Source organism: Siniperca chuatsi, linkage group LG3, assembly GCF_020085105.1.
Source record: "Siniperca chuatsi isolate FFG_IHB_CAS linkage group LG3, ASM2008510v1, whole genome shotgun sequence".
NCBI classification, from domain to species: Eukaryota; Metazoa; Chordata; class Actinopteri; order Centrarchiformes; family Sinipercidae; genus Siniperca; species Siniperca chuatsi.
Window position 1 is genome coordinate 7,346,777 of NC_058044.1, and position 144,179 is coordinate 7,490,955.

The following is a 144,179-nucleotide window of genomic DNA, read 5'->3' on the forward strand; positions in this document are numbered from 1 at the left end:
CACCCAGTGGTGGGTAAGTACATGTACTCCGGTGCTGAACTCTACTGATTTTACACATCAAGATGAGTTTATTGGTCATGAGGATAACTACTCAGCCTGTGAAAACAGCTGTATAACATTTATACATGTATAACAACTGTGGCTCTGGAAGAGCTTTGTCAAGTCTGACAAAATCACTGAAGTGACATCACCTGGGTATCTTGCTTGGGCTTGGGGACTACACACTGTGAACACAAAGCCTGAGCTACAAACTGGGGGAGTGGAGTTTGAAAAATGTGGGCTGGTATGGTCTAATGATAAAACACAACCAAGTTGCATTTAGAGAAAAGTAGGATCCCCCCACTGTGGTAGCAGCAGCCAAGTATAAACATCAGAATAGTGGCTAACCGTAGCCTCAGTTTGTGCACACATAGTTGCACGTAGCATTAAGCACCGGGGGGCAAAACATCATACATGAACAAGATTAATTCCTCTTCAGTGGTGGTAAACACAACACATGGCCCCACCGATAACTGTGCTATATTTAGAGCTTAACAAGATATTCAGGGCTGTCGAACAGCAATATCAAACACAAGAAACAGCTGGGCTACAGCTATGTACTGACACTCCCCCACAGACACAAAGTCCGGAGAGCCTCACAGAGCTGCTAGTCGAACTACAAAACAGATACCCACACAGTGATACTCAAAGGGACATAAATGTGACTTTCAAAGCTCCACTAGACTCCCTGTCTTTCCAGCAAAGAAACGAAGAGTCTGACAGTAGCTTCTCATGGGTGGGTAGCTCTGACTAACCAGCTCTACATCGCTGTCCATGCAACACTGAGCGGTGGTCAGTCAGTCTACCCCCGTGTCCCCTGACGCTCCGCATCACACACTACATAACCATGAGGTCACGTCGCCTACATTTTTTTAATACGCAGGGAGGGTTCTTGCAGTTTGAGGGTGTGGTTACCCTTTAAGGTCTAACAAATGTGTTGAGTGCATTTCCTCTCTCATAAAACATTTGCAACATTTAAAAATTTTAAATCATCATCTTTGTTGGTACATTGCTACGTTTGTTGGTGTATTACCAGCCTGTAAAAGGAGGTGGCCAGGAACAGTGACTGCAGGACTGTGTATCACAGCATATGCCTCCTCATGTGCATGCACAATACAAACAAATTGGTTCTCAAACAGAGGAGCATGTAACTCTTCAACTGATCTAAAAGCAAAACAAAACTTCATCTCTAATTTTGATTTTGTAATATGATTTCGGTGCAGAGATTTTGTACACCCACTCTCATTCTTATCTCATAGCACAGTCAAGTGCACATGTAGGCAATGACACAGACCTACAGTACAATAAGTCTGGACCAAGGGCTTATCCTTCCAGGTGAAATAATCCTTTAGATTCATAACGGTGGTGTAATTCATGTGCAGGAGCACAATCCTATTCCATCCAGAACTGACTGACTGCAAATCACAACTTCAGTACAACACCGGTGAGTTTCATTACTCCTTATCTTTAAACTGCTGGGGTATAAGTGGCTTAGGGGTCTGATGGTGGGTGGCCTCTATCAAGACGGTGCGAAGAGAACATGTCCTAACAGGGTCTTGTCATTATCCTTCCATCTCCTATCTGTCCTGTGTGATTTTAACCAAGGGCAGGTGAGTTTGGTATGTCTCCATGGTTACATCATCTATCTCCCCAACCTCATTTCCCTCCCTTTGTGGCACCTCAAATATCTCGCTCACTCTCGCACTCACATAGACAGACACTCTAGTACTCTGTGAAGCACTAACGCTGTGGTGCGAAGTTAAACACTAACAGGCGCTGGGAGAGTGTGAGTCACACTCTTTATACTGAGACATTACAATAGTTAAATTTAAAACTTTTCGAGATCTGATTCTGTAGTTGAACTTTAAAAATTACACATGATATTTACAGAAATGCACATAACGCAGTCATGATGCGGGGCGGCTTATTAAAGAGCACTTCCAGCCAGGAGAATGAAAGATTTCAGTCCTGTACCCGGTGGGGCAGTTGAAAAGGGCAGCCAAACAACTCCTGGTATTACTGCTGCTCACAGTGGAAGAGAACCTACATTAAGTCGAGTTTTGAAGCACTGTGGTTGAGAGCTGCCCTTTCTAGATGTGTTCTTATCAAAGCAGTCTGAAGCAGAGCGGAGAAGGAGCCTCCAGCTTGCCCCAGTGTCAGAGTTTGGAACACGAAGTAGTTGTCAGGCTCGTCTCAGTCGGAGCTGCAGTGACCAAAATATCTGTCTTTTCATGTGTTATGTGTGTGCTGCCTGTTTCCCCCCATCATTCTAGAGCTGTCCACACTGATGCCTGGCCAAGTACAAAAAGAGGCCTCCCCAGGCACAAACAATAACCCTCCTTCATTCTCCACATGGCATTTACAATGACACCTCCGGCAGAGATGGAGGGCAGAAGAGATATGAGTACGGAATAAAAAGAAAAAAAACTGAAAGAAGCAGGAAACGGAATTAAGAATAAGGGCTAAGGAAGATAAAAGAGGACAGAAAGACAGGGTTCTTTGCTCATTTTCAGAGTTTTGATTTCTCTCTGAGCCCCGAGGGTTGTCTTTGTGAAATAACCTTCTTTTAAAAATGGGAATTAGACTTGCTGTCTCTATCAAAGATCGCGGCCTAATGTGGGCCAGCCTGTAGAAGGAGGCGGCTTGATAGAGCATGATGATAAGAGTAATAATGGGAAACATTCTCACAACTGTATTAATATATATTAAAATCAACCCGCTAAAAGGAGGGCCCTACGTCTCACTGCAACACACACACACACACACACAAACAATAGGCCAAGCGGCATTAATAATGTACAGTGTAAGTGAGAGAACACTGTGGAAAGGTTGAGGCTGGCTGAGAGGCGAACAACACGACTTATGAGGTCAGCGGTTACACTGGTTATCTTCACTTTGACTGGGTGAACGTATCTAACCTTCTCCTGATTAAATATCTTATGAGGCCTATCATCCAGGTGATGAAATCTCGAAGCGGAGCAATAACATTTCCGGTCTAAATTCTTAAAAAAAAACAAAAAAAAATGACTCATTGCATTTAGTTTCAAAACAAGGACAAAAGCTGAACAACTAGCACTGGAGTACTGGAGATTGTTGACCCTGAAACTCTGCTGCTTTCATTAAGAGGAGAGTTTGAGGAGTGTGTATGTGTGGAGAAATTTGGGGCCAGATGCAGAAAAACAAGGGATGGGATGTGAGCCATGAAGAAAATTATGCTGAGAAAGACAAATTACCGAAGAAAGAGAAGTAGAGGATGGATATAGTCTGAGGAAGGCTAAATGACAGATATTTAGTCGTTTAGCCGTCCTCAAACTATCTCACCTTTCTAAATGACCACACAAGGTGACACTGAACAAGTTCAAAATATACAAACACACACCAGCATGCATTCCTGCACACGCACACACGATCCCAGATTGAAGAAGGCTAAGACGAGAGATCAAGGTGGTGCAAATTAAAAGGGCTCTAATTAGCCAAACTGTCACTCTCTTGCTCTGGCAGCCATATTGGAGTCAGCCTGGAGACCTGCCTGCCTGCACATTTCCTTCCATTGGCCCTCTGAACAGCCATATATATGTATGGGAGTGAGGATTAGAGGCAGCGGCTGTTAAGAATTACACTTGCCAGACGTTAAGCACTGCAACAGCTCCAAAATGTTATAATGAATGGAGAGAGATGTGCTAATGAAGCTGCTCTGTGGAGGTCCATCATCAGAGTATAAACTTTGCCCTGTTACAACTCCTTCCAAATTTGTTCTCTTGGTCTGGCACCAATTCTGAGTGCATTATTGCATCATTAGCCTTGGGTAATTATTATGCTAGAGGATGATCATGAGGCAGGCCCTGGTAATGGCCGAAAATACCCATTTCAAATGAGGCCACATTTTACTTTTAAGTTTAAGGGTGCATTTGTTTTAGCACATACCAGGGCTTTTTGAATGTTTTGGCTCATAAACAACCATTTCAATATTAAAGGGACAGTTCACCCCAAAATCAAATGTACATATTTTTCCTCTTACCTGTATATGCTATTTAACCATCTAGATTGTTTTGGTGTGAGTTGAAAAAAAAAATACATTTGAAAAACTCAACAGCAATGTCTCTTTCCAGAAATCATGACCCGGTTACTCAAGATAATCCACAGATTTGTTGTAAGTAGTTTCATGTAGGAACTACTTTCTTTCTATCGATAGGTCCTACATGAAACTGCTCACAACAAATCTGTGGATTATGTTGAGTTACCGGGTCATGATTGAAGAGACATTGCTGTTGAGTTATTCTATTGTTGTTTTTTTTTCATAAAAGCATCTTTCGATTTACTTTTGTATAAGTATATTTTATGTGTGGAAAATAAATAATAATAAAAACTAGAGAAGTCTCTGTGTTGCCAGATTTTACTTTGCAGGTTCATTATGCTGATCCACTGAGGGAATTGAAAACCATCTACATTACATTTCTGCTTAACATTTTCCAAATACTTCAAGTTTTAAGATTGATTTTCCACCTTCCAGGGAGCCTCTGATATTGGTTCATGCCAGGAAAGCATGAAACTCAACTTGTAGAAACTTGAAATGTTGTAGAGTTTGGTAACCCATTACAATGAACAGTTCCTTACCTTAAGGTTTTGTCAGTTATGTTACTGTCATGAGGAAGGGAGCACAGAGTGTTTTCAGAACTCTCCCTGTTGGTGCTTTCAAGCTCACAATTTACATTTCAGAGTCGGCCACAGAAAAGCAACTTTATGCAAGAACGGAAAAATAAATCGCATTATGCTTTACACATTGTCTGTGTAATTTTCTGACAACTCAACTGTAGCTCGTCAATGTAATGCTTTTCATCAGTTGACTATTAAATCTTAGATGTTAGAACTTTGTTGAAGTCATTGCCACAGCGTTTTCAAAGAAGTCTTTGCTCAGAGCTGCATTATGAAATGACAATAGCATAAACAAACGAACAAGAATTGTTCAGTGTAATGGTATACCATTTTCAAGTTTTATGTCTCTGCAAGCTCACTGTATGCAAACTGAGGAATGCTAGAACACAATGGATGCCTGGTGGGTAGGAAATCAATCTTGAAAGCTATTCAAAAAGGGGTTTGCTTTGGGAAAAGGTCAGCAAAACTTTAAGTAAACACAATGTCTAGTCAGTGAATGAGCTAAACCAGTGGTTCCTATGATAAATATGTGGAGTCAAAATATAATTAAAGGGATAAGACAGAAAATGATATATTGCTGTTAGACATATGTCTATTTTTTCTGATTTCTGACTGAAATAATGGATATTCTCACATTTGCAGGGAGACAAGGGGTCACTAAGTAGACATGACTTCATTTTGAGTGATCTAAATCCAAAAAGTTTGGGAATCACTGAGTTAAGCCATACACAAGGATAAGGTAGGGTACTTAAAACACCTGAATTTAAAGGATAATTCTGGTTAAAGGGGAACTCCTCTCTTGTCTTTGGGAGCACTACTGTACTGTATATGTGAAAAAAGTTGAATAAAGGCTTTTGTGGATTCAGAGGGAGCTGTGTGAAATCTGATAAATTGCCTCAAGTGAACTTGGCAGGCAGTGTCAGTTGGGGCTGAAAACTACAAGCTTGAAAATGAAAAATCAAGGGGTGTGGAGTTAGAAAGAAGTGAGCTCACCAGACCTCTGTAGCCCACTCCTCATCTCTGCTTGAGGCTAGCGGCTCGGGGCTACATTATTCGCTACTAGCATAACACACCAGAATCTCTGATGTCCCTGGTTCTGCTGCATCGATTATTTATTTATTTTTTAAACTGTCCTTGATGAGTCAGTGTTGTAGATCAAAATCAGCAGAGTATTCTTTTAGTTACAACTGAGATCTTATTTTTATAGTTGTCAGTTATGATAACATTGCACTCATCAACGAAATCGCAGAGTTCTGGGAGCACGGCGATATCGCTATAATGAAGACTGATGGGGCAAGAAACCTGAGCAGTCAGAGGTTCAGACAGGTTGTAAAGAAGCCAACAGTTAAGTCGGATAAAGTAAACTGCTTGATTTGGAGGTAAAACTGAAAGTTGAGTTGAACCAGGAGGTCATTGGTAAACGTGATGGATGTTTGGGCTATGATTTTTATTGTTCACCTTTGGTTTCTCCTATAAATAAGTTTGATTAACCAGGAGGTTTTTTAAAAACCTGTATGACCGTCTAAACTGGTTGTGTTTCCTGTCATTATCTTCTTCAGATCTCAACAATTAACTTGGAGTGTAAAATGTTATTACCACCAATAGGAACACACCTTAAATGTTGGTCCCTCATTGCACTTAAAAACTGCACACAAATCTATGGCAAGCACAGTAGGTCTGAGTTGAACCAGAAAGTTGGTGGGTGGTCAATTGTTTAAAACCTTTATGATCATCTGACTGCACATGTTACCTACCCCGTTGGACAGCTAGATATGATGGCCAAAACTACAAAACTAAGACCCAATGCAATAAATAGGAATAACCCTTTAAAACATGAGCATCAGCTATAATCCCCAATGCAATTTCAGGTAAATGTTGGACTGAATTCAGGTTTGTATAGCGAGTATAAGAGTTTAGAGTTTCACTGCTGTCCTACCACACATTACTGTATGTACACATGAATAGTTTGTCTCCCCCCTCTCTCACACACACACCTTTCTCAGTGAGTACAGTATCATGCTGCTTCTTCTCTAAGGGTAACCCAAGGAAAAGAAACTCAGATCTGAACTAAAGCATGACAGCTGCTCTGTCTCTGTTGGGATTTTAGCAAGGGAGAGAGGGGGAGACTAGAGGAAGAGGTGGGAGAAAGACTCTTCAGAGAAAAAGATACTGAGCTTCCTGTGCGAGTGGAAACAGGCAGATGGAGAGTTTAGTGAGGAAGGTATAGACAGGAAGAGGAGAGGGATAAGAGATGAAAGAAAGAAGTGACAGGTCCTCTCTCTCCTCTCTTTCTGTCCCATAAGCCTCTCTGGTTTCAAGCTGGGAATCGCCTCTGTAGTGGGGATGTCTCTTCTCAGCAGGTCTCACTTATCAATATTTCTCTGAGGTGAAAAAAAAAAGCTGAAAAATGAAGTTGAAATATCACTCCCATACTTTTTCATAAATTAAACATGCATGAGAATTGCTTTTAAAGATTTAGTGCTGCCTTGAAATGATTTCTGCTGCATATTTTTAAAACACGTCTTTTAAATTGATTGTTTACTGCTCGATGAGGATTGGTATGTGTTTGTGTGTGTGAAATCTGATGTATGCTGCGGACTTAGAAAGCTCAGCTTTGGTATTTTCAACTTCACTCTACCACCTCATTTATAGTTAATGAGATATCAGGGGGTGTACTAATTGTTTTCGACTGGGAGATGATGGGCTGATGAAAAAAAGATAAAGGAATTAATAAAAGAGTAGAAAGAAGCGGGAAGAGCAGAGAGGATGAGGGGAAGGAAGAAAATTAGGGTTTAACAGGTAGTGAAAGACAAAAATTGAAATAAGGTGGATGAAAGCTGAATGGCGGTCTTACTATTCTTTCTCTGAACTCAAGCATTACAGCCATAGAAGCATTTCACGAGGATTGCCACAGAGTTGCTTCTTTTGCTGTAAACTATACACGTTTCAGGATTGTAATGTCGCACTAATGATGTGGATTCACTTCCTACCCATTGTGGAACTAACATTTATCTTCATCATGTACAGAAAATACTCGTTTCTTCTCCTTTTATTTTATTACTTGTGCGTCAGTTAATTCTCAGTGGTGAAATGGAGCTATCCATGGGTTAAATTGACTACAAGCAATAACTTGAAAAATGAATGACTGTTTAAACACAGTTTCTCTTTTTGCCTGTAGCTAGCAGCCATTACACAGTAATACACAGAGGAGTCCTGAATGTCTGGCTGGGGTAAAGAAGAAAAATAAAAAGAAGCATTCTGACTGCTTCCTCCATAGAGGGTGTGCTGGACAGGTTTAGGAGCTCCTCAAAGTCTTCCTTCCACCATGCAACTATATCCCTACAGGGTCAGCCATTCTCCTCTGCTAAGAACTGCCTGGGCAAGACAATGTCTCCCCTGCCTGTGGCGACTAACAGTTGGTCAGATAAGTCCTATTCATGACTTTCTGATACTTCCCTGCTAACTAAGCCTGAAAAAACTCGTTCTTCACCTTCACAGCTTCCTTCACCGCTAGTGTCCAGCACTGTTATTGGGTTGCCACCTGGAGCTTGGTTCCAGAACAGGTGCTATGCGTAGAGGTAACTATAACTAGTTGGTAATTTTCCACCTTCCACAAGCTTTTTCTTTTTTGCTGAAGCCCTCTGTGTTCAACTCTACTGTGTCAATGGAGTGGCCTCGTTCAAATAAATGTGGGGCTAAGTTAATTTAGGCCGTGCTAATGTCAGTATGAACGTGGTCTGAACGAGGCCCACGGGTACAGGCCCAGCCACTGGACGCTTGTCTGCAAACTCCCCTTCCAGGAGTCCCTGTTGACGTTGTTCTTTTATGAAGACACTATTCCATAGACATCTTTGAATCACACTTAGCCTGGTCACTCACTTAGGTTCTCAAAAGGCTGTTAGTTCCAACGTGGCCGTTAAATCTGACAAAAGAGCACAGAGGGTCACGGGGGCATGCAACAACAAGGTGGTGAGCGAGATTTGTCACTGAATCTTCCCGTTTCTCACGGCCTCTGTTCTTCCGTGGTCAGAAGTACAGTAGGTGAGTTACTATAGTTATGTTGCTGCAAAATGAATATTCTTTCAAGTCAAATTTTCAACAGTCAGTCACACATATGCTTTATTGATTACATTTGCATTTAAAACAGTAAGAAGGTACAGTAATTATACTTAATGTGGACAATAGTGATAAAGCCACAGAATGGCACACACTGCTGAAGGAAAATGTCGTATGTTACAGTACTTTATGCATTGCACAACTTATATGAAAACCGCTAAAATATTACCTCTAGGTGAGAGCTGTGGGATGTGCAGAAGATGTGCTGTGTTGGGAAAATTTATGAGGGTGTGGAAAAAGACAAGAAAAAAACAAGGACAGTATGTGGCATGTACTGTACAGGAGAATGTTTTTTCATGAGACATATGGCTGCACCAGCTGGAGTTCTTATATTGTTGCTGTGATAAGTGGCTATATTTTCAGTTCACTTCCTTTTGTTTCTCAGTTTTATTGGATTGCTCCCTTGCTTCCTCTTCCCCCCATGTGTATTTCTGCCATTTCTCTTTATTGCTGCCTTGTCTTATCTTGTGTTTGTACTCACGCCAACACACAGGCACAATCATTAACTAAATTCATAAACAGGAAGAATTCATCAAAATCTAATTCATACCCAAAGACTGACACTCTGTGTCACAAAGGTTACAACAGTAAGCAAAAATGTATTTTTAATGAGTTTCAACAAATGTTTACATTTCACACATTAAAGCGTCCCTGGTGATCTGCATGTGTGTGTTTTCTTAGTCCAATCCCTACTTTACGACACACCAATGTCTATTAACAATGTGTATGACGTAGGTGAGGAGAGGAAACAACAAATGTGTATACGGTATAAAACCCTGTGACAAAAAACAGGTTTTCTGTGATAGGGCTGACACTTCAAAACAGTTCAAACTAATGAGAACTAAACTTGTTCAAATTAATTCAAATGCAACCCACACATCAAATGTGATTTGTTGTTGCGGTGATGTTACTGTCCTGCAGTTTTTTTTTTTTTTTTTTTTTAAAGACAGCAAACAGCCTTACCTTTGTCCACGAGTGTTCCATTTATGTCCGATCTATATATCCAAAATGACTCCACACATTTACTTCTCAAATGGTTTTGTGTCATGAGTATTTGTTCAGTTTTATCCATTTTACGTTAATGAAGAAAACGACAACTGGCTATCTTAATGAGGACAACAGGAAATGCAATAGATCCACACTTACAAAACTCTCCCTGTTTGAGAACACGGCAATGCCTGTTGCACTTATACACGGCGAATTTCAAATTTGGTGAGGTTATTACAGATCAAATATTGAAATTTTTTCTCGAGGTCAAACCACAGTGTAAATTTTGAATGTGCTGAAAGGGAGGCAAGGTCTGGTCTTCACCTCCTCCCTTATTGCCTCTTCTAGCGGAAAGGACCAGAGAGAGACAAGTACAGGAAACTTGAGTTTAGACTTTATCTTCAATTCAAGTACATAATCAGTAATAATAATAAAATAATAATTAACACAAATAATCATATGTATAGCATAACTAAAAAAAAGATACTGATGAAGCTTCAAATTTTGATTTATCTCAGGACACAAATGAGAAAAAGAATTGTACTGAAATTTATTTCTTTTACATTTTCTTTGGATTGGCTTGGACCAGTTGTAACCACCGAACATCTGCGTGAAACCCCAAGAGAGAGGACACAAAAGGCAGAATAAAAAGAGTCAACAAAGACTCAGCCTTGGTAAAGACCACGCAAAACACATCTAGTCCAGATCCAGAGAACCACACAAATGTTTCTTTTGCTCCACATAGTGTGTATTAAACTTGGTGGGAAAGGTATTCCAACTATCAGTGGCTTTTGTGTGTCATTTTCATGACAACTTTGTTCTGTTAAGAAAAAAATCTGTTTCTCAAAGTTTCATTGATGAAATATTCAGCGTACAAATAGTTGCTTTCTTAGCCTTTTGAATATAAGTTGGAAGTATTTCATCAAACACGGTGTTCATCCTCCACAACACAGCACTGACTGCACTATTCATATGTCAGAGCTGTTGAGAATTGCCGGCACATTTTGAACACTGTGAATATCGTATGAGACAGAAAAACAAGGCAAGGAAGAAAGCTAAAAGCACAGGAAATTAAAAACAAAACTAATCCCATCCTGAATTTTACAGCCCTAAGTTTGAGATGGTGTCAAATAACTTCAGATAGTGGTTTGTCGGCTGAAGAGGTCGAGGGTCACTGCAGACAGGAACGCTGGGATGCTTTTCTGGTGATGCAGATGAAGGGCCACCATCTCGCCAAGGGTTTTGGAGAACTCTGTCTCCATGAGCTGCATGCTTCCATTGGAGCCCTGCACACGCACACGCACACAGACACACACACACACCCCCAGAGACAATACACAATATAACTTCATCCAGACAAAAACTTTAGCAAGATCACTTAAAGTTGTTGTCCACAGGGGATTGTCAAGTGTGTATGTGAGTGTGTGTTGTGTGTATGCATTCACAGCAGGGTGAAGGTGTCTAAATCTGTGTGGATTAATTAAAAGGAATGAGGAGCAGCTCAGGGCGATGGAGTGAAGGAGAAAGGGATGAGGAGAGAAACGAGGGATAAAGTAATTAAAGCATTGCAGGGAGGGAGGAAGGTAGCGAGGAGCAGAGTCCCATGACATGCTTGGAAGATATCGGGACATCTGAGAAATGTCCTGTGTCAATGTGTGTAAGAGACAAAGACCTTTATTTAAGTATCATAAGAAGGCTTATAAAACAGATGAAGGGAAAATACTCAGAAAATTAAATTAAATTAAATACGAAGACCAGAATAGAAAAATAATGAATGGGAGACAATTAACAGAGAAATATTTTATACTGCTCTACATTATTTTCACATGGACACTTTTAACTCAAAGTCAAACTCAGTAAATGTTCACCCACTGAGTGATTTGGGGCTAAATAATTTTCAAAAAATATGATAAAATATGATTTTTTTTTTTAAATGATCCTACATGAACTCAGCATTATTATTTGAAAATTGAACATACTTTAGCAATAGAACATTGGAAAGTAGTGTATCTCATGCAGAATAATAAAAGAAAAAGTAAATCCTACTAAATAAACCAATTAGTGTGCTTCCTCACACACAACAGGCTGAGGTGAACTCAGCTGTTCATTTTGTGTGAACAGCCACAAATCTCTAATGGGTGAGAGGATAACTGAACTAATGACATTTGCTAGCTGACTGCACAATGCTAAACCAAGGCTAAACGCAGTGTGAAGAGTGCTTGAGAGACACAGACAGAATGACTTCCTGTTTTGATGTGGTTCTGTATAAGCTAATTTTTTTACATTTTGCCAGTCAAAACGGACTACAAGCTGCTGAGAGACGTTTTAGGGTTGATTGACTTTTAGCAGTGACGGTTTTGTGTTCATCTTCACTTTAAAAGACTTGGTTCATCTGGTAGAATTTACATTAAATAACAGCTTAGTTGATTCATGCTGCATTAATTCTTTTTACAGAGTAATTTAACACTAAATCCCCGATTTGAGTTAGGAAATTGTATGTACAGTCACTTTATCTTACTATCAATTGCTGACAGGCTTCCTCCATCGGAATACTGCTTAGCAAGGACTCTTCCCTCCATGGACTGGTAACATAACTGTGCATTACATAGCTTAACAATGTACTTGGCTAAGCACACGACTGTTATTTTGTGAATGTTTATGTATTGATTTGATTCATTGAGTTTTATTGTTGTAATGTGATGTGTTCGGATTTGGTAGCCACTTACTAAGTTGATGTTAGTTAATGTTATGCTTTGCTTCACACAGACAGTCTTTTCATGCTAACTCACTCTCTGGACACTATTATCCTACACCGATCACACACATACACCCCAATTTGAAATTTTGTCTGGGGAGCTGTGGGTTTGAATGGCGTTTTTTTTTTTTTTTTTATGTGAAGGGGGCATGTTCAAGCTAATATGGGGTACATGTTGCTCTGTGATAACAATAATTTTCTTCATACTTCCTAACAAGTCATATGACCCTAGTGGAATTTTTTTTGTTGTTGTTGTAGCTTTTGGCAATTGGCCTTTATGAGTATTACAGTCAAGCACCTGGAGACAGGAAATTTGGGAGAGAGGGAGGATGACATACAACAAAATTTCTCTAGCTGGATTTCTTGCAGTTACGTGGTAAGCGTCTTAGACTACTAGGCCACCATAACACCTGGCCATAGTGGTATTTTCAAGATTAAATGTGTACTCCTGTCTATAATTGGGTCATCAGCAAAAAAAAAAGAAGTTGCTTCCTCTGAGTTAGATGTATGAATAGATGGTGAGGTGGTAAAAAAAGAAACTTCTCATATGAGGCTGACCTTGTGTTTTGGAAATAAAATGTGTTTTTTGTAAAGGGGAATTGACAGAGCTTCTCCAATAATCTTCTTCCTAAGTTTGAGTATGACTACTGTGACTTTAGTAGTAGACTTTCTCAATATATCTCTTGCAGCTCAGTAACATATGCACATGACTTAAATGGACCAACTTTAGCAGTGGCAAACAACACATTCAACACTGAGAACCATCTCATGGAGACAAATTAAGCAGACATATACCATGGCCACAGGAAACAATTGTTTCCTATTAGCAGACAGGTGTCTGTAAAATATTTTATATAAGGACACCTCACAACAACATGACTATGGCCACCTCTTCAAGCATTACTCCTTACATGTGGCCTTGATTTCATTCTAAATAAATCTTTACTGTGAGGCACTGTGAATGAGGCAAACCAAAGGGTTTTCTAATCACACCAGCTTTCTCATGACTACTGTCCATCGCTCTATCTAACTGCCTCACACTGGCTTTATTTCCCTGACAGTCCCTGGTGTTTTCTTTCCCTGCACGGCTGTCTGAAAGCTATGCCATATCCTCAGGCTGCTACTCTCATCACAGTCGCACACACAAACACGTGTGTGCACACAGCTCTAGAAACTGCTGGCGCTCTGGGAACATGGAACACATACATCAAAAGAAAAAACACTGCGAGCAGTTACCATGGAGATCTCAGTGTCTGAAACACCGTCTGCCAAAGTTTGTCCTCAGAACAGACTTTGTGTGTGAGTGGGTGGGTGTGTGTGAGACACAGTTGACGAGTTGATGGAGGCCTATGGGAGCCGAGGACGATGAGGACTCCCACAGTCAGTCGGAAAGGAAAACTAAGATAACAGCATCGCTGTTTGGAGAAACACTAGTGCCCCCACATAACATTTGGATTTCAAGTTGCCAGATGCGCGAGCAGACACACACAAACACACACACAAACGCAGGTGTTGGAGCAAAGGTTACACAGATTTACACAGATTACAAAAGGTTATAGACACAAAACTGAAGCAGCGGTGCTCTGGATCTGAGATAGAGAAGGAGTGTTAGTGTACCTCAAGGAGGTAGGCAGAAGAGCGAGAATCCATTAATGCCAGCAGATACACCATTTTGACTGAATATGGTTCATACAGCTGCCTCAGCAACAACAGAATAAAGCTTTACATTTAAAGTGACTGAAGGCTTTCTAGTAAATTAATATTCAAATAAGGAGGCAGTGCTTCAAAATGATTTCTGTACTTAATTAGTTGTGTGTCAAAAACAAGGAACCTTAGCTCATGACTGAGGCCTTGCATGTATGAAACTATAGCTGCAGGGTTGCAAGCATTGTATAATGTTGAGGTCAGCTAGGCAGCTTTAGTTTCAATTCATCTGTTCATTTACAGACTAAGAGTCTACAGCCACGCTAGTGGCTCTGTGAGGCTGTACTTAGGCACAGTGGTGCCTTGAGCTGAATGCTAACGTCAGCATATGCTAACACGCTCGCATTGACAATGCCATGACACTATTGCAGTGACCATGAAACTACTAAACACACAAGTATAGCTGAGGCTGATGGGAATGTTGATGGAGAGGAAAAGTCAGGGGATCAGCAAAGTTGTTAGGATTCATCCTCTGTGAATCATGGACATTTGTACCAAATGTCATGGCAATCTATATAATCTATCTAGTTGCTGAGACCTTTCAGTCTGGACGAAAGTGGTGGGCTGACTGACGGACATTGAAATCCCTAGAGCAACACCACCAGTGGGGCCAGTGACACCTATTGTTAAAAAATAAAGCAAAGGTAGTTTTGTGCACAGATACCCGTACACTGGAATCAGAGTTCGCTTAAAGACATTTCCACCAAGGCTAGTCTTCCACACTTGACAGGGACAGCTTTCAAGTACTCATAATTACATCAGTAAAAGTGACTGCCACAACCTTGTTGCTTTAATGACAAGATTCTAGTGAAGGAAAAATATCTCCTGATGTGAAAATGCTGGAGTATTGCTATTTCTCAGGTTCATAGGCACACTATCGTTTTAGACGAGAATCACTGGCTATCTGAACTTCATGTATTGAAGGAAAATTCCACCTTAATACTCTGAGATTTTGAAAGCATTCCAGGTGTTACTTTGTGATGATGTGTGTTGTAATTTACCTTTTTAAATTGTATCTTCCTTCCTTCTCTACCTGCTGCATCCAGATAGTTTTACATTGCAGGGTAAAAGTCTACAACTGTAGTGATTGTCATGCCAGGGATGTTTGAGATTATTAAAAGAATGTTTCTCCTACCCAACTCTACCACAATAACAAAATCTACATTCTGACAGTTATCCATCCATCCATCCATCCATTTTCTACATTGACTGATCCCAGTGACTTTGGGCCAGGCAGGGACAGACAGTGGCCAAAGGGCTAACACAGACACAGACAAGGACAGACAACCATTCACTCACACATTCATTCTCTGACAGTTATCCATGGGAAGAAAATGCAGTTACACCAGCAAACAACAAAAAGGACCAGAAATGCAAAATTCCTCACCGATAGCGTTTCGTTTTTTAAACCAGTGTCTCACAGGTAAATGTGCTGTGTTTCTGTGTCTGACCATTATAAAAATAAAGAAGCGAGTGTTTTATACTGTTTTAAGTTGTTTTTGGGTAATCTTTCTTGAATTGATGCTGAGTGTGCTGGTACACTCTAGACAAAATGGAGGTATTAAAATCTCAAGTGAAAACTCATGAGGGCAAAAAACAGGAGAACAGGTTGAAAAAAAAGACAGAATTCTTGAATTGATTGACAGTTGCTACACAAATATCAGCACATAATCGATTTAATGAATTAATTAATGTAATTAGCATGCTTGTTCTGGTAATGTCTCACAGAGGGCCTAGACCTGGCTGCCTAAATGACTGTAAATATAGCTGTACTTATATATTGGCTAATCATCTTTAATTAAGTACTTGACACTAATATTATGCGATTCTGTTCACGTGTAGTAAAACATCTTGCACTGGAGTACAGATGGAGTGGTTGAGTCATTTTAGTTTTTGATTAAAATTAAACATATATTATATGAGGGTTCTTCTAAAAGGTGCAATCACTTTTTTGACTGTTTGAACAGAAGCAGATTTTAAACAAATGTGACCCAGAGGGCCACACATTCAGCAACACTTGTTAGATTTATTCTCACGTTTCTCTTTCCTTATGCAGGGAAAAATTCAAAAGAAGTTAATAAAAGGTCAGGTGAGTTTTTTTTTTTTTTTAAATCAGCTTTATTCAAATACTGACCTTATCAATGCTTATTTGCATAATTCACGCTTCCCTAAAAAGTGTTTTAGACAATATCTGACCTTTTTAAAAACAACAAGGTTCTGTTTATATTTGAGACAGCAGAGGGAGTGAGATGCAGAAAAAATGCAATGTGAGGTTGAGGTAAATACCAATATCACAGGTTCCTCCTACAGGGTGACACCAACCTCATCAAGGATAAAAAAGGACAGAGATGGAAGAAAACTTCTATTTGTTTCCCCACGATCAGGGATAAGAATCTAACAAGACAAACTTGCACAAAAAAACTAAGAAGGACATCCCTCAACAATGGAGAGGAGGAGTGCTAGCCCATTCATCCCCTCTTTTCATTTGTCTATCCAATTAAAGGAAATCAATACTTCCTGCGTTGAGATGCAGGGCGGGGCTTTATAGTGACCTCATCCAACCAAGGAGCTGCATGCTGCCTGAATGACAATCATGCTCCTCTCCCAAAGCAGACAGGATCAGTTTAAGGTGCACACCCACGCCCTTAGACGGTTGAAGAGAAACACATGAAAGACAAGAAGGCAGAAACCAATGAGGCCTGTGTTATCCTGCAGATGCAAAGATATGAGGCAATGCTACGTGTTGCCATTTTCCTGACTTTGAAATGAGCTTTGCCTCCACATTTCGTATTTTCTTATTTATTGTTAATTTGATATATAATTTCATTTTTTAGTTTTTTTTGCCCTGCACAGCACATATGGAGCAAAGGTGGGAAGTCCATGCACATGAGATGGCTCACGGAGAAGGGTTGGTATTAGGACTACAACTAACAATTATTTTCATCATCAATTAATCTGCCGATTACTTTCTAAATTAATCGATTGACTGAAATGATTGCTTGATTATCAACATAGCTGCCAAATAATTTTATTTTCATTAACTAATTGAGTAATGGACCAATCCTTTCAGCTCTACTTGGTATTTTGGTGGAAACTGGGTTTTTGAGAATAGATTTAACTTGGCTGACCATTTGGTGATTCTGTTAACAAGTGCAAACTAAATACTAGATGGAAATGTGCAGCAATTACAGAATTATGATGAATAAACTCACTTATCTCATTGTCAACAAATCTCAGGAAAAGACCAAAACCCAACAATGAACCGATCTTACTAATGGAAGTCGGAAAGTCAGAAAAATATTGAGAAATGGAGCAACGCATTGTTAGTTTTGGTCTTTTAATGGGATTTGTTGACAATAAGAAAAATATAGAATATCACCAGCCTTATCTTTTAAGAACTCTAAAACTAGTAGATGTATTACAGAAGCATCAAAAACAAAACATACTAACTTAACGCAACTATAGGAAGAATGCCAATAAAGCAGTCTGTACTAAGCTAAAGGTTAACAGGTGATTCTTACCAGTATCTCTCATGCGCACCTGTTTTTACACTGATTTGTACATTGAAAGCAGGGCATGTGTGTGTTCTGTTTCAATCTAATTTGAAAAAAAGTGACACACTAAAGCAAAGTGCCATTTTGCTCATTATCCACTGTGTTTACATTGATTACATAATCACAAAAAACACCAGATTGCTGCAAAATAACCACACAGACTTCTGCACGCATCAGACTGGCCGGTTATTATTCAACAAATTCAACTCTCAATTTCTTTTCTATCAATCCACACGTCAATCTTCTCCTACTCTGTCTTTCTCTCACCCCCGTTGGCCGCCCTCTGCTCATCCAAAATCACAGGGTTACCAGGGGCAACGGCCGCATGTGTCATGGCCCTCTTTCCAATTTGTCTGGCTAAAGTGGTGTTTAATATTTAATTTTTAAAATACATTTTTAACTGTGACAGGATGTGACACGGCTGAATTGTGATTGTAATTGTTTTCATTTAATTTAATAGTAGTGAGTCAACAAACAGGATATCTTTTTTTTTTATCCACAACTCTCTTTGGATCATAGTCATAGTCATAGGTGAAATGTTGCCAACATGATGCCATCATATTAATTACTAATAAACAATTGCTTCATTTACAGTTTTGGTTGCAATTACAATATTGTCTGATTAAATGCAACCTTAATCACGTCAGTATAACAAGCTTTTATTGTACTAATTCGATCTAATCTTTAATGAATTTTATTGTTCTAAATTGGATTATTATGTTGCAAAAAAAAAAAAAAACCTCACATCACCCACATAAAACATGACATCTTCTCAAACATGAATTCAACATTAAAAGTAAAATCATCTGCTTTTGGAAGCATATTTTATTATATTCTTCTAAAGACTTGGAAAAGCTCTGTGTAACTGTGACTGGCATGACAAGTAATGTGAAACATAATGATTAATCACCACTCTCCTACAATTTATATTACAATTCTCCCAGCAGTTTACGTCTATAAGAAATGCTTAAAGACAGCTTTACTGTCCTTACTGACATGACATACTGCTTGGGGCTGGTCTTTGCAACTGTACTGTTAAAACAAAGGCCCCAGACTGTGTGCATGCGTGGATGTGACAGATGGCTCAATATTGAGGTGGTGACATGCAGTTCACAGATCAGTTGACCTCTGTCTCTGCTCTCCACCACTAATGAGGGGACTTTTCTTCTCTGTCTTACACTCTCTGCCTTGTTCTCTCCTCCCTCTGCTGCATAGATCTCTCTCCAATTCAAGTTTATTCAATTCTCATTTCCACCTTCACCCACCTCTGCTCAGCCACTCCACACACATATACAGTACTCACACATACACACATCACTATCACACCAACAGCATCATCAACGATAAACAATTCCACTGCATGGCATAGCTGCTGATTGGTGGGGGTGAAAAAAACAGAAGGCAAATTAATTGAATAATCAAAAATATGCAGATGAATAGCTTTCAATTTAAATGCAGATTTTGGCATTTTTCTGCAGTTGGGAGGAGGATGTCAGAGAGAGAACGAGAGAAAGATGGAGTAGAGCTTCCACCCAAAATAATTAAATCAGCAGCAATTCTATCTATATTTATATTCTAATCAGCTTTTTATTTACTGTTTTTAAAGCATTGTTCATGTGTCTGAGCAATAAATAACTAATGACTACATACATCTAACAGAAAACTTTTGTGAGTGGTATGATAAACACCCTAACTGAATGACTGATCATCCTGAATCTCACTAGCATAAATACATAAAACATGAAATTAGTTACAGTTGTCAATACAAGACACCTTAAAACTTAACATGTGCCTAGATGTTCATTGAACTCATAACTCTTAGTTGTTTTGTTTATTTTGGATTTCTCTCTATCTTTGCCTTTACTTCATTTTCTGAGCATTTCAAAGCTAGAGGAAACGCAAAATTGGTGCATTTCTAACTTAATAGGTGTAAACTGTGATGGTGGTGTAAGCTCCCAGAAATGCCATCAATAACTTCCCCGTTGGTTTTTAACTTTAATTTTATCATATTTTTGTCCTGGTTCAAATGTTTGGTTTTGAACCGTCATGAATCATTTTGTCACAGATATGAAAACTCCAAATATGCAATATTGCTCTGCCCTGGGTGTCACCTTTGAAGTATGATTGACAGGTCCTTAATCAGCTAGTTAGAGTTAAGTGAATGACAGTGTGCTGACCCTTGTGTAGTATTAAACAAAGCCGTGGCTATTACAGAAGAAACAAGCCCATTGGGCTGGATTCAAATTTCAAGCAACGTATTCCAAGGGAGGAAGAAAAAGGGTATTTCTATGCAGTGTGAATTTCTGTCAGAAAACAAACACATATGCAGGATGCATTTTAGACAGGACTCAAAACAAAACAAACTGGGCTGGTAAACACGACTTAGCTGTTGGAATTTTGAGATGCTCAGCAACAGGTGAGTTTTTACAAATCAACTGTGAATTTGTAGTGATACTGCATTTGTTACCTAGACATAGCTACTGGCAGATACAGTTTTGGACAGACGAGTAATGCAGCTTATTGGAATCACTAAGCTAATGCATCCCTCTCTTTGCCTCACATACACACACACAGTGAAGTACTGTCCAGACCTTGTTTGGCCATTTATTCATTGATTTGGTGTATGTGACACATAAACCTGTCATATCTCAGATGTACTGGTACTTTAGTAAGATTTAGTTTAAGGGAACTTTCCATTTGATTACGTGTTGGCTTGAAGGTGGTGAGGCTACGCTAGTATTTTTGGTTAAGGATATTAAAAGCTCCTCTGGCTCATTCATACAGTTTATGGCTGTTAGAATACATTGTTAGCTCCACCGTGTAAACCATGATGCAGGTTAGGGATGAAATTAATCATGTTTATATTGAAAGCGCAATTTGAAAGAGTGCAATTTACAAATTGCAAGAACCATAATTTTAATTATAACTTACGTTAACAATGTCTTAATAAGACTACATTAGGGGGAGCATACTAATTAGAAAACAGTCAATAGTATAATTTTGTAGTATGGCCAGGCCACAGAATTAAAGTTAAACAGCTGCAGCATTTATGGGGACAGTTTTCATTATAGCTGGCGAAGTTGAAGATCACAGAGTAAACGTTTATCTTACATTTAACAAACTGTAAAAAAGTGTAGCGTATAAGTGTATATGTAATTAAACTTTTCTCCAACTGACTGGTTTGTATAGAAAATTCCTGGAAGGATGGGAACAATCAACAGGTAACTGCATTACTTTATCTGATTATATCCAGTAGAAACAAGTTGGAAATTATGATTGGTAAAATCGTCATTTTATACCGATTTAAATCATAATCAGAAAGACCCTCAGCCACATATATTTGTTTTTATGCAGGGTCTTGAGATTGTTTGCATGGATACATGGCCTCATGATTGATTATAACAAAAAAAAGCTTATCCTCATTTTTAGACTTCTGTGAGAAAACCATAGCTATTTGATGTTTGCATAACTTAAGCTCCATTGTACAGTACGTCGCATTTACAGTATACGTAGCTATAAGTAGACTTGAAAAATAAAACAATTCTAGAACAAATCAAACTCTTCTACAAACCCTGTCTGTGTGTCAAAATGACGTTTAAGGGTGGTGAGATCAGGTGGATAATTACAAGTCTTAGCAAACACAAATACTCAGAGGAAGCTGGGTGACCTTTTACTGTAGAACAGCGGCAAAGAAGATTTACGGCATGAAACATTGTAGCTAATATGATACTGAAGTGCATCCTTCTCTAATCTGTACTTACTGACGGGAAAGAGAAAATTTAATTGAGTACTCCACCGTTTTAGCATCGTATCATCGGGTTCCCAGTGGACAGATAAAAAAAAAAAGAGAAAAAAAAAAGATCAAAAAATGACAGAGATAACGACTTTTTTATTCCACGCATTCTTCTTCCTTGTCAAAACCTGACGCCTACCCAACTGTTGTCAGTCTGAGATTTGGGTCTGTTATGCTAGTAGTGGCTAATCTAGCCTCGAGCCTCTAGCCTCAAACTGAGATGAGGAGCAGACTACGGAGGTCTGGTAAGCTCAGTTCTTTTTAACTCCACACCACCAGAGTTTTTCCATTTTCAAGCTTGTAGTACACAACCCAACCAAGACCATGAGATCATGTGCATGTGTAAGCTGATCTTGATACATGACAGTCAAACTGATCAAAAATGTATCTTTTCCGACCTAAATTCTAAAAGTGCTGATAAAATCATGTGACTGACTGGGTTAAATGATAAACACCGAGTTATGAAGACAATGTTAATGTGTCGGTACAGAGCTGGAGAGACCTTCTATGGAGATAGATTTATCTCAATATTATTTTTATGAACAGATAGACAATCTGTGTGTAAATTATTTACAGTGTAAACTGTAAATGATATTAATATTTAATAATATTTTGCAAATATTTTTGGCACAGTGAGTATTAGTGTGTGTTTATTTGTTCTATGTATATTATCTAGCACACACTTTCGTATACATTTCTGTCTGAGTATGAAAGGCACGAGGATGCTTGTGGGCAACAGTGCAGTTCACACAGACATTACAACTACGTTAGTTTCGTGCAGACTGGTGGAAAGTTTGTCTCAAAATTCGAAAGCTATTCACAAACGCTTTTAATTTATTTGTACATTTATTTAATGTATTCACAGGTATTATTATATTTGTGGAATTTGTGTATTTGCAGATCCATTTTATATTTGCAAAATATTTTTGTGAGTTTTTAAAAAATTTTTCTATTTGTGGAAGGTGTTTTATATTTACAGATTACACATTTACAGATTGTCGATCTGTTCACACAAATAATATTGAGACAAATCTATCGCCATATTCTCCCGCTCAGGAATATTCATGACCTCAGGTGGACTTATGTGTGGTTCTGATGTATCACGTTACCATGGAGACAGCAGACATATGTTCCGAACATCGACCAGAGGAGCCAGTGACGCCGACAAGCGCACGCACACAAACGTGCATGCACAGACACAAACACACATATACACATACACACCCTGAGGGCAAGCAGGACAGGAAACTGTCAGGAGAAATCAGAGTCAAGATTCTCTTCTTTCTCTGGGATTTTAACTCCAAGATTTCTCTCTGAAGGTTTAAGTACATAAAATCATATGCACTGAAAATGCAGTTAATTTATTCACTCTTGTATTCCCATCAGCCTTTGTGTTTACTGTTTATTAGTGCTTTGCTCATGTTTATCTTCATAGCTATCAGCGATACATCAGTAAGTGTTTTGTTTCAGTCAGTGAGCAAAGTGAAATTCAGTCCCAGCGAGCCTTCTTTCTTTTCCCAAACACCCACTCATCTATCCTTTTTAGTTTCATATTCGTTGTATTGCTCTCAACTCTTATACACATGAACAAGAGCTCATGCATGTCCACACACACAAAGAAAGTTTAGATTACTAGAACCAAAGTATGATAGAACTGCAAGACATATGGATCTTTTTTTTTTTAAATAAAACAAGACCCATTTTACTCAGGGACAGATTCAGCTATAAATAGGTGTACTACAGTGCTATAGCAAGTACAGTTGGGACAGTATCCATGGATGAATAACATAATATGGTAAATAAAGTCAGCAATAAGCTGGACATGTCAAAAGAAAATTGAGGGGGGAATTCACTGAAGTGGAAGTGTAAGTCTCCTCATTCATCCAGTGCATGCAAATATTTCTCCTAATGAAGAGGTTTTAGTTAAATATTTGTCAGCTCACAGACCAAGTATCATACAAGGTATCATATTCTTTAAAGTTTCATTTTAAAGTTATAATTCGATTAGATTTTTGATTCCTTCTGCAGTATGAAAATGATAAGATGGTGGCTTTTTTTAAACAAACAATTTTACAGGTTACTATGAATGACTGCATAATCAATGTGTGTAAATACATGTATCATAAAACTAGTGACAGCAACAGTAACAGCACAAGTTAAAACCCTTCATGTATGTTTGCTGGCATGTTTATGGTGTAATTATCTGGTTAAGACAAATGCTCATTATGCTACCTGTTGGATCTGTTATTGTACCTGTTGCTACTGTTTGGATACAAACATGTGCATGTGTGCATATTTTGAGAGTTACATGAGATAGGGAAAGGAAAATGTTGCCATAACCCTGATTATAAATAGGTCGGTTCTCTAACTGTCCTCCTTTAAAATCAGCTGTATTGGTATTTTTACACCCTACTGGCTGCTGTCAATAGTGTTGTTGTGGGCAATGAATGTGCTGTAACTGCCATTCACTTTAAAATGACCTCGCTCACTCCACTTTACTGCCGAATCAATAAAAAAATGGTTAAAAGGAAATACAACACCTTTATCGGTCCTGATCATTTTAAGTAGCTGCCACACTGCCTGTTACAAATAACACTAACACTCTAGTGGCATTACATCTGATTGGTCAGAAAGAGAGAGAGGCAAAGATAGCAGGCTTATCACTGGGTGAGAAAGAGTGACACCACAAACGGTTTTGGCCCCACTGCACAAGCTCCTGACCGCTCCCATGGCTCAAGTCTTATTGGCCCTGTAGCCAGCAGCAACCCTGACAGTCGAGCTGTGCTTCAAAGTAATTTTTAAATTAAGCGATAACAGACAAATGACTAAACCATTCAAGCAGTGATAGCTTACAATCTGTCTTACACACATATACTCATAGGCAAACACACATTTGTGTGGCGTTAATCATCACCAAGTGGCTGTTGAAACAGAGACAGGTCATTAAGACTCGACAGTGTTCATAAACTGTACTTTATTAACTGTCCTCTTCCTTCTACCACTCTCACACAGATACAAATATTTAGCTTGTTCAAAAGCGGTTATTTCATTGCTTCTTGAAACCATTGCCATTTCTTTAATGTTGTGCGCCGTCTACACATCACCTACGTTCCACTATTCCTCCACAGATTCTTTTCTTTCCCTCCATCTCTCTCTGGTGAGAGGGTTGACAGTTAATTGGAACTATGTTTTAATGAGCTGGCCCTGCGATTCTATCTTCTCCTTTCATTAGGAAGAGAAGACAGGGGAGAGATTGTCAAGGAAGTGAAGGGAGAGTGAGAGAGAGCAAGGGAGGGAATGAAAGAAAGAAATAGAGAAAAAGACGATCGATTGAGAAGTTTTTAGTCACTGCTGTGGAGAGCACAGCTTTGAGCGTGTGTTTGTTTATTTGTTAATGAGCTAATCAATAGCAGAGGTGTGTAAGCCCAGCAGTGGGTCTGCTCTGGGAGATGGCTTATAGAGACGCACAACTTGTAAGACTTGTTTGTCTACAATGTGCCTCCCTTGTTTTTTTTAACTGTTCTGACTCAACTAAACTTGCTAAACTTACGTTTCTCTGGAACAAATTAGAAAAACACGTCAATTTCTATCTGACAAATGCACTGCATCATGATCGTATGATGAGAATAAAGTACTATTTTTCTATTACTTTAGAGGAAATAAAAAGAAAAGAAAAATTGAAAAAAATAGTTTTTCTTGGGTTTGCAGTAATCTAATCACTGTGTGTGCATAAAAAGAACTGCCAACAAAGTCTCTATCCTGTAATGTCAGACAGATTTTTGGACTTTATCTGAACCTTTAAATGGGCAAATGTTAATGTTGTGTCTCCCTCTCCTTGAAACTTCTGGAAGAAAAATGTTCCAATAACTAACTCACTCGCACAGCTATGGTGTTTATCTCGCTGATTAGCAGGGCCTCATAAATACCTAATCACTGATGCTAATCAGTCCTCTCACCTAGGGGTGAGCTAAAAATATAAGTTACACACATGCTCAAGTTAGGCTAATACACACAAACATTTTCTGTACACTTTCCCGATCAAAATAATTCTGGCATCACAGCCATTTTAACATAACATTAATCCATTATTAATTGACAAACAGCATTTCTCCATACAAACTAGCTATGACTAAGTAGCTTTTGCAACATAGTGTGCAACACTATAAAATAACCACACAGTTACAGACGACTTTGACACCCACAACTTTGATCTTCCACCACTCTAATACCAGCTGTTAACAGAAAAACACATTCTAACTTCTGACTTTATTCTGTAAAACTGACCAAAAACAACAGCATTGAGGTACCAACATAATAAGATTCCTTTTGACTTTGAAATCTACAAATCTATTTAAAATTCAAAACATTTTATGGTAAATGCTTTGGAGGCGTGCTTGATTAACTAGAACATAAAAGTTAATGCAATGATGAAACAAATAACTAACTAATCATTAGGATTCATCCTCTGAGGATCATGAATATCTGTGCCAAAGTTCATGGCAATCCATCCGATAGTTGTTGAGACACAGTATTTCACTCTGGACCAATGTTGGACTGATTGAACAGCTCACTAAAATCACCAACCCTAGAGCCATGCCACAAGTAATGAGAGCAAAGAGCAAAATGAGGAAATAATATTTACATTTTTGTTGTTGTAATGAAGTTGACAGTTAATTTAAAAGAACATTCGCTCTCAGAGGACCTTTACTATGCTAATCAGAGATGTTGGTTCAACTCTGCAGTAATTTCTGAGGCTGTAGTTTGTGTGGTGTTGTATTACCTTGCAGTACGGAGGTCAATTAATCGATTAGTCGATCGACAAAATTATTTTGATAATCGCTTAATTGTTTAAGTCTTTATCAATCACTCCAGTCCTCCTCCGGTTGCAGCTTTTTCAATGCGATAATTTGCTGCTTTTTTATATCATTGTAAATTGAATATCTTTGTTTTTGGACAAAATAAGACATTTAATGACTTTGATTTAATGACCTTTGGCTTTAGGAAATTGTGAGCAGCATTTTCCCCATTTTTTTGGAGTAAACGCCTATCGATTAATCAAGGAAATAATCAGCAGATGAATAAATAATAAAAAATAATCTTTGGTTTTAGCCGTACTTTGAATACACAGGCTGAAGCTTTGATCAACATATTTTCTTTCAATCTTAAGCATAAGTTTACATAAGTTATGATCACTGAAGTATTGTTTCAGCGTCCTTTTCCCCCCAAAAAACTCAATTAGCATTTTATTGTGCGGACGCTTTTCACAGATGTAATGGGGGAAAAATTGTTTAAATTACATCATCTGAGCCAAGTTAGTGACAAAGACTGAATAAACAAAACATTTCTTGCAGTCATGATTATCACTATCATTGTGTCTCCCTACCATCCCTGTTGAGACTCACACAGGACTGAATGAGTGAGAGAGAGCGAAAAGAATCTTACAATTTAACTTGAAACGTTTCAATTACCAAATTATAGCGATGTTAAAAGGCTGAAAAGTAAACATGAATAAAAAGGAGAAGAAATCATTTGATAGTGCGACATAATGGATGTGCGAGAAAAGAGAGAGAGAGGGAACGTGACAGTCGCAGGTTAAACAGCTTACACCACAAGGGGGGATTTGGGTGCCTCAGCTAGAGGGGGATATTAGCAGGATTATCTGGCAACCGTGTTGCTGAGGTGAATAACATTAGAATCCTATTTGTAAAGACTTGTATGCTTCCTGTCCAAAATCCCCCCTTTTCTCTCCACTTACTCCTGCCTCATCCTACAATTAGTCCACTTTATATTCTCATAACTCAGATTACACTGACACACACGTGTAAAGAGCATGTTATGCATGTTACATATACTGTATTCATGTGTATGTGTTTCTTTAAGTGTGGGTGTTCCTTTATATGCGTGCGCGCGGTGCGAGTGTCGTATTCCATTAGTAGTACAGGCCTCTTTGCTCCCATAGGCCACCAGGCGTGTGTGTCATACACACTCAGACAGTGGGGAACACCCTGAATACTAATACACGAGGTGTTAGCATCTGTTTTGTGTGTGTGTGTGTGTTTGTCTCTGTACATCTGTATGCATGTGCACCGAGGTGCTGTGTGGTGTGACAGAGAGTGTTGAGATTGGAATGAGTATGTGTGCATTTGAGTGTGACAGTGCGCACTATGAGGGCATTACAACTGTGTGTGTACGCAGTCTGAGGTTAATAAATATTGACAATGAATTATCTCTTCTGATAGGGTCACAGGTGGATTTGATGGAGCACAACAGCAAGAAAAAAAATTGATGTACAAGTACATGTACGTTCAAATCCCCCCCATTTCTTTTTCTCATGTTAACCTCTCAACTAGCATTCAAGTGAGTCCTTGAGCAAGGCAGTAATGACCAGTCGCAATCGACTAGCACTTGAACACAATAATTACCCTGCCAAGATAATAAAGCTGGCTTCTACATTGCCAGTATGGATTCTCCACGCTTTCTGTTCTAGCTAGCGGCCTCCCTATCATAACACAACACAGCAACAACACAGTGATTAGCTACTGCTACACACTCAAGATCAGAGAGTAACAGAGAGAGGGGGAGAGATAAACAACGAGAGAGATAAAGAGAGAAAAGCATAACAGGATAGGATGGAGAGAGGAGGGAAAGGCAGCAGACAAAGAGGTGAGTGCAAACAGGATGTTTTCACTGTAAAGCTACTTAAGAAAAGGATTTGCTCAACAGCTAGGGGACTGACACACATACAGTTTTTATTTAGCCCACTCAATGAGTATATGGGGAGTTGTGATCGATTAATGCAGCCCAGCCCTGTGACACTGCCCAGTCATCACTCTCTCTCTCTCATACACACAAACACACACACCATCATCATTCCTCCACTCATGAGGTACACACACATTCAATACACACAGCAGAGGAGAGTCACTGTCGACGTAGTGTTCCTCTCCCTGCATGGCCGAGTCGGGCACAAAGCTTTAACATGGCGTAATGGTGCATAAATGTGGATATGGGGGATACAGTAAAAAGGAGGGGAAAAAAATCTTGCAAGGTCAAATTTACACTTCCTGAAGCATTCGTGAAAGATCTCACTGAGACAGATATCAGCACTCACACAGATGCTACAGCCTGTAGGAATTTTGTTGTTGACAGTGTTTCCCTTTTAACTTCACACTTCTATGGTAATGATCATGGTGCATATGCTTACAGAAATACACACTGCCAGTGGCTCATAGCTACCTGCAACCATATCTGAGTCTCAACACGTTGCCCTACCCTAAATGTGACTTATGCGTACCTTTTTGAAGAGCAAGGAGTCCTCCATGTGCTCTGCATAGACTGAGGTGAGCCTGTATTGGTTCTCAGTGGTGATATCTATCTGATAGCCGGTCAGGACGTAGCAGACTGTGCGGAACTCCTGAATTTTCCTCTGAAACACCTCCTTCAGCCTCTGGTTCCTGAGCTCTGAGCTCTCCATCTGCTTACGTAAATCTGCAACACACACAAAAGTTGGGAGAATACATCAGTCAGATATTCTGACACTGGTCTGGAATGCAAGTCAGTATGGTTGGTAGTTATATTTTCATAACATCACTCTATATGTACATGAGCAACTCAGGCATTTCACTCTAAGATTAAGCTACATGTGCAAGACCATCCATGGATCCAAGATCCATGGAGCTCCACAAGTACATGCTCAACTCAGTTAGTTCCTGCAGCATAGATGGACGGCTACATATCAAATATACACTCCCTGAGGCACTCCATCTGCTCACTTAGGGTCTACAAAACACTATAATGCAAAGAGTGTAGTGGTGACTAAAGCAGTCAGCTGTGTCTCCTAGCTGGGAGCAGAGAGATTCATGGAGAGGAGAAACAGGATGGGGGGTGACTTCAATTTGTTGAAAATCAATTTGCAATAATTACTTTAATTGGAAGACTTGATTTGAGAAGGCAGAGAAATTAGTTTTTCTGAGAGAAAATGAGTCATTATGGCAGGAATTATTTAGAATGTTATCAATGCGGAAAACCTTAAAAAGTGATACACATGCACTTGTGTGATGTGCATGAATATAATATATTAGAAATGGTGAAAGGAGTGAGGAGAAAGGAACAACCACAAAGAGGCAAACATTTCCATGATGTTACTGTTCACATCTACTGAAAACATTCTCAATAGGTTTGTGTATGTATTATTGAATCATCCGCTTACAGCGTCAGACAGCTGGGTCTAACTTTTATCCACACAGTGAAGCGTAGTCTCCATTGATACTGGCAGAGTCATTAACAGTCAATGTCATTTGATTGCTATTCCTATTATTTCAGCCAAAAAATGGAGGTGGACAGATTGCTATTTAAATAGCAGTGAGTATCATGGTGTAAATTTGAACTCAATCTTGTTCCTGCTATTTACATCACACAAAATGCCTATCTTGTTTTATTCTCATTTCAGTTAAACAAAACATAATTATTAAACACACGGGTAATAAAAACAGGCAAAAGCACCAGAAAGAGAATTAGGCAGATAAAATGCTTACTTAACACCCCAGAAAAGCTTAGCTTGCATTGATTCATTTATTCAAGGTCAAAGGCTTTTCAGCTGCTCAAATGTGCAGATACTTTGATAAGAATAATACTTTACTTAACCAGTGCTGTATATACACCTTCTTACAGCCAACACCAACCAGTCACAAATTCTCAATTCTCTTGTGCTTTCACACAGACACATATTTTTTATATTCTTGTAAGAGTAGTTAATAGTGACAGTGGTGCATTTTCCTAGCCCAGGCGTCTAACCCTGCTATGGATGATAATTACTTCTACCCATCATTCTTCTTTATACACCTTAGCCTATTACATTTTTATCCATCATTATGAAACAAGTAAATGGCTAAAAAGTATAAACTTAAAAAAAGAGTCTGTGAGTGCCTGTTTGTGTGCCTGTCTGACTGTGCTCCTCTTGAGTGTCAGTCAGTGCTGATAAATACGGTTTCAAGACTTTAGTATTGTGACAAAACTGTCACTATTTGACAGCTATCAAACTGCGCTGAAAATGGCTGTTAATTCTCAAGTGACAACATGAACTAGACGCTGCTTAAATTTATTGTAACATGCAGACAAATGGACACGTATGCAGGGACAAAGACATGTTGCCTGAGCAATTTCAAAGACAAATGTGTACAAGTGAACACACACATGTGCCAATGGGTAAGTATTCGAGGTTAGATAATTCTGTCAAGTTCTGAGAAAGTTGGTGACTTCTGACTTTTGCCCTTAATTGGTCTCTATGGGTCTGGGCGCGCTATCTCTTAAAAGATGTCAAAAAAATTCCACTGCTGAGGGAGCTTCTTATTTATATATTTTTGCCAACTCATTTTTCAACCTGAACTACGCCCAAAGTATGCATCTGTATATGCTGAATGTAACATGGAAAAATTAACAAAAATGGGTAAAGACACAAATCATTTGTTGTTTTACCAACAAAGAACAGCAGAAGTTTACAAAATGAGACCTATCTACCCAGGAAAACTAGTGTGGTATTGTCCTGAGTTTGCTTCTTGTGACTTCTGAAGACTACTAAGTTGAAAGGGAAAGAAGAAAGGAAGAAAGAACAACTATTGTACAGTAAATAAGTTATGAAAATGCAGTATTTGTAAATAAATAAATAAATGAAAAATAAAAACTTTAATAAGTAAAGCATTGTCACATTTGAAAAAATAATCCCTCAGCATGGAGATGATAAAGTAGAGATGGGTTATAACAGTAAAATGGCCTGGGCAGATGAATCTGTAAGTGGTATGGTCTACTTCCTGGCTACATCAGGGACCACTGACACATTTGTTCTTGATATGAAATCTATCTAGAAGCCCTACAGCAGGAAAACTGGTGAATTGTGTGTTCAAACTCAATATATTCAATAATATTTTCACTTTCCACTGCAATAATTGTTTAAAATCTCATTAAAATCTTAACTTTAAAGCACACTTCACTCTAAGGTCACTGTTTGCACTGCTCACACACACACACACACACACGCAACAGCAACAGCAGTTGCCTCTTTTACATTTTTGGCTGCCATTAAAAATCTTCTCATGACCCACAGTTCAGAAAGGAAATGGAAATTTCACAAGTGCTTTGATAGTGTTTGAGCCTGAGCAAAAAGCTAAGAGATACTGTATATGGAGAAAAATATGGAAAATAATAAGACTTCAATTGTTATTTTCAAAATGTTCCAACTGACTAAAATCCTGATACTATTGTCAACAACGCCTTGTGGAACAATTTCGTGGGATTTTTGCCACACCATTCATTGCTATATTAACTTCTATTTGCAGGATATAACTTTCAAAAGGTCTAACTTTTCTTATTTCTGTAATTTCTTATTTCATGGTGAGGTTCAACTGTTGTCAGTGGGGTCTATATCTAAAGTTTAGTCACAGAATATAAAGTAATACCTTTTTATAGAAATCTGTGGCAATCTCAAAGACATGAAAATTATCCAGTTTCTTAGATACTTTTCCAGACATCCCATTGCATTGACCCTGGTCTGAAGATAAGAACAGATATCACACATAAGTTCAGTATTATCTGCTAGAATATAAATTGCACACACCGGTGAGAAACTCAATTATCATTTCACATGAAAAAAAAAAAGAACACAAGAAGAATGGGTCAGGAACAGACCTAAAACCCAAAACTAAAGAGGGGGGAAAATGACAGAAAAGACAAGAGTGAAAGGAAAAGGAAAAAGAAGGATGAAAGTTGGAAAAAGCAAAGAGATGAGAGATGAGTTATAGTGTTGGTGAGCGAGAGGAGTGAATGAGCGAGAGAGCGCAGAGAAGAGCACTGTAGTCCTCAGAAGACAAATTAGCCAACAGACTTCAGGCACTGGACTGCCCTGAACTCCAATTGAATATTTAACCCCCTGAACCCTGTCATAACTACACTTTTCCCCTCTAACTGTCTGTCATATACTCACACCTAAGAGGACAGAAGCGTCAATGGCCTCAAATATAAATATCAAGAAAAGCAGTTCCCTTCTTACTTTGGTTTAGGACAGAGCCAGTAGAGGGCGTAGGTTAACGGTTTCTCTCATTTAATGTCTTTCATTAGTCTAAAAGGGAACAGGACCTGAACATCAAAAACGTTCTGTGTGGAAAGTAGTAAAATATCAAATTGCTTCCTTAATGTTACCTATGACAGTATTCTTACCTGCCTTTACCTTAATAACATTGCTAACAGTATAAATAATCAAATAAGTAATCATTCAAATACAATGAAATGTTCAAATATAACTCTGTTTCAGTTTTATTTACCCACTAGGCTTGGGCGGTATCAAGGTATTACGGTATGGTAGGGTATTTAGAAATCCCGAAGGTATCATTTTAAATCCCGTCAAAACCACAGATGCTCCTCTTTCTGGTGGATCGTTCATATTGGCTCTTAGGTCGTTTATTTTCTGCGCGCTCAGTTTGGATTTGAGTGGGTATGTTTTAAAAGATGCTCTGTGCTTTGTCTCGTAACGTTAGTGGCGCTTCACATTGACGCTTTTAATAATCTCCACGGTCTGCCTGTGGGAAGAATGTAAGAGTCTGTCCATTCATGATTAACAGCTCTCTTTTCCCTGTCTACTTTTCTCTTTTTAAAGCACGCCATGTGAAATTACTTCTCTGACTCGTTTATTTCTCCAACTGTCTCATCTCATCTCCCCTGTGTGACACAGGCTATGTGTATCACACTCACTGAGGCGCAATGCACAAATTAGATTGGCTGAGTATGGTCACGTGAGATTCTGGGACGCTAAACCAGTGCCGTGAAGGCTAGAAAAGCTGCTGGCTATAACTAATTACAGCTCAAGTTGATCTCTTTATATGCATGCACTTACTGTGGCCTACATTAATGTAGTATGTGTTGGTGAAGATTTATTTGTCCTATGTTTGCTCTGGCCCAAACTCAGCCGTGGCACCTGTGTTCAGCTCCATAAAAATTTATAGTAATGGGAATGTGATGGACAATGAAAAAGTCAATGCAACTGCCCAACCCTGTTTCATTTATTACGAGGCTAGTGTGGATCTTACCTAGCACCTCCTTCGATGGCGGCAAACTGAGGCCGAGGCTGGGGGTGTGCATACTGGAGTCGTCTTGTGAATGGACCAGAGCGCTTCCATCCTGCAATGAGCGCACAAGTTCCCTGAGACGTGTCACTTCCTCCCGAAGAGACTCAACTTCCTGCTGGCGCTGTTGCTTGGCAACAGTGGTAGGGTTCATTTTGAGGTGGAGAACTCGGGTTTTGACTGGATCATAGTCTCCCTGAGACAGAAAGAGGCATAAAGACAAAGATTAGTCATCCATCAATTGTAGAGTTTTTCTTCAGAGTTCATTAACTTGAGTGGAATCAAAATACAATCTTCTTGCCTCAAGATTTTTGAATTCAAGAAATACATAGATGACATACTATTAATAGTAATGTGATAGATAACTTAACAATAGTGCATATGTATACAGCAGGGTCCTAAAGTCTGAGTCCATATTTCATCATGTGCCAAAAAAGTCAGATGCAGTACTAAAGCAGATAAATTAAATGTTGTTAGTAATAACAAAGACAATTTTTTTTCTGTTTTCTTTTTCTGTTGTTGAGAATTCACATTATTACCCTACTCTTTAAAAGGAAATAGTCAATTTGTGTCTAAAATTTAATTTTGGTTTGGACCACCAAGAGCATGCAACCAGTGTGCCCTTCTTACTTGCCAATGTTTCTTTAAGGGCAAGACTCCAATGACATTCGGAAGCCCCTGCTGGTTGCCTGGCAACATTACTGTGACGACAAAACTCAAAGAGGTCACTGTGACTGACCAAGAAATAGTCCAGCACATAACCCCACATAAAATCACAAATTATTGTTTTTACACTTCGTGTACAGATTAAACAAATTAGATAAAATGTGTTAATTAATGAGCTCTAGAGTTGCTGGTAGGCATGCCCGGTGGGATACAGGCTTAACTCTTGGCAAGAAAAGAAATAAGCATATTTCCCCAAATGTCGAACCTTTAAATAGACCTAGCATAGCCATGATCCATGTTTATGGTCATTGTCCTGTTAGAAAAGCCCTGTCACATTACTTTAACCCAGAAGGTGTATGACTGGCCTCTGCAGTGAACAGTGGTATTACCTTTTTGGTCAAAGTGTAGCTGATCAACTTCAAGTCACCATCGCCATTCAACTCCACACCTGAATATTTTCACTGCCATATTTGACTGTAGATTTGATGCACCTTGGCATTTATATCTCACGCAGTTGTATCTTTAAATAAAAATTGTTTTATGATATATATAGTTTACAATGATATGAAACAGAGCAAAGCAACAAATCCTCACATTGGAGAAGCTGGCACCAGAGAACAGTTGACGTTTATGCTTGAAAACATAATTTAAACAATTAACTAATTAGCAAAAGAGTTGCAGATAAATTTTCTGTTGATAGACTCGATTAATCGATTGCATCAGCTATAAATGACTGCACAAGGGCAGTCTTTGTTCAGCTGCCATTGTACAGTGTGGATTTGAGATGCATCTTCTGTCACATTAAGATGTCAACTTTATATAGTAGTCTTCAGATCATGTAGTCAATTAAAGTGTGTCTGGTCTTGGTTTGGAAGAAAAAGAACACAGGCTAAAAAGTATTGGTATCCAGGAGAGAGCGTCTCTCTCTGCCCTTCCCCATGGACTTTTTTCCTCTTATTGATCAAGTAAACAGCATTTGAAGTTCTCTCACATAATAACGTATAGGTCTTCAGAATATGTATGCTACACAAGTCTACAGCACATTAAACACCAGATATGTCTATATAAAAACTCAAACCATTCATTGTATTTACATATTTCTGTTGTATAATGTATTTTTGTGTACAGTAAAACATGGACATAGCAGAAAAGCTTGAACAGACTTTTAGTCAAAAGGCCAGGAAGAGTTTTATGGAAACCTTTAAAGAGTGTGTGCTGACTGTGATTCAGAGGAATAAATGGGGAGAAGATGAGAGGTGAAGTGAATGCACAAAAGTGCTTTCAGTCACAATGACTCAAGAAAACTTGTATATTTTAAATATTACACACTGTTGCAATTTATCATTTAACTGCATTTTTTTTAATTTTGTCTACTCAAGTGCTGCTGAAAAGAGATTGGATGTAGCAGTCCAGTTATTGCTCGTACTGAATTAGAATGCTTTTCAGAATTTTGGCACATTCTTTTTTTTTTAGAAATATATACATACATTCACAAAATTTCTGGGGAGTTGATGTATGGAACAAGTCAGGTTTCCATCCAAATGTAGCGCAAATTTCCAGAAAATCAGCAAATGAAAATGCAAATGAATTTGTTTCCATCCATGACTGTTATGTGAATATTAAGACTTGAGCGCATATACAGCGAGATAAACAGCTGGTGGCACTAATTCTCCAGTCGGGTTCGAGCAGAAGAAGAGGGTGCAACGAGGTGACGTAATTAAGAGAGCGCCAGTCATACCTCCAACATTGGAAAACATTGTAGAAAACACGATGTAAATATGGCATTTATACTTATACTTCATGTATTAATTCGATTCATTACAGTCTCCTCATTGGTCCACACATATATGTTATTGTCTGCTGCTATTTTTGGTCTCTTCAGCGGAGCAAAAGCTTAAGTGACAAATAAGTCACATGCTTCATGTACGTCATGATTTATTCGCTAAGTCTATTTCCATGGCACTCTTGGCTTTTCCCATGGCACTTTTGAAAATGCACATGTAAACAGGTGGATGGAAACGCACTTACAGATGAAAAATAAAAGCAAGACTCTCAGGATATTTTAGTAATTTAATTTAGCATTTTGTAGCTTATACTCAAATTTATTCAGTGGAATAAATGGTGACGCCAACATTGCATGGATGAAGCAGGTCTGCTACTAAACGTGTAGAAGACAGGGAATTTGGAATTCCAACAAGTAGCTTTATTTGCCACTTCCTGTATCTAAAGATATTTATTTTGTGTAACCTATGACTGCTTTGCTTTACCTAGCCTGCCAAAATCATCTCTACAGAGGCCACAGGAGCATACAGTGAAGTTATGAGCATCAGCCTGCCTACCTGCTTTATTTCCCAGTGTGCTACTCTTTGCCCTCAGCACAGAGCAGTGTGGACCACAGCAGCAGAATACCCTGTACTGATTCACTGTATGCAGCGAATGAAGTATATTTGAAATGTTTGTGAAGAAAGCTTTCTTCACAGATGGAGGTTAGCAATAAGAGAAAACAGAATAAGAAGCTGATACTAAAGCAAAAATGGGAATGTTGTTTCCTGAAAAACGTGATTTCCTTCTTTTCTTTTCTTTGGTTTCTTTCTCTCTATGAGGTCTGGGTAAATGAGAAGAGTCTATCTTAGCTTAATGCCAATATAAGGAGACACACACAAGCAGGAACATACACACAACATCTACACACAAATCTGAGCTCTTGATTACTGGCTAAATTAGATTTCATATGCCCCCAAGTGATGGTTGCCAAATAAACTACAGGGGTGGCGGAGAGCAAGAGGCAGACAAGGAGAAAAGGCATATGAAGATGGGAAACAGTGGAGAACATAGAAAAGAACACAGTGAAAACAAGAGGGTTGGGGCATCATTGCTTTTAGCATAGGAGAAAAGTAGCATGGATGGAGGAGGGGAAAGCCTCACATGCTTATAAATAACGCTTTGTGTAATTTAAAAGGAACAGAGGGATTGAGCTTTCCAAAATGATGAACACAGAATGCGTGCATTTATATCAAAACATTTTCAACTGGACTACACACAAGTCACAGCCAAATAAATTCCTGGCTTATTTTCTTCCTATGTAAATGTTTTGAAGTTCTACATCTGTCTATGGACGGTTTATTCAAGGATGCATCTGTATGTGTGTTGTGATAAACAGTGAGAGAAAATGGAAGGGAGAGCCAGATAGTGTGAGACAGATATGTAGATTAGAGCTGTAAACCCAGCACAAAAAGAAGAGTCCTCAAAACGCAGCCAATAGCTACATGCTGTCAAAAAGCAAAAACTCTTTCAAACATACTTCCTTAAAATTAGGTCAAGCTAAAGAAAATTAGAATGATTTGGCCATGAAATTCATATTTTACATTTTCGATGCTTGAACTGAGCCGAGGGGCAAAGATTTAATTGACTGCTCAACAGCAAAAACAAAAGAAATTTATTTCTCTTTGGCATTTAAGTACATCGCTTTCAAAGTAAGCCAAGAAATAGCATAATCGTTTTTTAATTGGTTGAACTCTCTCAAACTAAAGTGAGAAAATGGAAAAAGGCCATCTTCGTGTCTATATCCATTTTACCTTATGTGCAGAAAAAGACACACAGACAAAAAAAGCAATCAAGTGAATAAGTATGATCCACTGAAATAAAAGACATGAAGTTTAAACATAAAAAACGGACAATCATCTATAAAATGGAGAAAGGTATTATTACCTTTCACTGCACATGCACGTCTGCATTTAAGAAAAGAGGGAAAGTAGTGTACTGTGTTTTTTATTATTAATTATAATTTAGTTCACTGCTGCAACAACAGAAAAATGCCAAATTGCCTGAATTTCAAAGTGGATGTTAGCAAACTGCTTAATATTACAGTATTTCAGTTGGCCTATTTTGCATGCTTGTGTGTGTGTGGGTGTGTGTGTGTGTGTGTGTGTGTTTACATGCATATATACAGCCCACTCCAATAACCACACAGTATTTACAGTGCAGCAAGGTGGAGTGCCATTCTAAGTGCCCGAGGCTACATATCTCTTATTCATAGAACAACAATAACAACACATCTGATACCAGGGAGCAGAGTCTGTTTTAAAAAAAGAGCAACAGAGCAGGAGATCAAGAGCATGAGAAAGTGAGAGAGTGGGGGCAGAGACAGAGTAAGAGGGAGAGACAGTATGAGAGGGAGGGGGCATCAAAGTCCAGGGAACAATGTCTGTTCTTAACACAGCTGAACAGATCATTCTGAAATCTCCACTTATATACTAAAAACAGCATTGACCACAGGGGACACATGAGTCACTGATGGAACAGGTGACACGCTAATGGTGAGTGAGTGCAGAGGGGTACTATCAAAAAATAACTTACACACACCCTTAAACCACATGAACTGATAGTGAGGTTGAATGGAGAGACAGAAGAGACAGTGGAGAGGCAAACCTCTTCCAACGAGTCACATTATCAAAAACAGATTGGAGCTCCTTTCTTGATATTGGCTTTTTTTTTTTTAGCCACTCTCATTTACAAATTATTTATACCTGTCCTGAGAAATTTATAGATGCATTTAAAGGATCAGTTCCCTCAAATTACAAAAAAATAAAAACCCTTACTTAGCCCTACTGGTACTGGCCACACAGATTTAGATATTCATCTCTGATGTTTATGGTGCTAACCCAATAAAATGGTGGTGAATGGAATTTAATTTGTGGAGCTTAAACCCCTGGAAATTCCACGTAAAATGTTACTAAATAAAAAAAATCAAAACAGTGTCCTGGTTACTCTGGATAATGAACAGACCTCACTGTCTACAATTCTCACTGAAACTATTTCTTTCTTTTTTTTTTTTTTAACAAGAGTTGGCAGTGAACTGTTGGCGGCAAGCTCTGCAGATTATCCAGAGTAACCGTCTGGTATCTAGCGAAATGTAGCTGTGAGGTTACTATATTAATTTTGCTCATTTGTATTTACAACAATCTAAAGATGTGTTACAAAAGAAAATGAAAAAACATCAAAAGACCGTGAGAACCAAGTAGCATGTACATTTCTTACTCTACTGTCTTAATGTCCACATTGTCCTTAGATATAACCAGATCAAGATATGATAGTGTCCTCGTTGTTTGCAGTGAAGTGTGATATGGGCTGGCTATGATAAACGCAGAGCAGTTGCTGAGTAGGTATGCTACCCTTTGTCCCTAAGGCAGGTTACACTTCAGTGGTTTTTCCTGCATAGGTAAAATTTGAGGATGACTAACTAGCTGCAGCAAAGATTTCCTGACAGAGTCTCTTAAACAGGGCCCAGAGAGGTCGCCAGGTCCCTGGTGGAAGGTAGACATAAGCCAATTGGAGCCTGAAAGCTCAGGACAGAGTTAGGAGTAGTAGTAGATGTGCAACAGCATCCACCATACACTGAAAAAGTTTTGTTTGGTTATAGGCTTATCACTGTAAGGCTTAGTCGAGGACACAAATATCTGGTATCCTGTTATCTGGTAGAATCCTTAGTTAAAAAGGGGGCCCTGTGGAGGTTTCTCGTAAACAAACAGGGACCCACTCATACGAGGGCTCCAAGATCCACAGGTCAGCATAAGTTGGATAAAAGCAGAACAAGGCTGCAAGGTCACCTTCAGATTCCCTGGTGTAAACTGCATACTTGCAAGTTGCACACGCAGGGCATAAATATCACTAACTTGCTTCTCTATGGTTAGAGCCAACAGCAAAGATATCTTAAAAGACAGCACCAGGGGCGCACCGGTACCGCAGCGGCCTGGGTTTGATTCCAACTCAGGGGCCCTTTGCTGCATGTCTCTCTCCCACCAAAAAAGGCAAAATCCCCCCCCCCGTGTCTCTGTTTTCCGTTGATTTTGTGAGGGCCCACAGAGTGATTGCTGAATCTGGATACAGGTCATAGTCTCTATGCCTTTTACAAAACAGCAGATAAGTGGATGCTGGCATGACATCTTCCCTCCAAAACCAAGATGGCAAGAAGAAGCAGAGTACTAATGTGGGTGGACTGTTAAGACAACTTTCTCCTCCTTGCAGACCAACTGGGGTACAGGACCAGCAGAGTAGCCTTGGTGAAGATGAAGTTGAAGAGCTTTTTAGACCATGTAGTATTAGCATCAGAATATCTGCTACCGGGAGCCTTTGGGATGTTTATGGATAAGCCAGAGTAAGCGGAAGTTGTGCCAAGAAAGCATGAAAGCAAAAGGTCTCATGAGCAGCGGCATCTTCCATGAAGACTGAGCTGCATGGGCTCTCTTTCCTCTTCCTTCTTAGTTTAACACCTTTTCAACACGGAGACCAGTATTCCCTCAGGAACAACTGGAATGTATAATATATCATCCTCTTCCTCATTTGACAAGTTAGTCACGTTGAACGATTTCACCTGTATGAACCTGAAGTGTTGGAGTGGCCTTTCTTGCTTCTTTGGTCTGGTAATTGGACTACCAGTTGCTTGTTGTCTGTAATATATCTGTAATTAATATGGTCAAGAGATGTCTGATTATGGCTTTAAAGGTTGTAAAGAGAAAATTTCTGAGTATTCAGAAACTTTTCCAACAGTTTTTTTTCCCCTTTGGAAGTCTTGAAATGTAAGCAAAAAAGTACTTATATGTTCAATCAAATGTGCTTCACCATGACTGTCATTACTCTCTCAAATTGCATCTTACACTGAGCAGGCTGAAGGGGGATGAGGCCCTCTTTTCTGACATCTTGAATCATTTCACTGATTTACTGGATAAAAACGGAGCGGCACTGCCATCATCTCTTCTGCTCAAGAGTTAGAAGGCTGTTATCAATTTTATTCAGAAATGTCATGATTTCTTCTTCCTACCAAGGCACACAACTCCCTACATGCCAGTGTGATCAGAAGACACACTGTCTGGTGGGAAAGAAACTCAGTCAACGGCATACAGTAGCAACACTTGCCGCTGCCGTCCTTCAGCCACCAATATCATAATCAATCTGAGCTTAACTGTCGGAAAACACCCATCTACAGTATGCAAGAGCATCATTTAGTTAAGGATTTGGCTGTATTCCACTTCAGCTCTGCACTATTCGGACCTATGATATAAATTTCAAAACAATAAAGTGTCTAAGAAGTGGTACTTTATTACAAGCTTTCTCGATAATGTGATTTTAACTAGAAGGAATACCATCCATCCATCCATCCATCCATCTTCTTCCGCTTATCCGGGGCCGGGTCGCGGGGGCAGCAGTCTAAGCAGGGACTCCCAGACTTCCTTCGCCCCAGACACTTCCTCCAGCTCCTCCGGGGGGATCCCGAGGCGTTCCCAGGCCAGCCGAGAGACATAGTCCCTCCAGCGTGTCCTGGGTCTTCCCCGGGGCCGCCTCCCGGTGGGACATGCCCAGAACACCTCCCGAGGGAGGCGTCCAGGAGGCATCCGGATCAGATGCCCTAGCCACCTCAGCTGGCTCCTCTCGACGTGGAGGAGCAGCGGCTCTACTCGAGCTCCCCGTGTGACTGAGCTCCTCACCCCTATCTCTAAGGGGCGCCCAGCCACTCGGCGGCGGGAAGCCCATTTCGCCGCTTGTATCCGCGATCTTGTCCTTTCGGTCACTACCCAAAGCTCATGACCATAGGTGAGGGCAGGAGCGTAGATTGACGGTAAATCGAGAGCTTTGTCTTTCGACTCAGCTCCTTCTTTACCACAACGGTCCGATACAGCGCCCGCATCACTGCAGGCGCTGCACCGATCCGCCTGTCAATCTCACGCTCCATCCGTCCCTCACTCGTGAACAAGACCCGAGATACTTAAACTCCTCCACTTGGGGCAAGGACTCCCCACCCACGCGAAGAGAGCAAACCACCTTTTTCCGGTCAAGAACCATGGCCTCAGATTTGGAAGAGCTGATTCTCATCCCAGCTGCTTCACACTCGGCTGCAAACCGTCCCAGTGCATGCTGCAGGTCCTGGTTTGAAGAAGCCATCAGAACGACATCATCTGCAAACAGCAGAGATGAGATCCTGTGGTTCCCAAACCGGACACCCTCCGGCCCCTGACTGCGCCTAGAAATTCTGTCCATATAAATTATGAACAGAACCGGTGACAAAGGGCAGCCCTGGCGGAGTCCAACATGCACCGGGAACAGGTCTGACTTACTGCCGGCAATGCGAACACAGCTCCTGCTCCGGTTATACAGGGACCGGACAGCCCTTAGCAAAGGGCCCCGGACCCCATACTCCCAGAGCACTCCCCCCAAAGCGCCCCGGGGCACACGGTCGAATGCCTTCTCAAGATCCACAAAGCACATGTGGACTGGTTGGGCAAACTCCCATGAACCCTCGAGCACCCGATGGAGAGTATAGAGCTGGTCCAGTGTTCCACGACCGGGACGAAAACCACTCTGCTCCTCCTGAATCCGAGGTTCGACTATCGGACGAATTCTCCTCTCCAGTACCCTGGAATAGACCTTACCGGGGAGGCTGAGAAGTGTGATCCCTCTGTGATTGGAACACACCCTCCGGTCCCCCTTCTTATACAGAGGGACCACCACCCCGGTCTGCCAGTCCAGAGGCACTGTCCCAGACCGCCACGCGATGTTGCAGAGACGTGTCAGCCAAGACAGTCCCACAACATCCAGAGACTTAAGATACTCAGGACGGATCTCATCCACCCCGAAGCCTTGCCACCAAGGAGCTTGCCAACAACCTCAGTGACTTCGGCCAGGGTGATGGATGAGTCCGCCTCCTCGGTCCCCAGCCTCCGCTTCCTCTTCGGAAGACGTGACAGCGGGATTGAGGAGATCCTCAAAGTATTCCTTCCACCGTCCGACAACATCCCCAGTCGAGGTCAACAGCTCTCCACCCGCACCGTACAAGGTGTTGGTGAAGCACTGCTTCCCCCTCCTGAGCCGTCGGACGGTTTGCCAGAATTTCTTTGAGGCCGACCGATAGTCCTCCTCCATGGCCTCTCCGAACCTCTCCCAGTCCTGAGTTTTTGCCTCTGTGACCGCACGGGCTGCAGCACGCTTAGCCTGCCGGTACCTGTCAGCTGCCTCGGGAGTCCCACGAGCCAACAAGGCCCGATAGGACTCCTCTTCAGCCTGACGGCATCCCTTACTTCCGGCGTCCACCACCGTGTTCGGGGATTGCCGCGCGACAGGCACCAGAAACCTTGCGACCACAGCTACGAGCCGCGCGATCGACAATGGAGGTGGAAAACATGGTCCACTCGGACTCAATGTCCCCAACCTCCCGGGATCTGGGAGAAGCTCTCCGGAGGTGTGAGTTGTAGACCCTGCTGACAGAGGGCTCCGCCAGACGTTCCCAGCAGACCCTCACGATACGCTTGGGCCTGCCAAGTCTGTCTGGCTTCCTCCCCCGCCAGCGGATCCAACTCACCACCAGGTGGTGATCGGTTGACAGCTCCGCCCCTCTCTTCACCCGAGTGTCCAAGACACGCGGCCGGAGGTCAGATGATACGACAACAAAGTCGATCATCGACCTCCGGCCTAGGGTGTCCTGGTGCCACGTGCACTGATGGACACCCTAGAAGGAATACTGAAAAAATATTCTCATTTAAAAAGATTTATAGTTACTTTTGTTGAAAAAGTCATAAGAGGACACTGGTAAACAGCATTGTCTTTGACATTGTCATTATGTCTGTCTTGAACACTATTGTATTCAACTGTCTCAGTGAAATATAATATGGACAGGGTTCCCCCAAGGAAATTGGTAATAAAGGTGGTAAGTGTTCATGTCACGAGGGCTTGTTGTTTGAGTACGCTCTGATTTTATTTTCCCTGCGAGCAGGGGTGTCAACTGCTGGCAATTACCTGGTCTGTCCATCTGCCACATTGCCATTAAACCCCATATTCAGGATGAACTATATTGTTAGCCCCGCTACTGGAAAGGCAAAAGCAAAAATGTCAACACTGCAAACTCAAGGGATTGCTTGCAGGCCTTAAACATTTAGTCATGTTTTCACATTTATTTATTGCTTAAAGTGTTTTCATGGTTTCAGGAGTACATACTTATACACAAGACAGGACTTAAAACTTGATTAAACCTTTAAACATGCAAACATTCAAATTACATCACTACAAAAGAAGGGGCACAGCATAAGACCTACATTAAGGCTGGAAAAACCTTACCTGGGCTACAAGCATGCCATACTCAAGACAAAATATCAATAGCTTATTCATTTAGTACTATGTCTCCTTCTATCTGAAAATAACGTCTAAACATTAATGTTGCTGTGGCTGAGTTTTATAAAATTGGACATGCCCATGTAAGCACAAGTACAACAGAGAGACTACGTTGATGCAACCTCTTGCAATGGGAACAATTATCTCTGTCTAGACAATGGCATGACAGCAAGAGCAAAAAGACAAAGTGCAGCAGTGTTAAGTCTACCATTATTGCTGCTACGGTCTACGGTGCAAGAAAAAAGACACAAAAACAAAACAAAGAAATTGTTGAATGGATTGATATTAGACTACAGATCTTTTTTGTTGTTGATGTTGATGTTATCAGTTAAATTCAAAATAGCTGTAATTCTGCTGTACTTGTTGAAGCCATGATGGGGATGTCATTCGCCTCCATATGCTAATGAACATGATTTCTCACCAGAAAGAAAACAGATAAGACAGAACAAACATGGAGCAGAACAGAATAGCCCTTTACAGGTTCTGAAAATCTGTCTGCAAATAACGTTATTGTTCCTAATAATAAGACTTAACTGAATACTGCCGGTTCTTTTGAGATGGCATTGTCAGACAAAATTGGAACAAATATCCTTAAAACCACCCTTTAAAATTCAATAAAACAATCATCCAGCACACTGTCTTCAAATCTACCGGCACGGTTTTAGCCTACTAACCAATAATCTGTCAAGTTTATGTTTTGTTCCTCTCTGTCGCCAAATAATTACTGGTAACACCTAATTACTGGTAACACCTATAACCAATTCATAAAGCCTCTACGCTTAATATTCTGAACAACCGAGTAGGTGGTGGAAAAAAATCTGGTGAACAGGACATAGTGTGTTTACGTTTCTGTCATTATCAATAAAAAATTTTTGGAATAAATAGAGAATCCAGTAGTGAAAATAAAAAGATGAAAGCTTAGCAGTTCTGCTCCTTCCCATGCATAATTTTAAAGCTGACATTTCAGCTCGCTCCCTTCTCAAGAAGAGAACTCAGTTAGCATGACCAACAACAGCAACCATGTATTAGAAGACAAAGAAATATTTGAAGAATAACAACTTTGATTGTGAAGTGAACTCTGAAGTGCAGCAGAAAATTATAGGACTATTGAGACCCCGTAACCAAAATGTTTCTTCATGTCAGAAAGGGGAAATTGTGCATTGTTAAGAGGGATAAATAAAGTAAATTTGCAATGAAAATGGCTAAAGAATATTTTTTCCAATATGATAAGGTTAAGTTGCTGGAATCAAAATGACAGTTCTAATAATAACAATTTTCGTATTATACATACCGGCGGTGTTCTGGTATACCGGTTTTACTATAAACCTTGGGGAAACATACTGAGAGTAACAACACTGCTGACAATCAATCAAACTATCTATCTATCATCGCCCTTTCAGATTACAAGTGGTGGCAGTGTCCCATTTCAAAAATGACGGTCACTCACAAATTGCAGATACATTTGTGAGTCCTACAGGGCTCTCTCACTTGCTCATGCATCGGTCACAAGTATGGCATTTGTTTTGATTAGTTACTCGTGTCTGGCTTTAGCTACCATGACAAGGCTAACATTCGCTAGTCAACCTACTGAGGTGCAAACAGTTTGTTATGATAACCAAGTGCGAGAGCATGCATTTTACGTGACTGGCAAAGTGAAAATCAAATTAGTTCTGCCTGTGATGGTTTTCTTGTCAGCTTTGTAACACACTGCTCAAACCACCCAACTACCTGAGATAAGCAAGATACCGTCACATCCCTAGTAGGTACTTTTTATTTTGCATGATGCAGATTAAATCAACTGTATTTATTTTATTTACACAACAAAAGGTGTACTGGTCTTTAAAAATGTCCAATGTAAATACATGTGTAAAATACAGCTGTATGAAAATCAAAATTTCTCAGGAGTACCTCCTAACAGATAACTGGTGGGGATGATTGAGCTTGAGTTAATGAAAAGCAGTCTCATTACACGGGTAATCTGAGTGGTTGACAGTCACACTAGTCAGTATGATCTCAATATAAAGACAGGGCGGATATGATGGGTTAGGCCACAATAATCTAATGTGCAAGTTGATATTATGAAAAATCCCATTGTCAATTTATTGAAGCATTCAATTCTGTAAGTATGCCTACCATTCATTTCTCCTTTAAATGCTTCTCCATTCAGTCACTCATCTCTTCACTCTCTGATGTAGAGGTCTCTTGCTGTGTATTAGACCATGGAGGAGTCATAAGAATTAACTCCTAAGAACTGATCCACAGGCCTTGAACCTTGAAACCTGTGCGCACACACACACACTCTCCTACGCACACTTGGTTGTCAATTGCCTTAAAAGCAGTGGTCATGCTTGAGAACACATGGATTTCATTCACCCCACGGCTAAATGGAACCAACACGCTTGCCCACACACGTTTCATTAAAATGCCCTGGTAGGCTTAGTTTGGCACAGTATGAGTCAGGAGAGTTAGAGGACCTTAAACACACACACATTTTTATATATATATATATATATATATATATATATATATATATATATATATATAGATAGATAGATAGATAGATAGATAGATAGATAGATAGATAGATAGATAGATAGATAGATAGATAGATAGATAGATAGATAGATAGATAGATAGATAGATAGATAGATAGATAGATAGATAGATAGATAGATAGATAGATAGATAGATAGATAGATAGATAGATAGATAGATAGATAGAGAGCCCATTTAAAAAAGGAGAAGGGATCAGGTAGAGGGAGTTAGTTAAGTAACTTTGAAAGATCAAAGTAGCTGAATTAGATGTATGTGTTTGTGTGTGTGACTAATGTTAAGGTGGCTACCAACCAGGATTCATTTCATTTTAGCCAGTTTCATTCCCAGCTCACACTAGGGAAGGTTACTTTATTTTGACAATATCTCTACCCCCCGACTGCTCTGTCCATTCTAATCCCTTCAACCAATAGAGGAAGACTTTAAATCAGCCAGAGGTTCTACAACATTTCCATTGGACGGTGCAGGAATCACACCTGGGTCCAATTGTGCTTGAAAAACTGTCTGATATGGGAAGCGTTTGTGTGAATCAATCTGCGATGTCATATGGGCTAGGCTGCTGCCATTGGGGTTATTAAATTGGTTCCTTTGTGCCAGACGAGTAAATCCATCAAAGAAAACAGTTGGAGGGAAGTCTTGGTGCCTACCTGTAGGTTGTGTCTCTCCAGTCTCATCTCCAGAATGTTGTTTTGCTCCTCCAAACGCTGCCGCTCTGTCTCTAAATCTTCAATTTTCTGTCTGAAAAATGCATCCCCACACACTTGTTTATTAATATCTACCATGAATAATAAGGACTATGTATATTGTTGACTCGATAGGTTAATCCTAGAGGTGTAGCTCTGCTCACAGATAAGGCATGTGAGGTCTAACTGAGTTAATCCATCCTTGGTTTATGCATGAATCTGTCATGTCCCAGGTTTTGATTTGGCCGCAACAGGTTGTGTGTGTGTGCTAACTACCTGAGTATGCTGACCTCTTCTTTGGTCACTAAAGAATTGCTGTCAGTAGCAGAGGCCTGCTGCTTCTTTAGAGACTCCAGCTCCAGCTCCACCTGGGATAGACAGAGAAGAAAATGGGCCTGGTGCACTAACATCAGACCACCTTTGGCCATGTGCCTGGCAGAAACCTTTTGGCTGCAGATAAATCCTGAGGACTCCATTCCAGTGTGCTGCTATCTTTTCGAGACAGACATCCAGACAAACAGCTATATCCCTTTATACACCATTAGTCCACAGACTTATTTTCCATTTCACAATGTCCCAATCTTTTTTCCCTTAGTACTTGTTTTTAGTCTATCTGTGTCTTAGTTAGTTTCTCTCTGATCTCACTCTCCTCTCTGCAATTATCCCTCATTTCCATTTACACACCCATTTCCCTTTTTTTTGACAGCATCTGTCTGTCTCTAGGCTCATCCTCACTCCCAGTCCAAGACGGATTAGTAATTACTGCTATACCAGACAGGTGGATTTCACGCGTCAATACTCATTGCCATGGCTATGTTGATGTCTCCTCGGCAACAAGGAGCCATGAAAAGAAGGGAGATCATAGAACAAGTTAAGACACAAAGACAAAGTCACAGAGCGTGTAAAAGAGTTTAGGTCACACCTGCCAACTCTATGCTTTATACCAGTTTTATTCCATATTTTAAAGCAGTCTGCTTTTTGTAACTTTTCTGTAATTTCCACAACCCTCATTTAAGAAAAATACATATAGCAAACTTAACAGATGAACTGGCCCATTTAATCTGGTTTAACGTCATTCACAAACCACACTATCTTTTCAGTGCAACCTGACAACAACTCACTTCAAGTAATAATTTAAAAAAAGACGTTCCTATAGTAGCAGTACCTATCAATTAGTGTCACTTCAGTCAGGATGTAAGAGGAGGGAGACTTCCTATAATGTTGTCAAGACACTTAGAATAACACTCTGAGTCTGTCAGTGGTAAAGACAAGCACTTTTAGTGGACTGCCGGCTGAGGCGATCTACTGGACCAATTCCAAAACCTTTTGTACCTATTAGTCATTTAGACCCCTAAATATCTAAATATAGGGCCCAGGTTTAAAAATACCGGAATTACCCTTTAAAGGTCCAGTGTGTAACATTTAGGAGGAGCTATTGGCAGATATGGAATATAATATTTCTAAGTATGTTTTAATTAATGTATAATCACCGGAAATAAGAATTGTTGTGTTTTCATTACCTTAGAATAAGCCGTTGTTATCTACAGAGGGAGCGGGTCCCCTTCCACGGAGTTCGCAATGTTGCACCGCCATGTTTCTACATTAGCCCAGAACAGACAAACCAAACACTGGCTCTAGATTGGGCCGTCCGCGTTTTTCACGAGTTTTGCGACCACCATAGTTTCTCCTAAACGCTTGGAAGGGGAGGGTGATGCAAGCAGTATTCAAATGGTTGCAAACTGCCATTTCACCAGTAGATGCCACTAAATCCTACACAGTGTACCTTTAAGTGCTAATGGCTGAGGTTACAATGTCTGTGATCAGTTAACTAATCATTAAGTAGCAATTAAGATTTCTATAGCTTTAATAAATGTTTTCAATTTAAACTTTTTGCATCCTTGTTTCTGGTGGGGGTACAAATAGCAGCTAATTAGAGTCAACTATGCTAAACAATGTAAGAAAACAATATGTATTTTGACTATATGTCAGGAAAAAAACGCTACCAATAACATGTGTGGGAGTGTGTGTGTACATGAATACTTACTGTTTGCAACTGCAGTTTCAGAGTCCCCGTCTCTTCCTGTGCTTTGGTCAGCTGGGTCTGAATTGAAGGACAGAAAAAAGGGGGAAAAGTTACACATACAAAAACTAAAATTTAAAAATGACTTCCTGTCCTTATCCTACTGATATACAGTATTGACAGAAACAGAGCATGTGAGTGAAGCAGAAGCAGGGGTAACAATATATTATCCAGTGTGCAGTTCATGCTCCAGCTTAGAGGAGTGTTAATAAGTACTTTATATTCAAATTTGTTTTGAAAACAATACATTTGGCAATATGGAAGCTAAAGTAGGATACTATAAATTAATAAATAAAGTGATGTATTTGTGTATGTGTGCACACACACGCCTGCAGACGCACCTCCATCTCTGCATTGTGGTTCTGTGTCTTCTGCAATATGTCCTCTGCCTCCCTGAGCCGTTTGCTGAGTTGAGGAGAGTACTCAGTAGGCGCCAACTCGCTGTCATAGGACTCTAGTATGGCACGCATTCCATCACGCTCCTGTAACACACATCCACATATACATTAACATAACTGCTGTATGCTTAACAAATTTCCATGTAGCCAAGGAAGAAGAAAGTCATGACATTACAGAATTTTGTGCTATTGGATATGTAATGTTTGTGTGCATGAGAGTGAATAAAAACTGAGAATATCAAAGCTCTTTTGATTTTTTTTCTGATTTGTCCGTGTTACTTTTGTATGATTGTTTGGTGTGATAATATGACAGGCAAATGTCTTTGTAAATGAGGAACAAAGTATGAAGCAGCTGTGCCTTTCTCATCCAAGCTGTGACAAGAGAAGTTTAGGGTTATGGTCGTGCTCATCTGCATTTCTCCTCATGTAATAATCAAATCAAAGACAAATGCCTTTCTAGGCAAAGGAAAAAGAATAAAAAATTTAATCTGAGAGTCATGACAGAGAAATGTCTTTGCAAATGAAGCATACAATATTATGCTGCCTCATCTCTCTTATCTGAGATGTGATGAAATAATTCAAAACATTTTCTCCCCTATAATACTGGAATGAAATACGTGTCATCAACACTGTACTCTGTCCAGTAAATCAAAACACAAAGCAGTTGCTTCTCTTAGAGAAGAGAGGATAAAAACCTCTTCAAGTCAACATCTTCTCAAGTGTCACTCAGACTGACACGCTGTCTCCAAATAGCTCACAAGTCCCTGTCAATGTGTGTCTGCATGCTTGATTTGTTTGAGCGTGTATGTTCATTCTCACATACAAAAACATGCATGTTTTGTTATGGTACCCAAGAAACAAAAATGTATAGAAAGAGAAGTCAGCCATCTAAAGACGTATTAGAAATTAAAGATGAGTGTGGGTGATGGGGCCAGAAGAAAGTAAACGGTAGATGACACACACACAGACCACAAACAAACAGCATAGGCCCTGTAACTGCCTCATTACACTTTCTAAACCAATGGTTCATTTCAGTCACTCAACTTTGAATAATTAATTTATTAAAAATTAAAAATTAATTTCATGTCAGAATAAAGTTATGCTCTACTTTTCAATATATATTCAACTGACCCTGGAGAGAAAGGAAAAGTACATTCTGTAGTCCGCTAAACTGCTACAAGTGGACAAAAAAAATGGAATATTATTTTTTGTTTACCAATGCTGTCAGTCAATGTAAAATATCTTACGAAGCGACAAGTTATCAGCCACTGGTTAAGTATTTGTGACACTAGAACATACCATTTAGTAATAAACATTAATTTCAAAAAAATCTGAGGATGTTAGCTGATATAACATTTTAGCTTGCAAAAGTAATGAATGATAACTACATTTAATTCATGTGTTACATAGTAAATCTGTACTGGTTGCCAAGCAACGTGATGAGTGAGAACAATCTAATCTGTTTAAAAACTGGCAAACAGCCTGTTTATTAATGCAAATTTACTGTCAGTCAAGACTGTTAAAATTATGCGTCTCATCCCCTCCCTTCACTGCACTGGTCCGCTCTGCATTATAAAGCAAAGCAGGCGACATTTTGAGGCAATCAGGCTTTTAATAAACATCTCACAAACAGCCAGGCTGCTTAAGAACTTCCTTGAATTTTGAGGGTCATTGAAAGCTCAATAGTCTATTATCAACGGGGCAAATTTAGGGAAGCATATGCAATTCAGTTTGAAGTCAGGTAATAAATACCGGCAGTAAATGCCATATGTTGACTATTAGGTAGCGTTGTCTTTTTAGAATGGCTTAAAAGTACCTTGTAATTCCTGCATGTAAAATTCTATGAATAATGGGTTGCAATTGCCCTGTCAGATTAGCTCATAGGCTAGTATCTGAAAACAAACCATGATTACCCTAATCAGATTCAGCCTGTGATTAGCCAGATCAAAACCAACATAATCCATTTAAAGATGACTAAGTCTGGTTCATTTAAAAACACTATATGTGAAATCATCCTTAATTCAACTTTATTTGTTTTGGCACCAAAGCGGCGTCATTTGTCATGCAACATTACACAATTGCCTAATTCATCCTGTGAGAAACTTGGAAAGCAGAGAAGAAGACCGACAGGAGGATGGACTGAACAGAAGTAAATACAAAAAGGTACAAACACATTTAGAGGTCAGTGTGTATGTGTTTGCTGCCAATCCAACCAGCAGGCCCTTTGGCTATTTACTGTCTATTAACGTGCAATGAAATTCACTCAATCTTAATCAAAAATCTGTCAGCTCTTCTCTGATAAAAACTCTCATTTTAAGAAACACACAAACAAACAGGGAGCGTGAAGACATTACTGTTTTCATCATCCTTTTTTTTTTTTTTTTTTTTTAAATTGCTTTTATCTAGTGTGTGAATATGTGACTGTGCCTCTAATGGGTCAGCGAGTCTGTCCCACAAAAGTATATGAGAAACAAAACATCTGAGCAGGGCATAGACGTAGCAGGAGACGTAGCCTGGTGCAGCTGAGCAAGGCACATAATAATCATTGACTTGAGCCAGTATGTGGATACAGTCATTACCACAGGTGGAAGGGGGAACTGGAGATCTGTATATAGAGCTCAACGATTAGTTGATTAATCGAATAGCTGATCAATACAAAATTAAATTGACAACAATTTTGAGAATCGATTCATAGTTTAAGTAATTTCTCAACCAAAAATGTCACACACTTCCCTGGTGCCAGCTTCTTAAATGTGAGGATTTGCTGCTTTCCTCTGTTTTATTTCTTGAGAGGGCTGGGCAATAGATCAAATTAATATAATTTTTTGTTGTTGTTGAAAATCAAGTTATTACAACATGCACAAAAGGTTACTTTTCGGCAGAAAGTAAAGATAATTATAACTACATTAGGTGTGTTATATTATGATAATAAATAATAAAAACATTGATTGGTAGCAGCCCTACCATATGTATCACATTAGTATGTTGTCGTTTTCTTGGAATTATACAAAATGAATGAAATTATGAATTAAAGACTAAATACACTTGGGCAGTTGTATATACGGTTGGGTGAGAGGCATTAATATATTCAACTATAGTCATTAAGCTTAAAATAACTTTGGGAATATTTGACTGATCAGAACCAAAATGTTCAGCATACCATCCTTTTTTTTTTTTTTTTTTTTTTTTTTTTTTTTTTAAATACATTGTGACTGGATGATAAACAAAAATTATTCATAACCTCTGAATGCTTGGTAAAGTACAAATGGTTGTATGCAGTCTCTGCCAAAACACTCTTGGGCCAAGCCATATTTTCAAGATGCCTGTAGCCCTGCTTAGTTATGGTGGTGTGTGCGTATGTGTGCGCGTGTGTGTGTGATTTGTGTGATTTGTGTACTAAGAGACTGAGTATGTTGACCTAGGGAATTACACACACTGAGAAATCGATATCACAGGGAGGTCTAGTCAAGAACTGCAGAACAGGGGGAAGCAAGACAGACAGATTGAGGAGTCACGTGACATTTGGTGGCCAATCAGAGGGAGAGAGAGGTAGAAGGGGAGATTAGGAATTCTGTATTGGCCCTGAGATTCAAGTGCCTGCTTTGTTGTTTAAAGTAAAATTCTGGCATTTGGTGATGGTGGAAAGGTCCTGTCGGGAGGGTTTGAATACTTGCTAATGTATCTGTATTTATGGGGTTTTTTTTGTGTTTGTCGTTGATTGTCGGGCACCTTGGTTAATAACAGTACTCTCTTCTGTAGTCGACGGACAAGAGCGTCCTGTGTCTCCCTCTTCTTCTGCTCTTCCAGGGTCTTGCTGCGTTGCTGGGACAGCTCTGCACGGAGCTCAGACTGCGAACGCTCCACGCTCCTCACACTGACGGACCAGGATAAATAAATAGGTGGAAAGCAAAAGTGAGTGCGGGGGTTAATAACAGGAGAGAGGAGAGCACAGGGAGAGGGGAAACAGGTTGATTAGTGCTGGATGTTCACACAATCTGAGAATAGCAATTCATAGTCAATTTAGAATAATACTCCCTAACTGACCTGACTGACTAATTCCTAGACAACTGTCCAGAAATTATTTGCAGCAGCAATTTGTGCCAGGTCTGATCAATAGGACAATAATTATACCACATGCTCCCTTCACCATCCACTCCCACACCCACCGCTCTCCCATTCTGCTGTTTCTAATGTTTCATAATGAGCCCAACACGCTCAGCAGAAGAGACGCTTGTTGGCTAATGAAAGCTTTCTTAGCTGGACTGAGCTGCAGCATGAATATACCAGAGCATGCGCGCAGCCCTCCCTACAGACATCACCTCTGCCTAAACAGGACAAGTTTAATTAGTGAATTCCCTCTCTCTCAATCACAATCTCTCACACATACACACACACTCACACACCAGTGGTTACTGTCAGGAGTGCTATCAGAATCAGAACCAGTTTAATTAACTTTGTGACAATTAAGGACTTCTCAGAGATACGCTCTAATAGATACACGGGAGGAGAGAGGCATGCAGGCAGACAGAATGAGAGAAAAAGGTCTGAAGGTAGAGAGAGGGATTTTGTGTATGTGTGAAGTAGTGTGTGTTACCGGCTGTTGAGTGTGTAGTTCTGCTCTTTCAGAGCAATTTCTCTCTGCTGGATCTGAATCACCTCCCTGGACAGATCCTCTGGTTTCCTACAGACAGACACACACAGAACAGTTAGCATGCACATGTGGACACACACACACACACACACACACACACACAATGAAAAATCAATATGACAGAGAGCAGAAAGGACAGAGAATAGATGAAAACGATGGCTTTTCCATATTCTTTTGTTAGTCGGCCAGTGGGGAGCTGGGAAATAATATGACATGAACAGCAGAGGGAGAGATGAGAGGAGGATAGTGGGCTAAATACTGGTCACAGTTCTACAAAACAAACTCACTCTGTGGGAGATTGACAGATTACAAAACACACACACATAAACATACAATGGGAAGGCAACAATGCAGAAGGTCACATACTCTGACAGAGATGCACCACATGACCTCCAAACTCCAAATCCTGTGTGTAACTATGGATCTGTCCAATAAATGAATCTCACCATTATCTCTTTATCTCTTGTGAAATGGGCATATATCAGCTCAAAATCTTACTTTTGCTGCCACCTAGCAGTTCAAATTACACACCTAAAAAGTGATGCAGCTTGCTCTACAGTGCAACCTGACATTATGAGGTTAGGTGTGGTCATAAGGGCAAAAGACTTAACTTTTAACCCATAGGAGGTCAGTGTAACATTGCATTTCTTCCATAACAAAAATCAAGCATGTCATCCAACTTTAGGTTTCACTAGAGACTGTCAGTGGTAGCCGGAGATCTGGTATTGTGGTCGAGCATTAGGCAATCTGCTGACTCATATGACAAATCAGGCATATGGAAGGAAAAGGCTGAGCAATCGAGGTGAACATCAGGGCTGGAAAAGCAGAGTATGCCAGGTGAAAGTTGGGTGGTGTGGATTTATCACCACTTCCATTTCCACTAGGTGGAGCCTTAGGTATGGAAATAATGTCATGACTAAAAAAGGAGTTCATGACTCATTTGATGGAATAACTATGGTACCCAAAGTAGGTGATTCCACATTGCTCTGAGCACAGAGGGATTAGCCTTCTCCAGAGCTTTATGAGAGGCTCTTTTTTTGTGTGTTCTGCTGGGTTTATTTTGGTTGTTTGTTTGTTTTTGTTTTTTTAAAGGGGGGGGGGGTCACAGGTCATCTCTGTTTATGTTGCAAATTACAATATGATTGCATATTATAGGGTGAGATGTTGAACTACTACGAGGTAACTACGAGTAAATGCACTATCAGGATTGTGCAAGTCTACTGTGAGTCTACTTTTGAGAAACACATGTAAGTGAGTAGAGGGAAGTGATTCACCAGAGTGAACACCAGAGTTTAATCCAGAGCCTTGTTAAAGTGTTGTATGTTCAGTTAGGAGCTTTTGCAATCTCAGACTAAAATACAATATTTTTTGCTACATGGAAGACTAAACTTTTTCACTTGGGGAACTTGGGAGTGGGTTAGGAGATACAAAAAGACAGAATACATTATTGTGGGGAACAGGATCAAGACACTAATATACAGTTCTAACTTCTTTCTTTCTTCTTCAGACACACATGGACAAAACTTTCTCAATTCTCTCTTTAGCTGGTGAAAATGTGACTGAAAAGGAAAGCCATTTCCAGAAAACCTCCCTGTATATTTCATCATTTGTCCCTTCAACGTTGTTCCATGTAACAGCCTAATTTTAAGAAAATATTTTCATTCCGTTTCTGTCAATTTTATTTTCACTTGTCAACCACATGGGTACACACATAAGCAAGCACAATTGTATCAGACTGTGTAACAGAAGGAAAAGAAATAAACACCAGCAACCAGCCAACTGCTGGCAAATTCAAGCTGCAGTTGTGAGGCTTGTCTACTCCACCAGGCAGCCACATTGCTTGTTGTTGGGGAGGGTTAACTTCTGTCCAAAAGTAATTTTCGTTTCGCAAAACAGCACAAATAGCTGGTAAGAAACCAAGGTTGCAAGAGACAGACACCTCAACTACAGTGCCAATGTGTTTACTTCTCATTAACAACTGCTCCACAACATATTCTTTTCACACCACTAATGACCACCCTGAAATGTCTAGTGACAGAAAGAGTTACAAATAAACTAAAGCAAAACAATGTATATATGTAAGTATCAGCAAGCTTGCAGTTATGAGAAATGACAGGCCAACAAAATAAACAAATCAATAACACAAATATACACTAGTGTGCCAAAACACTACAGCCCTTATGAGATATTTCATATTTAATGACCTAACAAGAAACAGCCTAAACATGGGCTCTAACAGGATTCAACATTAATTCAGACACTGTCACTACATTACATTACTGATGGCACTGTGATATTATCATTCTGTGTCATCAATTTTCTTTTCTATTGAAATTTGCTGATCATTTTTGACTACAAAAATAGTATGACATAAATCCAGATTCAGTTTCACTTATTTCATTATTCTTTAACTTTCTCCTAAAACACATAAAAATGACATACAGTACCTTGAAAGTTATGAAATAATTAATTTATGAAATACTACTTAACAGGCTATAAGGAAATCATAATATGCTACTAATACACAACTCCGAGTCAATACCAATTTTCATGTAGTCGTACTGAGTGAAATAAAGGTGAACAGATTGCTGAATGAAACGCTCTTGCTTTCCATTTGCCTCTACATCACAGGACTGTGTCTGGAAAACAACATCCTGACAATTAAGTTGGCCATTTAGTAAACAGTAAAACAGCTTGAAGGAGTTTCTAAACGTTGATTTGCAAGCTGCATTAACCTTTACTTTTGATCAGTATGAGCCTCACACATATGGCTGCCCTTTAGAAGCTAAATGTGCAACGAAAATTTTTTTTTTTTTTTTTTTGGGGGTCCAGCAACAGCACTCAGGCAGGCAATGACATGGCAGTCTGAATACCTGAATTTTGAGGAGGGTTTCAAATTTTCAACTCAATTTACCCAGGATGACAGCCTAGTCTGACTTAAATTTTCAGAAATATGATTGACAGCCCAACCAAATTATTGTGTATATTAAACTGAGGTTGGTATTACATTCCTGTGATCCTCCCAGGTATTTTAATAACTGTAAATTGAACAAATGCAGTCAAGTCCCATAACACATTACATAAGACTGAAATGAAATCTTACATGAGGAAAGATTTCATTTCATAATTTTTACAGTATGACTACCTTTTTCTTCTTGCCCTGTAGGAAGGTATAACACACATTTTATATATAATATATACACACACACATATACACACACACACACACACACTATAAGACAAACTGGATATGCTATGTGAATGTGTTCAATTTAAGATTCTGTTTACATCACAGCCAGAGTTAATCATGGAGAAAATGGTGTGTGTGCGTGTGTGCGTGCGTGCGTGCGTGCATATGTGCATGCATGCATGCGATGGACAAGGCTGCAGTGTTTATAATCTGTCAGATCTGCTCCACTGCTCACAAGGAAACAATCATTCTCTCATTACCAGTTTTGACTGGATGCATTGAGACACATTCAGCGCACATACAAGCAGGTATAAAACAAAACACACACACTTACATTTGCTGGTGGAATCAATCCACAGTGATGAGGCACATTTATTTGGAGTGACCACAGCTCCACCTAGTGGTACTCATTCATATTTCATTATAAAATATAATGATAAAACTTTTGAAAACAAACACTTGAACACAAACACTTTGTTTTTCTGTCTCCTAATCACACACAGGCACACTTTGACACAGTGTCTGACCTTATGTTAAGTCCAGTAGATTGCCCCAGGTTTTCCCAGGCTTGGAGCTTCTCTGCAAACCTCTAAGGATTCAAGAAACAATAGGTCACATGTATATGGTACATGGTCCATCTATAGGAAGTACATGATATTGTTATTATGACAGCAGTCAAGTGCAAAGAAAATAAGATATACCACAGTTGAACAACATAAGAGTACATTTTGAAAAGTGGACTTCACTGGAAATTAAATATTAAAAATACTTTAAATTTAAAAAGATCAGCCAAAAATACCCAAACATGCAGCCTAAAACATAATCTGCTAATTGATAATACAATATAAGAGTAATCAGCCAATATTATCCAAAAATTCTGGGCTGCCAATGTATTGGTCAGCTTTAAAATAAGCACACTTTTAATCTCTTCATTTCATGTTTATGGACACACAGAGTTTACCTCCTTCTCCAGTTCCATATTGACCAGCTCTTCTTTCGTTTTCTCCATCCTCTCGAGCTTCCTCCTCAGCCCCTCCACCTCCTCTTTCAACAGGCTGCAATTCTCTCTGCTCTCCCTGGACAGAGTGGAGCGAACAGACAAAAAAAACAAAAAACAAACACAAAATAAACTACAAAGCCTGGGACTTAGTGTCTGATGTAGAAACGGCATACTTTTGATCCCTAGCTACAGTCGCACTGACATGATTTTAAAATCTGATTTCAGAGGTAGTGAGATCACAGCAACTATATCTATGCACACACACACACACACACACACAGAAACACACACAAAAAAAAGATTAATATAAATGAGCAGGTCAACACAGGAAATTGGGTAACATTAACATGTTTTGCATTAATCTGATTATTTTAAAACCCCAGTTTTCATGTAGTTTCTCTCTAAAAAAAGGTTATAGTAACAAAGATGAGCAAAGAAGAAATGAGTGCAGTTTTATTACACCACTATTTCAGCTGCAAATTACAACCCTTGCAGAGGTCAGCCAATAGATGTTATCAGTGATGATAGATGTTATCAGAGACGTTAATTTCCAACGTGATAGTTTTCCAATTCTGCTTCTTTTCCTATGCATATTTGTCTAATAAAAAAAAAGTAGCAAAGGGTTGACATGACCAAGCAGTCAGTTACAGTATCTTCAGAATTCTAGTTGTGTTGGCAACATTATTCTTAATTCATTATCTTGAGAGAGGAAATTTAAGTTTCATGCTTTAAATTTGAACAAAACAAGAACATACTTGAACACTTTGTGTCTGGTTTGGAGGATCCAAAAACAATCTGGTCCCTGTCATTTAATGCCTTCTAGTGTGGTATGATGACCCAAAGTCACAGTGAAATGTCAAGATGTTTTTGAGCATTGTGGGGCGCACTAGGCTGTAGTCTTTAAAAATAAAAGCCAGTCTATTCTATTCAAAGGTGAAACCTATTGGAAGGCACTAAAACCTTAAAAATATATTTGACCTGAGAAAGGCATTATCATCTCTGAGGCGCTTCAACTCCTTTTCCAGGTCCGGAAGCCTGGCCACCTCTGACTTAACAGTCTTCACAATGGCGATGTCTTGCTCCTGGAGGGCAAGACGCCTCTCCAACTCCTGCCAAAGCGTAAAGAGAGAAATCAACCAAAAGAAATACCAACAGTTTATGTGTATTCAGTGCACTGCAAAAGCATTCAGTGCTCTTACCTCATGTAAAAATGACCTACGCATGTGACACAAACAAGAAAGATGACATGTCCAATAATTCAAATGATAAACTATACATGTGACACTGAGTATGTTTATGTGTATGCACAAGACTGTCTTGGTTATAAATCTAAACCGGGTTTTAATCACATTTGGGATCTGATGTTTACACACAAAGCAGTCTACAATATCACATTATCCAGGTTTCTAAATGTCTGCATTGGTGCAGGTTTGTCTTTGACTTCTCCTCATCCAGCCACTCACTGTCATTTTTATACAAATAGAGTTAGTAGCTCGGTGCTCGGACACTGCTGCATTTACCACTTTGCTGGATTTTGCTTCTCCAACTTATCCTCAGTCCTACTTTAATTTCAGCATGTAGCTCATAGATGTAGTGTTTATTATCATGGCAGACAAGTTGGTCCACCATGCACGAACTGTGATCATAAACTGAGATCACAAAGTGGCCAAAACTAATGTCCACTGTGTGTAACATACCTTAATCTTGATGATGTGCTCTGAGCAGGAGGACTGGGCAGCTTGGAGATTTTGGCAAAGCTGAGAAACTTCCTGATTCTTCCTGATTATAATACCAATCAAACAGAAGTGGGTGGTCAGCATATATCTTGTGCAGTGCAGTTCACAAATCATGAGCATGAAACAGAGCTAGGTACAGTAAGTAGTAGTCTCTGTATACTTCTGTACCTGCGTTGTAAATCTAACTGCTCCTGCAGTTCCTGGTTTTCTAGGGTTTGAGTAGAAATTGCTGATTCTTGGTTTTGAATCTTCTGCTTCAGCTCTCTGATCTCATCCTTCAAAGAACTGATGTTCTGGGAACAGATTATAGAAGTGAGTCAACATAAGAGAAGAGACATGACCAGAGAACAAATGCAGTAAATGTGTGTGCAAGTCTGTGTGTGTGTTTACCTGGTTAGCAGTGTTCAGTCTAGTATCTCGCTCCTCCAGTTTCTTGTTCACGCCTTCCAGGTTCTTACGGAGAGAACGATTTGCCTCCACCTGCTCTGATAGGTTCTTAGCTGCCTCAGTCTCTCTCTCATCCAACTTTTTTATTTTCCCCAAGAGGTCCTTGTTCCGTTCAACCACATGCTATAACATAAAACGTTGAGAAACAGGTTTTACCAAATGTCTTCTCTGACACTTATTAGTTCATGTGAGATTCTCTGGGTAAGAGAGTGGTGAGGAAAAAACTCCTGTACAGTAAGTCTGTGCTGTAACTTAATATTAGAATTCATCATCACCATATATTCATTTGAATTATATGCAAGTGTAAGGATGTGTAACCTGTACCTCCAAGTCTAGTGCGCTGTCAGAAGCAGACTTCTCTAGTTCAAATCGAGCTCGCTTGTGACTCAGCTCCATCTGCTTCTTCTCCTGGTCCAACCGAAGGTAGCTATTCTTAGAGTGAACCCTCTCTGCTGCTTCCAACAACTAAAAGGAAAGACAAGTCAGTCAGTGCAGAGGTTGCATGTTAAAACCGCCTTCACACAGCTTAGTGTTGATGTTGTCAGTTTCTGTATACCTCCATGCTGCGTTTGTACTGACTCTGCAGGTTTCCACTCCCTGCTGAGTGCTCTGACAGCCGCTGTGGAGGTTCAGTGTGGCTGATGAAGGAATTGAAGGACTTCAAGGTTGTTAACACAGTGGTGTCATCTTCTAAATCCATTTTGAGAGTCACTGGTGTTGCAGTGCACAAATGGAAAGTTCGGAGTAAGAGCAAGAGTCAGTAGTAGTAGTCAGTAGTAGAGTCAGAAGTTATACTGCAGTATTAGAAACAACACAACATAGTCAGGTACAAAGATGAGGTTTAAAAACAGAGAGAGAGAGAGAGAGACTGAGTACTTTATTAATCCCGATGGGGCAATTCCATATTGCATACTGTATTATGTTAACACTCTATAACTCTTATGATAACTTGTCTCAGGTCAGGTTCACCTGCTCTGCGTTATAAAACGCCAAAGGCTAGCAGTTAACGTTAAATGAAGCATAACGTTAGCTATTTAACAGTAACTGACATTAGCTTCCTTGCTCACTTGCACAAACAGCAAAAGAAGTTATCCAAGCTAAACTAGCAGCTGAAAATAAAAGCTAATATTTAGTCGCTACATCACGTAAAGTTATTCTGGCACTTTTTCGTTCCTGTCTCTGTCTTTAGCTGTTTAAGCTGTTGTGCTCGCTCCTGGGTCACTACAGACTAACGTTAGGCATAATGCTCTGTTCAATTTGTGTGTTAGTTTCTACAGATATTCATTAGGTGCTAGCAAGCTAACAATCTTAAAAGAAGCAGCTAGCATTCGTGTTATTACAGTCTCGATTGGAAATATGTGTACTCACCACAGAGCTGACTTGTTTGTGAAGAGGATAGGGTTAGCTATAACGTTAGATACGTTATCTTTGCTTTGCTCTGCTCTGCTAGCGTGTTGTTCTAGTCGCACACACTGCATACAGAAATCCCTCCAGTTTGGCCAAAGAGCAGCTCGAATGAGAAGCGTTTAGTATCGCGAGAGTATCAGTTGCGGACTTTCAGCCGGACGGGAATGGAGAGATTCATCTTCACAGCAGCACTGTATAGTTGTTTTGCACAACTAAACACATGTGTCTCCGTTAGGGGATGAGTAAAGTTTATTCAGGTAAAAGCCTGTAAGTTTTTTAGACCTCAGACCTTAGATGAGCAACTGTCATGGCAGTTTTTTGTGCCTTTTAATAAGGAGGCAAAACATTATTTAGCCTCTATATCAATCCACCTTGAAGCGGATGGAGTCAGAAAGAACTATTGGGAAGACTAACAAACATTTCACTAAAGCAATGAAGATCGCCACCAACATCATCGTCACCACGACTGTCAGCTTTCCAGGTAGGTCTAATTAAACTTAGAAAATAAAAACAGAACACAGTGGGAAAATATAGTTATAGCTATATTATTCTATTTTCATTGGGGTTTCCATCAGTCTGGCACCTGTATGTTCTTGGAAATGTGTGAGTTCATTGACATAAAAAAAATGTAGTTGCATAGTTTGTCCCACAGAGAGCAGCACTGCTATATTAAACAAGTCAGTTTTACACAGCATGATGAGGGAACTGGTCAACAGCAAGCTGTGATTGTCTCTTAATTATTAAAATGCACATGCTATTCTTTAGTGTGGACAAATGGATATGGATATTGTAGCCTAGCCACATAGCAGACTGATCTGGCACTGATGGCATTCATTTGGCACTGGCATAAGGCATATGGGCCCAGGTGTGGCACTGATGGCACAGTTTTAAAGATGGAAAACAAAGCATGGGCTGATTGTTGATGATAGTAATGCCATGGGTGACATGAAATAAAACCATTTGTGCCACAATGTTATGGCCAGAAGCATTCAAATCCATGTTCAATTGAATCACCACAAACTACCACAAATGTTGTTCCTGATCTGAACTTAATTTAGCAGCCAATGTGGCCAAACCTTATAACCAGCAATGACTCTCCTTCTTATGCATCCAGTTTGCTTCTACATAAATACTTCATTGATTCCCACGAGGAAATGTGTCCTCTGCATTTGACAGCCACAGCGTTGCACCCAAGGACTAACTCGAGTTCTGTGACAAGTGATGTGGTCTGAGGCAACGGCCAGAGTATTCATTATACCTAGCAGACATTCATGTGTTTTGACGCAGAAAGAAACTGGATTAAATGTAAACATAGGGACGGAAAAGGCTAAGAAAGGACCAAGGCCTCACCTGTAAGATGAGAGTACTAAACACTTAGCCGCTGTGCCACCCAAATAAACATAGAGTACATAGACTTAGAGTACATAGACTTGTCTACTACATCAAAATGTAGTAGACAAGACATCCAGGGATCTTTTTACAGTATTTAATTGTCTTGCTGTTAACAGGAAGTGGTCATGCCACCTCATCAGCTTCCAGCTCAGCAGTTGTGAAGAGCTAGGAGAGGGTTAGACGCAGGGAGGGAGCAACACTTTCACATCTTAGCCATTAGCAGAGGGTCTAATCCAGTGCAGTTTGCAGCAAGAATAACTTTTAATTACTGTTTTACCACATTAAGGTCCCAGTGGAGAGCAGCAGCACAAGAGGTCAGAGCTGTTGCCCTCACTCACCAATATTTATGCTATTATGCTATAAAAGCTAGGGGGAGCCACAGAGGGCAGTTGTTTTTTTTGGGGTGAGATCCAAGAGGGAGAGGGTGGAGGGGTGTGAATTCATCTGAAAAGGTCAGACAGAAGACATGTCCTCTTCAGAGTGACACAAGAGCTCCCGTTCTCTCTGTCACTGTCTCTTTCTTTCTCATCCTTTCACCCCCATGAGTATTCTGCCTGTTTCAGTCCGCTGTCCTCACACCCCTTGCCCCTCCCGCCTCTCTTGTCTCCTTTTCTTGGACCCCCCATCTCCCTCGCTTACTGGCTACTAACACTTTGTCTTTCTTTATCTGTCACAGTCTGACTCAGTCGCTCCCCCTCTCTCTCGGGTATTCTGTCGCCATCCTTACCGTCTCCACCTGCCCTCGCCCTCCTTAGGTCAGCCTGAATGCAGCGATCTCTGTAAGATGACGTAAATGCACAAAAAACACACATTCAGATGCGCATACACATGTACACGCACACACACACAGACACACACACACACACCATAAGAAATAAATCAGCAGAAGTGCCTGCAGATGTGCCCTTCATTGCCATCTGTTGTGAAAAATAGGAAAGTAATTCACAAAAAGCCATCTTACATTCAGTGGCTTTTCCACCCACAGCATGCAAACATCAACACAAACATAAATATTCCAGTTTTATGTAAATTGTAAAGGATTATGGAGTTGACATCTAGAAAATTCTATATTATATTTTGTAACATTGCCTTGTTGGTAGCAATGTTGACTTTTACATCTTATCTGTTTACTGCAGAATGGTGAGAACTAATATCATGTGATTGATTCACATAGCCATAAAAAGGCTTTTAGCATCACCAGTCATCTGAGGTACTGTAGTAAAGCCATTAACCTCATGTAACACAAAATTACTACAGACTATTGAACTTTTTACACATTTTTTTTCATTGCTTCAGTGCATTTGAATAGTCTTATAGTTTTATTTCCACACTACGCTCATATTCATGTCTCATAGTTGTAAACTGTGAGGCTTCCTATTATATATAAATGACTCTTGTTTTTTGAGTCAAGAAATCTTCGTGATGCAGAAAATACCCCTCATGACAACTGCTGTGTGAGGACCTAAATAGAAATAAAGTCAGTCAAATCATGTTTCACTGACAGTAGAGAGAGAGAGGTCACTCAAAGGTCACTCAGACACAATGCGTTGCCTCAGTAATTATTGTAACTATAAATCTACAAGGGGAAGACAGAGGAGGAAAATGGACAATTAGGAGAAAAAAGGATATTAAATAGATACGAGGGAGCAGAAGGTGAGGACAAAAAAATGAGAATGACAGGTTCATAAAGTGAAAGGTAGGAAGGTATGAAAAAAAGGAAGAAAGAAATGGTAAACAAGGAAATTGGAGAAAAAAGCAGAGAGAGGGACTGAAAACAAGGTTAGAGATCAAATGAGGCAAAGGTTAATGAGAGGAATCATTGAAGTAGTGATGTTATACTCTTCTAATGAAGGAGGACAGAGTCAATAGCTGATTCAAGCTTCCTGTGTTCTCGAGCCCCAGGGAATAACAATATTAGTTTATAGGTGACGTGCATGCTCATACGCTCATGCACACATACAGTACATACACACATTCTGTACACACACAGAGACAGCAAGAGGGACGCAAAGGTGCCCAATGATGCACAAAGAAACCACAATCAGAGGAGAAATTAAAAATAAAAAAACACTTATTGATAAAATAAGCAAATTCGGCGAAGCAGTCAATATGGGGAGGAGATGTGTTTTCCAACATCCACAAAATTTCTGCAGTCCGCAGGGCAGCCCTCCAGAAAGCAGCAGTATATTCAGCACAGAACACATCACACAACTATGAGCATTTTTCTTCTGCACGACCCTAAATGTATATAAGGTATATGTAATAAAAAGTAATTTCATAAAAGTATGTATTATATTCTGTATGCCTGTGTGAATGTTCTGCATTATATTTCCATGAACTGCTATCACTCACCTGTTTTTCGGTCAATAATCTATCCAACAGCATTCCATTCAGAGTCACTGTGTTTTAAAAGATAGGACTTTGTGTTTTTTTGTTGGTGTGTGATTTTGTGTGTGTCTGCTTATGTGAGCCATCAACTGGAATACGACCATATACGCGCAGATGCGTTTTATCTGCGGGGTAGCTTGATTGACACACGAAAATAAGAAGCATCAAAGCATCGCTGCAGGTGAGTCGGGTGAATGGAAGGCGAATAGCAATAAAAACACACAGTGTGAGGGGAAGGAGGAGGCGTGATGGTGGTACCAAGAACGTGGGATGGAGAGAGAAAATGGGAACAAACAGAGGAAATGGAGAGAAGTGGCGCAGAGTTAGAGCAAGATATGGAAAAAGAGCTGCAACCGACAGTCAGATAAGCAGCATACAAGAATTCATTCCATATGAAATGATGTGTGTTGGATTTTAAAGGCTGATACAAATGCCAATATCAACAGAGTCAATAATGGATGATATCATCATCAATAACCCTGGGGTAATGAAATTCTTTAAGGTTAGCAGCTGCTTATGGTGTAGTGATCCACCTTTCTTATTCTCATGTTCAATTTTAACCCCTGTTTGTAACCCGCTTATTCAGCAGGAAAATATTTATAGGGGGTATTTTCTATTTTTGTGACAAATTCGTATGACTGCTGTCTATGAAGCAATTGTTTTGTCAAAATGTGTCCAGTTTCACCAGAGTCATATGGTTTCTAGAGTTAAACACCTGAAACAGGCTGTTTGGGGTTCATTAACATAATCATAACATTGATCAGAAACCACTTATGTGACTGGCATTGACATACCATATTTAAAGGCCATAGCAGTATAATGGTAAAAAACACCCCAAAACAGTTTTTTCTTCCCATAATACCCTCTATTTAAATAATAAAACCAAATAAATGTACAACAAAGTCAAACAAATATTTGATTATAAAGCCTGCACAAAAATGAGGCATCGATTGTTTAATATGCGTGTTACTCTGTGTGTTTATACTGTTTGTCTCTTCACCTCAACTAAGCCAGGAAGAGGAATTGTTATCAGACACGGTAGACAAACCTGGATATATTGTTTGTGACCTGACGCCATCCATAAAGTTCTGCAAGGAGCATTATCTGCCATGCTCTGCCCCTGATGTAGAATGATTTTGGGGGCCAACTTGCCTGTTACTTGAACAAACTGTGTTGGCATAACACAAGCAGCAAATCAGAATCAGCAGGGCGATCTACAAAAAATATTTTCCGGTCAATTTCCAGCACATTTGAAGTAGATGCAGAGTGTGCAGGATTAGCAGATGTTTGCAGTTTGTTTGCCTTTACTGGACAGCTGCTGAGTATTGAGACAGATATGAAATTAGGGATATGACATGCAACAAAGCGCCCCGACCAGGATCGAACAAGAGACATTGCGGTTATATGCTATGCTGCTTAACCATTCAGCTACTGCGACACCCCCTGACGCATTATTGTTATTGGGGTAAAGGAAAGCCACATTCAGGCAACATGGTGGAGCCTTAGCTGAGGTGGAAAAGTTGTCGAGCTTATCAAGAAAACATGAACCCAAACATAACCTCCTTACTACTGAAACAGTTTTCACTTCCATTGAGGGTATGCACACTTTAGCTTTATGCCTGTGATGTCAGCATTCTGTATTTTGATCAGACTGACAAATCCTGCTTTAAAACACCACACGTCTATGGCTTAAGGCTTTGTTTGCTCTAACTTTATTTCCTTGATGTCAAGCTTCATATGTATGTATATACACGTGTCAAGAAACTCAATTTCTGGCCCCATTCCAGATATTCACAGTAGGCTGACTGTATGTTGTCTGAATCATTGTCAATTTATGACCTTTACTTTTTCAAGATATTGCTTTGTTTTTCTCCTGGTATGACAGGTCTACCCATTTACAGCAACAACCTGGTGGTATGTTTGTTCAAACAGTGGTGATGAGGGAGGTGGTATCACATACAAAGTTATGTTAAACTGTGGAGCTAGCAGCAACTTGAATAACTGCTTCTTAAGGTATTTCTGTATGATTTTTAACATTCAGCTGTAGTGATTACTGTACCACCTATATTGGTCGGGCACGTTGGCAAACTGATATTTCAGTCTAACTCTAGCAGTGGGTAAGACAATATGAGGTATTTGACAAGCAATTTTACTGCAAGATGTAATACACTGATACAACGTGATGTACATCTTTTCTTCCTCTACTGTAATTTACATTACTCTCTTCTGTCTTGCAGTGTGGAGCTTTACACTGAATGCTAATGTTACTGCACTTAAAATGCAGACTTGCAAGGACTATCCTGGGTAATCAGTGAAGCCTCAAAAATTGCTTCTGCTGTGCTCTGTGATCTGTGTGATACTATGTGGGAAATGACTATTTCTTCCATGACCTTTGCAGATCTGATAGCTTTGACTGGATTAGGTGCAAGTCAGATAGAGGCTGGCATGTCTCAGTGTCTCACAACAGGGAAGAGGAGTGTGTTACGTGGGAGAGACCCCTCGTTCAATAATCAATACTTTTGCCCTATTGATTTTCTCTTTCCTTCCCCTCCTTCTTCCACAATGAATACCTTCAGCACAACAGTTGCCTATGTGGTTTAACTTCACATGAGAGTGAGCACATCATTACTTGTTTGCAAAAGAGACACATGCCATGATCACAGTCCTTACAAAGGCAATGAAAAAGCCTTAATGAAAGAATAATGATGATGCCACTGGTTCACAGCACATCTGGAATTGGATGTACATAAAAACACAAGGATCCAGCAGCTGTTTCAACAACTTATTTGAAATTAATCAATACGTGGATGGATGATTTTGTCTGTACAAGAAAAAAGTATTACAAATCCCAGCACATAGGACACAGAGGAATAACTCAAAATGATAAATTAAGATCATTATTCTTCCTACTTACATCAATATTGTTGCCTTTATTATCTCGATCAGTAATTTTTTCTTTGCTGACGTACATGTCAGACAGCAGGGTACAAGACATAATCAAATATTGTTATACAAATGAAAAATCCATCTTCCCACTTACATTTTGTATCTCCTAGGTAGGTCATTAAACACAGTTTGGAGTGAGGTCTGGAGGAAAAGGGCTTCCTGGTTTTAAGGGATGGGTATTAACAAGAGCAAAAATGGAGAGTTGAAGCTTTGTAAGAAATTCATTATTCCGTGTGAATTTCCAGTCCTGTTAGAAAACTAAAATCAGTTAAAGTAACTCCATATTTTCACATGCTCGATCTTGCCCTAATGTCCAAATACTAAACGGTTGTAAAATTAACAACAATAAAATATCAACCAGAAAATAACACATTTGATTTTTGATGCCATTAGAGAGGAGGTTATTTTTTAGATTATTTTACCAAGAGTGCAGAGGAGTGAAGATTCTTAAAGTAGTATTAATACATTTACATTTAGCGGAACAAGCTGTAAACAAAACACTGACATATTATTCAGTTCAGTTTTCATTTAAATTGTATTTCTCTAGCGCCAAATCATAAAAGAAGTTATCTCAGGGCCCTTTTCACATAAAACAGGTCTAGACTGTACTCTATAATATCACCCTGTGAACTTGATATGGCAAACCTGTCGGCAAACAGGTGCCTATTTACGCATCCAGCAGACACAGAGCGACATTAGAACTCATTTAGAGTCGTGTGCCTGACCAGCCGACAAATATAAGTCCAATATTCACTCTCCTGTACGTTCACCAGCTAGTCGCTAACTCTGTCTGTCTGCCTGTGTCTGGTGCTGGGAAGGTAGGATTATTAGAGCCTTACTGCTGGAAAAAAAGCTCCGTGCTGTTGGAGAAAGTGTTGATAAGAGCGATGAGACTGAACCAAAACAGTAAAGTTGTGGGCATTAAAGCCAAATCAATGAGCTGATAGATGCTAAAATACTCCGTAGCGCTGAGGGGAACTGCAGAGTTGGATTATATTTCAACACTATGAGCAACCCCTTTCACATTACCTACTCATTTGACCCATTGTTAATATTAAAATACTGATTGTTGCAGCTTTAAGAAGTCTCAAAGGAAATTCTGAAAAGGTCTCTACATTTTGTCCTTTACATCTTGGCATGGTTTTACAGTGTTTCAAGTCCATGTGTGCATCTAACAATTACTAATAAAAAAAAATTTAATTACTGTATGTGTGTGTGTGTGTGTTGCTTTATTTCTGAGTAATGTACTGCTTGTACTGGCCAACAGTGGGTTCATTTATCATCAGCCCACTTCAGCACAGAAGAGTGTTGAGAGCTTCATGACAGTATATCTTCAGGCTCACTCACACACACCAAAGTGGAAGAAACAGCAGGAGAGATTATCTGAAACCTCAACAAATTAAATTTGTGCTATTTGTATCCTAAGATTCTCCTCCCTCTCCCTTTTCTCTCGACACACTGATGATAATTTCATACTTTTTCTCATTACCTTCCTTGTCAGAGAAAAGAGAGAGACTGGAAGTAATGATAAGTGGTGATAGTTCTACATCATCTGAAGGCTGGAAATAATTTTTTAAAATATGGTTCAGACTTCCAAGCATGACATGAGTGTGTTCTCTTAAATTTATGTTTTTTGAGAAATCAAACATAGGCCAGTTCAAGAACTGCAATGTGTGTTGTTTCTGTGTTTCTGTGTGTGTGTGTGTTTATGTGGACATGTATTACTCATGTTGTGGGGACATACACAATCAATAGTCAACTTGTGGGGACTTGCCTTCCTTTTGGGGCTTAATTCTTCATAATGTAAAACATTAAATTTTAGGGTGAAGGCTTGGTTTGAGGCATACTGTATATAAGATGGACGACATGACAGCTCCCCAAAAGTGAAGCCAAAATATCTTAATCACCCCCTGGTGGCTGGCTGCAGTATAGGTCATAAACCCCGCACCCTCCATGTTAGCGGATGGGACATGGGCCAAACTAAAAACTGAAAGCACACGTCAAATAAATTTTTCCCAAAGATGGTTTCTCCAACCCTGATCACTACTATGCAGACTCTGGCTCCAAATGATGTCACCAGCACAAGATCGCAGCTCCCGTATCCAGGATATTTTGGCTTCATTTTTGTACAGTGGGAGGAAGTGGAGACGCGTCATCGATCTTTATACACAGTCTGTGGTTTAAGGTTAGGTTTAGGTTAAGGTTAGGGTAAGTATCTAGGAAATTAATGTAAGTCAATGTAATGTCCACTGAAGTGATGGAAACATGACTGTGTGTGTGTGTGTGTGTGTCTTGGCCATGCTAGCGGTGTGACTCTTAGGATGACAAAGTCTGTCTGTCCAGACCGAAAAATCGCAGCAACTACTGAACAGATTGCCAGAATGAATCCTACTGTCTGTAGTGATCGCCTGATACCAGTGTGTCACTGGGTTTTGAGAATAAGAGGGATCAATCATAACCCACCCAGTTTCCCTTACACTATAATACCTGAATTTACCACTGGGCTACACCAGCGTCAATGTTTTTTTGTTTTCCTGTGAAATATCTCAACCTCTACAAGATTACCATTAAATATACACACATTCATGGTTCGCAAGACAAGACATTCAGGTTCATCATCAGGTCAAGTCAAAATTTAGGTTTGTCCCATACTTTGGTTTATGACCAAATGCCTGCAAAACTTAGAACAATCAAAACAGCGTCAGCTGTACTTTTGTTTAGTAGCCTAATAATTAGCAAATGGTAGCATGCTAACACACTAAACTAAGATGGTGAACATTGTAAACCATCTACCTGCTAAACATCGGCATGCTAGCATTGTCATTGTGAGCATGTTAGCATGCTGGCGTTAGCATTTAGCTCAAAGCATTGCCTAAGTACAGTCTTACAGAGCGACTAGCGTGGCTAAAGACTGTTAGCCTTGTACAGTTGTTATGAAGCACACACTGACAACAAAATTATCATCTGTGAAAGATTATTTATGCATTTGAAACCTAAATTAATCCATCATCCGTCACTTTTTCTTTAAAATTATAGCATATACAGTGTTTAAGACCTTTTTCAAATGTGGTATGTGGCATATCGTGCTATATACTTGTCCCTATACAAATATACATTAAAAATAATAGTTTGGCTCAAATATGAACCTCACATCTTCTGAAGCATGACAGTAAAAGATGGTAAGAACAGAAAGATTCAAGAATTTTTTAGCAATTGTTCATGTTTCATGTCTGACATTGATTGGTTTGTTTATACATCAGATTTAGTGCATTTTCACCTTCTCGTTCAACCTCCAGCACCATGAACCCACACAGAGCAGTCATGCCTGTAGAGAATCAATTATTCCGTATCAGGACATCACAATGTGATTACACATAATAGAAGCCAATGGCCTGTGGCTACACATCAAGGTGCAAGGTGCAATGCTTTTTGCTTCACTGTTTTCTAATTAGGTGATATACTAGATAATTATAAAGTCAATTTGAGTCAAAAGCAAAACAAAGAATCCCACACAAGCACATACTTGATAGTGTAGTGTAGGAGGTGCTCAAGTTTATCCACCTATAAATAGCACAAAATTATCACAATATGATATTATAGGTATCAATTTCACTAGAAACTAGAAAGCAATTATTGATGACAACAGATTCATTTGCTTCTATATTTGCAGCTCATATTTATTTTGATATTGCTATATTTATAAGAAGCATCAGTATCAGTCCAGCATCAAAAACATATGCTGGTTTTGTTGCTTTAAATACTCCAGCCTGTCTTTGAGTATGAAAGGGAAAAATAAATCAGAGAAATATGAAAAGCCTTGTCTGATAGATTGACCTATCTCACATAAAAGGCCTCTAACATTAGCAGAGGGGTGTGTGTGTGTCTGTGTGTATGTGTGTGAAAGAGAGAGAGTTTCATGAATTCCCTGTCTAAATGTGGATTTTATCGCTCACAAATGTTAGGACAGTTTTTTTTTCTTCATTTTTTGTCATTAGTGTTCATTCCATTTATTCTCTCTCGCACTGATTCACACATGAACCCACATCCAGCTTCTGTTCTCTTTAGCCAAAAGGTTTTGCTCGTCATTTCCTCACTGATTATTTCTTGTAGCCAGCTTTTTTTAATCTGTCCTCTATGGTGCTGTCAGCAGTCGCCCTCTATACTTCAAACAATAAATACTCAAAGGGAGCTTGTCAAATAACAAAGATAGGTGGTGAACGAGTGAAAGATGGTGAAACTTTATTAACATAAAAACAATTTTCCCTTTACAGGGAATAACTTTTGACATAATATAAGATACTTGTGCTTTACTTGACTATTTCCATGTCATGCCACTATATACTTATACTCCATTACATTTCAGATAAAAATAGACAGCTATAGTTACTAGTTGCTTTAAAAATAAATATTTTATGTACAAAACATATGATGCACTTATAAAGTATGATATTGTTATAGATTAACTACTCAACAGTTTAGAAAATTAGCTCCACCTTGACCAACTACAACAATAAAGTGCTATAAAACAGCAGATATATCGTAAATCTATTGTAAATCATAGGTCATCATTAGTTCATCATTGGCTATTGGCTATAACTAATAATTTTCATAGAATGTTCAAATTCAAAGCAGCATTAATGGATTAGTTGATATGGTGTATTTGTTAGCGAACAGTTGCCTATTTACACATCCAGCAGACACAGAACAACATTAGCATTAATTTGGAGTCGTGTGTCTTGCCACCTGACAAATGTCCAATATTAACTCTTCTTTTACCCGTTTTTGCTCTCCTTCAGCTCCTGATGGAAATATCTGGCTCTACCTGCACATTACTTTTACTCGTAATGATGTATTTTTACAGTGTGTTACTGCTACTGCTACTAGGATATATAATACGCCCTCCAACACTATATCTATGCACAATACATATGTGCATGTGCAGGTTAGTTGTGTGTTACTGTATGTTTTCTTGGTTCACAATGAATAATATGGATGTGAAAGCAACATAAAGCCATTATATGGTATTAGCAGATTGAAAGGTCATGGAGAGCAATGAAACATCTACTGTCTGGTTAAAATAGAAAATCCATTTTGAGAGGGGTAAAGCATATAGATCTCCTAATTATTGCCAGCTTTCCAACAATGACATCCTACAATATGGTAGGATGATCACAATGTATAAGTGGGTTTCATGTCATTATTTCCAGTGTTATTTTCCTATGAGCTGCCATTTGCACTTGTGTTTAATTGCAGATTCATCTTTGTCAGTCAGTGACATTATTAAGAATAACAGGTTCTTATCTTAGTAGGGATAAATAGTCAGTGCTATGGACATACTGGCACTAACTGGTGTCACTCGATCTACTGTGTGTGCATATGCTTTGTGCATTTCTGTTGTCTTTATTCTAGCTGTGCTGTAAACTGGTGCTGTACATTTGCAAGTTAGTGCATGCACAGCAAGCAATCATGCATTGTAGTTATACTTGAGAGACTTTAATATAAAATTCAGAATGAAAAAATCGATTGTGGTTTGCAGGTGTTTGCATTAAGCTTGTCAAAGGTAGGGAACAAATTCAGTGTGGGGAATAAAACATTCAGAAATGTGGGTTTCTTTCTCAGAACGTAAGTGAAATCAAAGTAAACAGTCAGCTAACTTTTTCACTCACTTCTATTCTCTCCATTGCCTTTCTCTCTCTGTCGGAGAAATGGACATTGATGCCACCACCACTAATAATTTGACCCCATTTATGCCCTTGTGGCCCTGGCCTTGGAGAGTTTAACAGAAAATATATCACAGATGACTCAGGCTGCAGTGTGTGCACATTAAGAATAGTCCACACAGCAGCATAGCAGCTTTAATATTTGCACAGAAACCAACTAGTGCACCTGTGCTGGAAAACTACCAGGCCCCAGGTTTGCTGTGTGTCTGTTTGTAGTAATTTGATGAAGCACTTTCATTTTTGGAATATGCAACATGTGAGCAAAATATCGACTAAAATAATTAACGCTGCTATAATCAATATTTTCTATGAACAATGGATCAAATGATTATGTGCATGTGAAGGAGGTTGCTCATAGTGACAAACCCACAAACAATTATTACTGGAAAACGGCATTGACGGAGATACCATGTGGGGTACCTGTGATTGGCTGTTTGTGTTTTCCCTTACATGTTTGTAATTATAGTGGGGTTTAGTGAGAGTGAAGACAACATCAACAACAAGAAAGTTTAATAAAGACTCTCAGTAGTCTTCTCGTAGCTCCTCTGTTTCCCTCGAGTATTGCCTTAAGGGATAGTAGAGTTAATCAGTACTGGAGTATAATTGATTTTGTCACTTTTCCAGTGTGGAAGCAGTACGTTCCCAAAACCTGGTTTGTATGTAGAATTGAGAAAAGGTTAGATCAGATCAGAATGTCAGAACTTGACTTTAACTAATTTTTAACCAAACTAAGAGTCAGGTGTTATTAAACATCACAACACTCACTTTTATACAATGTACTACATAAAGTCAGGTCTTCACAAGTCCATAAAACAAATCTGATTTCCCAGGTACAGCTGTGGAGAGAAGTTGTATGATGATGACAGTTTTCAGTGGTAAATTTGGGGATTTATGAATTCACCCACTAGATCAAGCCTGCGGCGAGGAACATAGTTTTATTTACCAGACAGTAAGTGGTCACAGCAGGCTCAAGCCTGGTAAGGCAGATGGGTCTCGGCTGGTGAAATGTTGTAGCAGAGAGTTTGCTTAATTCAGATGGAAGCAGACAGGAAAGCCATATCAGAAGGCAGCTGAAACACAGTGATCTTTATAGTCTTCATAATCTTCATGGTCTTAAGTAAACGCTCCCTCTGTAAAGTTTTGAAAGACCAACATTTATGTAGGATTATCAGAGGTCTGGTTTTTCAACTTACAGTAAAGATTTTTCAACTTAACTGTAAAAATTAAAACATTTTTATATCAACAATGGAATAAATGACTGATGATGGTTCTCGCTAGCGACCCCTTTCACATCATACACAGACTCTGCAGTTCCCTTCAGCTCTGTGGAGTGTTTTATTGCCGTTTGGTCTAATGGTCTGCAACTTTACTGTCTGGTTCACTCTCAGTGCTCTCATCAACCCTGTTTCAAGCTGCAGCAGCAAAAAAGTTCTGAAGAGTGAATATTGCAATTACATTTGTTAGGAACACGACTCCAAATGAATGCTAATGTTGCTCCATGCCTTCTGGATGTATAAATAGGCAACTCTTCGCTAACACGTTATCATCACCATATCAACTTTATAAGGTGATAGTATGTCAATATTGTATTTCCATGTAAACACTTTGTAAAAAATATTGGTTATATGTCATTAATTTATTAGCCCCTAGTTAATGATGAACTAATAAGTTACTGTGATTTATAATAGATATATGATATGTACATTGTTCATAACCATCATGATTATAATCATTATTATTATTTGCATGATTTGTGATAGCTCAGAAAATAATTTATTAGACTTACAATATTATATGTAAGTGATTTAAAAAAAGATTATTTCAACATTAACAAACTTAGTGGACCATCATTTAGCCCCTGTTTTCCTAACATAAAGGCTTTTATTTCTAAATAAAGAATCAAGAGATGACAAAACTACAGGCATGTTGCCAACTGCAAAAAGCTTTAGAAGACTGGTTTGAATGAAAGCCAAACCAACTTCTTTAGAAAATTCCTGTTCAAGATGGTCTTTTTCTAAATTTGTTCATTTTACCATAAGATTTGTTCTGCTTATTGCCAACTGTTTCCACTGTCCTTCCTTCTCATATTAATTACTGTGTACTCCCCTCACTTCAAAGGCTGCTAAATATTCTAATAGATTACAAGAAATCGCAGTTGCTCTACCAACAGCAAACACATGGAATGATTAATGCAGACGCCCACTGAAGTGTGAAATTACCTCAATGTTATTAACTAAAAATGTAAGAGGCCTGATTATTTTCACCTTAAAAACTATTATTTCATTCTTTTATGTGAGTCTTCCATAAGAACCCACAGTTGAAAACTCCATTGTAACTCACTATTGTTGGAACAGTGGTCAAAGATGTTTACCATGTGCTCCTGATTTCTGGGGTTTAAATCTGGCCTGTACTTCTCTTACACTGTATTTTCTGGCCTCAGACACATACTGTACAGAATATTATTACCATGAGCTTTAAAGCTCTGTGTAACAAGGCAAACTGGCACAAGGCAGTTTACTTAAATTTTAATTTCTTGCCAAGAGTTAGATGAGAAGATTGATACCATTCTCATGTTTTCACATTATGGCACCGGAGCCAGGAGACTATTAGTTTAGCTTAGCATAAAGACTGAAAACAAGGGGAAGCAGCTAGCCTGACTGTCTAAAGTTTAAAAATCTGTCAACCAGCCCCTCTAAACCTTACTAATTAACAGGTATCTTGTTTGTTTAACCCGTAAACAAACAGAAAAAGCAACATTTAGAGGGGGAATTAGGCCTACGTGCTGAAATTCTTGATTAACAACAGTTGAAGCCAAACTGGTGCAAGTAGCTGACCAAACACATTTTCACTAATTGTAATGGAAGCAATGAAACCCCCATATGATATTGATTGAGGTAAAAGTAAAACTAAAAGTGTGTTAAAGGGTCTGTTTGTCAAGATTTGACCAGTTACAATTTGTGTTCTAAAAATAACACAAATGCTCCAATGAAACACTTTAAAGCAACACTAACTTTTGCTGAACAGAAGCCACTGTGGCTACAAGTGAAAGTTATGAGATAATGTTAAATGCTAAACAGTAGTTTAGCATGGCAAAATGCTAAACTACTGAATTGCACTACAATTCACATGAATTGCACATCATTTGCAACCGCTATCTGCACCGTCTCAAGGTTTGATTCACAAAAGATATTGCGCTAATGATATTACAACGCAAACACGCCAGTAAAGCTTTGCAGCTGAGTGCAGTTTGGCATTTGTTTTGCGTCTGTTAAATGTTCATCTGCAATTTTCTGTAGTGGTCCCAGTAATATTTGTTCTTAAGGTGTACTGAAATAGCATATCACATGACATAGTTAAGCAACGTTTGAGTAAAAAACTTTATAAATGCAGTCGCAAGAACAATACTTTCCACTCATATCTTAAAATGTTTGATTTGAAAGAGAACTTATTCTATTTATAATTATAACTATTCTAATTATCTATTAACTCCCCCTTCTCTTTCATTCGTTTCTATCTGCGGGATGTCTCTCTTTTTTCTGACTTACTCTATGTTGAGTGTTTTGTCAGAGTAATTGTTATTTGGGGTGCTTTAACTGCGCTCTCCCTCATGCCTCTGGGTGCATGGGGAGCTGTTTTCTCTCCTACTCTGCTCCATGCTGGACTGTTACAGTGCATAACCACTGTCTCCGTTTCTCACAGCAGCAGGTTTTATGTTGCTTACAATTGCATTCCCTCATGATGAATATCAGGTATTGTACTGTCTGTGCCACCTGTGCACATATGATACTGTGATGTGCTATTGCTTCACCTGGCTACAATCACTGCTGCCATGATCACTGTAAAATCTGGGCGTGACACCCCTTATAAATGCGCTTCAGTTACCTCCAACTCTCTGAAGACACTAATGATTTTCACTCTAACTGCATGTGGCTATTAGCCCTGGTGTTTGTGACTTGGACTTTTTTTTTGCAGTGAGGCTCATTTGCATATAAAGGGGCCAATTTTGTGCCACATGTATGTATATTACCTAATAAGCTATTACCTTTTGCTTAATAAATCACTACACCAGCTCTGCCTCCTAGTCTGTGTTTGAATCCTATTGCCTTTGAGAATTACACGGTTTCTTTTTACCTTATTTGTGCAGGTTTAGCAGTTGCAAAAGCTGTGCAATCCTTTTGTGAATTCGTCCCAGTGTGTATTCATTTGAGCAAGTGCATTTTATTGCCTATGAATTCAGCTTTTTATTTGTAAGAGAAACACTGTGTTGTTTCTTCTCTCAGAAGTTATAGTCTTGCTTCAAAGTCAAAACTCACACATCTTCCCATGTGTAGAAAGTAGAAAGGGGTATTCTTTGTGATTGAGCACCTGTGTCTACTTCAATATACTCTGCTGTTCATATAGAGTGCCCAGACAGCAGGAGTTCACCACTTTATATCATCAAATCTCTTTTTTATAAGATGCATCAAGAGTGAACAGGAAGCTGGGGCTTGAGAGAAAAATCACTGAAAAGAGCTCAGACAAAAAAAATACAATAACGGCAAATAAATCTGTTGATAATGATCTGTGTGTATTTGGGTGCTTTGTTTATTGCGTTGAGAGCTTTTTAATGTTGAGATATGGTCCAATATCTCTCACGCCAAGGGTGTTTACACCTCCAGATATGCACACACAAATACCTTACATGCCCAGTGGCAGTAACAAAGAGCTGAATAAATGGGAGGATAATTGAGGAGTTTTGCAAGAGCTTATGATAAGGTAGTAATAAGATTTTTATAATAAAAGCAAGGTAAACTGCAATAAGGGATGAGACAGAATATTAGAAGACGACAAGGCCAATGAAAAAGGTGAGAGGTGCAGAGAGCATGATGAAGGGAATAAAATATCTTTGGGATCCAGGAACACTGTGCACAGGGTAAGATGGCAGTCTGAATCTACCAGAAGTGGGAGTGTACTCCCTTGAATACACAATGGCTAAGCTATACCAGGGGGAAAGTGCTGATATACTGGCCACCCAAACAACCTGGCTCCCTCCATCTGTTGGCTAAGCTGGCTGCGTTGCCAGCTCTCCTTTCCAGGCTTTTGCATAGCCACTGTGGATATGAAACAACAAGAAGGACTTAAAGCTTCATTCAGACAAACATTAGCACTGCTTCAAAAAACAAAGCCAACAAAACCCACTGTTCTGGCACAGCATGAGTACCAAGGGCTCTCCTGCTTTCCTCAGCTTTTACAAGAGTAATTTCATCCACATTTCAGTTAGATTACCTTATTGTGTGTACCATATAGCATTGTATTACTTCTGTTGTTTCCTTGCGACATGATGGAGCAAATTATTGCTGCAGTAATTACTCTCTGAAGTTGTAAAATCCTGATACAAAAGGAGTACAAATTTTTATATTATCTCAGCCTCTGATAAGACTTCAAACTGGACTTCCTAGTTTATTTAATTTTCTCACCCGTAGCAGCACAACCACACCTGCACAGACTGTTTTTAATAACGCTATTTTTGGACTGAAGGCAGCCTTTGGGAGAAGGAGTGGAGGACCAGAGAGGAGAGACAGAAATAGGCAGCTGTCATCGGTTTTCTGAACAGCAGTGTGTTTTTGGGATGGATAACTCTCTGCTAGGGTCACTGCTGTTGCCGAGCCAGAGGGCTGGTAGCACTGAACCCAAGCCAGTATGATTCTAAGCCACCATTTTAAGGATCTCCTTACCATTTTAACAAGCTGGCTACAGCTATAGTCCAAAGGAATCAAGAGCTGCTTATAGAGGATGCTGCCAGATTCCTCCAACTGTTGCTTTCAGGGCAAGTCTGTTCCCCTCTGCTCCCCTCAGGGCTTAAAGCAAGGAAATCTCTGTGCCTGAAATGTGTTCAGGGGGTTAGGGGCTTCCTTCTCATCTCTGTTGAGAGTTGCAGGATGTAGCGACAGTGGTACAAGATGCTAAAAACATGGGCATGCTCCCCTGTAAGAAAATTTTGTACATTTTAAAGTTATGTAATGCATCAATCTGGCACTTTGAGAACAAAATGAAGAGGCTAGATCTATGAATAAATTTGGGCTCTTGTAAACTATTTAATCCTAAACACATTCAGGGTTTTGCCTAGGTTTCTAGAGGGTGTGGTTGTGGTGGAGGGGTTGTGTGTTTGGAGGTCTTCCCCCAAGAAAATGTGATGTTATTTAAATAAAAACTATGCATTTTCACATAATTTTTTCAGTTTTTCACATTACACTCAGACATTAGCAAGAAAAAAAGTGAAAGTGATGAAGTGCGATGTCCTGAAGTAATCCTTCACATTTTTGGGAGTGATCGCACTGTGCCATAAAATAATCATCACAAAATAACATCAGTTAAACGAGGCTTATAGTGATTTGTGATTTGCTCATCCTCCAAAAGTCAGGGTGAAGCCTCTAACCAACTATAGGGGTTGGTATTGTTAGGATTGTATCTTTTTCTTACCCATACTCTTATCATCCTGGTTCTTTATCAATACTGTTACCGGTTCTTTTTCATTACCAAAGAATTTGGGGTTTTTTAAATTGTAATTTTTTGAAAAACCAATAAATTCAGGATTAGAATTGATTGAATATTTTAAATATATCTTATATTGTTTCTAGAGAAGGAGTAAAGTTCACAACAGCAATGTCACTATACACACTCAATATCTCACTGACAAATCGTCAGTAAAATAAATAATAATCTTGACATCAAAATATTGAACGAAGCCTTTACATAGTTTGAGATCTTCGGGCAGGGGTCTTGTGTCTCTTCCTGAGTCCAGGATGAAAACAAAGGGGGACAGAGCTTTTGCCATCAGGGTCCCGAGGCTCTGGAACAACTTGTCCAAAGAAATTAGGTTGTCTGAGTCAGTGTCTTCTTTTAAGTCTCTTCTCAAAATGCATTTTTATCAGAAAGCATATCCTGATCTTACCTGACCTGTTTGTTTATTTTATTGGTTTTTATCATTCATTGTGGTATTTTATTTCTCTCTGGAAAGCACTTTGTACTTTATTTTGATAAGTGATCTATAAATACTATTAATAATAAGTATATATTATTATTATTATTATTATCATCAACATTGACATATTGTCAGTTTTTAAATTGATATGGCGAACTTGTTAGCAGACAGTTGCTTATTTACAAATCCAGCAGTTATGGAGCAACATTAACATTCATTTAGAGTCATGTCTCTGACCACCTGATGAATGTAAGTTCAATATTCACTCTCTTTTAGCTATATTTTTGGTCTTTACCACCTCCTGAGGGAAATATTTGGCCTTTTAGCAGCTAAATGCTCCACTATGTTCACCAGCTAGTCGCTAACTGCGTCTGTCTGCCATTTGGTCCTGAGCCAATAGCGTACAGTGGACTTTTAGTCCTTTTTCACTGAAATCAGCTGTCTGTGGCCAAAAATTACAATATGAGAGTGGTAAGAGTGAACCAAAACAGTAAGGTTGCGGGCCAGACAGTTAAACAATTAGCTGATATTGGCTATAAAGCTTCTTAAAGCCGAGGGGAGCTGCAGATTTAGGTAATAATTCTCTATAGGTTCATAGCTACGAGCAACCCTTTTCACATTGTTTTCACATTGTCATTTGTTACATTAATATAAAAATATCAATTATAGTCACTTTAACATAATGCATGAGATTTTATATAATGTTTTTGCAGACTTCCAGTGGTTTAACTTCTCACCTTGCTGCAGTGAGGTACAGGTATACTCCAGGACCCTGTGACATCACTGTTGGGTGTGGTTACAGGTGCAACAAAGCACACACTGACCACATCCAACAGTGATACTGAGTGTGGTCAGCGGTAAAACAGACTTGAAACTTTTTACCAGAGGTCATTCTGGATATATATTAAAACCTTGCCTAATGTTCTTCTGGTGTTCTGTACTAAACCTACTGTGATGTTGGAATTAAATTAACTTACATACTTTCTTTAAAACCCTATTCTAAGCTAAATACAAACAAATGTCGCTTATTGCCTACAAAACACATACCAAGAAACACAATTCGTGTCAATCTTCTGCTGTCATTTTATATCTACGCTTTGTTCAACAAATGTCTGGTCAAAACACTTTTAAAGGACCCAAAGTTGGTCAGGACTCATTGTTGTGCAACATGTGGTGTTGGTGCTTTGTCATGATGTTTAGCATGTGGGCTACAACTACTGAAAGAGACAATATAAGTACACTTGTTATATTTTTGATCCCCACATTTCCAAGTCACAATCTCTTACAATAGTTAAAGCTTAAAATATGCTTATTTAAACCATTACAGTCATTGAATCACATTTTGGGGGATTTTTCCAATAAAGCCAATGTTTTTGAATTACTGCTGCAGGAAAATATTCCTCAATCGCTTTTTAGCAGGAAACAGCTATTTTGGGAACTCATTAGTCTCCATTACCGTATTATTGACTGCAGCTCTATCGCCAAGCCAGTCTCACCAGGTTGTCTCTTTCTTTTGGCGCCAAGTCAGAAAATCTTGTGGTTTCCGCTTCACTTGATTTGGATATGGAGTATTGGAAATCGGTGATGGAGGCGACACACAACAGCGTTCTGACAGAGCCTCTGCCATCTGGGGAGCACTGCCCTTCACTTCAGGATACAGTGGGTCCATCAACCTTGAAAAACTGAAATGTTTGAAAAAAAAAAAAAAAAAAAAAAAGGAAACTTCAGATCACTTCATAGTATCCCCTGGATCCTCAGATACAAGCACAAACATATGCAGATACACACTTTCTATCTAGGTTGTTGCATTTGGGAAAATAAGAAAACCTTATCTGCTACTCTCAGAATAACACTCTCAGGGCCCTGCCAGAAGTAAATTCTAAGGTTCATTTCTGAGTGAGTGTTCTGATGCATGCATTGGCAGGGTTTGCTTTGCTGACTACGTCCTCTTTGTACAAGCTTCTTCAGTACTCTTTATGTAATCATTTCACACTCACACACAAGCCCTGAGGGGACTTGGTGTTTGTCCAAACTATAAATTAGAGAGCAAAAAAAAAACAAAACAAAAACAACTTTGACTGTTGGCTCTGTTATGCACAGATCAGCTTTGGGTGAAGTGAATGAAAGCCTGATGTGTGTAGAAGAAAAGGGAAATGTGAAAATTAAGTGAAAAAAAAGAATAATTGAGTATGCAGATTTGCATTAACACCTGAGGTGAAATGTGTGTATGTGTGTGTGTGTGCACGCACTTCAGTGACAAAGCTGTTTTACACCTGTGAGTGAGTGTTACGGTTCAGTTCAGGAGGTAGACCCAAAAGCAGAAAACACACACACGGGGACTGGTTAAACAAACAAAAGATGACCTTTATTACTTACTGGGGAATAACACAAAACAACTAAGGACAGCTATCCAGGTGAGAGTCCAACAGTGAATCCAAGAACAAAAGGGGAATGCAGGAACACGGGGAGAACACAGAGGCACTGGAAAAACATAGGACTGGGGAACAGATGCAGAACTAGGGGAACAAATGCAGACAACTGACAGAGGGAAGGCACATGGACTAAATACACAAGACACTGATTAACTGATGCAACACAAGTGACAGAACAGGCAGGAAACTAAACAAAGGCAGGAAGTAAAGTACAAAGCACATGAGGAGAGTATTACAAAATAAAACAGGAAACACAAACCCAAAACCATGACAGTGAGGGCAAGATCACAGAAGCTTGAAGCAGAAGTGTGTGTGTATAGAGATGATAATTACTGTGACTTATCCACCAACACAGTCAAGACAACAACTTTATTGGTCAAAAGTTACAAAGAATGTGTAGCTTTCAAACACCTCTGATTCACTTTTAGTTGCAGTAACTCCCGTTTGTGTGTCTGATGTTCAAGGTAATCAGATACGCTCAGTTTTCCCTGTTTGGTATAAGGAGTAGCACAAATTGCTGGTGAGAATTTTACACTCTTAGACTACAGTCAGATTTGCCTACAGTCTAATCAAATTTCTTCTTACCCAAACAGAATGTCATTTCATAGGTCTGACATAGGTAATCAGGAAACACTGAGCAGAGCGATGCTGCAGTTAATAGGGTGGTTTTGTACAAAACATTGTGATTGAACATTGATTGAGATTGAGAATCCTTAATCAAAAGACACATCATGACAACATTGTTTTTATTGGCAAACCATGTGATTTAGCAGGTGAACACTGACCTGCTAATTAGCAAGAGCCAGATGGATCTTCTCCAGCTGAATTTGTCTGTTCAGTGAAGAAAAAAAAAAAAAAAAAAAGAAGTGGCATAGTGAATATTTGCAGAGCAAACCTGTCTCCCTAAAAGTTATATAATTTGCAACAGCAAATAAGTTTTGGAAGAAATGTAATCCCACCGGGATAACAGTTTAACATAATAAGAAAAGTATTCATGAATGAATGAATGAGTGATCAGCAAAATGCTCACTAAGAACATATTTCATTTCTTTTGTTACTGTAGGGAAAGATGGTCATCTTAAATATTGAAAAAGTGAATAGTGACATGTGTTTAGTTTAATATTTGACCAAAACAACAATCTTACCCCAATCAAAATGTTTTGGTAGTGTAAACCTAACCACACACACACACACAGGACCCAAATCCACCCTGACCACCTCCTTGTCACCCTGTATTCAAAGTAAAAACACCTAAACTAGAAACACAGGTTGGGTTGCAAAACTAACAAAGGAGGGATTCTATACAACATACTCATGGAGGTCTGATGGTGTTTTAGCCATGCTAGCAGTGTGGCTCTCGGGATGGCAATGTCGGCCTGCCGATTTGTTGGTCCAGACTGAAATCTCAACAACTATTTTATGGATTGCCATGGCATCTGATACATATTCATTGTGCTCAGAGGATGAATCCTAATGACTTGGATGGCATGTCATGAAGTTTTTCAATACTTTGACTAAATACCTGCAAAACTAATGGCATCATCCTCAGCTCTACTTTCTGTTTAGTGCTAATTAGCAAGTGTTAGCATGCTAAAATAAGGTGATGAACATAGTAAACATTATACCTGCTAAATATCAGCATGTTAGCATTGTCATTGTGAGCATATTAGCATGCTGACAATTGCATTTAGCTCACTGCTGTGCCTGAGTACAGCCTCACTGGCTGTAGACTTAGTATTGTTTGATTCTAGATGCATACTACCACTTCTACTACAATTCTGCCTCTCATTCACACAAAAGAGGGATGCACTTAGCTGATTTGTCACTGGATTAGTATCGGCTACTGCTGACCTTATGGTGCTGAACACTGACTCCCTAACAGTTCAAAAGTTCAACTGAATTTCCATCTTAGTCTGTCAAGTGTATTCAGTTTAATTCCATCACAGACTTTTTAAATTTGGCAAATTATGTTAGTTTCCCTTGGTGCCTGTAAACTAACAAGGGTGTTTTGGCTCAGCTTTTGCTTTCTACTGATGTGTTGCCAGCTGTAGTAAGCAAAAGACTAGCTACTTGACGCTAATTGATGAACTTGTCAATCAGACAAAGATAGCACCCAACAGTTGATGACTGTTAAGGATTATCTGTTTGAATTAGGAAATAAAGACGAAAAAAAAAAATGAAAAGGAGCAGCTGGGAAGTAAAGTTGATGACAGGTCACCAACACAGCTTGTGTGTATATTTCCATAATTTCAAGATCCTAAATTTACTATTGCTTTAAATACAACAATGCAGTTTTTGAGGATGATAGAATACATGCAAAGCTGCCAACTGACTGAAGCCATAATCACAAACTGCAATAGAGCCCAGCATTTTCAGAGCTTGCTGCACAGCTGACATCCAGCCAAAGCTGACAGAATGCTTTCCGTATTTTAATTGTTTATAATTTCAGTGATAATAGCCCTGTCTAATTATAGATAATTTTTCAGTAATGAAAAAGTGATAAATATGTTAAACACATTTCACACTTTTTGGCTTCCGTCACTCAGCACAAACACACACATCCACACAAGAGGGATTTCACAATTGGCTCAAATTCAACAATCAGGCAAAATAATATTGTTATAGAAAAAATTTCAACTGTAACAGACATCTGTTAGCATCCTAAATTTAGCAGGATAATGTCATCTGTTTATTTGGCTAAATTACGTTTGCTTGTCTGGTCTCTTGTCTAGATCTCTATTGTCTCAGTTGTGGCTGATTAAATCTGTTTTTTGGAAATTATGTCATTGAGGAAAGACAGGAATCTTTTTTTTTTTGAGAAACTATTAAAAAAAAGTTTTCCCAGCCTTGGCTGTGTACATACCTCCTGAGACTTCTTCACCATCCTGCCGGGTTTATCAACCTCCTGAACCTCTCAAGGTTTAATGAAATGCCCTTTAAATCTGGTGCCTCAGCTGTTTCACTCAGTATCAGCACTGCTGTTTTCATTTTGCTTCATCCAGTGGAGTAAATCAATATCACAGCATTTGCCTTGATGTAAGAGTGAAGGTGACAAATCAGACAAGTCAACCTTTCGGTATCCTTTCAGGTGTGTTGCATCAGTGGCTAATAACAAGTCACACCCACATGTGTGATGTCAGTACTGACCATCCAATAGACCATTTAGCAGATGTCTTTTTAACACTGAATCAGCATTTATGTCAACGTTTCATTCTGTTATATATATTACTCAGGGCTCAAAAATTAAAATGGAAAGCTAGCGGGCCAGATTATAGTTTACAGGATGGTAAGTGGTGAAATGGGCTCCATTGTATAAGTGTGTAGAAGATCCTTGGCAGTGCAAAAATAAGCAGGAGCAGACAGGTGTAGCCTTAAACAACAGGCAGAAACTTTCCTTTTAGAAATTTCAGACAATTTTAAGACAATATTTAAAAATGTGAACACTGTGGTAAGACATCGTTCCATAGTCTGCTATCAATGTTTAATTTAAGTATAGGCAATTTGACATTTTGCCAACAGCAGAACATAGTTTCTGTAAAAAAAAAAAAAGAATCAATTTCCCTCCTGTAATCAACCTCGTCAATAAAATACAAGTGGTGTTTTTGGCTTTGCAACAGAAGCCTCATCATTATGTATATTACTTCAAAGCCTTTTTAGTTCACTGTTTCTGTGCATTTATTTCCTCTGGCTATGCTTTCTAGTGTTAAATGGCCCTTGTCTTGTTGCCAAGAAAGGAAATATGAAGATGGTAATGAAAGAAGAGGGAGAGAAAGAAAAACAGGCTATTGTTAGCACAAGTTTCTGACACTGGTATAGCAATGACGCAAGGAGACGACCAAAATGGAAAGGAGAGGCAGACAGGTGGGAGAGAAGGGAAAGGCAGTGAGACTAGCAAGAAGAGGAGAAAAATTCTGAAAGCCAAAAAGGCTGGAAGTCTAAAGAAATGAAAGCAATCATGAGTTGAAGTGCCTCGCCGTGTGTGTGTGTGTGTGTGTGTGTGTGTGTGTGTGTGTGTGTGTGTGTGTGTGTGTGTGTGTGTGTGTGTGTGTGTGTGTGTGTGTGTGTGTGTGAGAGAGTCATAGTGAGGACTGAAACACATTTTTTTTTTCCCTACAGAGTGAAGACATTTTTGGATAGTTAGGAATGGACCCAAAATGCAGAGAGATGCAGTTCAGTGATTTAATGTAGGTAATTGGTGAAAGTACGACAAGCTTACAGGGTAGTCAGGCAGGCAGTGGTCAAGACCAGGGGAGCAGTCCAAACAAGCAAACATAAATCCAGGGAACAGGCAAAGTCAAGAAATCCAAAATCCAGCAAGGTCCAAGAGAAACAGTCAAAATGTCCAAAACACAGAGAACTAAGGCCAGGACACTTGACATGTGGGCAATGATGAACTGACAAAGAGACAAGGGAAGCACACAGACTAAATACACTCAGGTGAGGGGAGATAAGACACAGATGAAACTAATCAGGGCGGGGCAAACCATCAAAACTGGCGGGAAACAGCAAACAAATACAGAAAGTAAAACTATAAGACACATGAGGGAAGAAGAGTCTTTCAAAAGAAAGCAGGACATAACATACATAAACCCTCAAACCATGACAGAAGTAGTGTGACATTGTTATAAAGCCACAAAGTCCACAGAGGGAGGAGGTTGTGGTGGTTGAATAGGTCAAAAAAAATGTCAGACTATGACATGGGAGTCATTGTTGGTTTCTTTTTACCATGACAACAATTGTCAGCAAGTCAGCAAGCTTGATAGATTATTTTTAAATATATGAATTGAGCAAATGAATTTGTTTTTACTTTTTAAGCACTTTAATATTACTTCAAATTAAGCTATACAATATGAAATGAACAGCATGAATTAGTCTATTTTGTATTCTCTTTCCTAATGGGTCCCAGCCATGCAATACACACTAAATCAACACTAGTTCCATGTGATCCTGCCTTCATCTAATACAAGTAAATGGCTTTTAAAATGATGCAGAGGGCAGCACCCTAAAACCAATAAAACAATGGGATCCATGAGTGACTGGCTGAGTAGCCATACTGTAACCTAACCAAAGCAATATCGGAAATGTTTTTGTAGCTGTGATTTGTAACAGTTTTGAAAGCCACAGACAAATGATGTCATCCTGCTGAAGACGGACGTCCAATCAGAAAATCTTTTCATGTGTCGTTTGGAGTTCTGATGCAATTGTGTTTAATGTCATTTAATTTGGAGGACTTGTTGACCACCTATGTACTTACCCACTTGTCAAGATTATGGTGAAAGATGACTCAGATGACGATATGACTTTTTTCTTTGTGACTGAAGCTCCTGCCATCTGTGCCCTAATTATAAATCCCCTTTCTAAGTGACTTAGAGCTTTTCCTCCTGCCATCTTGTTCCAAAATCAAGTTTATCTGGGCATGCTCAGCATTTTCATACATGTCCAGAGCATAATAACTATCATGCAGCACAGCTGTATGGAAGCATCAGTATTTGTTATGTTCCTCCACACATTTATTCAGGTTTTTCCTTTATTTTGTCACCTGTCTGTATGTTGATAGACATTTTTTGGTGTAACCACGGCTGCTTTCATGCACTCTTTAGACTGGGGTTGCACATTTTGGCCTGTGAGAAAAAACAAGTTTGTATATGATGGGATAATGATTGAAGAAGCATTCGCTGTTTATTTCACAAATTTCGCAAGGTTAAATAATTTTTAGATAATTGTATCATTATCAATATTAGCAATCAATCAGTCCATATGTGGACCATATGTGGTAACAGTATCCGTGTTATGTTGACATACAGTATCTCTAACTCAATTACCCACTCAGGAAGTTTACGACTTGTTAAAGGTACCCTATGAAGTTTTTGACCACATGGCTATGGAGCAATGTTTTGATGAGTGGGTTCCCATTTTGTTTGTGTCTCATGAACACACATGAGAACATCAGTAATACGATTTATTTTTAAATGTTTGTTAGGCCACCAGGATACACACAGCGCCTTTTTGTGAGAAACAAAGAATGTTAACAGAACTTTGTTTAGATGTAAACTCCACAGGGTGCCTTTGACTTGTGAAAACCTTATCTGAAACTTAGTAGAATAGTAGCAGCTGCAGAACCTTGATCAACTTGTGTGCATGTAAGTCTGAACTTAATCCAAACCTTCACCAAAGTGGCTTCAGTTCCTGAAATATTTTCTACATGATGAACAAGTAAAATTAGCATGTCCAACTTGTTCTACAATCAATCAGTCTAATCAAATTCATGGTGGAGTGATGTCCATTTCACAAGTTTGATGAGACTGTCTTTGAGTCGCTCCCTCCTTCAACTTCTTTATAACTCGTTTGATAAAGGAATGAGACCTACTCATAACTAAATTCAGATCCCATTAAGATTTAATCATGCCTGAGGGAATGAGAGAATATTGGACAAAGGCTCTAAGGACTGTGCAGAAAACTTTAATGTGTCTATTTCAGGCCTCCCACCATTTATTACAACCCTATTAGCTAAAGACAACTTTAACTGAAGTTCTTTTAAGAACAGCTGTGTTGCAGGCTATTTAAAAATGTGTGCAAATCCTGGAACATTTCAGTCGCAGTTACAGGTGACCACAGACAAAGTCTTTGCTTTTTTAATGAAACACCAAATGCACATTATTTTGTACACATACCCTCCATTAACAGTGCAAAACTGAGAAAGAGAGAGGTAGATGAAAGTAAAGAGAGGAGAAATGAAAGACAGTCACAGCATAATGGCACTGAGATTTTCTAAGGTACAAAGCAACCTTATCCAATGACATAAATAGAACAGTTTCAACACAGTTTGATGCCTTGAGTGTTGCACCACTTCACTTTTGCTGCAAGGACAAGAGTGTGATTAGCAGCTTGATGTCACAGCAGTTCATGCTATTCACCACCTCTGTCTTGCACACAACTGAAAGCAGCCTGAGGGTAGATTAGATTTTGTTGTCCGTGTGCATGCATGTGTGTATGTGTGTGTGTGTGTTTTATTTCTTTAACCTTTAAGGCTATTTCGGCACCCTGTTTCAGTCCTTTACACAACAAGGCATGTGCTGGTTTAACAGGCAGTGTCTCTGGTTGGGCGAAAACTGTTATACTGTTATCAAATATTAAAACTGATATACTCTTCGACTTTTCTGTAGCTATTCACAGTACAGTCAATGTGATATTATCAATAAACACGTTTTTTTAAAGGTCAGCTCACCCAAATCACACTCTGTGAAGTTTTTGACCACTAGCAGCGCTATGGAGCAATGTTTGTGAATGGGTCCACATTTTGTTTGTGTCTCATGAATGTAAACGTGACTTTGTTCCACAGGACACCCTAAGGTGGCATATTTCTTCAATCAGTATGAAAAACGTTAACTGCTCCTTGCAACCACACACTGTTGCCTGAAAATGACATCGGCAGGACCGCCACCAAAGAGTAAATGGCTAATTTGAAAACAGTGTCAGACTGAATAATGAGGTGAAAATGAAATGGCAATTCAGTCTGATTATGAGGCTAGGACACTGATTCTGGAAAGACACATTGCAGTGGAATTTTTTTTAATGTAATTATTAAATCCTGTGAGCAACAAAATTTCATTCACCAAATTGACATATGGGAGTGACATCAGAAAAGTCAGAAATGGTTATCTCAACATCAGGGTAAATTAAACCGATTAAACCTAACTATCTTCATGGTTAGAAACCACTTAAGCTATGTGAGAAAATATGTTGTTATATGTAATATATATTTTTTTTTTTGTTATTTGGGTGAACTGACCCTTTAAATTTCCTCTCAGTTAAGTTACCCTGCTTGTTTTGAGCTTATTTCAGATGACCTGGTCTAGCTTTCAAAAATCTGATGAACCTGAAAAGTTATTTCATACCTAATAGCAATATCACAGAGTTATTATGTGCAAAACAAAACCATTCACCGTATTCTGCGTTTTTGATTTTCTGCTTCATATACTGTATATCTCATATTCCTTGCAAATCACCTGTATGACAGCACACATGAACAACTGATGCTACCGCAAGTATCTTTCACAGACTGCAGACATTGATGCTGATATTATCCTCTAGAACTGTCAGAAACTCTATACGCATACTGTATCTGTGTGTGATACAGTATGTTCCCACATTGCACTGTAAGAATGGGTTTGACCTTTTCTTTGAGCAACAAATACAATTGAAACCATTAGCAAAGCAATAAGAAAGAAAGAAAAGAATCTAAGCAAAAATATTATCATACAGTTACATCCTGCTGGGTTATTGTCTTGGGCAGATGTTAGATACAACTGTGACTAGTAGCTGAATCACTTATGATATGACTTGCATGTGATGGCACACTGCTGCAATCCATCCTTCGTACTAATAACTGACTTTCTAGCCCTGGGCTGAATAATACTCCAACTCTTCCCCTGCAGGGTTCACTCCATCACTGCTCCCTCCGTCTGCCTTCAAAAATCCGATCTCGTCGGTGCAAATATCTGAATCCCCAGTGCTTTTGATAAAACAAAGACAGTATTACACAGAGAAAAAAGGAGAGTGTATAGTCCAGGTCAGTTTCGCCTCAAAACAAACAATGACTTTGGCAAGAGATTAACCCACAATGTCACCTGCAAACTGCGACTCAGGAGCTGTATGTGACAAAAAAAAATCCTCCCTGCTGATATATCAGATAATCTGCAGCTTTCACAGGCTGGTCATTTCGGTTGTTTCATCCTCCCTGTCTCCTACCAGAGAGTAGGTTTGTGATGTTTTGCTTCTGTGCTGCCCAGTGTAACAGAGAGCGTCTCTGCCCATGGTAATGATGTGTCTCTTATCAGCTGACAGACCATATATTCTGTCCCCTGAATGTCTCCTCAAAGGCAGCACGTCTATTTCCACAGACTCGATTCTTAAAGGTAATGGTGCAGCGTTCTCATTCACAGAGTGTCTTCTTGTAGGCAGGAAGTCTGCTCTTTGTATGGAGTGCTGGAGTGTGTGGAGCTGGCAGGGGATCAAGGAGCTGTCACACACACTGGGACTGGACCGACACCAGTCTGAGATACTGTGGTCGGATCCTGCTCGGCTGTCTGAACTGTCTCCGACCTTCTGCCCCAGTCCCTGGACTCTGGCCAGGCTCAACAGCCTGGGGATTGTAACAATGGATGCAGACGCTGCCACAGCAGCAGCAGCAATATGGTGGCGCTCAGCAGCAATCACTTTGGTGTCTGTAATCACTGCGACAGGAGACACCACTGCAGCTGAGCTGGAGAATGAGGAGGAGCCGAAGAGAGCGGCGACTTTCTGGTAGTATCGCGTCCGTATCACCTTTGCTGAGCGATACAGATCCCCTATGAAACAGTAACAGATAGGGTTAAGGCTGGAGTTGGTCAGGCCCAGCCACTGGGCAAATGGCCGCGTCTGCAGGAGCCAAGATGGTGGCCTTTGCTCGCAGTCGATCCAAAGGTCAGCCAAGTAGAGCGGCAGCCAGGACACTGCGAACAGCAGCACCAGACACACCACCATCTTTGCGATCTTCTGGCGCGTCTTGAGGCGCGAGGCATGCAGAGCTTGGCTGCGAGGATCAAGATCAGCGAAAGTGGATTTCTTCCCTCCCCAAAGCCGCCTGCCGGTTAGGAAGCCTATGGTAAGGTTAAAGGTCACCGGCAGGCAGTAGAGCATCACAAACAGCAGCACATTGTATCTGTGGGAGAAAAGTTAAATAAATAAAAATGAGATACTGATTTAATTCCCTTCTGAAACTATATTCATTAGTATAAGCTGAAATGTGTAATGTTTTTAATTAAAATATATTTATTATATCCATTTGTATATGTGGTGAAACATTAAAGTGACATTTTACGTTGCTGGAGACGCTTTCCGTACACTGCTATTTAGAAATGATGAGTCACATGATGAACAACAACATGCTTCATTTGAAGTTATGGATTGCAGTTATCAGGAACACAATGGGCTCCTTTCAAGACTTTTTGATTTGCTCCTGATTTCATCAATAAGATACAATGATCAATATGGCAACATTATAACCAGCAGTACTGTATTAGAACTCCCAAGAGAATTAAATTTGAGGATATCTCTGGATAATCAACATTATTTCTTTCACTTTGCCGCACACAGTTGCAAAGTGATTGAACACACAATTAAGCCATAATGACATATCAGCCAAAAAGATAAAAGTACAGAGTGTACATAACAGAAGTCATTCTGTGCCATGTGACATCTCATGATTATGGAAAACAAAACAGTTTTCAGAAATTCTACAGACAACAACCAGACAGACTATTTAAAAAGTCTTATTATATCCTCAAAACAGCAATTGTATATATGTCTGGCAAAAAGTTGCAACTAGCACAGTAAGTTAACCTTTTCTTTATCCTGCTGTTGTCAGTCTGTGGTCGTTAAAAACATTTTAAATGGGTGAAATCATCGATTCCCTGTGCTGAACAGCCAATCAGAGAGCTCTCTCTCATTGGCAGCCTCCTCCAATTCCACATGCTCAATTGGCCGTTAAGAGCCAATTACTGCCAACAGAGCTGGACACCACAAAAACTACCGGTGATGGATGGCATTATGGTTTGTAAGTGGACAAAAGATCTGAAAATAAGTTGGAGATCAGATGATCTGCACAGACTAGATCATAGACTAGATCATACAACCCTGGTATATTCTGTAGTCTGTCGGAGTACCTACCCCTGTTTAAGGCGATGCTGAGGCCAGTCCTCCTGACAGACCAAGATGGCAAATGTCCCAAAGCTGATCTCCCGTCGCCGGTTCATCACTGCAATAGGAGCGCACATGATCGAAGACACTGTCCACACCATGGCCATGGTCGCCAAGATTCGACGGCGGGTAAACATAGAGCGAGCTCGCAGTGGTGATCGAACACTGTAATAGCGATTCACACTGATCACCGTCAGCGTTAACACACTGGCTGAGACCGAAACAGCCTGCGTGAAGGGCACAGCTCGACACAGGAGGTCACCGTAGACCCAGGCAGTGTAGATCTGGCTTCCCAGGGTGATGGGCATACACACACACACCACAGCCAGGTCACACACCGCCAGGTTCACCAGGAGACTGCGCGTGGCGCTGACAGTAGCCAACCGCCGGCTCCGCCTGTTGGTGAGGACGCGCAGGGACATTAAATTCCCAACAAATCCCAAAATGAAAGACAGACAGTACATGATTGTCAGAGCGATTGTGCCAGGCTCGTGTAGAGTCCAGAGCAGCATGCTCTCCAGGTCTGCCAAGTCGTTAGAAGAAAAGGTGGTCAGGGACAAAGGAAAGGAGGACGGTTGGTAGACAAAAGTGGATGTTTGTAGAAAGGAAGACGTCGAGGTGGTGGAGAATAAAGGGGAGGAGATGAGGGAGGAATAAGGAATGAGGGAGGAGGGCAGCAGAGAGGGCAGAGGTTGATGGTGGGGGGCAGTGGGTGAGCTGAAAGTGGAGGGCAGCATTATAGAGCTGTGAAAGCTGTAGGTGTGGTTGAGTCTTTCCTGAGAGCCATCATACTGCAGCAGTGGAGAGAAGCTGGGCTGGACTGAGCTCCAGTCTGACAGCTGGTCCTGGGACAGAGCCATGCTGCTTTCCCAGCGGGGACAAAACCACAACAGGACAGGCAGCAGAGAGGTATGAAAATCTCTCAACTATAAGGCTTACTGTACTGGTTTCTCTTGGTCCTTAAAATCCACTCAGAGACACAGCTGAGGAAAAGCAAAACACCAAAATCAGAATCCAAACTGGCAGGAAATCCTTATCAAAAACATCACATCGGGTTCGATGTTCCTGCAGCTCCTTCTGTTCTGTGTGGATAAAAATATTTGTAGACAAATGTAAATCATGGTCTCCCATCTTACGCCACATCCTATGATTCAGCTGGAGTCATGATGCTGTTCAGCACTGGTCCCAGTGCAGTCCTTATGTAATAACATATGTACATTCCTTCAGGGAGTGGCTGACTGAACCTGATAATCCACCACCAGCTGTTAATAGACTTTCTCACCTTCAAGGAAGGAAAACCTCATGCAGACCTCCCCCCGCCTCACTCTCTCTTCCTCCTCACACCTTTAGTCCATCACTGAGATGCAATCAGATCTGTTTAGAGAAACATTACAGATATCAGAGGCTGTTTCCACCTGCAACTGTATTAACATCGCTGTAGTGGACCAAACAACTGCAAATAACACATTCCTCGATAGAAAATCACTGAAAAGCTTTTAACATCTCCTCATGGTGTGTTTGGGTCACAGCTTCTTCCAGTTAGGTCCAAAGAGAGGAAATGATTTGATATTTACTGTCATTTTAAGAATGTAGACATGGTAAAGAAAAATATTTGCAGTATAGCTTAAATATTAGTTATTCATTTACAAGTAAGTAGAGATAGCAGGAGTCACTCTGGACATCATTTTGCAGAAGCATTTTTCCATTTATGAATGAAGGGAACCAGTTGCACCACCAACATCAAATTATTGCCATTAAAAAAAAGGGCAGAAGTCAAATAAAGAAACTTAGAAATTTCCAGCACAACCACGTCCTACAATAGACATCTTTTAATCCTAAATGGATAAAAGGCAAAGAGGAGCAGCTGTTTGTAAAAATAATGACCTTACCCTCGGAGTAAAGCAAATCCAACCAAATTTCAGTTATGTTTACTGACCGTGTGCGGATCATATTAGATGCTGAAAGCCTGAAGATGTTGAAGAGGCGGTCAGGTGCTGACTGAAGATCTGCACCAAAAAAAAAAAAATAGACAGCGGCAAAGTTGCTCCTGGATCGCTTACAGTCGGTATATGCGCTTTATCATCCGTCTTTGAGTCCCAAAGCTACAGAGGGATTTGTTGTTGGCAGAAGCTCTTTGTGTTTCCGTCAGCTTTTCTTTGACACTAACAGCCTCCTCAGATGTTTGCGCTGCTGCCATCCGCCACTGCAGGACTGAATATGGGAGAGGAATAAAGTCAGGGAGGGAGCAGCTGCTGACACACACACACACACACACACATACCGCGACGCACTCAACCGCACAGCACCTATGGCACTTCTTAATCCATAATCAATCAAAAAGTCGTTTCATTCTGTGGGCTTCTGACTCACTTTATGTTTGCCACCCGAAAAATTGACGTTTGCCGTTTTTCTCGACGCTTAAAAATCGGGATAAGTGGATTTTTTCTCTTCTGATTGATTGTGGGACCCAAATAGCTTATTGTCCTGTCATCGCTTTGAGAACAATATTTTTCTATCTGGCCACATTAACCACATTCCTCTTAAATGATTTAATGATAAAACATAGATTTTGCAGGAAAGACAAATACAAAAGTGTCTCTTTATTGCCTAAACACAGGCCTAATTGAGCAGCCTACCCATAATTACTGTAAGAAAACACAAGAGCCATACCTGATTTGAAATGTACATTTCTGTACTGTATGATATGCATTGACAGTGATGGAAAGAAAGTGACTGTACTTACTGTGTGTAATTCTGTACAAATAAAGTGCTTTCCTTGAGTATGTGCTTTTTCTTCTACTTTATACCTCAGCATGGCCGGATTAACCTGCCAGAAGACCCTAAGAAAAAAACATTTGTTGTGGGGCCCCTATTGGCCACTTTACTTTTGATACTTCTTGCTGATACTTGCAAATTCTAAATTATGAATGTAGGACTTTTACTTGTAATGGAGTATTTTTGACATTACATAGAATTGCTGCTTTTACTTAAAGGTGGAGTCCAGCGATTTGGCATTGCACTTTCATAAAGTTGGACTCTCAAGAGACAGATAATAATAAAAAGATCAGCTGAGGCTAAGACATCCTGACTTTCAGTTCCCTAGAGTCAACCTCCAAAAAACACTGGATCCTACATTTCCCATAATGCAAGTGGATACCCATGCCTCCTAAATGCCCACTTCTTCAAACTCCACACACTCCACTTTGCATCACTTTCTATCATAAATTTCCAGCGAGAGATTACCCTGATGACATCATCATGGTTATTTTTTCAAACTTTGGAAAACTCCCTCCCAAGCCACAGAGGAAATTTTACACAAGCTGAGTAGCCTACTCCTTGTGACAAATAAATGTGTAAAATTGGTGGAGTGACCCTTTAAATAATAATAATAATAGTACTAACACTTCATCATATAGCACATTTCATAAAGGATACAATACAATGTGCTTCATAAAAGATGGAAAATACACATAAAAGACAGAAAACACAACAGGAAAATTTTAGAGATGAACTACCACTGTGTATTGAAGCCTAAAGGTGCGGTCACATTACGTTTCTGGTCAACGAAACACTCAAAAAAGACGTGACCTCACGGCTCTGACGCGGGTAATAAATAAATATTGATCAGAGCAAGCACAAACTATAAATAGTGTATGAAAGCGATGCTACAGTTTATAGTCTGGTAGTGTGATAATATACTGAAAATAATGAGGAAACAAACTAGAATAACAACTTCACCATTTCCAAACACATTGCAGCACAATGTTACTGGCCGACCAAGCAAGTCCACTCAGTCAGCAAAGGTAACCTCTGACCTGCAAATCCCCAGGGGCCGCCTGGAGATCGCACCGAAACAGGAAATGAATGCTTGAATTCGTCCTTTGCATCGTCTTCAATAGAAGTGAATGTGAGACAGAGTGAATATTCAGGAGGACAGGAGTGTGCATATACTTTGTTAAGATGTACTGTGTGTTTTGTATAATATTTGAGAAAGGGTTATATATAAAAACTGCATGTATGAAAATTTTAATCTGTAATAATAACCCTGGGAGGCAAAACAATGTTCATGTAAACCAACACAAACATTCATATATCATTGCAGATGCTTCTTATGACCTGTTACTAAGCAGCTACCAATTCAAACTGTGTGAAACCAGTTTCATGCTTTTTTACTGCTTTTGGTAAGATAGAAAATGTATTTAAATTATAAGGCACCAGTATTGACTACTTACCACACGTTCGTTCTGTTTATATTGATAACCAGTGAGCACCGACATCTCTCTGACGACTACAACACCAGAGGCACAGACCTTGGAACAAAACCTTTCCCCTGCTAAATGTGAGACTGGATCATAGAGAAAAATGCATTTTCACCTAATTAACTTGGAAAGTTAAATTAAAATGGACCTGAATCCTTGGGCCTTAGCCCAGCATCAGTGAATTAATAATTCCCTGTCATATAGCGTTTTGATCAAATCGGCTGAGTTCCAATTTATGCATACCCTCATTCTCTCCACAGTGGGCTAATTTATTTTGTCTCAGGCCGACAGGTTGTGTCTCTTGTCCATTTATAAACAGTGAGTTTATGGCTGATGGCAAAATAACCAGTTCTCACATTTTTAATGTGGGCAAAACCAAGCAGCACATTTTCTTTGGCATGTCTGAGCAATAACGAAGGTAAATTTAACTTTACATGCTGTAATACTGGTGTTTTTAACCATCTTTGTTTTGTATTTAATGAAAAAGTCCAGCATCATAAAAAAATACTGGTACAGGTTTGAAACCAGAAGCATTAATATCAGATTTTTTTAAATACCAAATAGGAAACTTCTAATATCGTAGCAAGAGTTTAGCTCCAAAATTAGATACACACTATAAGACAAAAGAAAGAAAGAGACACCCACTCTGCAATATTGACTGCTGGCACGAAAGTTGGTGTTGAAGTTGTGATTCAGCTCAAGATATTTATAATTTAGTTCCATTTTAAAGACTGAATCATTTATGATTTTCCCCCATATTCCCCTGGTGAATCTCAGATCTATATCCAGCACAGACAGGCCCATATAGCATTTTGTAATTAAACCCTTTGTTTCAGTTTTTTTTCACATGGTTTAAATAATGTTGTTAATTTCCACATTTATCCACAAGATCAAGCTGGAAACTGCCAGTAAGAGTCAATACTCTGCTCCTTTGTGTGTGTGTGTGAGCGTGTGTGATATTAACCCATATGATGTTAAGACCAATTTTCAGTTAAAAACTGTTTAAAACTGTTTCCAGCCTTCAGGTTACAAATTGACAGGTTTTTCCCAATTAAATGAGCCGCAGATATTTTTTTCTTTAAGAGCAGGAAGCAGGGCGCTCTTTTTATTAAGAGGGTGAAAAACATTCCTGTGACCTTGAATTGCTGACTAATGTAAACTGCGGAGGAGAGGAGTGTGCCAGGTTTGAATACACTGCAGATAGTGGAAGTGCTGTAGACTAAATGTCATTTGGTCCCTTTGTAGCTCCTCTGATGATGACTGTTAGCAACACCTTGTTTAGAAACTCTGTCTCCGTGTTTCAGTCTGAAAAGGGCAGCAAAGCAAAAGGGCAGCAGCATTCACCCACCTCCTCATGCACACCTGTGAGTTCAGTTATATTTTATTATGACACACACCTCAGGACGATTCCGAATCAAATCACAACATGAGCAAGGTCACGTGGATGTTTTTGTTTTGTCTTTTCTTAAAGTCAATGTTGAAAATTAATTTTATGTTAAGCAGTTTGATGCCATACGTTTTGGTTTATAGAAAAATAACATGATCCAGGTGAAAATTGGTGCAGCAGTAAAGCAAAATATTTCAGCAAATTCTCAGAATTTCAATAATCTCTTACTGTCATAATGCCAAAAGAATTAATGACAGGTGGATTTGAGATTCTCTTAGTAATAAGTTATAAGTTGATTCTCCCGTTGTAGTTCAACCTATCACATACTGAGTGAGTGAGTGAGCCTTAATGAGCTAGTGCAGGACAGACAGGACAACATTACAGCATAGTAATAAAACCATGATATACTGTAAATAAAATATTGAGATACAGAAGTGATCATAAATATAAAAGATAAGCTAAAAACTAAATTTACCATGTGCCAAAGGTTTCCCATTCAAGAGTTGAATAGCCTCAGGGAATGTACTTCTTTTGACCCTCTTAGATTTAAAACAGAGGGCAAAAAGAGGAGCTGCTGGGTGAGAATCCTCCCTAACAATGTTCACAGCCTTTTGATGAAGCCAAACGTTGTAAACTGAGTAAGAGACGAGAGGAAGTGACCAGTAATTTTAGATGCAGTAAATTTAGTTTACGGGTCCAATTTAGGAACTAATTTAAAATGGATTTATACTTGGCACAAAAGAATAATGGCAGTCCCATTGCAGATTCCTACAGTGTAGGTTTTTAATCATAGTTCAGCGTTGGTAGCACCACAGCAACACTAGAGGAATGTATCATATGTGAATGGGCCATATTGTGTTTTTTTCCGTTATGATACAGTATGTCGACAATGCTACGACTGAACGTGAGGTGAAGGCGCATCTGCGCAAGTTCAAAATGTTTAAACTCAAGTGAAAAATTCACACTTGGGGCTTTACAAATCTAGTGTTATCCTTCATAAAGGTACAGAGACACGAGGGGAAAGGGGCGACACTGGAGGAAAATAACAGAAAGAACTGAAGTTCATGGTGAGTTCTGAGATCAGTCAGAGGCCGATCTGACACACAAACACACACATGCATGCACCAACCACACACACTGTCAGTTGCTAGCTGGCTTACAGCTAACGTCTGTATAGTCATTGCATTGGATGTTTGAGGTGACTTAATTAAAAACACAGCTTAATTTTACAGGTGAAATTTAGGAACTATCACTTCTGTACCACATTTATACCACAGAGGTGAAACTGGGTTTTAGATATCACAATTCAGTGGAACAGGCCTGATTCATAAAAGAGAACCACAGATGAGACTGACCTCAGCCAGTACCATGAACTATGAAAATTCAAGCCTTTGAAATAGCACAGTAGAATCTACTGTGATATGTACAAAATGTTTTATAGGCCATATGTTTTTTTATGTGAGGTGATTGATTTACTGCAAGTAAAACAGATGCGACAGCTGAACAAAAAATGCAGAGCCTTAGAGGAAAACATGAGTTCTAACAGCGATTGTAACACAGATGAATGTCCACTCAGTTTGAAAGTCAAAATTTTGCTGACAGAACTCCTCGACAATCTGAAAGCATAATCCATCACTGTGAATGAAGCAGTGTTCATTTTCTGCGCAGCTGAAACAAGCTGACTTGATTGCTTCATTCAATAATTTTCACCCTAACAGCAAGTGTGCCCTGAGTTTCTATAAAGTGGTTAATGGGTTTTTGAGAGCTGTAGATTCACTCATGCAGCCCGTGGATTTATTGAAACAAAGATGTGATAATTTAATAGGGAAAAAAGAAGAAAATAAAACACTGGCATTGTCCTCTAAGTGGCACATTTTCATTCTGAGCCGACCTTTATTTTCTCCAGCGGCCACTTCAAATAGAGTGGCTTATTGTGTGTGTGTGTGTGTGTGTGTGTGTGTGTGTGTGTGTGTGTGTGTTCCTTTACTTGTGTATTATGACCTGAATCCTTTTGTTACTGTAATGGTACCCCACTAACATGAATACATGCTTTTGAACTTGCCAAAGTTAAGGATGTAGATGTGCAGCCACCAAACCACCCACACACCCACACACACACACACACACACACACACACATACTGTATGCACAGACAGAAACTGTTGAGTTAGTCTGGCAAGTGTAAGAGTGTATTTTGTATTTAGGATAAGAGCCTGTTTTCCATCAGCAGTTTGTCTGGTTTGCAGAAAGCAAAATGTTGGCAGAACTTGATTGTCAAGTGTGTGTTTGTGTACCAACTGTTGTGTTGTGTTGTGCAAATACCCCTGCATGCAAGGATGGAGAACAAATACAGAGGCCTGTGTGTGTAACAAAAAGCCTGGACTAGGAGAAATGGCTCCAAACCCCCTCAGGTCCGTTAATTCACACCTGCGTGCGAATTCTAGTTGAATCCAAACCCTGGATTATCACTGGACGAGCCGTTATCGGAGTGCCGCAAACCCCAGTCATGGCGTCATCATGCCAATAAAGGCAAAACGTACCTGTCGCTCAGACTGTTTTGTGTTTGCTGATCACATTTTGGATCCTAAAAGAGATTGTTATATTCCACATAACAATCCTTTACCTGCAGAAGGTGTGTATTGGTACCACGCTGCTGGGCCGTTTACCTTGGGTAGTTTTAGCCACTGTGGAAGCCAATAACTGTGCTTTATCAGACCAAAGTCCAGTAACTCGGCTGTTGACAAAAATTTCACACTTTATTGAAAAGACATATTTGTACCATCTACTCTCATAACTGTCTGCAAACCTTGCAGCATTTAAGAGTTAAGTAAATAAAATAAAATGGGTGGTTCAGCACAACTAATAAGCTACAACAGTTTTCTGCATTTTGGACTTGACATTTTGGGCTCTTCAATCACTCAAAGATCTGCTTTTTTAAGACGGCTTGCTATTGGTCAACCACGCAAATTTGCTTGTCAAAGTTCACCGAAGTTGAACTTGACACAAATGATTTGCTCAGATTTCCTTTGACCCTGTAAATGAACTGATTGCGGCAATTCCATTGAAAAAAAATGTTCAAACATCCTTGTGCTGTGTGATCGAAGGAAAGAAGGAAGGGCCACAAAAAATTCAAACAAAAAATTTAATTTATCAAATTGGAATTTATCAGTGTTTTTTTATGCGTAACATGCATTACGTGTCTGTTTTATATCCTATTTACAGTTGGTTTTTTATTTTGTTCATTTTGTGTTTCTGCATTATGTTGGTTTGAATTTGTGTGCTTTTGTTTTCTTCTTTTCAATTTTCTTGGTGAATAGGTAAAAAAAGTACGTGTAGGTTGTTTTAAATTCAAACCAATCAGTGTTAATTTAGATTTTCTTTTATTTTTTGTGGGTAAAAATTTGTTTAAAAATCAGTAATACAAAATATAAATACAAGTTGCAGCACAAACTGCTTTTTTTTTACTTGAACATTGAGGTGAAATTTTGTAAATAAATAAATAATACAACTAAATAAAACATAAGATTAGCCTTAAAATGGGTGAGATAAACAATGAAAATGTTGGGATAGCATGTCAATACTTTGTAACATTGTCCTCACTCAGACAGAGAGACTGAGAGTCACTGTATTGTTATGATGACATTTTTTATCTTGTTCTTGTTGTCTGCAGCTGTGACAGGTCGATATGTCCCTGAACTGAAGATTGACCTGGACCGATGACACAACCTGAGGTCTCTCTCTTTAACTCTCTCTCTGTTGTTTTCTCCTTCTCTCTTTCTGACATGACATCATATTTTATGTTGTTCTTACTTTGGGGACAGGAAGTGATTATCATAAATCATTAGAGCTTCTCTCTCTGTGGTAATGCTGGGATCCCTGCTGAAGGCACATGAATCATGTTCTATACACACACACACACACACGCGCGCGCACAAACATACATATAGTGTACGCACATGCACACAGTATGATCTAATTTTAATTGAATCTCTGGAAGCGTTTAACGAACCATCTCAGCCATCAGGATGTGTGTATGGGGACAATCAATTTCCCAAGGCACTGCTAACCCCCTCCACATACACACACATATAAAGTGCACAAGCCCCCCCCCCATGTATACAGTTTCTTTCCATAATCTGCCTGCCTCATAATGACCTTTCACAGCTGCCTCTGAACCCTTTTCTTTTTATTCATCTCACATACTTTTCCAGCACTATTAACACTACAGTGAATGCAAATTTACAATTAGCTTAAATTCTAAATCATTAAGCTGACAAGCAACACGTATTAGTGACAGCACAGGCCTTGAAAATATAACAGCATTACATACTGTTCTATTTCCCCTACTACCTCAGTTTAATATAAGTCATTTGGTATGTTGTCATGACCTTTAGTGTGTGCTGCCACAGCAACAATAACTGTCAAAGAAAATGGTAAAAAAAAAAAAAAAAAAAGCTAAATTGGTCAACATCCCAACACATCTCAAGCCTCTCCAGCTGAGGCCTGGTTTTCTTTACTGAGGGACATTATAAGCTTCATTACTTTAAAAAAAAAATCTATTATTTGAGATGATTCGGCTTTGGAGCAGACTTGTGAATATGTCTCAACAGTGGCTCACTATAAAGATCTTTAACTGCGATATTTTGCATGAACATCCCAATATTACTGAGGTGAAATCTTTATTTTGTATGTTTGTTTCATTTTTGTACAAACCTAAATTAAAAACATATTGTCTCATGAATAAAGACTACAGTGTAGAGCCATATGAGAAGCAGAATTAAACCAAAAGTCAAAGATGTTATGGTTTGGGGTTTGTGTATAGTTATTTCCTGTTTTATTCTGAAATACTCCCCTCATTTGTCTTGTAGTTTTACCTGTCTTTGCTTTCCCTCCAGTTTTGATTGTTTGCCCTGCCCTGTGTCTAGTTATCCTGCCTAACCTGTGTATTTAGTCTCTGTGTCTTTACTCCCTCATTATCACTTCGTCACTTTTTTTCCTAGGATAAGTGGTCAAATCAGCATTCAAACACACTTCAGTGCGTATGTCAGTAAGTGAAAGCATGACCATTCAAAGGCACTTTAATATGTGCATCATTTCTACTGACTGTCTTCAGTTCAGTAGTATGTTCAGTCAGTCCAAGCTGTCACGTTCAGTACAAAACTAGGCTTATACAAGCAGTTTAATCAGATTATGATTGTTGCTGTGGCTTCCGCCGACAATGGCACTCGCAGTCACCAGTACGTAGAGCTCCACTGCTGAAGGTTAGTGATTCGGTCAGTAATTGGTGATTCAGTAAAGCCAGTTAAGTTAAAAGTTTGGTTTGTACATGTAATGAAGATCTCTACAGTGATAATAAAGATAAAGGCATGGTATGTGTTTTTGTTATTTTATTTATTTACTTATTTTCTTTTCCCAAAGAATGTATTATTGTCAAGATGTTCCCTGTTGTTCTGTTCTTCTAAATGACATCTTTGTGTCTAACTGTTTGTTCTACAATGAGAATCAGACAAAGCATCCCACCCTGGTTAGGAACTGATGATCGAGAACGGTTTGGGAATTTCCATCATTTTCAGAGTACATCACAGATAGCTGTCATCTCATTGATTGTTCATTGAAAGGTCACAGAAAAACAAGGTCAAAGCTGAAACCGATTGACCTTTGAGCATACCAGCGAGACAAAATCTGAGAGGCATGCAATATGCAAAATAGAGCTGCTGCAAGGCTCGACATCTTAGCTCTCTCCATGGGAAAAACATGGCTCACCTCGGCTCAAAGAGATTCTGCCGCTGATCATGTGTAGAAGGCCTTATGCAATACTTCATAATGTTCAAAGTGCTTATAAATCATATTAGATTACATATTTATAGAATAATATCAATGCAAGTTATACAGTATGCCCTGATGTGCTAAGTTTTGCATTTTGTCATTGACGTTTCACACTTTCACCCCCCAGTATCAACGTGTGCTCTGCAAACTGTAATTTTACATTCGCTCAGTCTCATGTTCTGCCTTACGAACAAAGTGAACCTGTCCTCCTCGTCATGAATCCAATGTCCTGCAGAGACACCTTGTAAGTCGTCTTCATCATCAACTGGTGGGTGTGTTAATTCAAGTATGCCCACCTGACCACAGGAGTGTGTGTGTGTGTGTGTGTGTGTTTGTGTGGGTTACAGAGGAAATGGATGCTTTTGTAATAAAGTGCTGCTGCTCAGTGAGCCCGGGGCAATTCCTCGCTCCCAACCCTCTGCTTTGCATCATAAAGATTTCATTTCTTCTTAAGTCACCTTTGTTCTTGCCCCTCCTCTGCTTGTGTGTGGGTGTGTTTCTGAGAGCGAGTGTGTGAGAGAGTATGACTCTTGGATTACCTTTTGCTTGTCCTAATTGGACTACAGTTGAGAAATATTCATGATTTAATCATTTTTCCTCTGGAACTGATATGAAGGAGTACTGAACTGACAGCTTGGGCACTCAGCGCTACAGGAAAAGAAGAGACAACAAACGATGAGATCACATTCGATCACGGCTGGTGTACAAGGCTTTGTAGTCACTCATACATCCAGTCGGCAGTCCAGTGTTGTATGCCAGACATGCACGCTTTGCTGTGCCTTCACTGTGACATCCTGGTCATCCCTCAGCTTGGCCTTTACCCTTCTCCCTCCAGCAGAGTCTCTCACTATATATCAGCAGCTAAAAAATTCATCTCCTCAAGCAACTTTTCACATCCTCCTCTCACCATGATTTATATTCCTCTCCTTCCTCGAACTTTCCCCACTTGCGGTCACATTTGAGTTGAGTTCAAGCCACAGAAACAGGATATGGTCTGAAGTTTGTGACGCAGGTATTCAGGAAATATTGAGGGAAAGTGCTTATTGAGCAAAGAACAGTGAAAGTGTGAATGTAGAATTTCTGCCCTGTAAGTGACTGTGAGCCAGGCTGCTTTATGCTGAAGTTTGTAGTCTGCTAGCATAGTGTAATATAAAATATCATGATGGGAGACTGCTGGAATTAATAACTCTTCGATTTTTTAACAAGAATATAACAAAAACTGTGTTTCACTCAGTGTCTCACAGGAATCCATCTGCAGGCTGGGGTCTTTTTGGAGTGTATAAGTTAACCCCTTGTCTGCCACACAGATGTATTAGAGAAATGAATGCATGGATCCCCATTGATTCCAGTGATTGCTCACTGGGTGCATATGCTGATTTCTGAGGCTGTATAATAAAATTTGGTTTATCCAAAGTTTTGGTTTTCTCCTTAATGTGCCTCTGAACCAGGGTTGTAACATAGCTAAAATTGTTATAACACAAATAATCGTTTCTGAATGTGTGTATTTCTCAGTAAATTGTCTTCATTGTTTTACAGCTGTTTCTTTTGCAATGGCTGCATACAGGAAAAAGCGCCTCACATGACCCGCAATTCTGACTGTGGCCACCACGCCAAAGTTGCTGCACAACCTATTCCTGTTCTTTGGTGCTCGGTCTGCACAGCTTTCCCTCGTGGTCCAATTTCCTCCCACAGTTCAAAGACATGCAGGTTAGGTGAACTGGAAACTACTGTGGGTGAAAATGCGGTTGTCTGCCAAATCATTCATTTGAATGAGGCCAGTCCGGCCAACAAGACGCCACAGTAGCTTATCAAATACATGCAAGTACACATTCCTGGTAGATTACTTTGTAACATGAACCTCGTATTTCTACTGTTTACCTTGCAATCGATGCAACAAAATGTAAAATATTGCATGATAACTTTCCAGAGTTGTAAAATCTTGTGTGACAGTATTACAAACTGTTGTCTGGTGTTTGGGCATCTGAGAAGCCTTCAAATTCACAGACCTGTTACTCAAACTGGACTTTCTGGATCATATTTCATTGTCTCACTAGTGCCTGAAGCAACACACCCCTACCAACGCAGCCCCATGCATTGTTTTAACACAGGGCTGTTTTCGGTCTGAACAGCCGTTAAGATGCTAAAATCCCCCAAAAAAACCTTTAACAGGAAAATTAAGGAAGAAACCACAGGAGGAGGAACTGAAGAAGGAAGCCTCTTATAGATCTTAGATGTCATATATACAGAGTAGATAGAAATAGCAATAATAAAATTACACTATCGAGAAAGAGAATGACAGTAATAGGTGAATACAGTGCAAACACATATGAAGAATATTGACACGAGAAGACGTCGAGAAAATTCCAGGTGCTGCCAAAAGGATAAGTGAGTGTGATGGACTAGCTAAATGTGTGGATTTAAACAATTGTGAACTCTAACATGGGAAGCTGCAGGAGCTTTAACTTGTGGAGCTAATTCACATGGGTTTCAGTATAAGTTAGAAGATATGAGAAGAACAAGACACTGATATCTACCTACCGTGCTGCGATTGGGTCAGGCCCATCCAACATCCAGGACATGGTCAAACCATACAATCCAGCCAGTCCACTACATTCTGCTACTGCCAACTGGCTTACGACTCCCTCACTACAAAGGAGGGCCCAGCTACCACTCAACAAAATCAACTGTTTGCTGTCCTGATTCCACAATGGTGGAATGAGCTCCCCATTGACATCCGGGCGGCAGAAAGTCTACACATCTTACAGACTGGAAACTCATCTGTTCAAACTGTTCCTTGGCCCATAAAATTTAAAAATGATTTTAAAAGACTCTATCTCTTATTGTTTCTAAATGTAGCACTTAAAGCAATTCAGCATATTTGATGAAGTTGATGTACTAATTCTTGCAATCATTGTATCCACATGGTTGAAATGTACTTAATGTAAGTCACTTTGGATAAAAGCATCAGTTAAATAAATGTAATGTAATGTGATGTACCATGTATAGTAGTCACACACATCCAAATACCACTAAGGCAGGTGTTGGACCAATAGAAGACAGCAATGAAAACATGAAAAAGGGTCCACACACTGTAACTCCCTTAAGTGAAATTTATTGGCACATCCACTGTGTAATGTGATGTAACGACATCACTGACAACACCTGTGAGGTGCAATCACATCTTGCAGTAGCTTTCACTGCATTAAAATGGGAAAAGCCCTTTTGGTCCATTCACTGTTTACACTGCAGTTACAAGTAAACTACATCTTGTAAACAAAACTTAAATGGACTCACAGCCAGTTTGTTTGTTGGCCAAAGTGTTGGCGATCAATCATCCTGTGAGCTTATAGGTTTTGGCAGAGTGACATCTCAAACAAATCTGATTTCAGGTCTGTGATGTCAGGGAGTCCCAGTGGACTAGATTGTTTGTCTTCTTTCTCATTTTATTCCCTTCTTCATTTTGTCATCCAATGCTTTCACCACCAAAAACTGCAAGCTATGAGATTTCCGTATATCTTTTCTGATACCCATGGCATCTCTTAGGGTCATTTTATTGTAGTTGCTTCAGAATATTTTTTATGCATGTACCATTTCAAATGTTACTTGGTACATACAGTATTTCTGTCATGTGTTTGATCTTATTTTAAAAGTCTAGTCAAATCTTTTGACAGAAAATAACCATGAGAATTAAACCATCTGTATAGAATGTATTGCAACAACTCTCTGTAATATAGATGACATAACACTGGTGGAATATAAGCACATTTTGAACCAACTTGGTGTTAAAGTGAATATATAAATACATTTATTTACAGGTTCTAAAAATAAGAAATGATAGCTACTATAATTGATACTTAACCAAGGTGATTTATATGCATAACTGTCCTTTTTCACGCTGTGCAATAATGAGGGTAACATGGAAATACAAGGAGCCTCATCGTCTGCTCTTACTTTGAACTCTACACCTCATCCAACGACATTGCAGGAAAAGCACTGGCTTCTGTTATCTGTTGGCTACAGGCTATAGGTTTTTCCACCCTGATTTCACCAGGTAGTTTCTGGAAGAACACTGACAGAAACAGCCAGGGGGCGTAGTTACAAGACAAAAGGAAGGAGGGAGGATGGAGAGAGCGAGGGAAGGGAATATAGTGTGCAAGCATGTGTGTGGAAGAGGAGGAGGCAGAATAGACAAACTGTGCCAGTGTAATTCCCCATGGCACTAATTTTTCACTTGAGAGTTTCTGTTACACACTGACACGTCCCTGTCCATTTCATGGGGAAGATATATGAGCTGCATGATGAGTAAATCACATCAGTTCCATCAGCCCCCAATGAACCATTGCCTGTCTTTCTCTTGGATTTTCAGAGTAATAATAATGGATCCCCAAATGCCCGTCCATACATGCATTTGTCTGTGCATGAGTGTGTGTGTGTTTGCATAGTGTGTGCGGGAACTAAAAAAACGAAACATGCCTTGAGGATTTGTGTACATGAATGTGATGCGCTTCGGAAAGAGGCTACAGCACCATCTAGTGGGGCGAAATGCTCTGTCACATTCAAACTTGTTCTACATGTGTCAAGCAGCAGTGGCACAAGCTCCAAAAAATACCAAACTGACTTGTGTGCAAGAATAGTGCCCTGTTACATTTTTATGGAATTGCTTAAGGGAATTGCAAGAATTACAGAAACAAAAGAAGTGGATTAAGCCCAGTTTGACTGAAAGTGAACCGACCACGTCTAAAGGCAAAGTGTTCATACCTGCTCTGAATGGGCACGCTCCTAATACGGGTGAAAAGCCTGCTGCCGTAGAGACCGACGAGATGCGATAAATCATACAAATCTGGGGAATTAAGTGAAGTAATAATGAAGAATGAAATGAGGAATAAAAAAAGAGAAATTGAGAGAGAGAAGTTACAAAAATTGTGGATGCAGACACTCAGATTCTCAGATTGACAGGGGGGTTACAGACACTGTTAGACAACCTTTGTTTGAAGCACACTGAGGCCTTAAGGGCCTGGTCTAATATGCATTTAACAGCTACATTTCAGACAGAATTCTATGAAATTAATTGGACTGTTAACAGTACAAAGTAAAGTAAATTAGCAATTAGAGTTCAACTTTAGGGAACTTTTGACACATAAATTTGCTCCATTGACCAACTGCAACCCACCTTGACAGTGCTGACGTTCAAGAGAACAGAGAAGCAGCAAAATGGAGGCAGCTATTAGCTGTGTGCACCATCCACTTTAACATACCCCCTGCTCTGCCTGAGAATTCACTGCTTCACAAAAGAGAAGCAAAATATTTTTGCAGTCAGGTGTGAGACATGTTGCTAATACATTCCCTTGAAGTATCTTCACCTGCTGTGTGATTAGCAACCGTGAATTCTAGTTGTCACTATGTTACCAAGCTTCCAGCACCACATATTTCGCAACAGTGCAATGAGATCATTTCTGTTATGAATTGGCGCTATATAAATAAATAAAAATGTAAAAAATAAATAAAATGCACAAATAAATTATACTCTGTCACTTTCTGTAATGACCAAGCCACTTGGGCCATGATTACATCATGTATTGGTTAACAGATTAGCTGACAATCAACTAAAAAGTGAGCACTTCACTACCAGCTAACAGGTTAGCTGTTACTTAGCACTTCATGATCACTTGAGTCACTAGAGCTGGGTCAATTCAACAGAGAAGCTGTACAAATAACACTGCTTGTCTTGTACTGTAGATCGTTGAAGTTGAACTTCGTCTTCAGCTACAACTTGAAGGAGTCAGCTGGGAAAACCACGTCTCTAAGGCCAGCTCAAATAAAAACACTCAAAGTACTTCAGAGGATTAGAGCAGCTTTTGTCTGCAGGACTGTAAAGTGCCTGGAACAAACTCCAGATATGGTCTCAGGGTCAGCGTGGATTAGTTTAATCTGACCAGAGGTTCGCCTGTAGATCTGGTCTGAAGACCATGATTGGTTTCCACTGATTCTTCTTGTCATGTTCGAGTCCTGAGGAAAATTAAACCCATAGATGGCTACATTTAGAGGGCTCTAGGTCTTAGACGAGGGTTTTTTAGGAGAAAAATCATTTTAGGGCTTAATATACACACACGCCTGCAAACACACACATATGCATGTGCAAACCCACAGATAGTCAATCAAACATGCACAGAATGCTAAAGCAGTGCTAAAAATGATTCTACGTGTCCCTTGGGTTGTTTGCTTATCAGTGTCAGTGGAAAGTGTTGCACTATAAGGGCAGCTGATTTTGTGTGGTGTGTGTGTGTGTGTGTGTGAGATTGTGTGTGTGCGTGAGAGAGAGAAAGAGCTGTTCTTCTCACACTATGATGACTCATTGGTGACAACAGACACTATTCTGATTTATTTTGGTATCACTTATCCTTGATTTAATTTGGTCTCTAGGAGATTACACACACATACATACACACACACACACACACACACACACACACACACACACACACACACATATCCCTCACGCAACATTGTAGTTACAAATAGTTACCAGTTAAATTCAACAAAAACACATTGCAATTTGAATGAAAGGTGGGGTATGCAATTCTAATCCAATGTACGTCTTTTTGTCAAATTCAGCGAATATCTCCTCACAGTCCGCAAGCTGTCTGTCCAGTGTGTTGTACACAGCTCTGGCTCTGTAAATAGGAAACAAACAAAGTGGCTCGGACCGAGCCACACAACACTATTCCAGCCATGATTTATGTGTCAGGTAATGTTAAATGACTTGCCCACGGACATTCAGCTTACTTACTAGTTTGCCAAGATATGCTGTTGTGATGTTAGCTATAATAGCAGGAGAGTTGTGAGTATCGCTGTCTGGAGCTGGTCTGCTGGCTCTGGGAAACCGTCTCGTCCTCTCTGGCTGTTAGCTTCGCAGCAGCAACTGTAGGGACAGTTTTCTAACCCATAACCTAGCTAACGTTAGTTACATTACTTGCTGTGTCGTTGTTTGCGCTGGTATTTGTCATGATATTGGATTTCTCCAGAATCACATACCCCACCATTAATCGTTTGATAGTTGATCTTGACTCAACATTTAGCACAATCAGCAAGTGGACACCTTCCCATTTTAATATGCCATACATAAAGGAATTCATGAAATCACAAATCAATCAAAAATATGGAAGTTTTTGAGTTCAATTAAGGGAGCTAGCAGTCTTCAAACCTTTCAAATGAGTGATTCTCCCCTTAGACTGGCTATAAAAAGTGGGCCGTTTGCTCCTTCATGAAGAACAAGGGCTGAAATGGATTCCAATGGTGTCATACTTTCATGGCAAACAAAAGAACAAATCAACAGAAACTTCTCAAACTGCTTCTCCCCTGCCCATTCATATGCTTAGTATTTTCAGAACATTCATATTTTCATGGCTAAATACACAGCTTCCAGTGAAGCTTCAGGGCTTCAAGAGGGCTGATAGCATGATATGAAGGGATATAGAAGCAGTGTATTTAGCAATATTTTTCATAAAATTATGACTTTTCGGCACATACTGAGTATATGAATATACAGTGGAGAATTATGGATTATGTTGCTGGAATGGTTTGAAGGAATAGTTTGACATTTTGGGGAAATGTGCTTATTCGTTTTCTTGCCAAGAGTTAGATGAGACCATTATTATCACTCTCAAGTCTGTGCATTAAATATACAGCCAGCAGCTGGTTAGCTTAGATTAGCATAAAGACAGGAAGCAAAGGGGAAACCGCTATGATAAAACAAATCTGCCTTTGGGCACCTGGTTTTCGAAATCACTCCCTATTTACTATTTAGTGCACTGCATTTACCCTCAGCCATTTAATTTGAGTGTCCAAATTCTGAATGGAAAATGTATCCACTCTTTAGTACCCTCAAAATTACCACAATGGAATGAAAAAGTAGTGTCCATGGCATGTACAGTTGTCTGCTCACCATCAAGAAAAGTGTTTATTACATAGGAAGTTGAGAAAAAGTGAACAAGGAAGTGATATCCGCTTTGAACAGAGTGAGGCTAGCTGTTTCACACTGTTTCCAGTCTTATGCTAAGCTAAGCTAACAGTCTCCAGCTTCATATTTACCATACAGACATGAGAGTGATATTGATCTCCTCATGTAACCGTCGGCAAGAAAGCCACAAGCATATTTTCCAAAATGTCTAACTCTTCTAGACTTTTCAATGGATGTTTTGATATTTTTTTTCTACCATGAAAATGTGTCACTACAGGCCTTTATCACAGTTTCATGTCCTCAAAATATACAATGTATGGTAGCTGACATGAAAAATGGCAGAGAGAACTTTCACTTTGAATATTTTCCACAATCACAGATACTAAGCAAAAGACACACTTTTTATAGTGACATTTGATATTCAAAAGATAGATTTTGCATGTAGCATAACTTTAAGGAGGAAGTGAATTAGTTGTGTACCTCTTTCTATTGTAAAGTAATGATGACTGTATAATGATGACTAGTGCAGTACAATACAGTGGAAAAGAGGGAAATAGAGTAGAATACAGACTGGTGTGTAAAGATTAGATACAGGAGTATGTAGTGCAGTCTAATGTGTGTGCATATTTGTTATTTGTAGTAGTCTGTGTGTGTGTGTGGGTGTGTGTGTGTGGGTGTGTGTGTGTGTGTATGTGTGTGACAGATCAGTCCATAACGAGGATGTAATTGGCAGCGTCTGAGTGGAGATTTGCAGGTGTCAGACTGATGCAACACGTCTCTGCTTCAGGCCTGTTTGTACCTCGCTGATAAGATAAGACTCTGTGGCTGTCACTATCACATTCACACAAACTGAAAGGTGTCAGCTCCTTTCATCCCGACAGATTAATGCGTTGCCATATTTGAAAGCCACTATTATCACGCACACACCTCAAGCAGACACAAATATATTCTTGTTTCGCTATGCTTGTGAGGACATTACATTGATTTTCTTCCCTACACTGGGATTGACCTTATTTTGCCCACAGAGCAGCTTCATCAGGACTGTGTGAGGTCTCAGTGGTGAGGAAACAGGACGGTGAATTAACACTTCAACATTCATTACTACAAGAGGGTGTTTTTGCAGTCATCAGTTCATCCGATATTATAATCATTTTGTGTCAAAGAGCAACAGGCTGTGCAGTTTAAAATGTCTTAATAAGTGATGCCAGTTGCACTGTGGGCGCTGACCAGAGCTCTTTTTAAAAAGATAAGTCTGGTGTTATTCTATGTTTTGTTACTGTCAACAAATCCCATGAAATGATCAAGATCAACAGTGTATTAGTCTGTCTCTCAATAATTCCCCATCCTGTCTGTGGCAGTCAGCAGCAAGTACATTCATTCATACTGAAATCTAGATGTAAATCTTTAAAAATGGGTCACAATTATATTGTATCATTTTTAAAAAGGACTAAATAACTTCCTCAAACAGCAGGGAACTTTGGAGTAAATAGTGCATTTGTTGGAGACAATTTTCAGGTGTGGATTAAAATACAATATTTACACCAGCAGGACAATGTATGTGGGATTGACTCAAAGTGTGTGTTTATTGTAATGAAGGAACATGTCACCCAATGCAACAGTGTGGCCAGTGGTGTATTGGCCATCTGGCATGCCGGGACAAATCCTGGTGCCATCAAAAAATCTATAGTTTTTCAAGTTGTTTTATACTGATAAATAACACTCCAGAAATTGTTATTGTACAAACTGTACATATGTAATAAACCCTCACCAACCCGAGATCAATCTGGCAGGGAATGAGTGTAGATGGACTGGTATATATACTGTCAGGCTGATTAGGGAAATAGGAATCAGGTGAGTGAGTGGGCGGAGAAGGTCAGGTGAGGCGAATGGCGGGAAATGGGTTACTGCAGGGCATGAGAGAGTGGCTGGATGTGGACTGACATGAGAGTTAGCAGATGGCAGAGAAAAATTTAAAAGACAATGGAAAGACTGCTAAGAGTTGGATGAAGTCATGACAAGTTATTTAGGTCCAAGTTACAGCCCAAGTCTTCACAAGAAAATTGTAAGAAAAAATGTTGTGTTAAAGGTCTCCAAATACTTTCATGCTCATTAATGACATGGCTCTAGTTCTAGTGGACTTCAAAATGTTTCTTTCAAAGCTGTTTTAATAGTGCTGGGACCAACTCCTGTCAACGCATTTAACTGAATCCTTTAGAGAATTAAATGCTATAAAGTGTATAAGTGTTTATAGAGTACTTTTGCGCACTTTGTTTCTCAGACACCCATGCTTTTCTGTTTATTCTTCCAGAGGTGCCTTGGAGGGCTCAAAGGGCTTAGGAAGGCTTTGTTAATAATTTAACTGCAAAATTTTTTCATCCAGCTCAACATTTGCTCACACAATGAATACAAGCTAACCAGTTAATCACCAGAACACATTTCTGGTAAAATCAAGTCTCAAACAAGTCAAGTCCTCGGGTAGTACATCTTAAGTAAGTCAGGGGTGACAGCGGGTAAGTCCAAGTCGAGTCTCAAGTCCTGTGGAGTTTTCTTGTAAAGTTATATTTACATTCAGCGTTACTCACCAAAACACACGATTCATGACGATTCGTGTGTGAATCCTTGAGTTCTAGTAAACATGTTGAATATATTTCCTCCCTCATTAAACATTCAAGTCGATTTTGCTTAAAAGTTTGAAACCTGCTTTGTTTACATCCATGTTAACGTGCAGGCAGTCTTCTTCTTCCCTGCCTTTGTTGGCGCATTACCTCCACCTGGAGGTCAGTGGAATAATGTGAAACTATTGCCAGGACTGTGTATTGCGTCACCATGTTTTTTTCCTTGTGAAAGCTGTGCTTTCTTTGGATGGTGGATGATTTTTGAGAGAAAAATAAGAACATGAAAAATTAATTAGAGTTGCAATTTTGTCATACTTTAACCGCAAAGCCTGACATGAACTGTGGTGCAAATTGCAACATACCTCTCACATATTTATCTTCATTCACTCAATATTATATTATATATTTTAGTTCACTAAATTCATAGAAAATCCTTTTGAATCCAGCTTCTTCTTTGATTTTTGTTTCAACTTTCCAATGATGTTGAATTTGTAAACCAATTTTACATTTATCCCTTAACTGTCAAAACTAACTTCAACATTATACCCAGACTTAGCACCAAATTTAACACTAAATCTGACTCTAAAGCTCATTTAATCATACTGTAAGTCATATTTATTGACTGTGACTTCACCTCTGTGCAAAAAACAGATCTCAGCATCGAACACATTTAAATAATTAAGTGAATATTTTGAGGCTTCTTGGCAGAACACAGATGTCAGGAGGATTTGACTTGAGGCTCCAACTGCTATGAGCTTGATTTATAGTTTGTTTGCAGTTGCATAGTTTTGTTTCATTTGTTGTCTCTAATTTTACATACTGAGCTGGATGATTTGTGGAGGGAGATTTTATAGTATTACATTTTGATATCATGACATACTATGGATATATGTGAATCCATGTTCCCATGCAGCCACATTCACAAGTAAAACGCTTTTTTTTTTTTATATAGCACCTTTCAAAACCTAGGTTACAAAGTGCTTTACAACAGGATAAAAGGTTAAAAGAACACACATAAAACAGAACCCATGACTCAAGCACAAAAACACTTAGAAAAGAGATGGGTCTTCAGCTGTTACTTAAAACATCCAAGGGAGTTTGCTGACCTGACACCCAGGGGGAGGCTGTTCCACAGCCTGGAACCCAGGACAGTGAACGTCCCCTCGTGTTTTCAGTCTTGAACAAGGTACAACTAGCAGGTCTCGTTCAGAGGACTTGAGTGGCCTAGCAGGGGTATAAGGCATTAGTAGCTCACTAATATACTCTGGAGCAAGATTATTGAAAGAATTATAAATGAGGAGGAGGATCTTTGACTGAAACCTAAATTTAATCGGAAGCCAGTTTAGTGACATCAGAGCCGGGGTGATGTGAGAGCGATATGAGGTCTTGGTGAGTAATCTAGAGTTTTACTGTAACTGGGCAACTGCCTCATAACTTAGGAAACACACACATACGCTCACAGGGAGGTCAGCAGTTGCCATAAGTGTCATGTGTTGTAAAAGAGAAATTCTCTTTTAGCAAGTAAAATTCAGTTCTCACACACTCTGGGCCAGCAGGCAGTTTAACCAGATATGTATGTTTAAGATTGAATAACAGCTGTAGATTTATCACTCTGTGGAGGCAAAGAAAACCTGATCTGCTGCTGATCTGCATTTTCCCTTTTCCCTCATCATCCTCCTGTCCTCTCATTCAATTCAGCATTCAGTTACAACTTAACATTTAAGATCCATTGTCAAATGATAGAAAATCTTACTTTAAAAAGATTTTGTTTCAATCAACCAAAAAGAAAGCAGAGACATCACACCTTTACAGTCATCACCATAGAGGCTGAATGGGGTTTTTACCTGTTTCAATTTCATATCAGCTCAACAGATTCACTTTCCAGTTTCAGACAATGACCGCGACACCGTGGCCGTGCTGAGGCTCCACACACAGACCAGAGGCTCCTCTTCATTTGTCATGGCTTGGAGTGGGATGGCTAGATTTCATGGAGCCTGAGGATGAGGTTAAAGTTGTTGAATATGTGTGTGTGTGTATGAAAGTCAGTGTGTGTGTAGGAGGAGGTCAGGGCAGACGGTGTTGATTTCAGGGACCAAGAAAGCAGGGGTTAAGGGTGAATCTCCAGTGGAGGGAGAACAAATCGGCCATTAAATTTCAAGGGTTGGAGGAAACTGAGGGCAGCGTCTGGCTGAGGTAAAGGCAACAGGGTTTATGTTTTTAGTTGAAGGTGATGAAACCTCCATCCTCCATAAACCTCTTTTCCAACCCACTGACCAGCTGGTGGGTCATTACAAACTTATGGTGCGCAGCCAAACATTGTTCAAACCCAAAGTACTTTATTTTAAATTCTCGTGATGTTTCCAAAGATGCACAACACATCTAGAATATTTACATTTGATGGCATGGAGCAGCCATAAAAACAATAGGTCTTGGTTTTGAATATTTCACTCAGCTTCAGTAAAGAGTTTGAACAAGCCAATACAGAACATGAATGTAACATAGTCACAGTGTGGGATTAGATGATTTTTACAATTTTACAGCTACTTAAATGGAAATAAAAGGAAATAACTGGATGTTAAAGGGATAAACAAATACCGTATCTGTTACATTCACTGTTACAGCAGGTGTTATTAATGGTCATTGTCAAACTGGCTAAATAACTCACTTCATTTACCTGCTCACACAGAAAGGTGGATGATATTACATAGTAGACAGGTATAACATTAGACAATAGAAACCTGTACCAGATTTTTCTATGCCATTTTATGAACTACTCTTTCAATATCTGCATTTATTAGGATATATGTACAAATTAATGAGCCAGTATTATTATTGGAATACAGGATTTTTGCATCAATGTGATGAAGTACCTTGATTTTTCAGGTATTTAATCCACTTACATACATTACAAGGGGGTTATTTTATCTATGAACTATTTCTTAATTGAATTTCTAGAAAATGTACTATAAATACAAAATATAGTATATCAGAATTACACTATGGAATTACATATACCAAGTCCTGGGAAAGTGTCGGTACCAGACACATGAACCTTTCTACTTCATATTCATCTGTTTTCTTTTCATTCATTTGTTATTCTCCCTTCACCTTTTCCCCTTTGTGTGTGTGTGTGTGTGTGTGCAGTAATATTAATCCAGACTGATTAGATGTCTTTTGGCTCAGACCCAAATGAAACAGCAGTTACTTTCCCCCCTTCTTCCCTACATTTGTCTTCTTTATCCCTATTTGTGTCTCTCACCCTCACTGTTAGACTCAAACACTCAAACACACACACACACACACACACACACACTGGGCTTTATCATCATGTCGCTGCCTTTGATGTGAGTGATAATGTGGAGTTGATGTGCTGTGGGAGTTTAGTGCAGCCTATGATACGATCGTGGGAGAGGTGATGGCAGGAAGTGAAAAGGGTGTTAAGAGAAAAGAAAATCATATTTGACTCTCTCTGGTGTCGTGTTCTGCATTACAGGGTCATCAGTCTAACTAACTATTACTGCGCCACTTAATGAATAAAATTTATTTTCAGCCCTGTCACCCTTTACCACTCTTCTACTGCATTTCTCACCCAGTGGTTCCATTTTCATAACTCCAGTCTCTCACATTAGCTTGTTTTATTAGATCACACTTGCTATTCAGAATCCTAAGAGCCTCGTATACACATTCAGAGATACCTTTAGAGGTGCTATATAAACGTGTTTGATAAGAGACCAAATATACTGCAGATGTTGCATCTCTCTAACATCACCCAGGAAGCTTGGATTTGGGGTTTACCTCAGCGGTTACTGGTGCAAGAGAATCCAAATTTACTGTGGGTGGAGGTGAGGTGCTCCAAGCAACTGGCCATAACTGAAGTTGATAAATCAAGATACATGCCAATCAAGCAAACAAAACAATATGAGAACAATGTGACAATGTGAAAGGGGTCACTCATAGTGATGAACCTAAAATTATCACCCAAATCTGCAACCCTCGGCTTTACAGAGCTTTGGCTTTGAGTTTGGGCTCATTGTTCAGCTGTGCAACTTTACTGTTTATGTTCTTTCTCACCGCTCTCATCACTTTCATTTCAGCTGGCAGCTGTTTTCAGCCAAAAAGCTCTAAAAACCCACTGCACACTATCTGCTCAGCACTAAACAGTGACAAACATAGCAAGCCTGTTAAAGTCTGTCAGTCTCTCACATCATCTGCCTGTCTCCATTTCCCTTTGCCTCTCAAACAGACACACAGGGACACACACACACACACACACACACGTTTGTTTCATCATTGACATAATGCTTTCCCTAGCCCCTTACCCTAACCTTACCCATCACAACTAAATGCCAAACCTTGACCCTAACCTTAACCTAATCGTAACCTGTACCCTAAAACCAAGTCTTCACCCTCAAAAGGCAGTCTCTATCCGTGGGGAGCTCAATTTTTGTCCCCACCGTGACAAAAGTCCCCATGGGTTAGTGTGCATTGAGATTAAAGTCCATACTGGGATATAAGAACATAAAACGCACACACACACACACACAGTGTAACACACCATGTAACACACACAATGTACACAGCAGACGTTAACTGCTTTGAAATCTTGTGATCAGGGATTCTGCACTTCAATTCCCTGCGGATCATACACTGTCTCCAACTGCTCTCGGGAGGCGCCTTTGACCCACACACACATGCAGTCACACACAGAAACACACACACACACACACACTGGGTGGTATGTGCAGTTGTGGTATCATTTAATAGACTCACATGGTCCAAGTTAATCAGCTTTGTGTAAGTAGCTGCTAGGTCATCCATGAAGATTTATGACTGTTTTCGATTAATCATATGATTATGACTCTGGAAACGTATGTGGCTCTGAGCATTTTGTAAATCATCATCATCATCAGCAACAGCCTTACCACACTATTATCTACCATATAACACCTTGTCAGGCTTAAGTATTATTGAGACAGTTCATTATTTCAGCTGAGCTGAAACACTGGTCAGACTGTTCATTAGGACTTTAACCAACAGTAACAGTGAGCTAATACAAAGACCACACACACAGCACTAGTTTTCGTTAACATATTGCCTGTGCAAGTATGTCTTTTTATCCAAAACTGAAGGAAGTATTTTAATGAGAAGCACATGACTGTACAATCCTGGTTAAGATGACAAGACCCCTTGTTGTAGCCACACACACACACACACACATACACACACACATTTCTCTTGTCTGTAGGGTTGTTTATTCAGGAGAAAATACAGAAGGTCTCCGATAGATTCAGAACACATATTTCACTGTTAATGTGGTTTTAATTGCATTTCAGTATGAAAACGGGCGAATGATGTGAAACACTTTTGGCATGACCACACAGTCGTCTGCATCCCTCCTCTGTTCAGTGGTTCACAGTGGTACCTACCATGGCACAGAATCAGAGAGATGGTGAAGCACAGACACAGGATGAGATAATGAATGTGCTTAACAAAAGTGAGTGGATGGACAGAATCAAGAAAAAAAGAGATGGATGGATAAAAATTGAGAGACAAGAGAAAAAAAGCTCTCCATCCAGACTGTTTTCTATAAAAGATCTGTTTCTAATTGCCTGTCTTTGAGGCCGACAAAACACTGCCTTCTGTTAAATGTTAATCTAATTCTCTTTCCCTCTCTCCCACTCTCTCTCTCTCACACACAGTACACAAAGGCTGTGCAGGTTTTTCCATCATCAATAAAACATTACTGATCTCAGTGATGCGTGTGGGTGTCTGTTTGGCTCCATTGATGCTGCCTCTTTCCATGTTAGTGTACTAATTCTAAATATGTAAAGAAGTCATGTCACAAATGAACACTGTCATGGCGTTGGCAAGCAGGGAACATGGAAAGGACCCAAACGCAGACAGAGGAGGCAGAACGATGACTTGAGTGGTTTATTAAGAGCTTACTGGCAGACTGGCAGACAGCCATAAGTCCAAAAGGCAGACAAGACAGAGCCAACGTAGCAACGGGGACAAACTGACCAAGAGTAAAGGCAGTGAACCAGTATATATAGTGAGTGGCTGATGCGGGAATGAATTATTGGTGAGGAGTGAGCCATGTAGCTGCAGAGCTGATGAGGGAGATGACAAGACACAGGTGAGACTAATCAAGGTGGAGCAAACAATCAAAACTGGCGGGAAAAGCAAACAGAGACAGGAAGCAAAACTACCAGACACATGAGGGAAGGAGAGTCTTTCAAAATGAAACAGGAAATAACATACATAAACCCTCAAACCATGACAAATACTCCAACAAAAAATCTATCTTTTAAGTAGGATAACACTTTTGGCTGAAAGGGGGCTTGGAAAAGTTTGTTGAAGACGGCAGCTTGCTTCACAGTAGCTACGATTAATTCAAATTGCGACCAACAGTCATAGCAAAAAAAAACATTAAAATGTTCAAAGAAACTCCTGCAGATAATCCACCTCTCTGTTGTTGACCAATAGGTTAAATATGCTCCACTTTTTGTTTCTTAAAAACAATGCCAATGCCTTGTCATAGCTTAGAAGCTTAATTGGAAGTACCGTATTTAGGTTATGGGGCCCCAGGGGAAAAAAATGTGCTGTTGGGCCCTTATTGACTGTGGTAATTTGATTAAACACAAATATATTTGAAAATATACACCATGTGAGCACAAAAGTGCTGGGCAGATGGATAAACTGTTGTTCGTCAAGATATAGCTCCAACATGTAACTGTAGTTTTTACAGTTCTGTTTACATATTTGGAGGTGTTGGTTGGCATATTTTTTCACTTTGGACGGAGGACAGCCTTAATGCTAAGCTAAGCTATCCAGCTGCTGGTTGTAACTTTAATGGACAGATATGAGAGTGATATTGGTCTTCCCATTTAACTCTTGGCAAGAAAGTTAATTTCGAACTATTCCTTTAACACCACCTATTAAAATGGCCCCATGTGCATGCAAGATATTTATCATGCAAATCTTTTATTTTTGCTATATGCTTGGCTAGGTTAACCATGTCCCGTCTCCAGCTCTGTGTGTTGGAGTGTTTTTTCCCAAGAAATTCCCCAAAACCTATTCCCCTAAGTCATAATGTAGAAGCCACCTTAGTTGATACTGTACTTTAGTAGAGCGAATTCCCTGATAAATATTCAATTAATCAATTTCAGGCAAGACTAAGTCTCTACAGTCATGCTAGCAGTTCTGTGTGTACTTAGGCATAGTGGGACTTAACATCAGCATGCTAACATGCTAACAGTGACAATGTTAACATGCTGATGTTTAGAGGGTATAATGTTTACCATCTTCGCCCCTTAGTTTAGCATGTTAGCATGCTAACATTTGCTAATTGGCACTAAACACAACGTAACTAACACAACTAACACAAGTATTGGACAAATTGACATTTTGACCTGATGATAGCACTTGAGGAAAAGTTAAGAGATCACCAAAGTTATTACAATGCATCCTGAGTGGGACTTGAATGTGTGAATGGCAATCGATCCAGTAGCTGTTGAGACATTTTACTCAAAGCCACAGATGGTGGCGCTTGATGAGATGTCACCAATGTTAGTAGAATTCATCATCTGGGGATCATGAATGTCTGTGCCAAGTTTCATGGCAATCCATCTAATATTTGTTGTGATATTGCAGTTTAGACAGATTGAGATTGCCATTTCTAAGGCCACACCGCTAGCTTGGCTAAAAACAAACTGACACACGGTGCAGCTAAAACTTTTGAGCCTCTCGGGGTCTGAGTCTACAGGCAGTTGCCCACTTTACCTGTTTGGTAATTCAGCCTTGCATACTGAATCTATGGATCAAGAGAGGAGAACTGGATCATGCTGCAGGAGCAGGTTGAGAAGTTTCTATAGACATTTAGAGAAGTTTATCTTGATGTTACTCTGGGTCTTCATTAGAATCCATTGTAGCTTCTGTGAATCCAAGCTTACGACAAGCTACAAAGCCACCTTTCAAGTCTACTAAAAAGACAGATGAATCCTCATAGAGAAAGGGTTTAATCAACATCACATTGTGGACCAGAATCCCCTGAAACCGTGTCTGACGCCACGATAGCCACAAAGCTCCATCCCAGACTCCAACCTGCGACATATCTAATTCCCCCTCCTCCTCTCCCCCGATCGCTTTCTCCCTCTTCCCCTTTTCCCCCCTCACCACTCCATCCTCCTCTCCTCTAGATGTGGTCTGAGAGAAATTCCTCACTCTGGCAATAAGAAAGGAAGAAAACATCCTTGCTGTTTGTTCTCCTTCCCGCTAGCAATCACACAGCTACAGTTTCTTTTTTCGCAGGAATAACCACATTTGAGCAGCAGTTGATCTTCAATTAATTTAAACGTGGAGATGAAAGGGACTTTGAAAACTCAAGAATGCATAGTTTTTTTCTGTCAGTTTGTGCAGTTTGGAGAATGAGAGGAAACGGGGGAAAAGTCCCAACTTGAGGCTTGGAAAACTGTGACCTTGCACTCTGAATCCTGCAACATATTGACGACAAAATGAAACAAGAAGGGAGAGAAAGCAAGGAGGGAGGGAAAGCAGAAATCAAAGAGAAGGGGATTAAGCTACGGAAAAAACTGGGATTTCTACAGATGAAAGAGAAGGAGAGGGAGGAACAGTTTGAAGCTCGACTGTCCTTGTATGTTACTGTTGTACGTATCACACACACAGAGCCAAAGAGAACTATTATTTTGCTCTACACATGGACAAAAAGAGGAAAAAAGAAGTGTAAACACACACACAGCTTTTATAGAGATTCTTCAATCCACATCAATTCAGCAACCACAACATTCTCCAGATACACACTCACACACACTAACACAACTTCAGCTCACACTGTGGCTGCACTGATATGGTTTGAGAGGAAATTGAAGACATCATAGAGAGGGGAACTTGTGTGTAAGTGCATGTGCAGTTCAGCTGTTGTGCTGTGCATAATCTCCAGTAGGATGAAAGTGAAGACAGTAAGCTGCTCGTATCTTTGAAGGGAACGAATAAAGAGGTTTTTATGACAAAGACAGACAGTAGAGGACAGACAGAAGGGGAAATAATGAGAGGTCTGGCTTTGCTCTTTTCGTGAAGATTCTCTCAATATTTGTCTGTTGCTTTAAATCATCAGCAGTGTTTCCTCTATGTGTCCTGCAGAGCAGGAGATCTGCCTCTGTGATAAGAAATACAGAAACAAAACCCTTTTTTTGGCCAAATTTCACATCCTATATTAAATCTTACCACTATTTATACTGGTAATGTGTTCTAACAGATATTCAGATATATGTTGTGATATAACATTTTGAAAATCTTAACAATTATGGGAAATGGGGAGCATTGGTGCTGCAGTTAATGTTGTGGGAGTTACATTTATGTTAGTGAAATGTTATATTATTTCTATTGGTGACATCAAAGCCAATACCACTAAATTGGAGTTGCTAAATCTTTGGAGCAAGACAAGTTTTTGTCCTAAACAGACGTAATGGATTATAACCTGTAACTTGTCATTTTTAGCCATGCTAGCAACATGGCTTTAGGGATGGCAATATGGGTTGGTTGGTTAGCCCACCACTTTGGTCCAGACTGAAATATCTCAACAACTATTGGATGGATTACCAAGAAATTTGGTGTAGACATTCATTTCCTCCCCAGAATAAATTGTATTAACTTTGGTGATCCCTTAACTTTTGATCTAGCGTGAAACTAACGACATTTCCATCAGCCTCCACTGTACTATGTGTTTAGTGCTAATTAGCAAATACACTAAATCTCACTAAACTAAGATGAGGAACAATGTAAACATTATGCCTGCTAAACATCGGCATGTTAGCATATTTGTCATTGTGAGTATATTAGCATGCTGATGGTAGCATTTAGCTCAAAGTACTGCTATGCCTAAGTACACACAGAACCATCAGCATGGTTGTAAACTCTTAGAGAGTAGACTATTGAGTCTTGTTCATACTAAATGTTTAAAATGGAGTTGTTATTGGTTTCTGAAGATTTATTTCGCATCAGACTCAGACAAACAGACTTTAACTAGCAGTAGCACTGTAATCAAAAAGTAAAACAAAAATAAACCAACAGCAACACACCAGCTCACCAACGTTTAGAGAAAGCCTGTAGAGAAAGCACTTTTAACTGGTATGCATCTATGTACTTTTCAGAGAATGTTGCCTGAAGCCATCTCCTTTAATGTGTCTTAAAGTTAGATTATTTTCTGTGATCAAAAGGATGACTAATGCTTCAGACTAACTGATGACTAGACTGCGTGAGATGATGTGATCACAAAGTTCCCCTGACAAAACCACAAAATTTTCCTATATGTTGCACAAATGTAAGGCCATTCCAGCTCATGAACATTAAAAACAGGTTTCCGTCAGGCAGATTGTTGAATGTTTAGTCATATTGTTGAGTGCTGAGTTTCAGTATTGAGAAGCTTTAAAGTTTTAGTTTCTTGTGATTCAAAATGGAAAGCATGCTAATAAACTAACTGTGTTTCCTAATAAACTTTACTATCAGTTAAAAGAATTCTTGGTAACTTACTGGTATTAAGCCCCAGGATGTGAAGTAATGATGTAAACATGTGATAAATGTTATGATGCTTGAATACTTCATTCTAAGGTATGTCGCAATACATTAGCAATACATTCATGGGAGATACCGATTAAACGTTTTAAGAATGAAAATTCATTCTTCAACTTGGAAATAGTAGTTATATAAATAACCCAAAGGTTCGCTTACTGACAGTTTTCAGAGCCTTTAACCATTTTACATGGTCTTCATCAGCACATGGAGTTTGCTCACTTGTCATGGAGAAGGAACTGTTGCTTGCATGTCCACAGGTCCATCTCCATGACAAATGTGCAAACTAAAACTGCTGTTTTCAAGTTCAAGAACTGACTTTCATTCAAATTATAGGCCAGCATGGACAAGTCCTCAAATTCCATGGATTAAATCAAAACTCCATCCACAGATGAAGGACATGTGATAAAGTTAAAAGTCTGGGAGAAGCTAGTAAGTGGACCTTGAGTTTGGATTGCTTCGTCAAATTAAACATTTTGCCCATTTCAGTGGACAGTGAACTAGGGCAGTCACTTTTTCAAAAAAATCAAGTCTAACAAGTAATTCATTCAAACGTAACCCATAAAGACTAATGGAACCCCCACCTTCCCAGCAATGGTCATCCATCGTTGGTCAGAGAGGGTGTCTTACCCTTCAGTATAGTCTTTATTATTTTCCCGTGTGTGGTCATACAACTGACTGACTGACTTGGAATTTTATATTGTGGCTCCATTTTTGTCATTATCCTGAAAACCTTCTCAATGTTGCATATCGTTGCATATAAATCTTGCTATCTTATCGATGATGGCTTTTTTACGAGCCTCTGGTGAGGGTCCTGAGGATTGAGGATTATACGATCAGCATGGCTTTGCTCACTAGTGTCTTCCTCCTTTTTTATTTATTAGCTTAGTTTACTGATTGTTTACTGATGCTTAGTTTACAGGTTAATAGGGCATGCAACAGGTCAAGATCAGAGTGAATTTTACGCCCTCTGCTGGACCACAAGGGAAACTACTTCAAACGGTCTGTTCCGGTTATAGACTCTAACTTTTGAATTCGAACAAGTGATTACAGTTTGAATATTACATTTTTTACCACATTCGAATTTTGGATTAAAGGTCACAGCCCTTATAAGGATTTATGCTGTCCTGTTCTGTGACTCATTAAAGAGGAACTTAATACCCCCTGAAAATCTTGTCTTTGATGACCTCCAGTGGTTTAACTTTTCACCTTGCTGCAGTGATGTACAGGTGGACTCCAGGACCCTGTGACATCACTGTTGGGTGTGGTTCAAAATACCACACTTCTGACCACACCCAACCACAGGTCAGAGCTGAAATAGGCTTGAAACTTTTAACCAGCGAGGACAGTAAAACATGTGCTTTTCAGCTTGGTGTTAAGTTACTTTTTAATATCCTTATCGTACTTCATGGCACTTCTCTGTAGAAGTCCTAAATGTACTCATAGTCGTGTTGTGGTATTTGAATATTTTCTAAAATGTAATACTATACTGACTTTGCTTGAGGGATCAGCACAAAAAATACAGCACAGACAAACTGCACATTATTAGAGAGGAAACATTCCTCAGATGGTTAGTGGATCTGGCAACCTGGCTGCTTGGCACGTCTGTCTTCTGTGTGTGTGTGTGTGTACTTGGCAGCACTACACACACTCCGATGTCACGGTCGTCCTCAGCATCTGTCCACTTGGAGAATGACCCGCCAGGCTTCCACACAGAGGAACTCCAGGCACGTTGACTTCCAAGGAGGAACATTTTTGCTTTCATCCTCAGAAACTCTAAACACCTGCAATGTGCTGAGTTATCACACATATTACTTTGCATATGAAAAACCTACTATTACAGTCATATGTTAATCCTAGTATCATTAAGGCTGTGAGTGCGGTATAAGCTAATACTACACCCGGGTTCCCTTTTAGAACCACAGTTTTCTGTGGTGTTGACTCCTGATTCACTATTAAGCCTTGAAAGCACCACCATAGAATGACACACAAAGACACACACACACACAAATACAGACAGGTGCTAAATTAAAGGGGGGAAAACTGAATAAATGAATCGAGAAACATAACAAATGCAGATGCTTCCATATAGGGCATGAGGGCTCGCTGAATGGTTTAATGAGTATGAAAATGATGTGAATCATAAGCTCTGGCCTTCACAGTCACCAGATCTCAACCCAACTGAACACCTCTGTGAGATGTTAAACAGTACTCTGCATCACCATCATCAAAACATCAAATACAGAAATTTCTTGTGGAAGAATGATGTTCATCCCTACAGTAGAGTACAAGAGACTTGGAGAATTTATGCCAAGGAGCACTGAAGATGGTCTGGAGGCTGATGGTGGACTAACACCTTACTAAGGCACTTTTTGTTTCATTTAATTTGTCACCCATCTGTGTATATGCCATCAGAGAGCAGATACATCCTGCTGCGTGCTTAAACAGGGCCAAAAAGTAAAAAAAAAGACATATTTAAATAGTCATGTTATTCCTAAAACACCACCATAAAATAAGATTGTTGCAGATATTCCCACAGATTGAAAGAGAGAGTGAGTAAATTTACTCAGCAGACTTTTATATAGTGCTGGGACTTCTGGCTGTTCCAAAGTCAAAGCTGAAAACTGAAACCTCCTGCAAAATATCAGAGAAGACAAATTACTGCACATCTCATCAGCATTTGAAAACCCACTTGTTTTCTTTGGCTTTTTCTTTATTTTTAACTTTTACTATGTGGAACTCTCTTTGTTTTACATATCGTCTGGTTTGTGTATTGTAGGTTTGTCTCCTATCTCCATTGTTTGTCGTTCTTCTTTCTGCAAACACTTTGTATCTTCTGTTTTGTAAATTGCTATATACAGTTAATGAAGTTTGCTTGCTTGCTAGAGTCATGTCAGTCTATGCTGCCAGGTGGATGTTCCAGAGACCTCGCCGCCTCTTTGCTGCTTAACCCTGCCCACACCGAGCGCTCAAACCGGCCATTGGTTGAACTAGGCGCCGTCCTGCCCACTGGTGGAGTTTATAACTTCACTGTATAATAAAGGAGCGAGTCACACATTTGGAAGGTCATCCACGGAAGGAGACAGACTTGTGTCTGCACTGAGGGGATGTTGTTAAACTGAAGAAGTTTAAATAGTTTCATAGACTTTCCTTTGTCCATGAACGAAGCTGTAAAACCTTCCAGTCCGTCACAATGTGGAAACCCGCCGGTGGATCAAAAAGCACCTTCAGCTCAGCAGCAGCACCCCGCGCTGCTGCCGCCGCGGTCACCTGTCTGCTCGCGACCGGGATGCTGGTCGTCACACTCGGAAACCCGAGCAGCGGAGACCCGGTGGAGCCTTTAGCTGCAGCGACGAGCGGAAAAGTTTTCTCGGCGTATTTCAGGAAACTGACCCGTGAGAGGAGAGCGATAAGCGGCCCCCCGCAGAGAAGCGCTCCCCCCGGGCCGGTGGAGCATCTCTCCCCGGCCGATCTGTTCATAGCGGTGAAAACCACCGGGAGATATCACCGGCAGAGACTGGACCTCCTGCTGGACACCTGGATCTCCAGAAACATGCAACAGGTGAGCCAGTGGGGTGGTACTAGAGGATACCTGATCCTTGAAAACAGTTCAGCTTAATTTCTTACAGGAACATGTCAAAGATCAGGCGACACAGACAAGACTTTATAGCTTCAGTTAAAATCATAGAAATGGGATTTTAAGTTAATAATCAACAAAAACATGACTTGAACATGGCTATTGCAGCTGTTCGAAAGACTTCTGCATGCTTCAGTTTGGAGTGTTAATGTTGGTCCAAACCATTCAGAAAGTGAATAATCATTAGCCTTTACATGATGTTGTTTTGTGCAATTCCTAGTCACACAATGTGAGAATAAACAGGCTACCAGATAGTATGTTGAATTTACTTTTAAATCGTTGAGTTCTTGTGTTGTGTTAATGTGATTTATCAGCTGGTGAAGGGTTGCATGAAGGGGAATTTGTCTTGAACCCTTTCATGTCAGACCACTGCTGATAGATTAAGATTATCTGGCCTAATGCAAAGTGTGGATAGGATAGTAAAGGTTTCCTTCACCTCCTGCTGCAATTGCAAGCAAGTTATAAACCCCCTGCACTGGCTCTTTGATCCCGCCTGCCAGTGAATTGTAAAACAGAGATAGAGGCCTTTTGTAATGTATGAGAGGGAGATCTGAGGGCTAACAGGCAGATCACACTGCTGCTAATGTGTTGACATAATACAGGCAGGGGACATAAAGAGGAAAGACTATACTGGAGGACTCAGATGGATGAATGAACCCTGGATTTCATCAAGTCGTCTCAATGAGATGCAGATTTGTTTCAAGACTGCAAATACAATAAAACAATTGTTCAGTTGTAGTTCTGCATGTCATCAACATGCAGAGATTTACTGTAGTCTGCATTATAAAAGCCAGCTTCAAACATCATTAAAACTGAGAAATCATGGCTTTGAAATAGTTGAAGAAGCACTTTGCAGTTTCAGAGGTGGAAAGGAACAAAATATAAGTATAAGTTTAAGGTATTTGTACTTTTTGTTCATCTTTCTGTGTGAATGTGATTCAATGCCTATAAACAACAGCAGACAAATAAGTTTAGACGGTGGTCCACCTGGACCAGGTTCAACCCTTACACCCTAATTCTAACCCTAGCCAGTAAAACAGGAGCCATTCTTTAGCCTGAGTACTTTCACTTCTGATACTTAACTGCTCATATTTGTGTTTTACTCAAGTACTTCTTTGAATGCTGGACTATTGTTTTTTTTACTTAAGTAAATAATCTGAATAGGGCTGCAACTAATGATGATTTTCATTTTTGATTAGTTTACCAATTATTTGCTTGATTAATTGCTTAAAATTGCGAAAAATTCCCTTCACAAGTTCCCAGAGTCCAAGTTGCTGTCTTGAGATGTCTTATTTTTTTATCCAGCCAACAGTCTAAAGCCCAAAGATATTCAGTTCACTATCGTAGAAAAGTAAGAACACCAGAAAATGTTGATATTTGAGAAGCTGGAAATTTTTGCTTGAAAAATTAAATAAATTAAATTAAAAAACATTGGATTAATCAACTAATCATTGCAGCTGTAGATCTGAATTCTTCTTCTGCCACTGATCATATTAGAAACCATCTTTTTCAAGTCATTAAACCACCAGTCCTGTGATCTGGAGGAGTTATAACATGACTACTGGATTTGAAAGAGAGACTTTGGGCACGGGGGTTCAGCTGTAGAACCTCACAGATAAATATTTGAGATCAAATGGTACGAACAGACAGCTTTTTGGTCTGAATCACAGCGGTGAGTGAGTCAAAGATGAATCTGTTGCTATAAAACACATGGGACTGTGGTAAACTGCACCCAGCGGCTTCAAAGCTCGTAATCGAATGCAGACATGACTGTGGACTGTACAGCGGTCGTTCTGATTTCCATTTAAACCTCAGTGTTTGAGGTTTCTCCTGCTGCACTGAGACTGTTGACATGTAAATAGAGTTTATGTAGGGGAAATCAGCTGGTGTGTGTGTGTCTGACGCATTCCTGCATCTGCTCTCACGGTCAGGTGTGTGTAACTCTACCTGTTTCCCAGACACACCTCTATACTATAAGACTGCTGAGTAATGGAAAAACAGCAGCACACACACATTCTCACAGTGTTACCTTCACAAACACAAATGCCCTGGGAACTCAGCAGATTTGTCATGGGAAGTAAAAAATGTGTCTGATCACAAGAGTAAACACACACACACACACACACACACACACACACACACACAGACACCACTTTCTCCTGCCTCAGTTGTTGTTGCCACTGTTTCCTGTGTTGTAAAGCTCAACTCCTGGAGAACAACCGACCCTCCAACCCCCCTCAAAACCGCATTTTCTCTTCACTCTGACCCCCCCCCCGCCTTCCCAGTTTGGCCCGAGCGTACACTGGTATGACACAGATACACACTCACACAGACACAGAAACTGACTCCTCTCTAGAGGCTTAAGAGGCTCACACTGGGGAAAAAAAGACTGACAAAAACTCACAGCTGGCTGGACTCTCCATTTTTTTTCCCCCATACTCTCTCTCTCTCTCTCTCTCTCTCTCTCTCTCTCTCTCTCTCTCTCTCTCTCTCTCTCTCAACTACAGGCAGTGATGTGATCATGCACTACTTGCACCAAAGATTTATTATTGAATTTATGCTGCATGGCAGGAAGGTTGCAAAATGGAATCCCTCTGAGCCTGGTCTTTTTCACTGGGGGTATTAGGACACGTTTTTTGTTACTGTCCCGGTACTCTAGCATATTGGCTTTGAAATGAAACATTGACTATGAGGTTAAAAAGCTCTGACTTTTAGCTGTAATTTGAGGATGTTCAAAAACACATCAGATGAACAAGGGGTGGCTGTGGCTTGGAGGAAGAGCGGGTCATCCACTAATCGAAATCCTGGCTTCCCCCAGCCCACATGTCGAAGTGTCCTTGGGCAAGATACTGAACCTGAAATTGCTCCCGAGGGCTGTGCCTTCAGTGTGTGAGTGTGTGTGACTGAATTAGTTTCTTTGTACTGATGAGCATGACTTGGCATCAGTATGTGATGTGTAGTGTGAAGCGCTTTGAGTGGTCGGAAGACTAGAAAGACACTACAAGTACAGTCCATTTACAAAGTATGAATTATAGATCTTTTAGGACACAGAAATTAAATAGACAAGTTAACGCAAACTTTAAAATTATGTCATTATATTTATTATGTGGTGTCCTTTGCAGTCAATTAATGTCTGAAGGCTAACATACACAAACATAAGCAGACTTTTGGCATCTTTCCTGCTGATGTTCTGCCAGGCTTTTACTGCAGCAATCCATTAAGTATTAATCTGTTGATTTGCAGGTCTTGGCATCTATGTTGAAAACTGAAAGTTTTACAGACTTCAAGGACACATGCAGCCATTGTTTTACCAACATTTAAATGACTGTATTTAATTGTTAAGCAGGTCTTTACAACCAAATTTATCCCAGTTTTAACTTAGACACCTAAATGTTTTTAGCCATGCTGGCGGCATGGCTCTGTGGCTGGCAGTGTCAGTCTGTTGGTTGGTCGGTCCGCCACTTTAGTCCAGACTGAAATATCTCAACAACTATTGGATAGATCGCCATGAAACTTTGTACACACATTCATTGTCCCCAGAGGATGACTTGTAAATGTGGTCCCTTCACTTTTCATCTACCTCCATCATAAGGTCAACATTTATCCTATACTTGGGTTTATGACCAAACACCTGCAAAACTCATGACATTCCCATCAGCCTCAGCTGTGCTTTGTGTTTAGTGCTAATTAGCAAATGTTAACATGCTAACACGCTAAACTAGGATGGTGAACATGGTAAACATTATATCTGCTAAACATCTGCGTGTTAGCATTGTCATTGTGAGTTGCTAGCATTAGCATTTAGCTCAAAGCACTGCTGTCCTTAAGTATAGCCTTACAGAACTGCTAGCATGGCTGTAGACTCGTAGTCCTGTTTAACCTGAAAATCACCAAAATCGTGCTTATTGGCTATTATTACCTCTTGTTGCTTGTTTTGGGGGAATTTTTGTTTTCAGGTCTTCAGCAAATGAAACTGCTTGTCAGTAGGACTGAGGTCATGTGACTGACTTGGACAAGAACATTACACTGTTTGGCCATAAAAACTCTTTGGATACCTTGTCTATTATATTTTCAGGATCATTTCCCTGCTGCATTGTCCTAAAATGTGGGGACTTTGTATAAAGTCCTTCATTTTTCACCCAATATGGATGTAAACAACCTAAAATTAAAGCTGAGGTTCAGCAATTTAACCTTTATTGTCATTGTTTCATTTGTCTATTGTCCTGGAAGACAGAGCCAACACAATGTTTACAGACTGCTCTGCATGTGCACCCAGGGTGTGTGTTTACTTCCTGTGGAAAGTTGAGGGGTCTGCATGGCTTCCTGAGTGCGCAGTGGCCCTTAACCCTGTCACTCATCACATAAACACTCGTACACACACATACATGGCTACAGAGTTGAGACCAGCTGCTCTGCTGCTGATAGACAAGAGGCTAACCTTTGTCTTGGCCTCCATCCAATATCAGCATTGCTTGCTGCTGTTGCTGTGTGTCTTGGTGTGTGTGTGTGACCGAGGAAACAGGTGGAGTCTCACCTGAGATCATGAACAATCATCCACGAACAATGATGGTGGAGCAGTGAGAGCTTCAGTATGATGGTCACTAAAGGCTGCTGGAATAACATGAACTGTGTGTGTTTGTGTTTTTTTTCCACAGACGTACGTGTTCACTGATGGAGTGGACGAGAAGCTGAGGACAAGGATGGGTGAGCTGCACACACACACACACACACACACACACACACACACACACACACACACACACACACACTCACAGAGCAGTTTTGCTGAGTAGCAGCAGTGTTATCTGCAATCTGTGAGCAGGAAAGCAGGAACCAGGCTGCTGACTGGGCAATAATATGTTTCCATGAAGTACAGGAAGTCCCTTCAATTTAATCAACTCCAACAGTTCCTCATCTTACTCATGGAATTGTTTTACTTTCAATGAGGTATTCTTTTCACTATCAGACACATTGTACAACTCTGAGGATATTTTATTAGGGTGTTTTCAAGCAGTCGGGTTATAATGGGATAACGTTTTTAAACCGCTTTCTTGCTTCTGAAACAAATATTTAGTCAATGTTGCTTCAACAAATAAACATCTTTCTTAACTTATTTCCTATTATAATTCTAATGATTACTATGTCAGGGTTGGTTATTGATTTTTGTTTGTTATTGATTATCAGGAGCTCACCTGATCAACACCAACTGCTCAGCGGCCCACAGTCGTCAGGCCCTCTCCTGTAAAATGGCTCTGGAATATGACACTTTTATTAAATCTGGCAAGAAGTAAGACGCACTCCACGCACACAGTAAAACACACACACTTGTCATAAACATACGGAAAAAGCCTAACTCCGTGTCATCTGTTGCAGGTGGTTCTGTCACGTTGATGATGATAACTACCTGAACATCGGCTCCCTTCTGAAACTCTTGTCTCAGTACAGTCACACACAGGACGTTTACATCGGCCGGCCCAGCCTCGAACGACCAATAGAGGCCACGGAGAGGCTCGGCACCACCGAAATGGTAAACTTTAATTGGTTGTGTCTCCCAAAACTTGATATGATTCGATTTGCAGCGGCTCAGGCAGCTTCACCTTAACATTGAATTCCAAACCTTAGCATAGTTAGAGATGCTGTATATTCCACTCATGTAGCGATGCAGCGTCACATCCTCCTTGCTCCATCACTAAAATATGCATCTAGATCTGAGTCCCTGGGTAGTCTCTCGCTTCCTAAAAACATTCATTTAAGTTGCACAAAGTAAAAAGTGATCAAAGAAACATCAGTTCACTCTGGTTTTCTCCTGCGCTCAGCAGTTTCGTTTGTCCTTCACTGCTCCCAAGGCTGAAGCATAACGTACAGCGCTGTATGATTACACCACCTTCATTTATAATGTATATGTGTGTGTTTGTGTGCAGAAGCAAGTGCGCTTCTGGTTTGCGACAGGAGGAGCAGGATTCTGTCTGAGCCATGGCCTCGCTCTCAAGATGAAACCCTGGGCGAGGTAAATCTTCACTTGGATAAATTATGAGATATTTTTGGTACTGTGTCAGCTATATCATCAAATCTCTTTCTTATGCTCTCTACTTCTTTCTCTGTCTAGTGATGGCACTTTCATGACGACAGCTGAGCACATTCGCCTCCCGGATGACTGCACTGTCGGTTACATCGTGGAAGCACTGCTTGGCATGAGCCTCATCCGCTCAGCGTTGTTCCACTCCCACCTAGAGAACCTGGGACTCGTGTCAGACATATACAGCCAGGTACACACACACACACACTTACACACACACACACACACACTCACACAAACAGACTTTCTGATCTGCCAACTGTCTAAACAGCTTGTGTTTTTGTTGTCCCCTCCTGTAGGTAACTCTCAGCTACGGCACAGTGGAAAACAGCAGAAACACTGTCAACCTGAAAGGACCATTTTCAATAAATGAAGATCCTACCAGGTAAAACATCTGTGTGTGTGTATCGGTGTATGACAGTTGAGTTATTTTGTTTTTTCGAAATGCAGGAAGGAACACAGTAGAAAGCAGTGAAACATCTGGAGCTACAAGTAACGATTATTTCATGAATAATCGATTAATCGTTTGGTCTATAAAATGTCAGAAAATAGTGAGAAATTCTAAATTTCCAATAGGTTGTTTGATCAACAATCCAAAATGCAAAGACATTCAGTTTATTAACACATAAGACAAAGAAAAGCATCAAATCCTCAAAATTGAGAAGCTGGAATTAGAAAATATTTGGCATTTTTGCTTAATTAATCAGCTCTCACAATAGTAATTGATCAGCCAATTAATCAATTAATTGTTTCAACTTTATTTATGATTACTCGTCTAAGTGTCCAACTTTTATTTTTACTGTTTAAATAGACGTATGCTAAATGCTAATGAAGAAAAAGATGAAACTTTGATTTAGCCTGTGAATACAGGCCCTGAAAAGGGCAGTCTTGTGTTTTTGTCCAAAAGATCCAGTTTACGATAATCAGTCACAAACACAAAAGGTGGCCTTCTCTTTGAATATTTTACAGTAGAGGGGCGATAACACATCACTGAGAGGAACAACATTCATGCTGACATTACAGGCAAACAAAACAATACAACGGATAAAACAAAAACTGATCTTATCTTAAGTCCTTCCTGACATTTAGGGGATTTCTTTTTTATTTGTCCCCCTTCCCTTCTTTCTTTCTTTTGCTTTTTATTTTTCCCCTAGTTAGTAATTGTATCATTGTGTATTCAATGGGGCAAATTTTCATTATTTGTGTACCTTATCAATAGACACGGATGGCAGTGTGCCTAGAGGGTGGGAGGGAGGGCTAAAGGTAATGAAATAAGCTTGCTGACCTATTTGCGGACGGGTTAATTGAAAAAAGATTAAAAATCTTTTCAAACAATCAATAATACCTTGTGTATATTGTATGTTTTTTTTATATTTCCGACATGGTCCTGCAGCTGCTCTGATTCAGGAAGAGCTCTAGTTTTAAAACATGTATACTACAATTCTCCTTTATGTAAGCACTTCTCAGTGTGTATGTTTTACTACTATGACAAGTTTCCTGGCTTTGTTCATTGTTTCTGTGTGTGTATGTGTGTGTGTGTGTGTGTGTGTGTGTGTGTGTGTATGGATGTATGCACACGACTAATTGTATTCACGGCCTTATTTTGAAATCCCCAGTTGCCGGCTTCCAGGCATTGTGACACTCATTTCCCTCTCTTTCTCAGGTTCAGGTCGATCCATTGTCTGCTGTACCCAGACACTCCTTGGTGCCCCAGCCCCCGGCGACTTTAACACCCATCCAGAGACACAGACTGACTGAATAAGTAAATGTCTGCCTACACTCAGTTTTGTCTGATGGAGGAGGAAATCATTACAGCCATCCAGGAATAACAAGAGGGAGTCTCACTGCTGCCCACCTCCCGAGTGCTGAAGAATCTCGGAAACATTTGGACATAAACGTTTTCCTCATGTCCCACAGCAGTCTGAGTAGTAGACTGACTTTTTAGGAAGGACAACTTTTTTTTATTAGTTTGACACCTGAACTCTGTTGGGTGTCAAAAGGCCAAAACTTGCAACAAAAGAAGAAGGCTAAAGGTCAAAAATCTTGGATGAATGAAAAATGGAGCAACAACTCTTCTTAGATCCCGAAGAAAAGAAAATTTAAAGTTTGACCTGAGGGTGCCAAGCCATGTTGTTACCTAAATCAAAAGGGTTTATTAAGTCGTAGAGCTGAGCTTGAGCCTGTCCTTTGTCATTTTCAGCTCTTGTTTGTTAGCTTCAGCTGTGCATTGAGCTTAATGCTATCATTAGCATGTAATGTTGAGACTTAAAGGGTAATTCTGGTCTATTGTTGCTTGCTTCTTTATTTTTGGCCATCATTTTATCCGTTATGATAACATTGTCCTCTCCAAAGTAACTGCTGAGATCTGGGAAAACGGTGACATAGCTTAAGTCAGACGTGGCAAGAAACAGGAGCAGTCAGTCAGTCAGATTATTGATGAAATTGTTGTTTATACACTTTTTGTAGGGACTAAACAAATAAGATGTAACATGTTAAATTAGTGAGCTTTAGAGGTGCTGGGAGGCAGATTTTGTTACCTTTTGACAGAGCCAGACTAGCTGTTTCCCGTCTTTATGCTAAGCTAAGCTAACCGGCTGCTGGCTGTAGCTTCATGTTTACCAAACAGAGCGTGAGACAGAGAGTGGTATCAATCTTCTCATCTAACTCTTGGCAAGAATGTGAAAAAGCTAATTTCTTCAAATGAAGAAAACACTTTATTTGGAGGTAAAACTGAAACACGTGAAATGTCGGTAATAATCCCATTGCACTGGAAAACGGTGTACACACACAACTGAAGGTAAGGAGATGATTTGACTAACCTGAGGGTTTGTTTAAAACTTGATCTTCCGACTGCTTGAGTTTCTTGCCCCTCCAAAACTTCTTTTTAGTGATGTTAAAAAGATACAACTCTAAACTGCTCCTGTTTAATGTAGCCTGTTCTGCTTTTCCTCACATTCTCATACATCTCCGGTGTCTTCTCTATTCTCTTATCACCCCTACATGCTCCAGTTTGGATTCAGTACATGGCACTGTTACAATAAATAGATGAAGTAATCAACACAGAAATGCAGAAGGAACAAATCATCATTTTTCAGCATAATGAGGCAAAAAACATTAGGGGGATTTTGATGGTGTTATAGAATCCAGATTCCATGTCTGAAGTTTTATCTTGTCAGTGTTAAGTATTATCTTTTCTCTGAAGTATATCATAATGACTGAGCACTTTGCAGTTTTATTTCTGCTGTTTGCATTTCATCATATGATAAAAGGACGTTAGAGAAGAAGTTGACATTTTTGGGAAATGCGCTCATTCATTTTCTTAACGCGGGTTAAGAGAACATTGATACCACTCTCATGTCTGTACGCTAAATATGAAGCTACCGGTTAGCTTAGCTAATTGGAAACAGCTAGCCTGGCTCTGTCCAACATATTCCCCTGTAAAACCACAAACAAAGCAAGCGAGATATAACAATTAATTAGTGAGCTTTAGAAGTGCTGGTAAGCAGGTTACCCTCAGACAAAACCAGGCTAGCTGTTGTCACCAGTCTTTATGCTAAGCTAAGCTAACTGGCTGCTGGTTCCAGTTACATATTTACGGTACAGACAGGAGAGTGATATCGATCTTGTCATATAACTCTTGTCAAGATGAACAAGCTATTCTTTTAAAAACTCAGTATGGACTAATTTCATTTCCTAAACTTATCCAGTGAGGCCTCTGTTACAAAATGTTCTTGTGAAAAGGTGGATATCACCTGTCTTTATACATTTAAATGTGTGGATTATGATTGTTAATGATGTTAGACTGCTTTTAAACATTATACATTAGCAGTGTAACAAAGAGATCCCCTTTGAGGTTTTATTGACAAGTGACTCATGTTGGGTCGTCTTCTATCTTTCTGTGAATTCAAAGCAGTTGTTACAACTGAATGAAAGTCATTAAGTTAAATTCTCCCATGTTAAATTAATGTATATGATGAACCGTTGCTTCTGAAGCGTACATGCTCTCTCCAGTATCTGGATTGTATGTAGACATTAAGGTTGAAGTCAATAAAAACAGTTTTCGGTCAAATACTTGAATGTGTTTCTGAAGATTGTGTGCTGTAACACTCTGTGGGATTTTAAATGGGGTTGTAAGGGACACCGCTTCGACCTTTCACCTCTGATCTTGTTTATGAGCTGTTGGGTTCCTGTCTGGAGACCCCATCACACACACAGAAACAACAGCAGTCCTCTTATCTGATCAAGCCATACACATGGCCCTGGAGAGATAAAGGCAAAACATTAGCTGTGTGTGTGTGTGTGTGTGTTTCTTTCATGTTCTTATATCCCAGTGGGGACCTGAATGCACACTAACCCCAAATTGAGGTCCCCATGGGTAGAGACTGCTTTTTGAGTGTTAAGACTTGGTTTTAGGGTACAGGTTACAGTTAGGTTAGGGTTAGGGTAAGGGTTAAGGTTAGGCATTTAGTTGTGGTGGTTAGGGTAAGGGGCTAGTTAAAGCATTATGTTAATGATTGTCCCAAAAACCGGGAGCCCACTATACTTGTGGGGTCCCGATAGCTTTGTGGGCAAGTTGAAAGGGCTGTTTGAGGGTTAAGACTAGGTTTTAGGGCTAGGGTTAGAATTAGGTTAGGGTAAGGGTTGGGGTTAGGCACTTAGTTGTGATGGTTAAGGTAAGGGGCTGGGAATGCATTATCTCAATGACAGGTCCCCACTAGAACAGTGCCACAGGGCTGTGTGTGTGGGTGCGTGCCATGGCCTCTCTCCCACTGTGAATTCAGAGATGTCGCATTGTGTGGACCATGGGGAGCACTTACACAAACAGTGATACACAGTAGAGAATTTGTGAAATTATTCTGAGGTTTAACATGCTTCTGAGTGGACTATGACACCTGCTGGCAGCATGTGTTAGTACAAAGAGTACAAAAATAGTTTTGTTAAGGCTCACTGCTGCTTGTCCTGAGCCATATCTATATTTAGCTGTATATTTAACTGTTGATAGACTCAAAACCCTATGTTAATACTTGTTCAAACAAAGGTATTTGACATATTTGATCACATCTAAAATACATGTGCTTAATTTTCCATATTTCCATTTGTCTTATTTTTCACTGTTAACAACAGGTCAGCACAATTCTAGATTAACTTGGTCAAAGTAGTCCTCTAACTGTAGATCATACATTGCCTATATGTATATATTGCCCTCTTTTTCCTAATGTTGTTTCTGTATATCAAAAGTAGGTTACCACCACCAGAAATAACATGACAGGCATGATTATCCCTGTGAAAAGCTTTGTATGCTGACTCATGGTGCACAAGAAAACCATCTCAGAATCTGAAGAGTTGCAGTAGCTGAACATCTTTTTTTGACTAAGACCATTTGTCTCTGTGCTTTCATACTTTAAAACTGAATACAGTATTAATGTGAATCACAGGACAGAGGCTGGGGACTAATGTTTCTGAGTTCAGGAGTCCAAAATGAATTGAATTGGGCTAATTGATAATTCATTTATTTTTTCAAAGAAAACAATACATTGATAAATAAAACATCATTCTGATTTCCCAACATGATACTTACATCCAACAACTGCAGTAAAATAAATGGAACCCTAACATCACATTAAATGCACTCATCATTGTGAAATACTGTCAATAATGTCAGGATGAGTCGAGATTAATGGAGATATTTCTCTCATTTCATCACCATCAATCATAAATCACTGTGTGTGTATATATATATATATATATATATATATATATATATATATATATATACACAAATATTTAAACTATATATATTTAAACTATATATAGTTGATAATAAATCACATTAAGGAAAGTATGTTTAGTGGCTATAAAAACCTACACGGCAAACACGAAACGGACACCTCTCTGTTCGTTCATTCACATTAAAAAGAACCCACAGTCTTGATCAGTACGTTAAAGTTGCTTTAATTTCTTTTTTTAAAACATTTATTCCAGGCTGAATGATATCATTACCACAGTTTTGACATGTACATCATTAATATCTTAGTTAAACCATCAGAAAATAAAAACAGCCATAGAAAACATTGTTTGTCTGTCACAACTGGACAAAGGTGTATTTGAAGTCCTGTAAATACCACACATACACACAAACATTACTGACTCTTAAACATGAGCATGGATCTTTTTGTCCATCAAGACATACCGTATCAGATTGGTTAAATCCCAGAAAGCATTGCACAGGAATTCAATTACAACTTTAAGTCAGGTGTGCAGACTACACTGGAAGTTTTATTAAAACATTGCAAGACAGAGTCATTCACCATTAATAAGAGAGGAAAAACGCTGCTCTTGCCTTTATTCTCCTACAAAACAGCTAGCTATTATTTTATCTTTAAAGTTTGATTTTTACAAGACAGAGAAAAATAAAAAAACATGTTGTGATATGAAGAGTGTTGTAAGAGTTTAAAAACATTATGAAAGGCCATTAATCAGTGACTATAGTCCCACAGATCTTAACATTGTTTGCATCGATGGTGCAGAAAACACTGTAAAGTACTAGACCATAGGTAGCATTGTTACCATAACATGGACATT

General features: G+C 39.5%; 4 protein-coding genes and 1 long non-coding RNA gene across 9 annotated transcripts in view; 1 reads left to right on the top strand and 4 right to left on the bottom strand.

Annotated features, from left to right (window-relative positions):
- Positions 1-9,727: 9,727 nt before the first annotated feature.
- On the bottom strand, positions 9,728-62,803 carry mad1l1 (mitotic arrest deficient 1 like 1). Its single transcript, XM_044189802.1, has 18 exons — positions 62,639-62,803; positions 61,827-61,981; positions 61,595-61,735; positions 61,214-61,393; positions 60,992-61,116; positions 60,785-60,866; positions 60,066-60,196; positions 59,049-59,163; positions 58,615-58,676; positions 54,841-54,927; positions 53,976-54,120; positions 50,190-50,330; positions 49,813-49,869; positions 48,045-48,136; positions 47,733-47,823; positions 33,676-33,907; positions 28,896-29,089; positions 9,728-11,081 (listed from the first exon to the last, which is right to left on the bottom strand). Exons 2-18 carry the CDS (start codon positions 61,968-61,970, stop codon positions 10,932-10,934), a joined length of 2,169 nt encoding a protein of 722 aa, XP_044045737.1. The 5' UTR covers positions 61,971-61,981; positions 62,639-62,803; the 3' UTR covers positions 9,728-10,931.
- Positions 62,804-76,161: 13,358 nt separating this feature from the next.
- On the bottom strand, positions 76,162-87,621 carry LOC122873356. 4 transcript variants are annotated; one of them, XR_006377409.1, is made up of 4 exons: positions 87,380-87,621; positions 85,302-85,347; positions 83,541-83,766; positions 76,162-76,253 (listed from the first exon to the last, which is right to left on the bottom strand). It is a non-coding gene; the product is annotated as an uncharacterized LOC122873356 (long non-coding RNA). The 4 variants fall into 4 exon arrangements; XR_006377410.1 differs by lacking the exon at positions 76,162-76,253 and adding an exon at positions 79,648-80,213 and having other exon boundaries at positions 83,581-83,766; XR_006377407.1 differs by lacking the exon at positions 76,162-76,253 and adding an exon at positions 79,650-80,213.
- A 3,498-nt stretch (positions 87,622-91,119) lies between these two features.
- On the bottom strand, positions 91,120-117,420 carry LOC122873811 (neuropeptide Y receptor type 2-like). Its single transcript, XM_044190991.1, has 5 exons — positions 117,265-117,420; positions 97,190-97,464; positions 96,536-96,627; positions 95,224-96,335; positions 91,120-94,216 (listed from the first exon to the last, which is right to left on the bottom strand). The coding sequence occupies exons 4-5, from the start codon at positions 96,111-96,113 to the stop codon at positions 93,220-93,222; spliced, it is 1,887 nt and encodes a 628-aa protein (XP_044046926.1). The 5' UTR covers positions 96,114-96,335; positions 96,536-96,627; positions 97,190-97,464; positions 117,265-117,420; the 3' UTR covers positions 91,120-93,219.
- A 13,494-nt stretch (positions 117,421-130,914) lies between these two features.
- On the top strand, positions 130,915-141,668 carry LOC122873651 (beta-1,3-N-acetylglucosaminyltransferase lunatic fringe-like). 2 transcript variants are annotated; one of them, XM_044190658.1, is made up of 8 exons: positions 130,915-131,446; positions 136,177-136,225; positions 136,706-136,808; positions 136,895-137,048; positions 137,443-137,528; positions 137,628-137,787; positions 137,869-137,982; positions 139,261-141,668. In XM_044190658.1, exons 1-7 carry the CDS (start codon positions 131,078-131,080, stop codon positions 137,968-137,970), a joined length of 1,023 nt encoding a protein of 340 aa, XP_044046593.1. In that variant the 5' UTR covers positions 130,915-131,077; the 3' UTR covers positions 137,971-137,982; positions 139,261-141,668. The 2 variants fall into 2 exon arrangements, with proteins under 2 accessions (XP_044046593.1, XP_044046592.1); XM_044190657.1 differs by having other exon boundaries at positions 130,918-131,446; positions 137,897-137,982.
- Positions 141,669-143,533: 1,865 nt separating this feature from the next.
- Positions 143,534-144,179, bottom strand: part of LOC122873399 (protein tweety homolog 3-like) — a 24,698-nt gene continuing 24,052 nt past the window's right edge. Inside the window, exon 15 of the mRNA XM_044190050.1 lies at positions 143,534-144,179. This exon is cut by the window's right edge and continues 2,376 nt beyond it. The gene's annotated coding sequence lies outside the window, so the exon portion shown is untranslated.

Bases quoted from the DNA above. Each gene is read 5' to 3' on its own strand.
- mad1l1 (XM_044189802.1), bottom strand. From the start codon at position 61,970: ATGGATTTAGAAGATGACACCACTGTGTTAACAACCTTGAAGTCCTTC. The intron at 61,117-61,213 runs GTAAACACACAC...ATCTGTTCCCAG, and splicing joins GACTGAACACTGCTAACCAG to AACATCAGTTCTTTGAAGGA. The intron at 60,867-60,991 runs GTACAGAAGTAT...TATTATAATCAG, and splicing joins CAGTTAGATTTACAACGCAG to GAAGAATCAGGAAGTTTCTC.
- LOC122873811 (XM_044190991.1), bottom strand. From the start codon at position 96,113: ATGGCTCTGTCCCAGGACCAGCTGTCAGACTGGAGCTCAGTCCAGCCC. The intron at 94,217-95,223 runs GTAGGTACTCCG...TTTCTCCCACAG, and splicing joins CAGCATCGCCTTAAACAGGG to ATACAATGTGCTGCTGTTTG.
- LOC122873651 (XM_044190657.1), top strand. From the start codon at position 131,078: ATGTGGAAACCCGCCGGTGGATCAAAAAGCACCTTCAGCTCAGCAGCA. The intron at 137,788-137,896 runs GTACACACACAC...CCCCTCCTGTAG, and splicing joins TGTCAGACATATACAGCCAG to GTAACTCTCAGCTACGGCAC. The intron at 137,983-139,260 runs GTAAAACATCTG...TCTCTTTCTCAG, and splicing joins ATAAATGAAGATCCTACCAG to GTTCAGGTCGATCCATTGTC.